Source organism: Ambystoma mexicanum, chromosome 5p, assembly GCF_040938575.1.
Source record: "Ambystoma mexicanum isolate Mex_15411 chromosome 5p, UKY_AmexF1_1, whole genome shotgun sequence".
In the NCBI taxonomy this organism is placed as follows: Eukaryota; Metazoa; Chordata; class Amphibia; order Caudata; family Ambystomatidae; genus Ambystoma; species Ambystoma mexicanum.
In genome coordinates this window covers 755,006,746-755,150,924 of record NC_090930.1, presented here as the reverse complement: position 1 = coordinate 755,150,924, position 144,179 = coordinate 755,006,746, and the positions used below count along the sequence as shown (strand labels likewise).

Sequence of the window (144,179 nt, the reverse complement as noted above, 5' to 3'; positions counted from 1 at the left end):
GGCTCCTGAGGTTATGCTCAGGAGTTTCCCTTTCCCAGCGAACTTCATCTCTGTCAGCCCCTGCTCCCTGTTGCAATGCAAGAGCCTGCGCCTTCAGTTCCTCAGTTAAGGCCTTACTAGACTCTATCAGTCTCTCCTGCATCGCTACCTGTTGCTGGAGCCTATCATTGTGCTGACAGAGAGCCTCCTTTTCTCTCTGTGCCTCCTGATTGGTCCTGGAGTACTGGGCCAGTCTCTGCTGCAGGAGGGTTACCTCCTCAGTCCCATCCCTACGGCCTGCTCCTTTCTTGCCAGAGCCTCCTCCACCCTCCTGGTGTGATCTAGCAAGCCCTGATGCTCTTTTTGGAGGTCACCCAGCCCCTGGAGGGCCAAGTGATTTTCTTCAATTTTCCTGGCCTAAGGTAACCCTTTCCTGACCAAGAGCCTGCATTTGTGACGCCAGGTCGTCCCTCTGCCTTTGAAAAGCACCAGCTTTCTGGCGTTCTTCATCAAACACTGCCTGGGTATCCAGGTCTTTCAAAATCAATTTATTGCTTTCCTCTTTCTCTCTGTCTAGTTGGATTTGCAGGGTGGCTACCTGCTCTGTGCATGCCCTGTTGAAATTGATCTGTTGCTCCAGCTTTTTCTGGCTCTGCAGTAAGGAGTCCAAACTGTCTTGGTGCTCCTTCTGCAAAGCCAGAATTCTGGTATCCTGGTCTGTCTTTTCCTGTTGCAGTATATCCATGTCCTCTTTTATTTTAATGATATACTGCCTACTATCATTTTCTGACTCCTGGCTCCTCTGCAGCCTCTGCTCAGAAGAGACCAGGTCAGATTGGGCCTTTTCTAACGCCATCTGTTGCCTATTTGCCAGATCTTGGCCTTCAGCACATTTGTCCTGCATGGATCCCATATATAGATACAAATATGCAGCTATCCTGGCAATCTTATTGTTTTCATCTTTGGCCTTGGAAGCCATATATAATTCACTCAGGGCCACATGTAATGGACCCTGATCTCTCCATATAACTGACCCTGTTTCAGTGACCTGTTGCGCGATTGCCTGCAACCAGACCGTTTGGTCCTGCTGAGTCCACTCACCTCTCACAAATAGCTTATGTAAGAAGTGCTCTCTGGCTATTTTGATGTCTACCAGTGTCGTCATTCTGGAGATTTGAGTTCCTTCCTGACTTACCGAAGTTTGTATTTTATTTTGCAAAACAGACCGTCTCCTTAGAGCATTTCTTTGAGGGGTGCTTTCACAGTGTAAAACAGCGTGGTGATCTAACCGGATATCTGTATCCGGTCAGTTGGCACACTGTATTAATCTGCACAAATGGTAACTCTAACCCAGAATATCCCGGTTCCGAGCCCCCAATTTTGTAAGTGATATTCAATTAACACTACAGCTAAGTCAATGCCTAGTCTGGGATGCTGAGGAAAACCCTAATTGATGCATTTTTATGTCCAGTTCAGTACTCAGGATGACAACCCTTGTATAACACCCCCCTCTTAGAATCCCCCTGACCCCACTGAGCCAAGAAATAGGTTTGTTTTGCAAATTAAAAGGTTTATTTGAAAAATTAACAAGATATATATCACACTTTTATAATAAATTAATAATTGATATCACACTTATGGATATAATGTTGATCAACAATGGATAATCGCACTAGCACACTTCTTTACAATCAATGAGGAGTTGGTATAGGATGGATAAGGCAGCGAAAATACTTTTATGGTTTCAAGGGAAAAGCAAATGAGGAATGAGATGCAGTACAGAAATAACTTGATATGATTTTAGCAAAAGATAATATAATCACTTTTTCTTTGGCAATTCACCCCCCCTATGCAATGTAAGAAATGGAAGGAGGAGGAGCACACAGTTCTCAGGAATGCAATCAAATACAATATGAAATTCAGTTCCCCCCCAGCAAGCTTAGAGGAAAACAGGCAGAAGTTTGAAACACAGGCCCCAAAATGCTTTGAATGTGATGACAATGAAGTGAGAAATGTGCTAAAAATGCTTTTAATTCCCTCTAGAGGTGGGGTGATATCTAGTTTATATTAGTTCAGGCTCACTTTAGCAATGCTCTATGAGTAACTAGCAGGTTAAAACGAATTTTAGCAAAGGAAAGCAAGGAGCTGCTGATTTTTACACGTGACTGAAATTGTGCAAAATGTCAAATCGCGGCACATTTAATCGCGTGCGTCGAGCGTGATTGCGGAGGCACTATGAGGAGTAGGAAGTCGGTTCTAGGCTTGTAAAGCCTAGAATCTTAGCTTTAAGATAAACGTTAAATTTCGCTCCTAGCCAAATGGTCCCGGAGATACGGACGATTTTGTGAAGGTAGTTTTTCGGATTTGAAATTTTAAAGCTCAGAATGACAGATGACAGTTTTCAGTTTTAAAGATGACAGAATGACACGATTCTAGGAGGCAGTTCTAATAGGCTAAAATAGTTTGGATTAGATTATTTTGAACTAAGAGATTGGTTTTGGCACAGTGAGTACTCACACTATATTTTTGAAATAAGCCTTCAAGGTCTGGTCAGGTTGGACGGGACTTCCGGCGGGTGGTTCTGAACAGCGGTCTGGTCTCTGGATCTGCTCTCAGCACTGCACAGTTCTGGTCTCTCTGGATCTCTGGTCTCTCTGGATCTCTTGTCTCTGGAGGTTGATGGATTTGAAGTCTGGAGTCTCCAGGCAAAGCGTCCCGCAAGAAAGTGGAAAGTGAATGTCTCTACCTGTCCCAGCAGTCTCTTTTTATGTGTTTTAGAAGTGGGTGTGTGCGTGGCATAACTGAGCCTGCCCCTCTCTACTTGTCATTGGCCCAGTTCTCCCCTCTCCCTTGATTGGGGAGCTGGGTTGGGTGTCATCTTTATGGCTTACAGAAAGACACTCCCCTTGTCAATGTGCACACAAATCTATTTCTGATCCAAATACATATTTCCCAGATACACAATTTGTTGAAATTACATGTACACATTATATATTCCTTATGGTCCATGCTTGTCCGCCTCTGATCTTCCTGGGGGCTTGCATTCAAAAATGACAACATTTTGCGGTTTTTTGTCGGTTTACCAATATCGGACATTTACCAAAAATTACACAAATGTGCGCAAGGAGTATGGACATTAATTGATGAAGTGTCAGATTTTTAACATGCAGACATTTGGAGTAAGACCCTATTTTCCGCTAGCAACCCCCCAGAATACACCACAGGGTCCTAACACCTCTTAAAATGTGCACAGAAAAATCCCAAGAATAATGATATTATTTATATAATTTTGACCAGTCCGCACTATGAGTTATCTATCTTTTTATAATTATGCTCTGGCCCAGATGGGTGTGGCTTAGGTTCCAAAGCACATGGGGGAAGCTTCTGTCTGCCCCCGCCTCCAGCTCAGGTGGCTCCCAGAGGCACTTCTCCTCCCACTTCTCCCAAGAGGAAGCTATTTTACGACCCCCCCCAATATAACATTTGCCTGAGCCCAGGACAGTGCATTGTTCTGTGTCTCTGCCCTCTGCAGGTGCCCCTCCCCTAATCTAATCAGAGAGGTGTCATCTCCTTTTGGTGGGGGCAGCAGGATGCAGGTGGGCCTGGGAAGAGTGGCTGAGCAGGTTTCTCCTGTCGGGGGTAGTTGTCAGGCAGAATTCAGCTAAATGTCACTTTAGTTCCCAGTTTAAATCAAACTTACACTTTTTACATATACATTAAATAATGACTTCCTTCAAGTCATTTCAGAATAAAGTTTTACATTGTATCCATCTCTTAGCAAGTCTTTCCTTGGCCTGGTTTGGGTTCATCTGTTCAGTTTTACACAAAAGTCTGGTGGCTTTAAAACGCCGGCTTTCTGATAGTGGTGAGTACCGGTATTGCATCCATTTTTGAGTTATCTTGAATTTGACAGGAGATTTTTGCTATTGTTTTGATGGGCATCCTTACATTTGAGTGGTTTTGTGGAACCCCCCCCACAAGAAGGTTGAATCTTTAGAGTGGTCTTGTGCCCATGATTTCAGCAAATTTTTGACATCAGTAAAACGGATTTTTGGAACAAACGTCTCCGGTATTAGCTATCTTGCAATGTTTGGAATGGACATTTGGAGCTTGCACTCAAAGAAACAGAGGCGATTTAAAAGCGCTTTTGCTCTGACAGGTGCTGCAATTTTTCCTTTGGCACCACCTTTCACCCCTGGCGCTTTTGGTATGCGCACAACTGCGCGGTTCTCCTGGTCTCTGGGATGGAATGATGGGCGGCGACAGCTCATCTCCACATCTACCCAGTCTATTGATTCAGCATGGGTCAAAACCCTTCACATACTTAAACTGTTTTGATATTTATTGGGTAGCGCAACTATAGACAATTGCATGCCCTCTTACCACTTTGAATCCAGTGTGTGAAGTGTAAAATGGCCAGTAGGATAAAATATAGCAATGTGGGTTTTGCTGAAGTAATGACATGAGGTAGATTGGCGAACCAATGCCTTGGCACCCATAGGAATTTTGGGGGTGGAATGTGATTGCTGCTTAATGTCAGTAGGTATCACCATCCCTTTCTGGCGGGAGTAACCAACCATAGACTATTAGGTGTTGGTCAAGGTGTACAGTGAAGGTCAAGGAGACAATTACCAAGGAGGGTGTACATTGGAGCTTGCTACACTATATTTCAAGGGTTGAGGGCATGAGGCAGGTGGTTGTGGAGGCACAAGGTTATTTATTGTAGTTCAAGGTTGAGAGTGAGTAGTTCGTGAAAGACTAACACACACTGCTAAAATGTCACAAACATTGCACGATTCCATAAAGGTTTAAAACTGTTGCTTTCATCCTTAAAACCAGATTGACGGTGCATCGCATCAGCAACGCTCATCACCACCTTGGCTCCAACTACTGCAGACTTCGAGCATTGCTTCGAACCACCAGGACCTTCGCATCGACCTAACCCAGACGTTGACTCAAACCACTGGAAGCACTGTGTCATGCACCAACTCGACAGAGCAGTACCCACCACCTCGAACTAGCTCTATAGTGTCAAACTGACACTGGTGGAGCGATCAGAGCACACTGCTCGAACACCACATCGAACTGCATGGAGCTCACTTTAAACCAGACTCTCTGCATGGATCAACACGACTTGCCGCATTCAAACCTGGCTCAGCCGGAAAGGAAAGCGCCTAGAAGCCCAGTTTGATTTGGTGGAACCATCCAAGAACCAGAATAAAGTATAGTTGAGAGGCCCAGACCCCAAGGTCTACTTTTGGGACCATAGTGACTGATAAGTCACCCTTTGGCACCTTATTCTAAATAAGACCTATTCTTTTCAAGTGACATTGCTGCAATTTCTTCCCTATTTGTTTCTGCTCTAGTATCTAGAATGCGATCACCTATCTTTAAGCATTTTCTGTGTTCTTTCCCCAGGGGTGGGTTTGTGTTAGTGTTTTTAGTTTAGTTGTTTACATTTTTGAGCGTTTAATTAAGGTATAGATATTTTTATAGAACCTGGATTTGGTATTCTTTTAATTTTGCCGGCTTTGTACTATTGCTTTTGGGTAGCTACTGTTACCACATTTAAACCCCTCTTAAGAGTATAGACTTCCCTTAGCCAGCATTAGCACAAAAGGCAAGGGGGGTAGACCTCGACTGTGCCGGTTTCACCTTAACCATTGGGGTCACTGTTAGTGTGCAATAGTGTGAGGACTAAATAGGCAGTGTAAAGACTGGAGGGGGGTGTCTGTACTTCTGCTCTCTATATGGTAGAGGAGAGGCACAGAGGACCCCAGCCAAGATTCTCTATAGGGTAGCGCTGGTCGAGCAATCAAGGCCCAGCTTCTCAGGAGGTGATGCAGGCTGGTTCTTACGTACAGTGTAGTCCCCAAGCCCCCACAAAGGAATGTCCACACACTGTATTAGTTAAAACACAGTCTTTATATAATTAATATTCAAGGTTATGTACATTATCACAATAACTCACTTTGTGCTCAGAAAATCAACAATGGTAAATATATACAGTTCTAAAGTGGTACCACAATTATTATCAGAACTCATTAAAGTGCATCAACTATACTCTGGTCAAATGTCACACAGATCCCTTAATAAAGGCAACCAACAATAGACATAGGAGGAGAGCAGTTGGTTAGAACAATTGGCAGAATACTGGCCTCTACCGTTAAACACAGTTCTGTGTGGAGATTCCCCCACCTGGGCAACCTGTAAAATAAAGATATAACACAAGCCCAGTCCATATATTGTTCTACAAGTCTTATTTCCTTCTATAATGTTTCTACCCCCCAATGTACCTGGTAGAGCAGAGTTCTTTGAAGAGGCGTCGATGGATCCTTCTTGAGTGACTCCCTTTAAAGCAGGAGCCACAGATCATCGAGAGGCGTCGAAGAAGGTGAACTTGGAGTCGACAGCGTCGATGAAAAGTTTGAAGGTGCCGAGACCACGGCGTCGATCCAGGCGGTGCTCGTCTGCGACCTCCTGTGAGGATGAGGTGTGCGGGGCACCTCGGCGAGTGATAGTTCAGGACCGCAAAGAGTTGCTGAAGAACTGTGGCCCGACAAGGGCGTCGAGTCATCGAAGTCTTTGTGGTCTTTGGGTGGCGGGAAACCCACCGGCGGATTCTCCTCAGCGCATCAGCACCTTCGACTTTCTCCAGTGGGATAAAGCGGTCAACGGTGCGGACAAGGGAGTCCTTCGATTCAACAGTCTTAGGCAAAGGAGCGGGCGGCTCCTGTCGTCGGTGGTACGGCATCAAGCGGTCCCCTCTTCTGGGCAACACGGCTTCGATGGGCATCCAGCGGTTACGGCGATACTCCGAACCCTGGTCGACGGCAATGGACTTCGACGGCGTCGATGTCCGTGTGCTTCACTTCGTTCTCCTTGGCGGTCTCCGTCATCGGTCAGCAGCCTTTCGAGGGTCTGACTTCCAGGGAGCTTCGGTGAAGGTTAGCAGTGCTCAATGGTACCTCGGAGCACAGGAAGAGGGCGCCTAACCAGGTCCTCTCTCAGATCAGTCCGCGACAAACTCGACAGCTTTCGGATCGGGTCAAAGCAAATGCAGCAGCAGTTCTTCTTCCAGCTGGGTGTCGAGGATAAGCAGTTTGAGTTACTCTTCAAGTGTCAACTCAGCTTCTGAACAATTTCCAGTGGTGAGAGTTTCCCAGATATACTATTCTGTCTATCACCCACACTGCTGGGTCACACTCAGCAGCCAATCATACAGAAAGGCATTCATGCAGTCAGTCAGCCAATCAGGCATACAGTGCATTCAGGCCATACTCCTCCCTCTCAGACACTCACAACAAGGAATGTGGATTGGGACAAGGACCAAGCCATTCAACACTACACACTGCATTCATGCCAGTTTTGGGCAGGGCTGTCTCCGTCTTTGTCTCTCATACCAGAAACCAGACATCCACAACAAGAAGTGCATATTGGTCACACACTCCATTCGTCCAGGTCCCACCCACAGGGTGTACCCACAATATACAGTCACTGGGAAGGCTCCAGCCAGTCTGGCCTGGACTTCACAACAACACTACATATGGAACTTCCACCCAACAGCCAGTCAGGGGGAAGGGACAGAGTCAGGGCTTCCCAGGACTTTGGGAAAACAAGGTAACAGGCAATAGAAAGCAAGAGGCCACAGAGGCCATCTTGTTTCCTATCAGGAATCAACTGATTCCAATGGCAGGGCCAGGGTATCCCAAAATGGAGGATACTCAGAGCACCTGTCAAATTCAGCATGGAGCTGCCACCAGCCCATACCCTGCTGTGTGGGCCACACACAGGTGCCCATAAACATACACTAGGGGCACAGGGTTGCACCCCCACCCATGGGTACCATAGGGGTATCCCATGAGTCTGTACACCAAACCAAAAACAGGAAGAGCTGCACTGTCAGGAGCCCCACATGGACTCCTGGGCAGAAGACAATACAGATCACAAATGAAAAAGGACTACAGGACAAGGACAGGGAGGCCCTGTCCCTCCAATGCATTTCCAGCATCGCAGTGCCCCCCCCAGACTGAGGTTAGGGTGCCTAATCTCCCACAGGATAGACACCCTCATCCAGACGGTCAACATACCTTCTGGAAAGGCCATCTGCATTATCGTGACTCTTCCCTGGTTTATGCTCTAAGTCTAGCCCTTGCAGGCTAATGGACCACCTGAGCAGTGTTGGGTTTTCACCCTTCATCTGCATAAGCCACTTCAGGGGCTTATGATCGGTTTGGACCTTGAAGTAGACACCGTAAGGTAGGGCCTAAAACACCTAAGGCTCCAAACTATACTGAAACATTCCTTTCCAACAGTAGCCAACCTAAGTTCTCTACCCTTGAGTTGTCTACTGATGAAGATGATCGGATGTTCCCTCCCTTTGTCATCTAACTGGGACAAGACGGCTCCAATTCCGGTGTCGCAGGCATCCGCCTGGACGATAAAGGGTTTGCTGTAGTCAGGCGTACACAACACAGGTACACTACACAGACTTTCTTTCAAGCAATCAAAGGCCCTCTGACAGTCTTCAGTCCAATTAACCTTCCTAGGCTGTTTGGGTGAAGTCCGAGCTGTCAGTGGTGCAGCTATGGCTCCATAGTCCGCCATGAAATTGTGATAATACCCAGTGAGGCCCAAAAAGGCTCTCACCTGGGTTTGAGTAGTAAGAGTCTCCCAGTCATGTACATCCTGTACTTTACTGGGAAGAGGTTGGATTTGACCCCCTCCTACCTCATGACCAAGATACGCGACTTTCCCCTGAGCTATATGGCACTTGGTGGCCTTGATAGTGAGGTTAGCCCTTTCCAAGGCCTGCAACACCTTATCCAGATGTGTCAAATGCTCTTCCCAGGTGGAACTGTAGACGGCAATGTTGTCTAAGTAGGCCACACAGAAGGCCTCCAGTCCACTGAGCGCATGATTGACAAATCTCTGGAAGGTGGCAGGGGCATTCTTCAACCCAAAAGGCATGACCCTAAACTGGTAGAGTCCCTCAGATGTTGAGAACGCCGTCTTTTCCTTGGCATGGTCCGTCAGAGCTATTTGCCAATAGCCTGAGGTAAGGTGAAAGGTGCTCACAAATTTGGCAGGACCTATGGTGTCCACAAGCTCATCAGCCCGGGGCAATGGGTGCGCGTCTGTTGTGGTGACGGCATTGACTCCTCGGTAGTCCACACAGAACCTCCATTCCTTGGTACCTGCCTGGGAACTTGCCTTGGGGACAAGGACCAGAGGACTGGACCAGGGACTGGTTGAGGGTTCAATAACACAAAGAGAGCCAACATCTTGGCGACCTCAGCCTGGATGTGGTTCTTAACTGTATCTGACATATGGTAGCACCTGCTTTTTGCTTTTGACAGGCACACTGTCACCAGTGTCAATTTTGTGCCTACACCAAGGTGTAAGGGTTGGGGTCAGTGAGAACAGAGAGGCATACTGCCAGAGCAAAGCCCTGCAGGCCTTCTGCTGCCCTGTCGTCAGATCAGGAGAGAGTTGTACTCCCTCCACTGAGCCATCCTGAGGGTTGCTATGCAGCAAATCAGGAAGGGGCTCACTCGCATCCTCGTCTTGCTCTGATGCTAGCAAGAGACATGAGACTTCTGCTCGCCTGTGGAAAGGCTTGAGCCTGTTAACATGGAATACCTCAGGGGCTACGCCAGGGACACCCATGTCAACCAGATAATTGACTTTGCCCATTTTGGAGATGATCCTGAAGGGTCCAGTCCACTTGTCTGCCAAAGCTCTAGGCTTGGTAGGCTCCATCACAAAGATTTCCAGTCCCGGAGTCCAATCCACTTGCGAGGCTTTGAGGTCATGCAAGTATTTATTCAATTCCTGGCTGGCCTTGAGATTCGCTGTTGCTTGACCCATCATCAGTGTCATCCTCCGTCTGAGGCCTAACACATAGTCCCCACTTGCCTGGTGGGACCAGGAGGGGTGCTTTCAAACCTTCTAGGATAAAGGTAAGGGGCCCCCTCACGGGATGTCCAAAGAGTAACTCAAAAGGGGCTGCAACCAACACCCTCTTCAGGTACCTCTCTGTAAGAAAACAGCAGGCATGGCAAGAAGAGATCCCATTTCCTCCTTAGGGGCTCTTCCAAAGTGCCTAGCATGCCCTTGAGAGTTTTATTAAACCTCTTAACCAGACCATTGGTCTGGAGATGGTAAGAGGTGGAGAACTTGTAGGTTACCCCGCACTCTTTCCACATGGTTTTCATGTAACTAGACATGAAATTGGATCCTCTGTCAGAGACAACCTCCTTAGGGAATCCAACATGGGTGAAAATGCCCAGGCGAGCCCTGGCAACCCTCTTGGCAGTCACAGTCCGAAGGGGTATAGCCTCAGGGTACCTGGTTGCATGATCAACCAAGACCAGGATGAACAGATATCCACCTGAAGTGGGAGGGTCAAGGGGACCGACAATGTCGATGCCCACCCTCTCAAACAGTGTGCCAACCACTGGCATTGGCTGCAGTGGGGCAATGACACTGCCTCCAGTCTTGTCAGACAACTGACAAGTTGGGCAGGTCCTGCAGTGGGTCTCCACTTCTACTCCCATCCGAGGCCAGTAGAAATGGGTAGAGAGCCTCTGTCTAGTCTTCTTGGTACCAAGATGACCAGCTAAGGGCACCTCATGTGCCAACTGCAGTAGGAAGGGCCTGTAAACCTTGGGTACCACCAACCTCTTGAGGGCACCAGGTTCAGGTTTAGTGGGCTCACTAACAAGGAGCTCACCCTCTCAATAGATCCGGATGTCCTAGGCACTTCTCCTTGTGCCTGGGACAGGGCCTGTTTCTTCAGACCCTCAAGAGAGTGGCACTCTCTCTGTCCCTTACAGAAGTCCACCCAGGAGGGTCCCTCTTCAGCCAACAGGCTTTGAAGGTTGGGGTGGTCCACCGGGTTGATGACCTCTCCCACAGGAGAGTCTTCTGACTCTTCCCCCTCAGGAGTTGAGTTTGGGTTTTCCAATGGACCCAGCTCGTCAGGAGCATGGATCCCAATGGGTGCTGTAGGAACAGCAGGAAGAGAAGGAGACCCCCTCGCAGAGGTTGCCTTCATGGTCTTCCTTCTTCTTGCCTTAGGCCTCGTCTTTGGCTCGGGTACCTGACTCATAGCCATACCCTGTGTCATCTGTGACCTAGTGACTGCAGCAGCAGTCAAGGGAAGATCATCTGAGATCAACCCTAACTCTACTAGATCATTACCTAACAGAATGTTAGCAGGGTCATTGCCCTGAACCAGGACAGGAAGCTTTGCTGTCTTGTCTCCAATCATGAGTGTGACTAAGGCTACAGGCGATAATTTGGGAGGTCCACCAGCTAACCTGGTGGTTCTCAGAGGAGCACCTACATAGTCCTCTGGCTTGAGCAGGGGCCTGTCCACCACTGTCATGCTTGCCCCAGTGTCTCTCAAGCCAGTAGAAGGCTGGCCATTCAAGAGGACACTTATCAAAAATCTACAGGTGTTCTGTGGGATAGTTGCCAGTACTTCTGCACACTGGTCCCCTGCCCCCAAGGGACATTAAGGAAATCTCTACAGGAGCACCAAATGTGATCCCTGTTGAGGAGGGGAGGACAGTGGCCTCCACCTCGGACATGGGGTAAGGGTAGGTCAGGCTGACAGCCTGTACTCCAAGTGCCTTACCTTTACACTTGGAGTCAGTCACCCTTCTTGTGGTCCAGAGCCCCACATTCCCAACACAGGAAAGCGACAGACAGTACTGGAACCACTGGGAGCCTGCTTTGCAGCAGGTGGACCACTTCTCTTATTCCCACCAACAGATGACTTATCCCCACTAGATTTTGGGTCTGTGGATGAGGATGGTTTTGGTTTACCCGACTGTGACTGCTTTTGGGATTCCTCAGCTTTCTGAGCGGTCCCCTTTTCTTTGTCCTTGTCCTTCCCACTGGAGTCCTTAGGGGACACCCAGCTGGAGACCCACTTATCAGCCAACCTATCCAGCTTAAAGGGATCCAAAGTGTTCTGGTCAGCAACATACTGACACAGCTCTGGTGAACAGGCTTCAGAAAAATGCTCAAAAAACAAAAGGTGAGACAATTCAACAAACGTTTTCACTTTATAACCATCAATCCACCCCATCATGTTCATGTGCGTAGCACTCACCCAGTCAACCCAAGACACATTCTTTCTTTTCTTAAATTCCCTGAAGCCTTTAAGGTGTTGGGTAGGTGTGTACAAAAGGGGGAGTGATCTCTGACGGGTCCATAGGATCAGAGCTCACCCTCAAGTACTTTAAGACGAGATAGCTGCACCTTGAGGTGGATGGGGTGCAGGATTCTCTCACTCCAACACCAATCAATAAGGACAACTCAATGGTTTGGCAAAGGGGAGTCTGTTTAATGACGAGTACAAAAAACGGGGAAACATAGAAATCAACAGTGATGCGATGGTCCGTCTCGCTTCAACTCCCAACTCTCATCATTTGAACAGCAATAGTAATAGTAAAAATGTGTCATCATTGACGTGTAACACTCAAAAGTTTATCATGAAATTCTATTGGTTGGAAAAGGTAACTTAAGTATAGGTGCTATATCTGTATATGGTAACGGTGTGTGAGGATTGGATATTATTGGGTGGCCGTCTAGGCCCTTCCCTCTACATTACTCATGCAAACATCACTACAAGTACGATGTCTCATTGGTTCTACTATCTATAGGACCTTAGATTATTTGGCCCACTGTGATTGGGCTGGCTACAACCCTATGCATAAATCTCCACTTTAATTAGCATCATGCAGAATGGTCACCCAGATGCAGTATGCCCCACGATTCACCCTGCCTCCCTTCCATCAATCAGTACTTTAGGGCTATGTGTCAATTAGTTGGCTGAGGTTGGCCTTGAAACTGTAGCTTCTTGTCAGGGAAAGTTATGGTATCTCCTCCTTTGGGTGACATCAGACGTTGGTACCTCTTCGCGCTTGGCTGGTCACGTGTTAGCACACAGTGAATCGGCTTCGTTTTCCTTCTATTTGTGCATTTAATTATCCTTTTCGGCCACCACCTGCCTCGGCCCCCCTCATCTCGACCTTCATGGGGCAGGCTGCTCTGCTCTTAGGTTTCGATTCTCTGAAGTTACTATCAGCCTCCCTCTCTTGGTTTGACCTCGATTTCCTAGGCATAAGCTGTTTCTTGCTGAGTTTCGATTCCGCCCTCTTTCCTGGCTTTGCGCTGGCATACAAATCTTGGCCTGTTCGACCCTTAGTAACCTAGGTTAATTCTGCTTTTGTATAAAGTGGATTTGCACTTATATAATGTGCTTTGTTGAGGTAGATATATAGTTGGTGCTTGCCGTTCTATTCTTCTACTAAGCATAGCAAGCCGCACTGTTTCTTAGCTTCTTGCGTTCCAAGCCTATGTACAGGTGTTAGCTGGTTGAATACTTTCATCCTGCTTTACAGTTACGTTTCTTTATATTTCAACATCGTCTCGTATTCTAAGTCCATTACATCATTATTCATAATGTTTCATCTTTGTGTGTCATCTTTTGGTTGTCATTTCTTTCATCTGTGAGTCTATCCGGGCCCTGGTGTCGTCACCATTGGCCTTCAATTCAAGCCTTATGAGTTTCTTCTGGGACAGTTTTTAAGTAGTCTTCATTTCGTGTCATTTGCTGATAAGGTTGTCTCAATGGATACCTTACTGTCCATGGTTGTCTGGTTATTGGCATCTCAATAGGTATTGCTCTTCTGATGGGCACTGGGCAGAGCCCTAGTGCAGCTATCTGCTGGTTTATTTGTTCGTCATACGTCACATATTTCGGTGTGCACGTTCCTGGTACTTCAAAATGGGTGGCTGGAGTGCAGGCCATATCTGGGACCTCCGCTACAATCCCCCCTGTGGTCGGTTCATCAACCACTTCTGCTTCCTTCTTTGGATTCGTCTTACTTAGTTCTTCTGTGTCCATTTCTTCGTCTTCTGGGTTTGTACATGATGGTGTGAAGGAAAGTCTCTTTGGAGTCCATATTTTTATCACTCCTTTCAGGCTTCCTGTTGTTTTCACATGTTCGTCTTTATTCCAGGTCATTAGCTGACATCCATTTGGGCTGCAATAGATCCAATTTCCTTCATAATTTCTGCGTTTCCTGGGATATAGGAACTTGTTCCTTCTCGCGCATATTCGCTGGCCTTCACAAAGTCTCTTATTTCTTCGTCAGTTAGGTCTCTGGGCTTCCATCCTGGCTTGACATCGATCATGACCTTCTGCTTCTGTTTTCCACAGGGCGTCTGTCAGTACTGCTTCTGTTGACTCTCCTCTTGCTTCATTTTGTTTTTTCTCATCATCTCCTGCGAAGGCCTTTTGGATAGGCAGTCTTGTCTTTTCTGTAGCTTTTGTTTGAGGTTCTGTCGTTATTGGCACTAGGCCTGGTTCGTGTGCATTCAATGTGTGTGCGCCTGTGGGTATCAGTGCTTTGTCTTCATGTCTTTCGTGCCGACCCGGTCACCAGCTTTCCTGCTCATTCGTTACTTCAAGTGTGTATGTGTCACTGCTAATTATATTAATTCTCAGGTCATTTACCTTACCATCAGACTTTCTCGGGACTGTAATTACTGTATAGGGTCTGGGTGCTTTTGTGGATTTCATGCGTACATCATCAGGAGGGTGCACTGAAATTGGACCGCTTCGTGCACCAATAAAAAATGAAGTTCTGATTGTCAATGACAGCAAAATAATAATAAACGAAATGCATAAATACATTATAGTTCGGTAAGTTAGACGGCAGCATTTTCTACCAGAGAAGCGAGGGTGCCCCTCTGCTTTTGGGAGGACCAGGTTACTGTTCTGGGCCCCCATCTCAATCATTTACCAAGTGTCAGTGTTATTGTTTTCCTTCACTTAATATCGTTCTTTGCACAGTTTGTGTCATAAAGTATCAAGTGCTTCACAAGTGTCCCCCCTCTTGTAATTGTCTTTTGATACAGAATACAGTTCCTTTGCTACTATGGGAAAAATAGATTAGATTAACACTTCAGTGAGATGCTTTTTACTGTGCATGTTCAAAGTATGTGAGCTCCCAGTCCACGCCTCTAATCTGCTTCAGTCGTGAGGACATGTTGGACACTGGTTAGTATGAAGAAATATGGGAAAAAATGACAACAAATAAGGTTCTTGACTCTGCTCCCTCGATCTGTCCCTCGGCGGAAAGTTTCTTCAGAACATCCCTAGGTAATCTCTCAGATGATTTGAAAGTTCTACTTGGAGGATGATTCCATGCAGGAGCATTCCCAATTGTGCAATATTTGCTGGGTCTCGGATGAATGTGGGGACGTCAATTCCGATAAGTCTCACCACTAATTCAGGAAAGTCGGCCACTATGCGGAAAAAGATACTATGCACCAATCTGCTGTCTTCTAGTGAAAGGGACATTTGTCCTGTCTTTGCTGGGTTTAGGATTATAAATTCTTTCTGTGACATGAACAAGGTTTGCACTGTCCGGACGCATGGAGTGCAACCAGTGTTTAACAGATTGCTCAAATGTTCAGTGTTTGCTGGATCTCGAATGAACATCAGAGTGTCTGTCGTTCTCCCGACAATAGATGGACAATCTTCGATTATGTGAAAGAAAAGTGTATTAATGAGTTCACCTAGAATCGCCTGTTGTGGAAGCATTTGTGTCCGTCTCACCGTACTCTGGGAGTATGATGAAGGCTTCCGCAATGTCAGTAAGCAGGTGTCTGATTACTTTCTCGTTCTCAGGATCTTGTAGAAAGTCTGTGACACTGGTGACCCTTCCTACCAGTGACGGATATGATACTAGTACTAAGTGGAAGTAAGTGAGCACGTCCTTCGTGATGTCTCTACTGGGGGATACCGTAAGTGCTGCCAAACAAAGTCTTGGTACTGGATGACTTAGGATACTGTATTTGCTTTCAATGTAAAAGTCCTTGATCAAAATTTGTTATAGTCTTTTCCTCAACAAGGCTTACGTGTGATTTGGTTCAAAGGTTCATGTCAACAAAACGTGCTGTGGCTTATATGCGCAATTTTCTTCTTCACCTTGCAACTAGGATGCGCAGAGTGCCCGTTTTTTATGTCCTTACCCCTTTTTTGCTTAGCGGAAATGTCCAAGTTAAGTCACAATCGCAAAAAGGGTTCTTTGTCTTGCTTTACTGCTCCTGCGTCGTTCTTCTTGTCATGGATCTCGTCTGCACGTGCTGTGGTTCTTCCCCGTTGTCTGTAATCTCTTTGCGGTGGGTTGCAGGCAGGGGGCTTTCTCCGATATAGGGCTTAATGTTATTTAGAAAAATCCATGCTCTCCTGCCCTGCAGTTTCACAGCTGATGGCGTGCAGTCCTCCACGATGAAAGGACCATTGAATCTTGGCTCGTCCCACCTTTTCCTCGTGTAGTTTTTCACTAGCACATTATGTCCAGGGAAGACGAGTGGAACACATAGACCTTGAACTGGGTCTCTTTCAGCGTCTCACTCTGTGTTTTGTGCTGCGCTGCACCCTTTCATCATCGTTGCCATTGGTTTGAAATTACAGTAAGGCTGGATGTCATGCAGTTCAAATACTTTTGCATTTCGGATCCTAGGACCTCTCGGGTTGACTGGGCATCACACCTAGCTTTGTCTTGAAGGGTTAGGGGGGTCCTCATCCTTCTTCCTGTGACTGTCTCGTGCGGTGTAAAATGATGGTCGGAGCCTGGTTGGTTCCAAAGAGCATACAGTGCCAATGGAAGGCAGTGCAACTATCCCCACTTTAGAGTAAGCTTCAACTTGGCTATTGTTTCCTTTAACACGCCGTTGAGCCTCTCACAAATTCCATTACCTTCTGGATGATACACCGACGAGAACTTGTGCTTTATACCAAGCAACAAGCTAATCTGCTCAAAGACTGCATTTACAAAATGAGTCCCATTATCTGATTTCATTACTTCACACAGGCCCGATCTAGGGAACACTGCCCTCAATAGGAATTTGGCCGCACAGGTAGAGTTTGGGTGTGTACATGGACCTGCTTCTATCCATCTAGAGAATGGACACACCACGACAATTAAGTATCTGTACCTGTTGCATAATTGAATCATGTCGACATAATCGACATGCAGATGCTGAAAAGGCCCATTTGGCCGGGGGATGACTCCTCTCATTAATTTTAACGTGTGCGCAGCGGTGAATTGCTGGCAGATTATGCAGTTCACCATGAAAAATGCAACATACTCAGCTAAATTCGGTACAAACCAGTCTTCCATGAGCGTTGCTGCTAGATTCTCTTTTGTTAGGTGCATCGGGTAATGCAATTGCTCCAACGCAATTTTTAGTAGGGCTACAGGCATTACTGGTTTACCAGTGCTTTCTTGTCACCACAAGCTGTCAGAGGGGTTTAAAGAACACCCCCGACGTTTCCATAGGTTCTTCTTGTCCTGAAGTGCCTCCCAATTATGCAGAGGAATTTTACCTGTTTTCACACACAGATGACAACGTTGCATAAATGTCTGGCTCTAATGGTATAGCTCTCATGGCTATGTGTCCTGAGTACTCTCTAATCATTTTGCATACGGTTGTAGGTCATAGTTTCGAAAACAAAAGGATCGAATGCCTTTTGTTCGGCAGTCAAAGGACCGAAAAAAAGGATCACATTTTTTAAAAAAAATGTTATGGGGGGGTCCTCCCTAACCCCTCGTTTTCTTTATTAAAAACACTATTTTTACCAACCCAAACTAAAAATATATATAATTAAAAAAAATGTGATCCTCTTTTTTTTCGATCCTTTTGCATTTGAGCAAAAGGTCATTCGATCCTTTATTTTCGATCCTTTGACTGGACACCTTTGCATACATTTGAGTAATGCATTCCCGGAGTGCAGCATATTATGCCCTCCCCCGTAAACAAAATCGTCATGTTTAATTTTGTCATTAAGTCTCGACCCAAGAAGTTTACTGGGGTCTGGCGGGAATACAACAAAGGTACATTCATTTTGCACTCTCCTACAGAGACTGGGAGGGTGTCTGTAAAGGGAACTTGACTGTGAGCTCCTGTAAAACTCTGAGTATCTATGGCCTCGCTGGACAAGGAAAACTTGCCTTCTCATATGCATGAGCGTGTTGCACCCGTGTCAACGAGGAAGGAATATTCTTTACCCCCTATAACGACATTCACCCTAGGTTTCCTATGATGGTCTGGTGTCACTGATAGGATAGAGCACATCAGGGTTCCCAGTGAGCTGTCCTAGTTTATATATAAGTTAGGCCCACTATGCACGTGCAGATTTTCTTCTTGCTTCCCCTTCCAGAGTTCATGACCTGAAATGGTTGCGTTTGTGCCCATTGGGATTGCCCTTGTGGCAAATTCCCAATATTCTGCGGTTGCACTCCTTGCTGCACTCCTTGCGCTTGCTGCTGCACCGTGTGATTCTGTGCAACACCCTGTTGTGGGACTGCAGGTGGATTCTCCATACATGCTCCAATTCCTTGGCTATTCTGCCATGTGCCTTGACTTCTGCATGTGCGCGCCAAATGACCTGTCATTCCACACAGCCAACATACTGGCAGTGGTCGGATTATTTGTCCATTTGACATATCTGGTTTGCCCATTTGCACGTTTTGAAAGCCTTCTTGATTACTTTGGAAACCTCCTTGATTGCTCTGCCACCATCTTCCTCTGAACCCTCTTCCCCTTGGGTAAAACCCTACATTACCCTGGTTGTTCTGCTGTGGATTAGCCACCTGTTGCATGTTTTGTTCAGCTGGGCTAGTTAGCATGACTCCCTCAAGAGCATACTTTGATAATTTCTTTTTCACCAGCTTCGCTTCCTCCCCCTTTCGAGTCGCCTCCTTTTTCTGATTCTTTTCTTGCAACAGTCTACAGTAGTGCACGAAAGTTAACTATTTCAGCCCAAGGTTTGGCCTCAACTCCTACTAATTTCTTGAGCTGTTTCTGCACTGGTTCTGGCAACCCTTAGCACAATATGTGATAAAATACAGGTATAGATTTTGCCCAAGTTTCATGCGTTTCGAGTACCCACGCGTCTTGGAAATTCTGGATATAAAGTAACGGATCTTCTGATTCCTTCATTTTTCGAGTCATTAAAGCTCCCATATCGGACGTGTCTGGGTAAAGCAGTCTTAGCGCTTTGCATATTGCAGCTCTGCAATTGTTAAATGGCGCTCTGTCGTGTGCAGTGTTAATTGTGGTTACACCAGGGTAGCCTGCCCGTGTCCACACATCGTCTGCTCTTTCACCAAGTATGGCGATCAGGAGACCTTTAATGTCCCCTATAGCTAGAGTGTTTCCTCCTGTCATTTTTTCTAAATCATGTATCCACTTTCCGGCACCCGATGTCAACATTGGAAGTTGTTCTTCAGGTTTTCTCGATCCATGTGTGGCCATGGAATATACTGTGGTCTTGCTCCCCCTTTTTTTTAGTAGCGGAAATTGAAATGCGCAGCCTTCTTTCTCTTCTCTCATAGCTCTGCTGTCTATCGCAGGGGTAATATTGCTGCATCGCTGTCTGCCTGGCAATGTCCTCAATCTGTCTACATAGGCTGGTGACAACACCCCCCTCTGACCATGGGGTGTTCCTTCATGCCGATCAGACTGTGCGGCAGACTCTGATGTCCTCGGTGCGGATTTGCTAGCGTCTGAACATCGTACCCCTTTGTCCCTTGAAAGCCACCTTTCGTGCCGTCTCCCTTCTTCATTTGCCTCGCGCTCCGTCTCCTCTCCTGAGTCAGGCATTGGTTGTTCCCAATTCACGCAACTCCTTGAGTCATCATCGTTTCTACTGATTTCTAATCTGCCCAGGGACAGTTTCCTACTCCCACTACTACAGCTAAGTGCTTTCCAAGCGCTCATCTTCCCCCTCTCCTTGGGATATTTGTTCTAGCCCCATTTCATCAGATATTTTATTGATCGTTTCCCCGATTTGCGTCTGGTGTCAAAGTCATCTTCAATATTTGCCCTAGGCGTGCCTGGTACTGAGTCGTACACAAGAAATCATTCTTCAAATGTCTTCCCAGTCTGCAACTGGATCGGGTTTTTTAACTTCCCTCTCCAAATATTCGAGATTGCGTGTACCCAGACAAGTACCCAGCCATTGAACACTACACACTGCATTCATGCCAGTTTTGGGCAGGGCTGACTCCGTCTTTGTCTCTCATACCAGAAACCAGACATCCACAACAAGAAGTGTATATTGGTCACACACTCCATTCAGCCTGGGAAGGCTCCAGCCAGTCTGGTCTGGAGTTCACAACAACACCATATATGGAACTTTCACCCAACAGCCAGTCAGGGCTTACCAGGACTTGGGAAAACAAGGTAACAGGCAATAGAAAACAAGAGGCCACAGGGGCCATCTTGTTTCCTATCAGGAATCAACTGATTCCAATGGCAGGGCCAGGGTATCCCAAAATGGAAGATACTCAGAGCACCTGTCAAATTTAGCATGGAGCTGCCACCAGCCCATACCCTGCTCTGTGGGACACACACAGGTGCCCATAAACATACACTAGGGGCACAGGGTTGCACCCCCACCCATGGGTGCCATAAGGGCATCCCATGAGTCTGTACACCAAACCAAAAACAGGAAGAGCTGCACTGCCAGGAGTCCCACATGGACTCCTGGGCAGAAAACAATACAGAACAAAAATGAAAAGGACTACAGGACAAGGACAGGGAGGCCCTGTCCCTCCAATCCATTTCCAGCATCACAGGCAGTTTAGCCACTATTCATCCCTGTGTTCCTGCCTGCAGAACTATCACAATAACCCCTATTGCGCCTAGAGGTTTTCCCACCCTTTATTTGATCTATGGCTATTTCTATTTCACCTCTAGTCAGTTCCCCTTCGAGGTCTTGCTGAACACTAATCATCTGTTTCATTGAAAGATCCGACAAATGCAGCAAATTCTTCATTAAAGCTCTCGCCTTGAACTCAATATAACTTCAGATCAGGCTGTAAAAACCTACCCAAGGGCTCGGGCTTCCAGAGGAGTGGGCCTGGCTTTAGCACTGATTCCTCTCTCAATCTTGCTAAGGTAGTGTCTACAGACTAGTCAGGATAGTAACTTCCAGACTCTCTTACCGTGTACAAACTCAGCAACCTGTTGTCCAAATCAAACCTTTCTTTTATGGCGGGTCACATGATGCAGCATAACTGAGTGGACATGTTGGCAGCAAGCTCCCACTCTACACTCTAAATGAACTGCTCCACTCGAAAATAGCAGAAGCAAACATTGTGAACGAAGGAGCCACTTTAATGCCACTAAGTATTAAAAAAAGGAGATAAAAGAGGCATTTTGAGGACTGTGCACTGCCACCTTCGAGGAAACCGAAGACATTGCCAATACATGGAGACGTGGTCAGTGCTGAAAGTGGAGCAGGTGCCAGCCGATGCACAGTTTGCCCCAAAGCAGTGCTCAAGAAAATGCATGGGGCTCGAGCCACACCAATTGCACAGTAACGCTATAACAATTGATCTGATGCCGGTCCACAATTTTCATGTAGCTGGATGCCTAGAAGGTGTTGGACCGGATAGTGGAGAGGGAGGAGAAAATGTGAACTATGACCTATAATTGGTGTGCCAGAGCTGATACAGGACCAATTTAGATATTTATGGAAAGGTTGATAAAGGAGTCTCTGACAAAGGTGCAGTTATCAGATGGCTTCAGAGTGGTTAAGGTTGATATCCCTTGTCCCGATCCGCTACCCATAGGACCCAGAGGTCCTCAAGTGTAGGGATTGTGAGAGTATCCCTATATTTTGTGTAATGCAGTGCAGAAGGCATGCAGACAATTTGTGCAAGTGAAAGCTGCCCTCCACGAGTGGCAGATGTAATACGGGATGATGCATTCAGCCAAACTCTGAACAGTGTACAGCCGTAAGGGGCATTTCTTTTCCGACCCAAGGGCGGAAGAAGCGAGAGATAAATCAGCCCAGTGAGACCAACGGGCACAGAGTGGGTGCTCAGAGCACAGAGATGCACCATAGGGATTCACAGTTACCCAGGAGAGAGAGGAGATTTGCTGCATATTGGGCACTGAGAAGATAACGGAAATTCAATATGGGTGACCACTTAAATGCGAAGAGTGTGTCCTGTGTGCACATAGTGAGCCCAGGGACTAAAGCAATGTGATGAAATAGTGGGGAAGGTGACTGGCAACACAGGTGTGACTTGACGCAGAGGTATTCTGTTGATTGTTTTTTTTTTAGAACTTTATTTTTAAATTTATTACATAAGAACAAACAAAATTGCACCAATGGGGTGCATCAACAGTAAGTGCACCTCTCAATCCACCACCTCATGCCCCACCCATGTCTCTGTTTGAGATAACGTTGCTGGTGTCTCACTCAACTCACATTGTTCGTGGTTAGCTGTACTACAGGTTGGTACAGGTTTACTTTCGTTAATTATGGAGTCTGAATTTGCGAGTCCGTATCAGCTGATGATGAGAGTAAGTATGCTACGTAGGGGGCCCATATGTCAGGGGGGTGTGCGTGTAAGGGTAGTGTCCTCAGAAATTCAGTGTCCATATCTTGACAGAACAAAACGTCCTTTTGCCAGGCTGCCAGAGTGGGGACTGGTCCGCGATCCCACGTCATCGTGATTCTCAGGAGCGTCAATCCTAGGAGGCGGGCAGCTGGTTTCCTTGTCGCCGAAGGAAGGTATTTTGTTAGACTAAGGAGAGCTACCGTAGGGAGTGGTGACAGATCTTCTCATATTATTGCAGCTGTTGTTTGCAGGACCGGAGTCCAGAATTGGGACACCTCAGGACAGTTCCAGGCGAGGTGGAAAAAGTCGGCGGCCGCGGCACCAGACCTTTCGCAGTGCGTTGCTAGTTCTGGGTGTTGACTGTGCTTTTTGGCTGGAGTGAAGTAAGTTTGATGCACAAAGTTGAAGTGGATCTGCTTGAAGCGTGTGTTTATCGCCACTTTTTGGGTTTGGCACAGGATATATGCCCAGTCATCATCAGGTATTGAGGCTTGAATAGCTGTTTCCCACTGAATTTTCATTCGGGTGTCGATAGTTGCTGTGTCTGTTAGTAGGGATTTGTATATCAGTGAGACTAATCTCCCATCTCCCTTTGCTTGGATTATGCTATGCAGTAGATCCCAGGTGGCTGGTTGTAACGGGAATGATGGGAACAAGGATTGCAGTGTATGGCTTAGTCTGAAGTAGATAAATGTGTCATTTGCTTCCTTTTTCTCTCACCATTAGGGGTGTTATGAAAAGGCCTTCGGGAAACAGGTCGCCGAGGGAGTGGAGGTTGACTTTGTCGAGCCATTGGTGGAAACCTTCTCGGCAGTTAGGGGGACGCCCGGGATGAATTTAATTGGCAGCAGGTGAGAGAATCTGATTTGTACATCATATTTCTGAGCCATTTTTTTCCAAATTGCATAGGTGGCCAGGATGATGTTCATCGTGTTGTGTGGTACTGGAATGTGGCGGATAATGACGGCTCTTAGTAGGTTAGGGGATGCAAGGGCTCGTTCTACCTGGACGTGTGGTCGGATAAAGTGTGTGGTGTACCAGTGGCTTAGGAATTGTGCCTGTGCTGCCCAAAAGTGTCTCTCTACATCAAAGAGTGCGAGGCCGCCGCGTACCGTTGGTAGTACTAATGTTGCATAGGCTACCCTTGCTGGTAGCCTATGCAACATTAGTACTACCCGCCCCTAGTAGATCCAGAATGAGGCTTTTAACTTCATTTTAAAAGGACTGGGGGAGGAGTAGTGGTATATTCGTGAATAAATAAAGGAATTTGGGTAGAATCACCATTTTGATCAGTGATGCCCTGCCCCAAAGTGTTAGCGGGAGTGTTCTCCATCTGTGTATCCGCTCTTGAAGTGAACCCAGTGTTGTTTTGTAGTTGTCTTTGTATATATCGCTGTGAGTGAGGGACATGAAGATACCTAGGTAGCGAACCCGTTAGCTTTCCCACCTAAACCCATAATCGTCTGAGAATGCATTGGTATTCCGTGTCAGGGGAAATATTCTGTGATTGTTTATTACCGGAGCGCACACTGTGCAGTTATGACTGATTAAGATGAACGAGCTATGAGCGGATGGGGCACTTCGTGAACAAACAGAAATGGCATGCACTGGTAAGGGGATGCCCTGGGAAGAGTGGGTCTTAGATGAACAGTGAGTACAAAATATGGGGCAATATGGACACTATGAGATTGCCCCATAAGTGGGCACGGGCACAGGAGCTTAAACATTGCTACAAACATTTGAAAACTGTAAGCAGGTGACCGAGTTGCACAGCATCCTGTCATTTCACTAAAGAATGTGAGGAATGATCGGAAAAAGAGGCAGATGGATACATAAACATCGAAATAGGATGGACCAATCCAATGTAGGGGGTGGGAAGAAGGACAGATGATGAAGAGGGGTGAAACTGTTTTCATTAGTAGTACTACAAGTAGAAACTGATCAGGAGAGCATCCCTGTGTGGAATAGGCAAGTGGTGGTGGAATCACAGTGTGCAGCAATGCACAATACCAAGAGCATGAGACACAGACGGGGTGCAATACATGTGAGATGAGACTTAAACAGAAGCTAAACAGCAGCCGTCATAGCCATTTACCTTTAGTAATCCGGAGATTGTCTTGTCACTGCCAACTAGATGGATCGCAAGGTGGACCTGCGGCCCATCACAAGAGACACCCAGGTGTAGAACTCCTCAGTTGCAGAGTTTAGGGAGAGGGACTCAAAGGGCTCTTCAAGTTGGGGTAGCAGATATGGGAATGGGGAGAGATACATGCATATGGCTGATGCATGTGAAAGGTTAAGAACAAATATACGGGTGCAGGATATGCAGATATGGGAGGTAGCACACAGAATTATTGAACATAAGAATCTTGGCAGGCTTGGACGTACGACCAGAGGGATCAAGAATCAACCAAGCACAGCATAAATGGAGAGAGCACAATGGGTCAGAAGAGGGTAGGCTGATGCCATGGAACATTAGGGGCAAAAATGACAAAACTGACTAGCGCAAAGTGCTGGCTTATTTAATGCTGCATAAAACTCGTATGCCACTATATCAAGAAATGCACTTAATGGAGGCAGATCATCAAGTTTGTGCAACAATGGGATGGCCACAGATATTTCTATTCATACACTTCAGAGGCCTGAGGAGTGAACAGAATGATCAATAACTCCTTCAAGTGTGTTTACAAATGGGCATTCACAAACAACAATGGCAGCATGGTAGCTGTTAAGGGTGGGGAGGTCTTGGAAGGTCAAACTATCTTTATTATGAATATTTATAGCCCCAATGTAAAGCAACAGAGGTGATGGCTGGAAGGTTTTGGGCAACCCTCCAGACCATCGTTCTTCATCTGCCAATCCATTACCGAAAGGGAAAAGATCATAGACAAATCAGGCGTGCACCCACCCCAAAAGGGGCAGTCCAGCCTTTAAGGAATGCATGGTATCAAAGTAAGACAGAAACAAGTGATCACAGTTCAACAGTGTTTAAAAAAAACTGTGAAATGGGTGCGATAAATGCCTAATCTAAACCTAAATCTATTATGGGAGCAAGCTAAGACCATCAAATAATAATAAATTCCTAGTGGAGTCTAGTCAAATAAAAGGGCCTATACTAAGAAACCTATTGCCAAGCCTTACCGCTATGTTACAAAATAGTGGCGGATAATGTTCATAAGAAAAGAAAGAAATGTTCCCAAAATGATCAGGATGTTATGGTCGGGGTCTACCTTCCCTGCGTTTTTAGCATGGGTCAAGGTGGGACTCTCAAGCACAGCACACTCCTGGGCTTTCCCCAGCATGAGATTACAGTTCCTTTTCTCAGTATCAGGGCCTTCTTTGCCCAAGTCTCTTCTCATGTAAGGTTTCTTGCTTCAGGGGGCCTGATCCGCCAAAACAACAAAACTAAAGTCCATTCAGGTAATCTTTACATGGGGTGTATACCGGTCACCCTTGAATCCCCCTCAGGCAGGCTCCGATCGTTTCTCAATAGTCAGTCTCCCTCCGTCGGGCTCAGACCAACCAGAGCATTTACCGATTCTAACAGAGACTTCCGAAGGGCGATCTCGTCTCGCTGGGTCACTCCGTTAACCAAGTGCAGGCTTTTTATCATCACAGTTTGCATAGTGTTCCCATCAGCGGGGCGCCAACGCCAGTTCCACAAGTTTCCAAAGATTCAGCAATTTGTCAAGGACTTTCAAGTGTACAAGGGATTGGACTCGACCTCTGTATGACCACTTTAACACCTTATACCGGCCTTCCCTATGGCCTCTTGTTATTTGTAGTTTCTTTATCAACACAGTCTCTTTGTTCAGGAGAGGGGTACCAGTCAGAGACCTTCGACTGAGCACCCATGTGGTGCCTGACCACTCTGACTCTGGTACCGATATTGTTCACAAAAGACCTCCTGTCTATTTTACCTTCTTACTGTTGCTACTTGCAACATTGAGCCTAACACAAGGCGGTTGACTATCAGCTTCCCCCGATTTAACGGCTGTGTTGAACTTATTGGGAGTTCCCTTTCCCGCTGGAGTCAAGGACGGTACCTCGATGGCCACCACATCTTCCTGCCCTGGAAGTCAGTGCAAGAGTATGCCATGTACCGCTGACATCCGTCGCACCACCAGCGAGCTGCGAATCCCGGTATTACATATATCTTTCATTGGAGGCTTTGCGGGTCTGGGTTGAAAAGAGCAAGGGCAACTCCCACCTTGACGTCCTTTCAGATCTTGTGGCCTTTCTCCTCTAGTTTGCACTACCGTCCCGGAACGGCTGCTTCATCATGTGTTTGGCCTTGCTCGGATTTATCCTTATGGGGAAGGCAAAGGGTTGTCAGGTGTGTTTAGTTGTCGGTAATTGCCTGGCTCTGCCTGACCCATGTGTTGAGACATGTCAGGTAGAGGGCACGGGTATTAGTCTGTTGTAATTCACGCTGTGGGAAAGTGTTTGTGTTGGAAAGGGGGGGGGTAGAGTTTCCAACTATCCTACTGGGCAGGATGGGGAAAAGGTATTATAGGGAAGGGGATATCGCGGCTCACCCTTTGGTGTCACACTTCCACTCCCGAAGACTCCCCCATCCAGGTGATCCTCCCACATTGGTCAACCCCCGGGAACTGGATCCAATAGCGATGGTCGTGTCCAGGCCACCTGGATGACAAATCCCCGGGGACTAGCGGGTGAGACACCTTCAGGTTTCTCACAAGCCCAAACTGCTCCGTCACACATCCATTCTGCATGAGACCACAAGCAACCCGTGACATGTACTGCACTTTCCCTCTCCCTCCTTCCCATGCACTTGTGCGATCTGAATGTCACCTTGCCTAGTAAGATCTTTGTCTGTCCTCCCTTGTTCCCCCTCCCTTGCCTCGTCGCGCCTTGAAACACTGGTGTATAGGCACGTTATAAATGCCATATCATATCATGTATCCATCCTTCCAGCTATCATCTATTGGTTTTGCTATAGCCCCTATGTAGACTCTCCAGAATTTTACAGAAATGTACTATGCAAGTGAAGGACTGCATTCCATACAATGTTAATTGTGGTATGGAAATTATACAAATTAGTGAACAATCAATTGGACAGATCTTTGGAACATGTGATGAAAGACAGCCACAGCAAGAGTGGCCAAGGATATTTGGGATGTTTTGCGATGGCAGATGTATGGAGTCGTGAGGCAGTATACGTTTAAAACTTCATTGCATGGGTCAGAAACACATAAAGATGGGATATTGCGACAGAGCGTGGGTACACCAGTTTGGAGGAATGTGAGATGCAACCAATGACGGTCAGATCATTCAATGTTAATAGCAGTGTGGGGGTACAGTAACAAGAGCAAGGGGTGTTTGAGTTTGGAGATTCAAGTCGGAAGCATTCAAGGATAAGCTATAGAACAATATACGGAGTGTAAATGGAGGCGTGAAACATCAGCGAGCATCACAGTTTGGCGGGGATGTATGAAGAAAGAGAGGCTCAGAAGAGCCCTCACATGGTAAGTCAAAGCAGAAACTAAGTGCCACATGGTGAGAGAAATAGAGGGAAAGGAGGTCAACATGATGACTGCACCCAAGGGTATCAGAAACTCATTTAGAGAAGTTGTACACACAGTATGTTCCAATAAAAGACAAAGTGAAGGTATACTTAGAAAGAACGACACCCTGACAGAAATAGGAAGAGACTAGGCTGCAGTTGTAGGAACACATGATGATTATTAAGGTACAGCAAGTAATACAGGATCAAAGTGCAGGGAAAGCCCCTGCACAAGACTGGCTAGAAAGCGTATACAAAGCAATTGAGTCATAAGCTAGTAGAAAGGATGGAAAAAGCAAGAGGATCTTTCCCACTGTCACTTGAAAGCAATACTTTTTTCCAAAGCCCAATAAATACACAAATTATGGCTAAGGTCATCACAAATCGATTACTGCCTCAATTAAAGGGGATACGTTCAGACCAGTCAGTCCTCATCCCCAGATGGTCCACTTCGGCTAGGAGGCTGATGTTTTTTGGTAACAGGAGTGAAAAATCCCAAAGGATGAGGTACAGGTGGTGACTCAGAATCCGGGGCCTACCTTAAGGGGATACTGGTGAGAATAGGGATTTGGAGATGCATAGTCCAGATGACAGAGCAGGCAGCGATTACGAGTGAAGATGAATGGGGGTATCCGCATGGTTGCTGCTGAGCAGAAGCACGAGACAGGGTTGAGGTCACTTTTGCCGTTTGGGATAGCTGTGGAACCCCTGGCAATGCAGATGGGAAAGGAGTTGGTGGGTAAAGGTATGGGGAATCGAGAACATCGCTGTATGCAATATTCTGCCTTGCCTAAACAATCCACAGCCGTCACTGGACACCTTGCTAGATATTGTGGATACATTTGGAGAAGTATTGGGAACTAAGATTTAACTTGGAGAAGTCAGAGCAATGGTATTTGAATGAGGAATTCAAGAGAGCTAAATCGGGCGATATCAATAGCAGAAAATAGTATAAAGAAACTGTTTGGATGTATATGGAGCATTGCACGTGACCCTTGTGAAGACCATCAATGATGTATTGAATAGTCTAGAAAATAAGATGAAAACGTGGTTAGAAGCAGCTATTATGATGACGGGAAGAGTGATGCTAAGCAAAATGATAGTGCTGCCTAAATTATGGTAGCTATTCTGAACTCCTGTACTGAATATCCCATATTGGCCGCAGTTTATCAGGAGAGGTTTTATTGGCTAAGAACATCTTGGTGTCAAAGTCCCCTAGATTAGCACTGAGAGCTTGCAGTCTAACCTATGAAAACGGTCAGCTGCATGCACCAGTCTTGTACACACAGCTCCTGGAGACTGCCATTGAGTGATAGCAGTGCGCGGTATAAATCAACATAACGTAACACATATGATGGCCAAGGTGCTATTTGTAAAAGGCTGTGTGGGGACATCACATGATCGCGGGAGCGTGTTCTCGCGGGATCTCGCGAGCCCAGGCTCCGCGGGAAAACGTTCCCGCTTCAGAGTTGGCGCTCGGCCAGCTGAAACGGTCATGGAGGAGCGCTGCTCCTGTTTACACGAGAAGTAGCAGTGAGCCACAGGACTCACACCACAGCTACTAGGGCGTAACACCACAGCCACAGGAGGCTACATGGGGGCCCTAGAAGTTTACAGCGTGCCACCGGTGAGCACAACCTTTCCACAGTGAATCAACTGGGAAAGCACAGGACTTGATTGCAATGAACTGTAAGTAAGCGCCCAGCGCCATCAGGCCATGTTAGAGCCTTTCTCCCTTTTGTCAGTCAATAAAGACTGTTAGAAATCCTACAGCGTCCTGTCATCTATTTAGGCCACAACATAACTGGCGACGAGGATACCAGAAGTCCCACGGACCCACCATGCAAGGCGCCACACCACCCCCTGCGTTTCTCCCCTTGCCAGGAACACCGGCAATTCCGTGGATGCAATGGGAACCCCTTTTCTCCACCTACTTGGAAGCAGTGGGCGGCACGCGATATGCCCCCATCAGGAAGTGGGCGATTCTGTTAAATGCGTTAGGGGTTGAAGGTCAGCGCATCTTTGCCGGCCTTAAAGAAATACCTGCGGCCGACAATGACGTCGAAGACGACAATGTTTACAAAGAAGCGACTCGTCGCATCATGAAGAGATTCACCAACAAGGAGAACATTGTACTACACAGGCTGAGATTCTACACTCGCAAACAGGAAGGGAGCGAACCCGTGGATGACTACATCACCAGGATGAGGGAACTCGCTTCTCTTTGCGCCTTTGGAGAAAATGCAGAACAGGTCATCTGCGACATGCTCGTTGTCCACACCAACTCTAGGAAAGTACAGGACAAACTCATCCAAGAAATGGAGGTCACCCTCGATAAAGCCATCCAGATTGCCAGGGCGGAGGAAGAAACCTCCAGCAGACGCAAGGAGGCCGGAAGTCACCTGCCTGTGCCCGAAATGGTGGCGCTACAATGGAGAGGTCGCAGAGACAAGCATTCCCGCGACGGCCCCAAAGACAAAAGTCCCAGGAAAAAGGAGGCACCGAAATGTTACAGATGCGCCAGCTCCATGCACATGGCGAACGACCGCGACTGCCCCGCCAGGAATAAGGAGTGCTCCAAGTGCGGACGCATTGGCCACGTGGCTCCGGCATGCATGTGGCGGGAGAAAACTGTTTCCCGTGTTGACGGTGACTGCACCTCAACTGATGATGATGAACTACAGGACAGACCCATGGTTGTCATGGTCAATGCCCCCATGCCAGAAGAGAAAAGCCCCACTGCACCATTAAAGTGGACGGAATGGAAACGCGCGTCATGGCCGATTCGGGATCCGACCTCACCATTCTGCCCATCAACACGTACAAGGAGATGATGGGACAAGAAAAAGTGGAGATTAGATCAACCAGGCAAAAAACGACCGTGTTTGGAGGGGCAACCGTCGACCTTTTGGGCTACATCAAAGCCCGGATCGATTTTAAAGGGAGGTCTACCACCACCAAAGTGTATTTTTCACCCAAAGGTGGGATGACCAACACAAACTCAGCATGAAACTAGATCCCAGCACTCCGGAGCAGGTGCTCCTGATCTCATCAGGAGCAGCGCAAAACTACAAGGAGATCTTTCCAAACCTGTTTTCCGAGAAACCGGGAAAAGTGAAAAACTTTGTCCACAAGATTCGGCTGAAACCCAACGCCACCCCGGTCAAGCACAAAGTAAGGGCAGTACCTGCCACCGCAAGACCAGCTTTGGACGCCCACCTGCGGAAGATGGTCGAAGAAGGAACCATTGAAACCGTGGAATCCTCAGAGTGGCTGAGTCTGGTAGTATTAGTAAAGAAAAAGTCCAGCAACGACCTCAGGATCTGCATCGACCTGAGAAGCCTGAATTTAGAGGTGATCACGGATAGCTTCCCACTCCCCAGCATCAATGAGATTGTCCTCATGATGAAGGAGGCGGCCATTTTCTCGAAGCTGGACATGCGTGATGCCTATCATCAGATTCCTCTACACAAGTCCTCCCGCCCCCTGACGGCGTTCATCACTCCTTTTGGCACCTTCCAATACACCCGCATGCCTTTCGGGTTATCGTCCGCAGCATCCGCATTCCAGAGGATGATGAACTCCCTGCTTAAAGGACTCACCAATGTCTCATTCTTCCAAGATGACATCCTGGTGTACGCCAAAGACAACGAGACCCATGACAAGGCACTCAAGTCAGTCCTGAGCAGACTTCAGGAGGAAGGCATTCACCTGCGCCATGAAAAGTGTGTCTTCGGGGTGAACAAGGTAGAATATCTTGGGTACTGCATCTCGAGTGATGGGGTAAGCCCCAAGAAGAACCTCATGGAGGCCATTACAGAAGCACCGGCGCTGATGTCCAAAGAGGAACTACGCTCATTCTTGGGCCTAGCCGAGTACTATGCCAAATTCGTCCCCAGGTTCTCCGAGACCACGTCTCCCATGAGGGAGCTCCTGAAGAAGGGGGCAGCTTACTCTTGGGGCCCAGAACAGGATGAGGCTTTCGGCGAAATCAAGAAAAGGATTCTACACGCGCCGTGTCTTAAACCATACAACCCTGAATGGGACACCTGCATCACCACTGACGCCAGCGCATACGGCCTGGGGGCCACCTTGACTCAGAAGAAGGGCGACACTGAGAACATTGTGGCGTTTGCATCCAAGGCATTATCCTCATCCGAGAAGAATTACTCTACGGTAGAGAAAGATGTTGGCATGCGCCTGGGCCGTCGACTATTTCAGATTATACGTATGGGGGACAAGATTCAAGTTGATCACCGATCACAAACCCCTAATTCACATGTTGAGCCCGGGCGGCACCAAGACGGCCACCCCTAGACTGGCCAGGATTGCCGCAAAGCTCCAAGAGTATACCTATGAGATACAACACATTGCGGGCTGGAAAAACGCACAAGCGGACTGCATGTCCAGGCTCCTGAACCAAAGCGCCCCTTGCACCACATTCCTGGAAGACGAATGTGTTGTTGCTTCCATCGGCGACTTGAGGAACGTCGAGTACATGGAAATGAGCGAGCGCCACTGGCAGGAAGAGTTCGAGCAGGACCATGCCCCAAGGCACGCAAGCAACTGGGTTCGAAATGGATGGCCCAACGAGAGAGCGATCCCCGAAGGCCTTCGTCCCTACTGGAAAGTGAACGAGGAAATCACCACCATGAACGGTCTCATTCTCAGAGGTGATCAAATCATCCCACCCAGCGGAATCCGGAAAGTCATACTGTGCAGAGCACACTCGGGCCATCTAGGGTGCAACATGACCAGACGAAGGATACGCGATGCATACTGGTGGCCAGGCATGGACCAGGACGTACGGCAGATGGTCGATAGGTGCCATGAATGCTCAAACAGCGACAAGCGCCTAGCCGTGAGGCAAGCCCCCATGCTGCCCACCGAAGTCCCCAAAGGGGTGTGGCGAAAACTGGGTCTGGATTTCATAGGGCCGCTGGACAACATGCCCCCAGAGCACAGGTACGGGATAGTGATGGTCGACTATTTTTCCAAATGGGTGGAAGCTGACTTCACCTCAGACATCACCACAGGAACAGTCATTGAAACACTCACCGCCATATTCCAGCGGGAGGGCCTGCCCGAAGAACTCGTCACGGACAACGGTGTCCAGCTAGTCTCCAGAGAAATGGAAAAATTTCTCAAGCTCAACAACATCCAACAGCGGAAAGCAAGTCTATACCACCCACGGGCAAATGGCCTAGTCGAGCGGGCAAACCGCTTCATCAAGGGGGCGCTACAACTGGCCTAGACCCATACAAGACAGTCAAAGAAGCCGTAGCGGCCCACCGTCTCACCCCCAACGCCGTCACAGGTGTTTCACCTTTCCATCTGCTGAGGGGGAGAAGGGCAGCATCCTCACTGGTACCACCATGGCTCCAGCAAGTGAGGGCCGACGAAGACTTTGACATGGATGACATAACGTGCCGCATGCAGCGCAACAAAGAAGCAATGAAAGCACAGGGGGATTTGCGCCGAGCCACTCGACACACACAAGTCAACAAAGGGGATCTGGTGAAGATACGACTTCCCCACAAGGACACCTCCACTGGTTCCAGATACAGCAGTCCCATAGAAGTCATGGAGAGAGGGACAAACCACATCTGCACCAGCGATGGCAGGAGATGGAATCTAGAAAGGGTAGCCATGTACCGCAGGAAAGAAGACACTGTACACTCACAAGGAGACACTGGAGAAGACCAAGTCTGCCAAGAGTCATACGAGAACCATCACCTCCCAAGTAGAGATACCATAGAGCCGCACCATCACAACGACTTCGCAAGCCCCATCCCCCCAACAACACCTAGGGAATCACAGCAAAGAGCTGGACAAAGAGAACCTGAATCACCAGCACCTTCCCAAAGACACTTCATCGATCCCGCTCCATACCCCGATCCTGGCAGGCCCCAGAGAGAGAGAGAAGGAAACCCAGGAAATATGCGGACTTCATCATGGAGTGACCACCCATCCTTTTTCCCACCAAAGGAGGTGTGTGTGGACATCACATGATTGCGGGAGCGTGTTCTCGCGAGATCTCGCGAGCCCACGCTCCGCGGGAAAACGTTCCTGCTTCAGAGTTGGCGCTCGGCCAGCTGAAGCGGTCACTGAGGAGCGCTGCTCCTGTTTACACGAGAAGTAGCAGTGAGCCACAGGACTCACACCACAGCTTCTAGGGCATAACACCACAGCCACAGGAGGCTACATGGGGGCCCTAGAAGTTTACAGCGTGCCACCGGTGAGCACAACCTTTCCACAGTGAATCAACTGGGAAAGCACAGGACTTGATTGCAATGAACTGTAAGTAAGCGCCCAGCGCCATCAGGCCACGTTAGAGCCTTTCTCCCTTTTGTCAGTCAATAAAGACTGTTAGAAATCCTACAGCGTCCTGTCATCTATTTAGGCCAAAACAGGCTAGCTGGATGATATGGTGTGCAGGGATTCTAGAAAAAAAAAAAAAAAAAACTTACATGAAACAATAAAAATCGGCTTTGGTGAAAATCGAGTGTAAAAAATAAATGGCTATTGCAGGTTTGCCATTCATTTCTAAAAAAAAAAGGAAAAAAGGTCTAATCTGAGTTATAAATATTACATTTTGGAGGGGATGGAAGGGACTTTAGGATTAGAAAAGGAGGCTTCAGGGGTAGAAGAGGCTAGTAGGGTTGGGGGTATCCCCACATTGAAAGGTATAGGTAAAATGGATGTTTTTAACAAGTGTAACTACATTTAACAAGCGTAAAACTTTTTTTAACCTATATTTTAATTATAGAACAATCCAGTAGATGGCACTTGGAGACAATAGATCCTGATTGCATGTAGCTATTTGCCTCGGTGAAAAAGTTTGCTCGATATATTTTTGAAATTTTATTTAAGATTCATTATTTATCCCAATAGGTGTTTTGCTAGTGCTGAGAGCAGCTACCTTCCACAGGAGATTAAGAAAGAGGCGATTAAGAGAGAGATAGTAATAGGACTACCTGCTCCAAGAGAGTGAGGCAGCAGCACGCAATAAACCACTGTAGTATATACTAAAGGTTTGGCATAATGGGGCATGCAGTTGCATTATGAAGGTACTGTACAGTGCATGCATACCACCATAGGGGGTCTATATAAGTAAAAAGCAAAGACCGCGCTAGCGGTCAAAGCTGGTGTTACCCCAAACTCCAAGAAGCTTCAAATGTTTTATTTCTTAAAAGCAACAGTGTAAGGTGTATCGACTGTTCTCGTCATCAATGGGTAGATTAATCAGTATAAAGACACGCAGATGGTTCAATACCAAGACAGGTAGATTTGTTCCATCGAATGCACCAGGCTGTAAAGTGTAGTTATTTTATTGGGCGTCCCTCTTTCGTCTGCCAAGGGCTTTGACCTCCCTCACCCACGCATTCCTAAAAGGACCCCCAATTATCGATCAGTAACACATACCATCTACTGCTAGCTTGTAATGAGGGCCTAAATTCAATAGCCTTATCTGGCTCCCTCCAGGCATTTCTAGACATGTCCCATGATAACACTCTGCAGGATTGTTAATGTGATGCTGGAAATGCATTGGAGGGACAGGGCCTCCCTGTCCTTATCCTCTACTCCCTTATCATGTGTATTCTGTGTTATTTTCTGCACAGGAGTCCAGTTCGGACCCCTGGAAGTGCAGCTCTTCCTTTTTCTATTTGTGGTGAACAGATTCCCTTATGGGACCCATGGGTGAGGGGTACAGCCCTGTACCCCTAGTGTATGTTTTTGGGCACGTGTGTGTTGCCCACAGAGCAGGGTATGGGCTGGTGGCAGCTTCATGCTGATGTGACAGCAGCTCAGAGTATCCTCCATTGCGGGATACCCATGCCCTGCCATAGGAATCAGTGGATTCCTGATAAAACGGCAAGATGGCCCCTGGGGCCTCTTGGTTTCTATTGCCTATTACCTTGTTTTCCCAAAGTCCTGTGAAGCCCTGACTCTGTCCCTTCCCCTGATGGTTGTTGGGTGGAAGAACCATATATGGTCTTGTGGGGAAGTCCAGGACAGACTGCCTGGAGCCTTCCCTGTGACTGTATGCTGTGGGTACACGCTTGGGGTGGGACCTGTGTGAATGGAGTGTGTGGCCAATATGCATTCCCTGTTAAGGGTGTTTAGTTTCTTTGTGTGTGACACAATGGAGACAGACCTGAACGACACTGACATGAATGCAGTGTAGTGTGCTAAAAGGCTGGGTGTCAGCCCCAATCCACATTCCTTGTTATGGGTGTCTGGGTAGAGTGAATGGCCTGGATGCCTGTGAGCAGCTGTCTTCCTGCATGAATGCCATTCTGTTTGATTGGCTGACTGAATCTGGCTCAGCCAGAGTGAATGAGACCAGATGTATATATCTGGGGACCTCTCACTTACCAATTTGTTCAGAAGCTGAAGTCGAAACTTGAAGCTGATCCTTGAAGCCCAGCTGGAGGAGAAGATTGCTGCTGTATTTCCTTCGATGTAATCCAAAAGCTGTTGGGTCTGTCAAGGACTGATATAGAGAAAGGACCTGTCTAGAAGACATCTCTGCGAGCTACGAGGGACCATCATGCAAAAACTGCTGCTCTCCATTGAAGCACCCTGGAAGCCAGTTCTGCGAGTCAAACGTCCGGAGAAGGGGTCCTCTGAGAATCCTGAAGAGAGCGCCTGGACATTGAGGCACGTTGAAGTCCTTTGGCGTCGACCGGGGTCGAAAGATTTCCCTGACCGCTGAAAGCTAAATTGAACCGTGTCACCCAGAAGCTGGGGCACCTTGACGCTGTGCTGCTCGGGGTCCTGAGCCGAGAAAGCTCCACCTTGCCCAAGAACATTTTTTTATTTTTATTTATTTGTGCATGGTTTAAACAAAAACCTTTACAAACATCTTGTATCAAGCTCACATGGTAAATGACAGCAATGTGTTGATACAATGCGAAAACTATTTTAAGACAGTAAATATAAAAATACATATGAAAAAGGTCCCTACAAAGGAACAACTCACATATTTAAATTGGAAGGAGTCTTTCTGCTTGGCCAGTGAAAGATCGCTAATTCACAATCCAAGCAGGGATTGTTCTTTAAGATTGGTATCAAGAATTAATACAATACAATTCCTGGTCTTTGATAAGGACAAGCATGCATATTCAATTGGGTAAGACTCCTTCATCTGGATTGTGCAAGATTACAAATGTGCAAAACAATTCAGCATAGACCAGGATATTCAAAAGTGTCATACTTTATTCAGAGATTTTGAACAGAATCACAAAGGTGTAAAAGATTCAGTGAACGATTCAACACAAGTCCTCACAGAGAATCTTTGTTCTGGCACCAGCTAGATTTAGCATGATGTAGGACAAATTTAACAAGTACATTGAACTTATTTTGTCATACAATTAAGAAGACAACAAATTAACTCTATTGATATGACTAATACAAATTTACAAGTTAGTTCCATACTATTACAGAGATCTTAAAAAATACAACCTACTATGTTCAACTCCCTATAGGCTAGCCACGTGAGACAATTGGTCAATGATTGTGGTCAGAAGGCGAGTAAGAGCTAGAACTAATGAGAAATGTTCACACCATATGCATAGAGTCCCCAGAAAATCCCTCGAAAACAAAGATTCACCAACCATACATTTGTCAAGTGCCACCATGCGAGCAGTTTCAAAGTGCGAACAAGACATAACCAAGTGTTTTAGTGTTTCACACCAATTATCGTTTTAGCAAAATCGACACATCAATGTTCATGTTGAGGTTTTTGTGCTGCCAAAGATGAATTTGATCGTTGGTAGGATTTTGGTTGAGTTTAAATCTAAGGAATAGAATTTGAGCTTTCTCTCATGGAAACTTAAGATGATAAGGGCATCGAGTTTTTCTCTTTCTTGCAAAGCGGGCAGCTTCCTTATAGGAACTATACCCATTGTTAGTCTCAATCGTGGACCCGAGTCATAGTCACAGTGTTTTCTCTTCACATAAGGGAGACATGCGCAAAATTCTTGAGAATTAACATTGATTTTGTTCAAATGTTCCTTTATCTTCACATCAAACCGAGCAATAGATTTTGGATGTAGATCGATGAGCATTTGTGACAGATCTTCATACATGGAAATACAGGGAGGTTAGAGCATTTTAGAGTAGTTAGTCATCAATCTTCAATGGTGCTTAGAAGATAAAAGAACTAAGCCCAAGTTCATGGTGCAAGATCGAGTTGGGAAGAGAAGTAGCTAAACCCAATGTGTTTTTTAGATTTTACCCTGTAATGTATCCAAAATATTGTCTATGTCTAGTAAGCACATGTCTAAACCGTAGAGTAGTATTATCTCAACCTTCAAGATGTAAAAATCAATTACAGGGAGAACTGAACATTTGCAATACTTTCTGTATATTATATTCATCTGAATTAACAGTGGTCTGACTTTTTGATTCAACACAGTCTTCGACATGCTTAGGGACGCAGTATCACATAAATTGTACCGTAAGTATTGTAAGCAAAGAGCATGTTCTATTTTTGAGCCTCCAATAGACCGTTTAAACAGATTAATCTTTTTTCTGTTAGTGAAGATCACAATGCTAGATTTAGTGGGATTAGCCTGTAGATTATATTTTCCAGCATAGATCACAAATAGATTGAGTTTGTTTTGTAACCCAAATGGTTTTCTGTCGAAAAAAATGTCGTCCACAAACACCATCCAATATAAGTGCAGTTTGCTTAATTTGAAAGGAAAAATATTGTCTTGCTTCCATATTTCATCTAGGTCGCACAAATAAAGATTAAATAAAACAGATCCTAGATTACATCCCTGTTTCACACCCGTGAAAGTAGGGATGGGATCAGTGAGTGCGCCCTCTTCATTGATCCGTACTCTGTAATTGGTCTGAGAGTGCAACATGGAAATTATTTGGATTAAGTGGGAGGGAATGCCCAGAGTCATTTTATTCCACAAATGACTGCGGATGACTCGGTCAAAAGCGGAAGTCATGTCCAAAGAGTCCATGTATACAGGGTCACAATTCGATAGTTTGGTTGATTCCAGAATGTGCGCAAGAATGGTTGCATTGAGGGCAGTACCCATATATTTACAAAATCCAACCCGGAACCGCAAAAGGACATCAAGATCTTGGATAAATAAGTCGAGTTCATGAAGAAGAATAGAAAAAAACTTTGTAAGCAGCATCCATAAGGACAATGGGTCTAAAATTTGATGGGTCCCTGGGATTACCCTTTTGATAGATGGGAATGATAATTGCTGAACGCCACGACTCTAATTTGTTTCACATTAAAAATGTAATCGTACTCAGCCCAAAAGAAGGGATCAGTTTTTAATACACAAGATGGAATACCATCAGGTCCGGCCGCTTCAGAGTATTTAAGTTTCGAGATTGCCCACTCGACAACCAAAGACTATGGACAGCGCCCCATGATCGAAGCGTCCGAGTTCTTGAATGAAACATCAGAATAGTCAAGGGGGATTTGATATTTTAAAGTAATATATTTGTACCAGAGCTCAGCTGATATGGAAGATCGCAGGCAAGCACTGTGTGAAACGGTTGAACTTCTGAAATCTGCCCACACGTTTTTATGCAAGTTATAAATGATATGCTGGTTCTCTGCAATATATAACTTGTATTTAATCACCAAGTTTATTTTTGTAGTTTTGACAGATGTTGTTTTTAGTGCTTCTAGGTTGTTCAGGGGTTAAATCTATTAGTTTAAGTTACCTTAACTTTTTATTCATCTGGCGTTTTATATTGGCCACCTCCAAGTTAAAAAAATGATTGTGAACCCGACTTTTTGCTGAATTTGCTTTAGCCAATTGCTTCACATGATGTTTAATGACAGAGCTATTCCATTCCTCGAATTGATGAATGGCCGTTCCCATACTGGGAATCATTTACCTCAAGCATGATTTCTTATCTGAACCTGTTTGTAAGCGCTTGAAGGAGATTTGAAAGTGCGCTCCCTTGCCATCACTGCCGACCACTTTGTCCTGCTGGAGAAAGTCAAAGGATGACGGCTGCCCAGGAAAGTCCGCCAGTGGGTTTCTCGTCACAAGCCGACAAAGACGTCCCGAGGACAGTGACGGAGTGAAGATCCGAGGTCCAGCCCGTGGTCGCGTCCCGATCACCGACGTTATCCCGAGGTACGTATTGCAGCTGCATCCTGCGGCATTTTCCGGTCCGCACTAACAAGCCGGAGGATGCCAATCGCGACCACCGACATCAGATGCCCACCGCCGGGCCTGCATCCATCACAGCCAAAGGTCTTTCAAGTCTGAGTCTTATCTGCCGCACTGAACATTTTGCATCAAGGCCTACCGCATGATTCATCTTCCAAGGATTTCCACCATTGAGGAAACGATCGATCTTCGAAGAGCACCACGTAGGTCGAAGCTGCTGTATCACTGCAATTGTTCTACTTTTCTGAGCGGCTCCTTCAAAGGGGGTCCATCCTCGAAAGATACTGTTGAGGAATGTACATTGGGGTGGTTGAACATTTTGACCAAGAAGCAAGGCTTATTGAGCATGTATGGGCTAGGCCTGTTAATTATTTTATTACAGGTTGCCCAGGTGGGGGGGATCCTCACTCAGAATTGTGCCTCTGTCTCCAAAGAAAGCATTCTGCCATTGCTTTATGTTAACCTGCCTTTCTTCCCTATTTCTATGCTAATACATCTTACTGAATGATTTGTGTTATAACTGCCAGCAGTTGAGACATTTTAAAGGGATCTAAAGTCTAAGAGTGGCACCACATAGGATAGTACAGATTTGCCATTATACGTATTTCCACAGCAGCGTACAAAGTGTGTTATGTGAATGCATATATATATGTATATATATATATGAATCTTAATTTGTTCATAAAGAGCTGTGGTAGTGTTAGGGAGAATTCTCATTCAATGGCTAAGTTCCTTTACCTAGTGAGTCCCTCAGCAGCTTTGCTGGATTTCTGGAGTTTATTTTTTTCACTTGGTAAGAGTGTGAGCTTTTCCCCCACTCTTACCAATGCTTTGCCATGCGTATTTCATCTGTTTTTGTGATTGTGGGCTCTGGAGTACACCACCTCAGTAGCCCCCTTCTTTTGTGTGTTACACAGCACCTTCAGTGCAGTGATACAGGGTTGTCTTTTAGACTTCCCACCGACTCCATTTCTGGGGCTGACTACTGTCCCCCAGAAAAGGGTAAAGTTGCCATTAACTTTACTTTGTCATTTAACCACAGATCCAGTACACCCCTTACATGGAGTACTGGAAGGGGTTAATCCTAAGCTCTTTTTATCTGTACCTCCTGGAGCATTGTTTCGCTCTTTTAACATTTAGACTTGGCTGGTGGCAGTGGTATCTACCCTAAATTTTCTACCGCGATTATACTAACGTGGTATTGCTGTAGGCTATTATATTATCCTCGAACTTAAACCCGCTTGACCAAATACTTTTTCTTTTGGCTCTGGCCGGGTTTATTCGCCATTTCTTTTTGTTAAAGTCCTTCTTGTGTTTTACTTTGCACGGCAAACCAGGTTTGCCTTCTTTGTTCACTGTCTTTTGGTGGGCTTCTGCCAAGAAGCCCTCCCCTAGGCGCCTGGGTGTCTAGGTGGGCTGAATGTGAGGGAGGGGTGTAGTCACCCCCTGCACAGGGTATCCTAGGAAACCCAAGTCGCACTTTGCCACAATTGGCTGAGGTGGTTGTCTGGGCTGGACAACCCCCCTACTGCGTGATTGACAGCCAGGCTGTGTGAATGGGGGATTTTTGCATAAAAGGCAGGACTCTTGGGTTTGGAAGTCAGAATCGCCACTGGAACTACAAGGAACCGAAAAGAAGTGGAGAAGTCGGCTGCTGCAACTATCCCGTCCCCGTGAAGCCCTGCTGCAGTCCTGAGCTATCTACCCTTTGACGACCAGAGAAGATCCAGTCCGGATTCTTCTTCCCTTGAGCCTGGTGGGGATAACCAGCTCATCTTCTACAACCAGAGGATCCTCTTCATGGTCGAAATCGCTGCACACTGCTGTAGTGGTCCGGATAGCCACCTGAAGAGCCTCTCCTGTTTTTAAGGAGCGCACCTTTTGTTCACCGTCGCTGCTGCCGGCCTCAGCCCTGTGTGGTGCAGACCCCTCCAGACGTTCTCCTTGTTGCTGAAGCTCCAGGAACAGTGGGTCTGCAGGAAACTACCAGGAACAACAACCGTGGCACCAGCTTCTTCATTGAATATGGTACTGTGTTCCGCTTGAGGAAATCGGGTGAATCCCTTGTTCTCTTCCTGCAAGGCTTGTCCTTATCTTCCCTCCTTCTTATAACTTTTGCTTCCTCCATTGACAATATCTAAGTACTCATGGCTACGTTGAATCGTGAACTGTCCGTGTGATCCTCGACAACAGGAACCCGGTTCCACTTGACACTGGCTCTATTGACTCTTGAATTTCTGTCCGTGAGTGTTCTCTGATTCGGTCTGCCTTGACAAAAGTATTGCCTATGATTTTTGCCCCCAACTCCCTCTGGGTAACTGAGGTGCTAAGTGTGTTTTTGCCCCGGTAACATTTCTTGCCGCGGATACGCGTTTCTTTAGTAAGACCGAACTGTCATTACTGTCAAAAAGTGATTGCATATGTATTCCCGGTAACGTCTTGTTTCACAACACCTGTCCGTTAAAACACAGGGTACTTACCTTGAAGTAATACCGTACAAAGTGAATTGGTTGGTTGTAGTATATTTTACGTGTGGTTTTGAATTAATAGAAGTGTTGTGTTTATAACAAACGGTTTAAAAATTAAATGTACTTATATTTTTTACCTGAAACCTTGAGTCAGTGTTTGCTTGAGTCACATTAATTGTGGTCCCTTTGTGTAATCTCTGCTACTGCTCATATACTCTTGAGATAAGCTTGGCTGCTCCGCTACTGCTACCACTTTAACATAGTAGTACAGGCTTGTACCAAAGGTAAAACTTGTATTACCACTTGTAGTCTTAATTGTGTGTAGTGGTTCCTAAGGGCACTGCACGGGATTCTGCCTAACAGGTGGCACATAACATATTGTATGGACATTCTTTTGTGGGGGATTGGGGACTCGCACATCTTTTTCCCATGGAGTGGGTTACACAGGTGAGTGGCTTTAAAACTATCTCTAAGCCCCTCACCCTTTTTCCAGCACAGTTTTCTTTGCAGTCCCTGATGATGTGGTACCAGGCAGGAGCTCGGGCTGCTCTTTCCCCTGTGGTTTTCCGCAGGTGCTAGTGAGATTTGCTGCAAATCCTGTTTGGGGTGGGTTTATGTGTCTCTCCTGTCCAGCAGCAGTCCCTCCACACTCCCAGTTCATTTTCTGTTGCCCCACCATTCTCTTGGTATCCAGTTGAAGTTGATAGCTCAAGTGCGGATGTCTCATTTCTGTTTGACATAGAAACTCCTAGGCTATTTTTGATCCATTCTCCTGGCACAGGTTTGGTTTTCTTGGCTGTTTCCATGTGCATTCAGGGAGCCGAGGTCCTCAAACAATGGAATGAAAAACTGTTCAGAACAAGTGCTGGCAGGCATTTTGAAACCGAGTGGAAACATGTGGGGGACTCGGAGGCTGTGGTCCTCCCAGCTCCCCCCTGACAGTGTCATAAACCCGACACTATCACATTGCACATTACTTGACTGGACACTGGATGGGTGGAGCATGGTAGGGGATATATTACACCAGCGTCCGATTCAAAGGCAAATACATACATTCCACAAGTTAGTTAATATATTGCGATATGGTCGAATCAGAGTGCTGTTTGGGAAAAGATGGTTTGGATGCCCAATGAAACCCCAAGATGCCTCTATACCAACATACCTTACCCAGGGTGGGGCTGCAGGAATGCTATAGTTTACTGCTGCACACCACCTAAATAACAAATTGGCTACTACAGTTTGTTTATTCTGTACTGGCCCTCTCAGTGTGCCACTGGTCTAGCCTGTTATCAGTGTCTGCATTTAAAGCCTGTGCCACTAATACTAGGCCAGGTGGTGTCTCCACAAAATTTCCGACCACCTCTATCGTCTCATTGAGCAAATAAATATTTCTTCCCCTATGGATACAAAAAAACAAACACTTGTGGTTTCATTATAGTCCTTACAATGGTGAATGGTAAAGATCTCTTTAGTTTATGGCTTCCCCCATGGACTCCCTCAAGAAAACGAATTTCCAGACGATTATAGGACCCTCCTCCCCAAATAATCCACAGACCTTAGCCACAAGGAGGATTTCTTCAGGTACAACCATGTCCGGCATGCTTCGATCAACTTATTTTGTATCCCGTTTAAACTTGTTGCACAGTCCTTGTGACGTTCCAAAAGAGACAGCTAAGTGAATCAGGCAAGATCATTTCTCCATCAAAAACCATATCGTGAATGGAATTCTCAAGTGTAGTGGGCCATGTCTGACCCGTGATTAAATAAAAAGCCTATGTGCTTGCGCCAACACATGTATAATCTTCCAACTATCCCTGACCTACCACCACCCTGCACTTCTAAAAGCAAAGGAGCATTGGTCATCTCATTCCAATTCAACTTAGAACTTGTACCCTTGAAACCTATTTCACTCAAAGCTTCTTAATAACCTCAGATGAGATTTTTGTTGCCCAACACATCACATACAAAATACAATAATTGCATTTTTTCATACAGTAGCCAACCTGAGGCACCTGGACCCGCAACACAAAGTAGAGCATAGTCTTGGCAATCTGTGCATGTAGATCCATTAGGCCTTGCTACAGCTACAATCAACATCTGCATCACAACGCCATACCCCAAACTATTATCAGTTCCGTTCGGCACCAAGTTTTCCCTACTTTTGTCTTTACCCTCTCCTTTTCTAAGGTCCATTTACTCATATATTGCAACTCTCATTCTCTTTGGTAGTTTAATTCAATTACTACTATTTCAGCACACAGAATTCCCTACCTACAGAGCACTAATACATCTAAAAAAAACCAAAGTAATGGGAGCAGCGAGAGGGATGTCTTGTGCAGTTACATTCTCAAAGGCTCCTGTGTACTCACTGCAGTCCACATGATGGGGTTGATATCATGTCTCCAAAAAGGGCAAGCAGTCATTTTCCTCCATTTTGCAGCACTTTGCAGTTCTTTTAAGGGTCACTAGGAGCTATTCAATTTATCCAATTAGGTGAACAAGTCCCTTCTGTGCTTCTGTCGAGAATCAACCAATTAATTCTGCCAGATTGCTTACGGCCATCAACCCCTCCAGTTCATGCCACAGCCTGTGGTGTCCGGTCAAATGGTCGAAAATAAAAGATGGAATGACCATTTGATCGAAGTAAAATGGTCGGAAAAAAAAAGGTCGAATTTTTTTAGTTATTTATTTATATATTTTTTTTTTAGTTTTGGTTGGTTAAAAAATAATTTTTAATAAAGAAAAAAGGAGGTTTGGGGGGGAACCCCCCATAAAATATTTTTTTTTTTTAAAAAAAAAATTCGACCTTTTTTTTTTCGACCATTTTACTTCGATCAAATGGTCATTCGATCATTTGCTTTTCGACCAAATGACTGGTAACCACAGCCTGTAGGTCTGCCTCCTTCAAGAGTGGGTCATCCAAACCCTCACAATCTCGCCGGGGAAGGGAGAGCTGGTCCACGCCACATGCTGGGTACACTCCCACCTCCTGCCCTTTAAACACTGGCAGGTCCTTTTATTGTGTTCCGCTCAACTCTGCAACCTCACTAACAATGATATAATGCTCAGGATGTGTAATCGGACGCCAACCAAGACGTCGCTGGTCTAGCATTCCTGGACTGCCCAACTACAGCCAATCTAGAGGACATACCCATATGGCTCCAGGACTTCCTGCCTCATAGTATGCCCACAGAGACCATCTTAACATGGACACCGATCATGGAGACCGGAGGGCCTTGCAGCAGCAATCCTTTCAGCACCTCAGGAGACTTTGTTCAACAGCCAACCCAGATGATGAAGCCTCCTTCACAGGTCAGATGAGGGCAATCTGGGACAGCTGGTCAGTTTCCCCGACCTAGATTTGTGAGTATCTAGGGGTTACAGCAAAAGCACACGAACCCCATGTCTACATCACACCCCCTCCAGATGGAACAAATTATTGTCCATGGACAGTCCCAAAGAATGGAGACGTACAAGTGCCATACTGAGAAGAGGGTATACCATAATACAAGCTGCATTTTGGAATCAGACAACAAAGTATGCAGAATACTTGAACATTCTTTCCTAGAGGTGAGCAGCTACCATTACAAAGGCAGTTTTAAAAAATGTGAATTGATGGAGGTAAACCCAAGACATGAGTGGTTGAGGCACTAAAATTGCTCTAAATGATATTTACACCATAAGAAGTAACTTAGGTAGTGTGGTAAATTGGTCTTAATACAGCAGTATGGCTACCGGACTGACACATATATCCTAAGTTGAGAAGTACAATCTATTGTCAGAAAATGTCTTTTTCCCAATACACATGCATTATAGATAGATCCATCAACATGTAATGCTTGTAAATTATGTATTCTCCTTAATGTTATGCATCCAGTTATTAAGATCTGAATAAATGTGACATATTCCCTTCGGCCTACACATGTTTCACTCAGAGCTTCTTCAGGGCCTGTTCTGAACATATTGCACAAATGTATTAAAGTAGTAATTGGGCGAGGTGTTTATTGATCAATTGGGAATGCGTTCAAATCCTTTATGACTAAGTGACGAGTATCTGATGTCCCAGGAACGTGGCAGTTCACCAATGAGATAAGCAACAATGTCTTACTTCACTTGTCCGTATTTGTATTGTTGATGCTTATTGTTCTAAGGATAATGCTTGTAAATGAATGGATTCCCATGCGAGTTCAATCTGTTTGTGAACAGGTTGGAGTACACTTGTACATGTACTGTGTGCTGTTCCCTCCCAATAGTTAAATACAACCACTGTAATGGTTGTTCATACTTCTTTGCCTTATTAGGCACTCTAAATAACCACAACTCAGTGCATTTTGTAGAAATATGTATTGTGTTTAAAAGAAATGCAGGTATCTCCTGTGATTGACATAGATGGGCATAGGAAAATATACATCCTCGAAGCTGAGGGGCACCAACGAATCCTCATACCAAAGGGCCTGTAGATCTGCACCATTTAGGATAGATGTCTTCAATTTCTTTATTCATAGGGATTTTTTGGAGAAAATATAAAAAAGGGCTCATTTTAGGCACGAGATGAGATCTTGAGTACCATCCCTACCAGAGCTTTTCAAGGGTAGCCTGTTGTATAGCAACTTTGTGGAGACGTTATGCAACTGCTTGAATCAGGATGCCATTCTGTTTACAGGTAGAAGATGCAGCACTACTAAATCAAAACTATTCTCACGAACCCAGAGATCTGAAGCAATATGCTGAGAGTGATGGATCACATCACTTCCTGCTCAAAATCCCTAGGTTTAAGATCCACAAAGTCTTTTTCATTAAAGGGAGTTCATAGTGGAACGACCTGATGGCAGAGCAATGTCAGCATTGTTGGGACGGGATTGCAATAACTCAATAGACCAGCATCCTTATCTACCCCCGAAGACAGAAACGTAGTTCTTACCCCATGGCAAGGATGTGGCTGCTGTACTTCCCATGAACTCACCAGTCTTCTGCAATCTGCCAGTTTGATTCATCAGTCCTCTACAACCTGCCGTTTGATGTAACAACTCACATATTACAAGCTTATCCCTGGTAGAAGGGAAGGTCCACAGAAAAAACAAATCAGGGAGTTAAGGAAAGGAGCAGGGGAAAAGAAACAAGATTGCCACGCATGCATGTGAAAAAGAAGAGATTTCGCTGCTTTGCTGCTGACAGAGCTACCTCTTTGGAGATAAAGGGAGGTAATTGCAAGCACAGGGTAGTTTACAGAGGACGAATATGGAGCAAGCGGACCAGGGAAACATTGTCAGGCAACCATCCGAAATAATATTGGCACTTAAGAACAGAAATGAACCATTGCCCCATAACTGTACTGCTAGCGTACCTATCCTGTTCTTCCTAACGCAATACATGGTGTTGGTAATTTTTGAATTGGTACTTGCTCTGAACTGCCTGCACATTCAAGAGTCCCTCGACGTTTTTTCTTTGCCAACACCAATTATTTGACAGTTTCCATTTCCAATTATTTATCCTTTTCTCTCTCTTATTCTTGGTTTCAGTTTCTAAGCCTCTACTTGTGACAAGTAACCCTGACTGAAGACTGGTTACAAACTGAACATCTTCCCTTGGAAGACTGAACACGTTGCTGGTCCAGTGCCATTTGCTGTTCCCCGGTTCTTTACTGTTTGGAGACTGAGATTGTGTAAACCAATTTCTAAAAACAGATCAAAGCTTGTCAACTTGGTCAGTTTAAGTTAACAGATTGCAGAGTGAACAGATGTATTGACAGCCTGCTCCAGCTGGGCCCATCAAGGTCCTCCCGCGTCATCTTGGTCACCTGGCCCCAACATCAAAATTGGCATGCCACTGACGGTAAAATAGAGCATTTTTAAAAATAGCCAACATTGGCTGTAACTATTGGCATTAGCCTGTATGATTTCTTTGCATTCCGAATCAGAGTTATAAATCTCTGCTTCATGGCATAGCATTGTGGAGAGTCCGATTCATGCCTATGGGTGAGGGTGGGGTAGTGAAGCAAAATGTTACTTTAACTGGTTTGCAGAGCACAGTGAAATTCTTCGCCACATTCTCCTGGATGGCCTTAAGAAGCATGGTCTTGCAGGACACAAAACTAGGAAATTCGAGAGTGGTGTCTTAAGTCCTGGTAGGAAATTCGAGAGTGGTGTCTTAAGTCCTGGTCTAACTTCTTAGAAGTAGTACGAACACAGTTCACTACAGCACAGATTTGTAAAAAACCTTAAACAGGTTAAAAAAAAAAAAAAAAAAAAATACCTGAATTATTGGTAATCACTGAGATAAGCATGGCAAGTACTAGCAACAGTGTGTGCAGCACACATAAAGGCAGGGCAGAGTTAAGTGGGCACAGGCAGCTGCCTATATAACTGCAATGTCCTGGCACTCGAGAATCTGTTGTGCGTTCACTGTGACAGTCTGACATCAATTCAACACCTGCAGGTGGCTGTTTAAATAACCATAATATGTGGGAGGAAGGTACTCGTTAGAAATACAAAGGTTATTTTTGAAAACTGTTCAGCCTCTTTAAAACGAATCAGTACTGCACATAAAGAAGACCAATCAAAATATTTACTCTATTGTATAAGGTTTGATGCACAAAGTGTTTTCAGTTTATTTGGTGAGTGGTATGGTCTACTTTCGATCATTAACATGCATTCTTAAAGGACAACTCAAGAATAACTCTCTGAAGCCCTTCGTCTATCAGTTTGACAGTTCTAATTTTGAAGACATTTCGCTCTTTGACAAATTCCTCAAAGAGAAGAACACCCCCTCCTACTCCAAAGTAGTGAGCCTTACTTGCCAAAAGCACAAGTCCATTATCCCTTAATAAATTTGAAAGCGCGTCATGCAAAGCACAATAATAATCAGGGTTGTAGATTGTCTCAGATGTGAGAATGAGATCATATTTTGCAGGCGGGATTTCATTCTGTAGAAGTTGTGTAAACTGGGACCATTCCCCTGAAAAGAATCTGCAGCTGGACAACTTCCCATGATTTGCTTGCGATTTCTTGCACCTTTTTAAGCCTGGTTCATTAGAATCAATCAGATTCCCTTCTTCAGCATCCCGAACACAGTTTACCACTACATTTGGCAGAGTGACCTCATCTATGACTGTGCTGTTATAGTCTTGGAAATGAACTGGGCTTGCTTTTAATTTCAGTGCAACCACTCCCAGCAACCCAGCACCACAGCCAAGATCCAGAACGCTTTTGTCCACCAATTCAATGCCACTATCATCCAAATAACCCATAAGATCAAAGGTGCATTCCCAGATCTTTAGCCCACCTTCATAAATGCCAGAAATTAGGTCAGAGTGGGAGGAAATGGTCCTGGAAACTATGTCTTCGGCATGATCCCCACTATTCGATGCAATGCTTTCGACCACTGATATATTCACAAATTGCAGCGCAGGAAGTGATTCCACCACTTTATTCTCCAGCACTCTGCTGACATCTTCTGGGATACAGTGTTCCCTGGCAACATTGCTGAATGCCTGTTTGTCTGTGGGTGCCAGATTCTTGCTTTCGTCAACATGGTCAAATGTAGAAAATTCTGGCTCATCCTTATTTATATGTAACAAATTCTGCTTCATGTCACATTTTCCTGGTGAAATATTTCTGCACTTTGAAGTGTCTTCTTTGATGTCCCGCACAGTAGACATCTCACCCACGTCTACTTCACTGAATGCATTCAGCAGGTTTTCCCCATCTGCATCCACAGCAAAGTTAAACTGGAATGCCATTTTAACAGTGGAGGAATCACTTATTTCTGAAGACAATATAAAATGTGGTACAGTGAGCCAAAAATAGGAACAAATCAGTCAATAGAGTTCCGTTTTCAATCAAAGAGTTATTTGCAGAGTTCACAGTTCTTCCTTATTTGGTAGCAGCAATTTAAAATGTTCTATGTTCCAAAGCCCCCATATCAGTCGTGATGAACATTGCAGCACAGTGTTCTGAAAAAAAGAATCATTTAATATCCGAATCCATAAAATGTATTAAGCATTAATCGCCCTTTAAAATCACACTGTCCCCTTCAGCTACAGCCATTAAAATATGTAAAAATGAAGACTAAAAACAAATTAAGCTAATATATATCGGGAAAAGTACTTTTAACCATATTTTATAAGAATATTGCATGCCACTAATTTATGTGACCACATAGAGGCACATAGGCAGAGTTCCCTTGTAAGGTCACAGAACTACTTGCAATACTGCATGCAATATCCTTACTCTGCACAAGGGGTGCTATTGAATTTCGTACAATAAAAGCTCAATGAAATCACCCTCCAATGCTAGCTCCTGGTGCAAGAGATCTTTCATTTGTGGAAACAAAGACTAGAAGTAGAAGGTGTATGGTTGACAAAAAACTTGTATGCAACTTTGACGGTGCAGTTTATTACAAATGCATTTAAAAAAATGTACTTGTGGTTCAGAATACGTGGCGGTGCCTGCTTTGGGCGTCTCATTTATTATTCCAGAGAATCGTGCACTTCATTTTAACCAATAAAAATTGTTACTTCGAGCATTGATTGTAGCCAAGAAATTAATTTTGAGAAGCTTTATTAGGAAATCTGATCAGAGTTTAAGGCTGTATGTGTAAAGTTGTAACTGCCATAATTTTAGGATTGTGCCATGTATGAATTTGAACGACCTCTGTTTCATATTACTGTTCGACTTCTGTTGCGGTCTGTGCCTTTTTCCGTTTGATGCCCTTGCAAGCCTTTGCTGGGTTTCACTATAAAAATGATGTGTTTTACTGAACAGAAAATGGGGATGTGGCATTTGGCTCTATTGTAATTTTCAGGAGGTTATTATACTGTTAAATGCTATTCGAATTAAATTAAATAAAATATATATAAATACCGGGATCGAAGTTAAGATTAGATAAGCAGGAGCTAAAAACACCTCATGCGTATCCAGCATTAACCAGTGACCAGACGCTACCAAAGGGAGCGAAGAGCAATGCATAGCGTTGCGCTAATCTAACTTTCACATAAGATGCAGACCTATCATTTTGTCCATTATCTATGACCCCTTATGCTCTAAATGTCCCAAATGTGTCCCAATGTTTACTTATAGATTGTCCCAAATGCACAGCGCTCTGAGGAGCCAAATGTAGCTCCTGGTAGCTGTTGGCGTCCTGCTAACTGGGCTCTTCTAGTCTACAAGCAGGGGCTATATAGCTGCCAGCTCCCCTCAATTTCAGACCATGTATAGAACTAATAGAAGGCAGATCGATTCATGTACTAATGACCAGCAGCGCCATGAATTAACACACTACCATAAATGAAGTAAAGCTATTGGCACATAGGGAAAGCTTAGTTGGCCCATTAATTTGGAGCAGTTTTTATTTGGAGCATTTGTTGGTTTTGGGTTCACTAGTCTGTATTCTCTTTTTTCCCTATTTGGGGAAAGTGCTCAAGTCCTTATACTGCGGCCATCAGGCTTCTAGATCATGGTGTGCGATATCCTTTGCTGCTGGGACAGACTCGCTGAAGAAAGACACAGCGACTATCTCATGGTATGGTAATGTTTATTTGTAAAGCGCCTATACACAAAGCAAGTGTTTCAAAGCGCTCAGGAGGGAGGGAACAAGGGGAAAATCAGCAGTCGTTCAGAGCCCTTGAAATTCTGAGACGATAGTAGTCTGTACAGGAAGAGTAAGTGCACATAACACATTTAACAATAGAGGTAACCGGAAATATGTCTGTTGACAATGCTGCAGTTTTTCCAAGTGCCTTAAGGCGCCGCTGTGCAGGGAGGAAAGACAGGGTAAACAAGAATAGACAATCTTCAGGCATGGTACGTTCGGATTGCGCTATTGCACAGACTCTTACAGGTGGGGAGGGGGGGGACAAGTGCAGGGGAGACTGGGGGGTCCAAGTGCGCTCAGTCGGTAGTGGTTGGGTAAGTGCAGAGAGATTCCACTCTCTTGGGTCACTGACCAAGTGCAGTGATGATAAGGTGAAGTATAAGGCCCGGAGGCAAATGCGAGAGGACTGGCGGGGGTGCCTGGGACCTGCGAGACCCTGATGTACACCAGGCAACCGGTCAATAAGCTGTACGGAAACAATGGGGGAGGGAGGGAAAAGAGTAGAGAGCAGGGTATTGGGAGAGAGAAGGAGGAGAAGAGGAATGTTTTAAGGAGTTTCTGGAATTTAAGGAGATCAGGCTCAAGACGCAGGGTGGCTGGAAGGCTATTCTAGAGGGAGACCCCTGCTGAAGATAAAGATCTCCCTGCAAATCTTTGCTTGGAGAACCGGCTCACTCACAAAAGATTGGAGGTATAGGAGCAGAGGGAAAGTATTTAGGTAGGCATCGTTTCAGATAGGTAGGTGCCAGGCACCAGAAAACCTTGTGGACAATGCAGAGGGTCTTAAACTTGATCAATGTAGCCAAAGGGAGCCAGTGGAGGGATTTCAGCGCCCGAGAGATGCAGTCCCTGGGCTTGAGGCCAAGGATAAGTCTTGCCGTTCTGTTCTGGATGAGTTGCAGAGTGCGCAAGGCAGAGGCAGGAAGGTTAAGAAAGAGGCTGTTGCAGTAGTTCAGCCTTGAGGGAAGCAGGGCTCTGGAGGCAGTGAGCCACTGGGAGAAGATGAGAAATGGAAGAGTACCTCTGAGGAGGTGCAGCTCCTAGTGAACTTCTTAGAGATGTCCAAAATGTGAATGAAGAAGGAGAGAGTGGAGTCGAAGATGACCCCAAGATTTTTTGCCTCACAGGTGGGAGTGGGTGCAGGGCCAAGGGAGGCGGGCCAGAGTGAGAGTGGGAAAGCGGAAGCAGGCGCCCCAATGCACACAATCTCAGTCTTACTGGCATTGAGGCAGAGGTCGTTTGTAGCACACCATGACTGAACTGCGGACAGACAGTCAGATATGAGCGAGGAAGAGGAGGTGGCTGAGAATACCTAAAGGAGAGCCAAGGCAGCCATGTAGACATTGAAGAACCTGGGGGATAGGTTAGAGCCCTGGGAAACACCACAGATTGAGAGAGTGATAGAGGAGAGAAAGGACCCAAGTTCCATCTGGAATGGGCGGTCGGAGAGGAAGGAGGTTAACCACGCCAGAGCCTGACCTGTGATTCCCAGGGTTTAACAGAGACGTATGACCAGGCTTTTGTGGTTTACCGTGTCAAAGGCAGAGGGAGGCCGAGAAGAACGAGGACAGAGGGAGTGTTAGTGTCGGGATTTGAGAGCAGGTCTTCATGGGTGTTCAGGAGAGCAGTTTCCGTGCCTCTGGATGCTCTAAAGCCAGACTGAGGGTCGTGGAGGCAACAAGAAGATTCAGTGTTGAGGGTGAGCTGAGAGATAGCCAGCTTCTCCAAGAGTTTTCCCAGGAATGGGGTGATAGAGATAGGGTGGTAGTTTGCCGGAATGGAGGGGTCAGCAGAGGGCTACTTAAGCAGAGAGTGCACAAGGGAGTTCTGTATAGGTGTGGGCCACGGGGAAAGCGTATTTGTTTAATGTATTTGGTGCATTTGCTTGTCTTGGGTTACTGAGGGGGATGGTAGGCTTTCTTCTCTTTTTGTGCTGTCACTGAATTGGTGCCCTAGAGGAATGCCTATCTGCCCCCTTATTGGATCCCTGATTGGATCCAGGTCCTTACAGTCTGATATAAATACTATGTAAATCCGTGCGTACTGTTTTGTGAAAGTGCTTCTATTTTTTTTTCTGTTTTTCCCTTTTCTTTAGTTCAACTACTAAAGAATACTTCAATCCATATGATTCAAAGCAGTTTGAACGTTTTCAAGAAAAATCTGATTGCCCACATCAGTGAGATGCACTCCATCTCTTCGAAAAATGTTGACTATATCAAGTTTCATATTTTTTATTATGGAAAGACGTCATCCCAACATCCCGCAAAAAAGCACATACAACTTTATTCACTTTGTGCCTTGCTTTCTCAATTTGTGGACAAAATACATTCAAACGCATCCACATTTGTCTCTAAGCGATCCGTGTAAACATTATGTTTGAACGTGGAAACAGTTACATCAACTTTCCAAATGTTTCCTTCACTGCAAATTGTGATGACATTCCAGTAACATAGGCTAACTGTTGCCTCCACAGTGCACAACAATGATGTCCGGATGCTTTAAGGTAACCATATTCACACAAAACGGGAGGAATTCCGCCCACTTCATTCCTCGAACTCTGTACCACAAAACTTGAAATTCATCAAATCCAAGATTTTCAGACAATCCACAGTGCTCAGAATACATGTTCAGCCAATGGATCCATGAGTCTCCCACAATCCAGGCAGTCTGCTTCCTCATAGCCATAACCATCTTCACTGCACACAACAAAGATAACTCTTGCTACCCAGTCTTCCTGCACACCACACCCAGGAAACCGGATTGGCTAATTCACCAATGTCCCCTTTCCATGCCAGGCATCCTTAAAAGAGGATGTACTCCTGAACTCTCAAGAGTACATGTCTCATGTTACTCACAGCCACCTGCATAACAAATGACTGTCAAACTCTCCAAGATTTCTATTTACACATTTAACATCTGCATCTAACAAGATATAGTACAGGTATGCTTATATTTTTTAAGTATTTTTGTCAACTGTTTGACAAATGTACACATGCAGGATTCCTGCCACTTACCCTGTAATCATCTTCTCAATAGGCATATTCTATTTTTAACCACTCCATGAAATGCCATATATTATAGCATTTAGCACCTGCTCACATCAAGTGGCAGTTACTTACAATGCTGTACGTTTACATTTGTTTCCTTTTAGTAGAATTTGGTGGATGTTGTGTGGAGCTAAGAGGCTGCTGGGCAGTTCTATGTAAGAATTGAAGATCACAAGGGAGAGGATGGATCCTTACAGGACACCAAAGGTACTGGGTAGAGTTGGTGATCTGGATGAATACATTTGTACAGACTGGTAGAGATTAGCATGCTAGGGTTTGAACCAGTTGAGGATGATCTCGCCGATCCCCATGCAACTATGTAGATAAGTAGGCAAGTGTCTAGTGGTCTATTGTGTTGAATGCTGCTTAGAGGTCAAGTAGAACCAGGAGGCAAGGATGGCCATCAAAGTTTTAAGGGCATTGTCATTCATCTTTATGCTACCCATATCTATGCTACATCTGGGTCTGAAGCCAGATTGGTAGGACTAAACGAGGTTATTGGCCTCTGTGTGTTGGAGAGGTTTTGTGGCTACAGATACAGCAAAATGTCAGTACATTACACAGGCTCTTCTGGCTCCTACACCGGCATCAGCAATATCCAGCATTGGCACAGGGAATCATACAAAAATGTTGACCTGGGAACTGCGACGGCTGAAAATGCAGACTTTTTTTCTTCTTTTTAACCCCTCCCTTACACCATATATTATGTGGGGGGGGTTTAAGATTATGATATGAATATGGGGGTCTGTGGGGGGTCTCCCCCGCATATATATGTGGTGTAAAGGGTTAAAAAAAGAAAAAGTCGGCATTTTCGGCCGTCGCAGTGATCACATAGATCCTTGACACAGTGATACCGATTTTGGTCTTATCCATCAGGGAAGGTTTGGGGAGCTAAGCCTGGTCTCAAAGAGAGGGGGGGGGGGGGGCTGGTGGAATATTAATCTGAATGGCACTGTATCACTTTGGGGCCTGGCAGGGTCAGCCAATTGCTTGATTATGCTCTGTTTACTTAACAGTAATCGTCATTACTCTCAGTTCTACTCTTCCTCATCACAGTACTTACTTTTGATGTACTAACCTCCATGACTGGAACCCATTGTTTTATGTATTGAGATCCCACCCACTAGTCCCCACATTTCCACAGTTACATACACAAGCAGATCATGGGCCCTTCCATCCCTGGAAGGGAGGTTGAGGTATGTTGTAAGTACAGTGACGAGCAAGAGGAGTAATGAAGATTACTGATAGGGATCCAAAACATTACCTGCATATCCCACGTCCTCATACCAGTATTTACTTTTGAGGCATACCAAATCGAGTGATGGAAGGGCCAATAATTAGACCACACAATCAACTCAGTATGCAGCAGCATGTACTGCAACAGTAAGTCTCCAGCAGTAGACACCCAACCTCCTGCAGATAGAACCAGTGCGAAGGGATTCAGAGATACAGGGCTAAAAATAGGACAACATATATTTAACGGTTTAGACCACCCCATAGTGAACACGTTTAATCACAATGATGTCCCGCAGTGAGATCACTGTGTGTACCAGCCAACTGGGAAGCCACCCAGGCCCATGAACGATTTCAAACAGTTGTAGGCATAGGGAATCCGAGACAACCATTGCCATGAAGGAGTAATACCCCATAGGTAATGAAGGTGGAAGGCATAAAGACATGTGGAAGACTGCAACAACCAGATCACCAAAAGCATGGCCCTATACCTCCTATGCAGCGAGCAGGCAAACATGACGGTCGTCCTAAAACCAAGGTACAGTTATAGAAGTGCATTAGATGAGAGGTGTATATCGTAAAACAGCACAGGAGACTCTTAAGTCAAATACTCTATATAAGAGCATAGTCCATGAATGTTAAATTATTCAAGAATCCAAAAGTTGTTTATATAGTTAAGGTGTTTAATTTCTATTACAGCGGACACGTGTTTTGACCAATTGGTCGTTCTCAAGGCGATGGTCAAAAGTAGTTTGCCTAGCAGTGCAAAATGTCTGGTCCATTTGCTAGATATGCTGCAATCAAAATCTCTAGGACTGGCGGTCCGTCCTCAAATTAATCGAGATGAATTATGTCATCCTTGAAAGTAGATAATTGCGTACTGAAAATACATTTAAGTCGGATCTATGTAGAGAATAAGAGAAACTCTCCTCCAATTCTGCAGGTCCTAATACCTGATACGATCTTTGAAAGGGCTAAATACTGTGTGGCTGTTACCCTACACTTCTGGTTTTACTTTCAGTTCTAGAAGTGTACTGGATCATCTCAACGTCACCTGCCACTCTCTTCACAGATGGGCCTCTCCCTCAATTACAAGTCCCATATGACACCATCTCAAAAGTTCTAATTCATCGGGCCATACTGGATACATCATTGCGAAAGAGCTTGCCACCCAAGGTGAGGGCTGTAGACATTCTGCAGACCGTCTCCAAGTTTCAGAGTGCCCAGTGTCTTCCGGCCTTCAACTTTTTTTTTTTTAAACTCTTTTTATTTGACTTGACAACACACGGAAAAACAGGGGGAGCCACATGGCACCAGCAGTGATAACAAACATACATCTTTACCAGCATACCTAGAACATCCATGGAAGAGCGGGGGGTTAGGTAGCATATAGAGCATTAGCATTCGAGTCAGGGAGACATAGGTCACAGGGTGGTCGCATTATGAGGAATAACCCGGAGAGGAATGAACAGAGTTTGAGGGAGAAGCCATGGCAGACATGTAATCACAGAACCTTCGCCAGTTGTCTCTTGGCCTTGTATGTGGGTGCTGCATTGCGCACCAGGCCTCCTCCGTGTCATGTGCCCATAACTGTTCGAAGCCATTGTGTGTAGGTGGATGCCTTGGGCCGGAGCCAACATAACAGTATGCAGCGGACCGCCAACAACATGCAGAGACCCGCCAGTTTCTTCGAATCGCGCCCCAACTGGGGAAGGTCATGGAAGAGACAATGCAGTGGGGTGGGGGCGATAGTGTGCTCTAATATATCCGATAACGTGGAACAGATATCAGACCAGAATTGGGTAAGGTAAGGGCAGTGCCATAGCATATGAATGCAAGTTGCTTGATCAGTGCCGCATCTGGGGCAGTTGGAGGGAGAGTCACTAAACATACGATGTAGTCTCTTAGGTGTATGATGATACCTGTGCAGCACTTTAAATTGCATTAGTTTCAATTTCGAGTTGCAAGACACATCGTGGGTGCGAGCACACATCCGGGACCACCTTTCGTCGATTTCCACTTCAAGGTCCTCCTTCCAACTGCGTTTCAACTTAGCGAACGGTGGGGCTGCCCTAGCATGCAATTGGGAATAAAGTCCTGATACCTTGCCTTTGAAGGAGGATTAGGAACAGAGTTCCGCAACTATGGGATCATCAGGTGGTAGTGTGGGGAAATCGGGGTATCTGGATTTGAGGTTCCTCCGAAGAGAGGAGTACTGTAGCCACGCTGTGGGCCGACGTTTGAGGGAAGGGGGGAGTTCAGACCACTCAACAAAGTTGCCCTGCTCATATATATCGCGGAGTGACAGAAAGCCAGCGTCTGCCCAGCGGCAGATTGAGGTATGGATGGGACATCAGGGAAGAAGTTCCATAACGGCAGGTCCCCGTGGAATGGGTGTGGTGTGTCAACCATAGTCCACAGCTTGGCTAACGCCAAGGATGTACTAGCTACGGGGTCCGCAGAGTCAGGGTCAGGATGTATGGGTTTAAGGATAAGGGAGCCAATCACCCGGTCAGAAACTGTCAGTTTCTCCAATCGAACATGTGGGGGAGGGTCGGTGGTATTGAACCAATAAGAGGCAAATTGAGATTGAGCTACCACCCAGTATCTAGGGAAATCTGGGCCATTGAACCCACCTAATTCCTTAGGGGCGGTCCGCATAGAAAGTTTGAGGCGGACTGCGCCATAGTGCCAGAGGAAGGTGTTACTGATATGTCGTAGTGATTTGAAGAATGCGTCGCCTGGCCATATGGGCGGATTGGTGAAGCGATAAAGAAGTTGAGGTAATACTACCATTTTAAGTATTCCAATCCTGCCTGCTAGTGAAATGGTGAGTCCAGCTGGAAGTTTTTCTGGCCAGGTTTGTCAGATAATTCTGGTAATTATCCTCACGTAGCTGCGATGTATGCCGAGATACCACCCCCCCCAGGTAAGTGATGCTAGATTGAGACCTCCCAAGTCCAAGGGGGGGGGTTGCGTGGAGTCTGTGAGTGGGAATAACTCAGATTTGGAACAGTTAACCTTCAACCCAGAGAGGTCTCCAAATCGGGTAACATCCGCAAGGATGAGGGGGGGTGGGGGGGAAGGTTGGTTTCCGGGGAACGGATGTACAAGAGAGTGTCATCCGCATAGAGGGAAACTATATCGGATTGGCCTGCTGTGCGCAGTCCCCTATGAGAGTGTGACTGACGAATCATGTTGGCGAAGGGTTCAATGGCAATGGCAAAGATTAGCGGGGAAAAAGGGCATCCCTGTCGCGTCCCTCTGGATATCTGGAAGGAAGTGGAGCACCTATACTCTGTGCGAACTCTAGCTGAAGGGGCGGTGTAGAGTAGCTGAACCCAGGTGCGGAAGTTAGGACCAAATTTACATTTCTCAAGGACACGCCAGAGATATTTCCACGACACCGAGTCAAATGCCTTCTGCATGTCTAGGGTGGCCGCCACCGCCTGTGTGGTTGGGTTGACTCTGCTGATCACATTGAAGAGCCTCCTTAAATTTAGGGATGTGGATCTACCAGGGACAAATCCTGCCTGATCACGGTGGATGATATGGGGCATGAACGGGGCTAAGCAGTTGGCCAGAAGTTTAGCGTATATTTTAACATCGCTGTTAATCAGTGAGAGGGGATGGTATGAGCCACATTGGGTGGGGCGTTTGCCTGGTTTGAGGAGCACTTTTATCAAAGCCTCGCGAAGGGAGGGAGGAAGTATACCCCTTTCACACAACTCTTCCCATAGAGTCAGCAGGTGCGGGACCAGGAGTGTTTTGTATTGCTTATAAAATTCCATGGGGAGCTCATCCGGGCCGGGGGCTTTACCCGATGCCAACGATTCAATGGCTTCAGTGAACTCATCGGTAGTAATGGGGCGCTCCAGAGAGATGCCAGCCTCCTCGGACAGGACTGAGAGAGGAAGACAATCTAGATAGGAGTCCATTTCTGGTATAGGGGGGGGCCATCAACTTCGGAGTACAGGGAAGTGTAAAACGATAGAAATTCAGAGTTGATGTCCTGTGGGGAAGTGGCCAGTGAGCCGTCAGACCTCACTATAGCTGGAATATTGGGGGATCCGAACTCACGACGGAGCAGCCTTGATAGCATACGGCCAGGGCGCTCCCCTTCCCCATATTTCCTTACTGAGTGGGGGGGGAGTCTAGGAATTTGATCTCTCGTTCCGCAAGGCAGTGAAACCTATCCAGTTCCGAGCCTAGTGTTGACAGAGTAGTCGGGGAGTGGCCTTGAGCATATTGGGCTTCAAGGTTAGCTAGGGTTGATTCACTAACGGAGATATCTGCTCGGATGCCCTTTAGGATGCCACATCCCTTGGAAATTGCGTCCTCTCACATAAGCTTTAAAGGACTCCCAAAGCATGGCTTGTGTTGTCACAGTCTGTATTAATCTCGAAAAACTCTTCAATGGAGGATTCAAGGTCGGTAGCAAAGACCTGATCCAGAAGTGCACGGGGACTCATCCTCCATTGTCTCGTCCTTTCGGCGTACGGACCCCAGTTCAGCGAGATAAGTACTGGTGAATGGTCTGACAATGTTCTGGGAAGGATCGCCTGGTGGGATAGGGACCCGACTAGTATGCCGGTTATGAGCCACTGGTCTATTCTAGAGTGGGAATCGTGGACTGAGGAGTAAAAGGAGTACGTGCGGGAGTCGGGATGCATTAGTCGCCAGGCATCTACTAATGACAGTCTAGGGAGCGTAGTGAGGATGGTATAGGCTGCTTTAGTGAGTTGGCGAGGTCGCGAGCCCGACCTGTCCAGGGTGACATCCAATATTGTATTAAAGTCACCTCCCCATATGAACGCGATTAGGGGGTAGCCCTCTAGGACCGAGGCCAGGTGTAGATAGAAGTCGGGATCGTCAACATTCGGGCTGTAGATGTTCAGGATGGCTACCTCCTGGTGTTGCAGTGAGCCGACGGTCAATACAAATCTGCCCAGCGGGTTTATACTATATATAGTGGCTACATACAAATTTCTGGCTTTTGTGAACTAAAGTGAGCGTGCCGCGGCTTTGCGTGGAATAGTTAGTGTAATACCTCTGGGGACCCCTCTGTTTAGCGAATCGTTCACATTGTTCAGAGCGAGCATGGGTTTCTTGTAAGCACAGAATTTTGACTCCATGGGGTTCAGAATGAAGTTGTATCTGCCGCATCTTTTTGTAATTGCCCAAGCCACTGACGTTCCAGCTCATAAATGTTAGATCACTATTCGCCATCTGTGTAGTGGCGTCGCTTGGACCTCCGGGCAGAGGCTACTAAAGAAAAGGGAGACCGTCGTGCTGGGTGTAAGCGGATCCCCGTCAATGTATTCATGATGTACTGCTGTAGCACATGGGGCACCACCAGCGGTCGTCAACACTTTTAACTATAACATCCCCTCCTCCTCCCCCACCCACATCCCTCCCCCAATTAGAGGGACGACACCCAAACTAACCCATAACAACAACAATTCACGTGGCGTCTATGCCTGGGGGGCTGTTAGTTAGCCCAGCGATGGCGCGCCAGACTGGGGAGAGCGTGAGGAGATTGTACAATACAGCAACATTTAACCAAAGTGTTCAGTGCAGAGCAAGGGCGCATAGGGCAACGGTCCAGGAGAAAGAGGGCAGCTGAAAACAAGGAGCTTTAAACTGTGGACCCCAGAGCATCAATACAAGAACATATTATAGGCCCAGAGTGGCTCGGGACAATCCAGGATCACAGTGAGGAATCGCCAGGGTGTCTGGGGACAGCTGTAGGGTAGCTTCCAGACTGGGATTGCAACTAAGCATCGAACCATTCTAAATGCTATGAGTCTGTGCAACGGATAAAGCCACATTGCAAAGGAACAATGGATCAACAAAAGCAGAACTAGCAACCAAAACATTACAATTGGGGTGTAGATGTCATATGAGGTCTCGCCAACGACGAATACACATATGGCATAGGCGTGAGCAAGCCCATCATGAGCTTTGCCTCTGTAGCGACAAGAGGGGAGGCAACCGGGAAAGTGTTAATCTATAAATTTCGATGCCTCTTCTGGGATAGTGAAGAAGTGCGTTTGATTCGAGTGTTCGATCCTCAACTTTGCAGGGAAGAGCAAGGAGTATTTGACTCCTAGGACACAAAGTCTCTTTTCAACATCCAGGAAGGTTTTGCGCTCCTGTTGCACATCGACAGAGAAATCAGGGTAGAGATGCATCCTCGCCGAACCCAAATATAGTTCCCCCTTGGCCCTAGCCGCACGTAGGAGGGCATCACGGTCCTGGAAATTCAGGATTCTGGCTATAATGGGACGAGCGGGCGCCCCCGGCCTGGGCTTTGCAGTTTAAGATCGGTGGGCCCTTTCAACAGCAAACTGTGCGGAAAGTTTCGGTGTATCCAGGAGTGTTAATAGGATACGCTCCACATAGTCCTCCATGGGCTCCTTGATGTTGTCCTCGGGGACGCCAACAATGCGTAGGTTATTCCGTCTGGAGCGGGATTCGAGGTCGTCGTTCTTCTTTTCCACTGTTGAGACTCGACTGGCGAGTGTGGAGACTGCAGCCCGAAGCACACCAAGCTCGTCCTCAGCTGCACCGACCCTAGTTTCGACCCCGGCGACTCGGTTGTCCGTTCTTTCAATATGGGCTTTTATGGAGGAGATGGTACCATTCATGTCGTCCAATTTAGTATGCAGCGTGGTTAATCCTTCACGCATGTACTCCAGCATCTTCTGCGAGTCTTCGGAGGTCGAGGGTGTAGAGACGGTAGGTGTGTCCTCAGGGAGTTCGGGGGGCGGTCTGGACGGTGTCTTGGCAAGCATGTTTAACGAGCTCCGTTTCTTCCCAGCCCTTCGTCATAGTACCAGTGAGTGTAGGGCACCTAAGATCGCAGAGGGCGCCATCGATCAAGGGAAGCGGGTTTCAAGGTGATGACTGCCCGGGAGGGGGGGCGCCAGGAGGGTGATGGTAGACCTCGGCTGAAACAACGTCTGTATAGCGACCACCAGCACTCTAAGGCACCAATGTATCCGCAAGGTTTGTATGTTATCCCAGCACTGTGGGTCTAATGTCTTCAAGAGCAGCGTAATTAGAGAGGTTCCATGGGGGACAACAGACACTCGGGGCAAGGGCAGTAGGGGCCCCTGGGGCGAGGTCCTGTGAGGCAACAAGTGTAGGTGATGTAGCTCCTTGGGAAGCTATAAGCAGCGTTGGCTCCAGCGAGTAGGGTAGAGAGGTCGTTTCCAGGCGGAGATAGCAGGTGCTGTCCAGGTGGTTAGTGCAGTTTGAGGGGGTGCGGAGTCACTCCGGCGGGCTGAACATCCGCCCCCCGTGGGCGCAGGGTCCCACGGAGCCAGCACCCGCAACCGGCGCAGCTCCGGAAACCCAGGGAGGCACGATGCGCGTTGCTCCCATGATGTAGGTATGTAGTAGGTATTAGCTACTGACGTGATGCAGCAGAGTGGGGCGGCGGGGCCACAGAACAAGTCAAGAACCAGAGGGGTGGATTGGAATCCCCAGAGGCAACAGTGTTGTGTTGCATGGTCAGGCCGCTGCGTGCATCCTCATAGACCCCAGGGGGGGGAGCAACGACCAGGAGAATAGTGTCCGTGGCACCGGGCCGACCGGATCAGGTTGCAGTGTCTATTGAGCCACGTGTTGGGCCGATGGCGGCTGCCAGGTCCGGGGGAGCCTGTTGATCCAAACAGCCCCCACACCCCCGCACCCCCAACCTTGTCGTGGCCCATGATTTATGCTCCGTAGGAGGGGGGCGGCCGAGGAAGGACAGGCAAGTGAGGTGGAGCCGCGTGGATCCGCGGTGATGTCCCCGCCCTACGCGGCGCAGGACAGGGCAGCGGGAGAATCCGGCACCCCAAGCGTGGAAAGATGGTCGCAGGCTCAATCAGAGCCAGGTGATCCAGACTCCCCCACCCCTGCACCCCCCTACCTTGTTGTGGCCTACGACTTGTGCTCCGTAGAAGGGGGGCAGCGGAGGAGGGACAGGCGAGTGTTGTGGAGCGGTGAGGGTCCGTGGTGATGTCGGCGCCCTCCACAGTGCGAGACAGGGCAGCGAGAGTGTCCGGCACCTCAAGCAGGATCTGGCAGGATATGTGGGGCCCTCTGGAAGGAGAAGCCGGTAGATGGAGCGCAGGGCGACCCCACAAGCCGGCAGGCCCAGGTCGCCGAAGAGGGCTCTGGCGCCCCTCCGCCACAGCGGCGCGCAGCGCCACGTGCTCAGGTGGGAGGGGGAGCCGCAGCTGCTGGAGCCAAGGTGCGGAGCGGCCAAGCACACACAGTGCCGGCAAGAGCAGAGAGCTGCAGCGTGGTCCCCAGAGGGCGGATGGGTCCAAAAGTCTGCAGGACTGCAGCGGAAGCGTTCTAAATGGGGCTCCGTTAGTGTAGAGCAGGATAGCTGTATTTAGGGGATCCTTTCCAAGGTTTATACGCTCTCTCAGCCCGGAGCTCGGCTGTTAGGTGGCCATCTTGCTTCGGCGCAACAGCGCCCCCCCTGCCTTCAACTTTTTGAGGTTGCTCTGCATAATGGCATCCTGCATTTTTCTGGTGCCATAGGCTTTCCTGAGGATGAGATCCCTTCAATGGGCTCTCAGGTCACAATTCTCGGGCAACATGTCAGACCTACTTCAGATTCGAAGCAGGGTCACACAGGATCTCCTGTGGTGGGCCTGCAAGGACAACATTCTAAAGGGAGAACCTTTTTGGCAATCATGGCCAGAGATAACAGTAGTGACAGACGCCTCACTCACAGGGTGGGGAGCCCACGCCAACGATCTGACAATCAGCGGTCGTTGGTCTCCATCAGACTCCAAACTACACATCAATCTTTTGGAGCTGAGGGCAATCAGACCTGCGCTGCAAGATTTTCTGCCATCTGTACAAGGAAAGAATATCCTGATAATGATGTAAAACACAGTGGCTATGTAATACCTCCACAAGAGAGGTGGTGTAGGGTCACTACCACTGTGCAAAGAGTCAATGCAGCTCTGGTACTGGGCAATTCAAGAAGGAATTTCCTGATCAGCAGTTCACCTAGCCAGAGAGGAGAACACAATGGTGGATGCTCTGAGTAGGCAGAGCACAGTCTCCCATGAGTCCTTCAAGAGATCTTCACCCTTTGGGAACCCCTCAAGTGGATCTGTTCCCGACAGTGTCAACTGAAGTGCGCACTGTACTGTTCCAGGTAATTTCCTCCAAGAGGAGATCTAGGAGATGCGTTTGTGGTGGTCTGAAGGTTTCCACTCCTGTACGCGTTTCCTCCAGTTCCCGTCATTCCTTACGTGATCAGGAGGTTGAAAAGGTTCGGGAAACGCATGATCCTCGTTGCCCCAAATTGGGCCAGGAGAACGTGGTACCCAGACCTTCTGGACATGTCCATCTGCCCTCTAATACATATTCCACAAGGAGAGGACCTTCTCTCACAAGAGGAGAGTCTGGTTCTCCATCCAGAGGACAAGACTCTCAGCCTCCATATGGTTTCTGAGAGGCTGAGATACAAGGATTGGGACTGCCCGGATGACGTAATTGAGATTTTAGTTTCAGCCAGAAGGTTAGCAAAGAAGTCTTTGTACCATTGCCGTTGGAACAAATTCTGCAGCTGGTGCAAGGACAAGAATATACCCTTTACTATGCAAAATACCAGAGATGTTCTCTTTTCTACTGTACCCAGCCAATCTGGGGCTTCAGGTTGGAACAACTAAAGGCTATTTGGTGGCGCTATCCATCTTTAAGCACTTGTCTGAGGAATCTTCATATTTTATGATCCCACTGGTAACACAATTTCTAAAAGGGACTCACCAATGTGCCCCGCCACCCCCGATCTCCTTTCCAGGTTCCAGTTTGGGACCTTTATCTTGTGATAAAATGTCTTACGTGTTCACCATTTGAACCTCTACATTCATGTCCATTAAGGTCCCTTTTGTTGGTAGCACTGACTTCAGCCCGTAGAGTGAGTGAATTGCAGGCACTATCATGTAAACCAACCTTTACAATTTGCCACTGTTAAGATGGATTTCTGAACTCTGACCTGGTGGGCAGAGGTTCAGAAAGCCAGCCTAGTTTCTTGGAACAGGATAACCTTCTGGACAAGCCAGACCAGTCAAGATTGCATTGGCGGCAGTCAAGACTAGGTCTCAGGAGGGGCGAGGGTGACTGAAAGACCTCAAATGAGCACACAGAGTAAAGGACACTTACAAATTACTCCCAGTCAGGTGTATATACTAAAAATACAATACATTTATTCAAGGCCTTTGAACTTCAACACACAGTAACACTAATAAACCAATACAACCCCACCAAAATACATATATACAAGACCAAGTGGCCGAATGGTGTAATGCATGAAATGGGTCCACAACCTAGAAAAGGGAAGGAAGCAGGTAGTGCAAACAGTCTTTAGGCAGTTCTGCAGCCAACACAAACCTAACTGAAAGGCCGTCCAATCCCTACGATGAGAGGAGCCTATTGCTCAAATGTGGAGCATGCGGTAGTGCAGATGGGCAAACCGGGGTCTCTTGTAGGGTCTGTAGCAGCTCAGGAAGGCAGGTGAGGTGATGCAGAATAAGTTCCCACTATTCAAGGAGGGTCTCCCCAAAAGGGCAGAGCAAATTCCAAGAGATGGGAATAGTTCACTAGGTTGCACTAGCAGTGGAAAGGAGAGGGGCCCTCAGGGGCCACCCGTGCGTAATAAATGGATGGATGCGCTAGGGTCCACCGGTAAGGGTCGTTAGTACTCACCGCCCCTTGGCGCACTACAGACCAAACTTCAGCAGTCGAGTACACTTGGTTGCAGGTTCGAATGCGGCAATTTCTGCGCTTTTGCAGCGAAGCTACAGCGTTGATTCCCAAATGGGACAGTGGGGATTTATTCGTTCCTGGTGGATGTATCAGGCTAGTTTCACAGTAGCAGGCATCAGGGACAAGAGGGGCACAAAGGCAGCGCACCTGCAAAGTTTGTCACCTCAGCTGGGTGACACGGTAAAAGCGTGTACTCCGGTTCGGGCTCTCTTTACTCTAGACCAGGGAACGCCAAGTGTATGAAATTCGGTGTGAGAGTGCCGTGAACACAGCATACGGGATACCAAGTTTCGGGGGCCTCCTCGAAACGGTGGCGGAGACATAGCAAAGGTCTTACACAAGCTGGTCAGCCCACTGGTTGGCCCAGGGACACTTCTGAGAAGGCTTACTTGCAGGGTTTGATGAAGGTGCAGAGAATAGTTGATCCCGCTATTCCAATGGGTCGAGACGTCTTCACAGACCACCTAGTTCGATCAGATGCAGAGGGGACCAGCGGGACAACAGGGTGCCGAACCTTCCAGCGAGGCACCAGCAGCTCCTCGACTTCTTCATTTCAGGATACTTGGATCCTATCCTTCGTCGTTCAGTGAGAACTCCAGAGATCGAAATGGTAGGGCTGTTAGGGGCCGAAATGGTATGGCTGTTAGGGGCCTTCTCTTATCCAGAATCTCCTTCGTGCCAAAACAAAGAGGACCCAATGGAAGATATGCTCACATACAGCACACCATACGTGGACCAATCACGGACCACGGTGGTCCCACGCATTCAGAGCACACCAGACTCTCTGGCACCCAGGATGTGTATTTGAACTAGACAGTCCAGCCCACATCCTGGGGTGCGCACACAAGGCATGCAGAAGCCGGTGAAAGTTGGCCGCCTCATGGGAAAATGCATGCCCAAATAAGGAATGACCCGACTTGACCTGGGGAAGGGGGAAGGAGCAAGATGGCCAAAGGACAGGACAAAGAACCTTGTGGCATGGCCATTTTGGAGCCAGGCCACCTATTTGTGCCAAACACGGTTAATGCAGTTTGCATGGCAAGAAAGGGTTAAAAATATACAAAAAGAAGATGGCTCGAGCCCTGTCCAAGGCACATCTTCACTTCTACAAATAAATCCCTTTGAGAGGGTCTATGGCCCTTGAAATTGACTATAGTACCCAAGGGCACTGTACTGCAAGGTACAACGTGCACTTGTAACAAGTTGCAGAAAAGATGCAACATTAGCAAGGACTAAGAGAAACAACGTCTCCCAGTACTGACTGTCTTTAAGGGCATGTCAGTTTCCCCATAAAAAAGTGAGCGAAAAGCACAGAAGAGTGCAGCTGAAGGCTGTACTCCTCTGGCAAAGTCAGACTATGGTGTTCAAACAAAACACAACGTTTGGGGGTACACAACTGGAGGGTAAATTACACATATAATGGAAATCTTTCCTAACAGCTACAAGGACAAGGTCTTTCTGAGGGTTAAGCCTTTATTTTTGCCTAAGATCATTTCCGATTTTCATGTAGGACAGAATATTGTTTTACCCACTTTCTACCCTCCACCTCATCCTGGCAAGGAGGAAGAGAGGTTACATAGATTAAATCCACATAGAGCTCTAAGCTTCTACATCTCTAGATTGTCCAAACTTCGTATAGATGAACAGCTTTTTATAGGCTATACAGGTCACAGACTGGGTCAGGCTGTGACAAAGCAGTCCTTATCCAGATGGACCATTCTGGCAATTTTAAAATGCTACAGGCTGGTGGGCAAAGTTCTTCCAGAAGGCTTGAGGGCCCATTCCACCAGGGGCATGCCTACCTCTTTGGCTCTGCAAAGAGGTGTTCCTATCAAAAACATTTGTGAGGCAGCTATGTGGTCTACTATACACAAGTTCACGAAGCATTACTGCCTTGATTCTTCCCTCAGTCTGGATGGAAGCTTTGGAAAAACCCATTGAGAAAATTCATACACCCTCCACCAAAACAAACACTGGTTTGGGAGTCAAAGATGAGGAATACGTGGGAGGACACAATCCATTCGAGGAACAAGTTACTTACCCCTGGTAACTTTCTTCCTCCCGCCTATTCCTCATCGCCCTCCCAGCCTAGCCCACAATAGAATTTACCATGCTATTACAGCTTTCGCTCCTTCAAAGCTTAGTACGGTCAAACCAGTGGTTATGCTAGTAGTTCTACTAAAAGAAAAACAGAACTGAAGCCAACAGGCGCTATGTGTGCTATATATACCTTTGATGAATCACCCTCGAGGGACATCGAGTCGTGCATCGACGCACAGCGCCCTCTGCCAAAATGTCTTTCCGAAGCAAATGAAGCTGGATAGTGAACATCAAAGATGAGGAATACGTGGGAGGAACATGCGGTCGAAATAATGTTACCAGAGGTAAGTAACTTGTTCATCTGGTGTGGATTTTCCTATAGGGACTATAACCCCCTGTGAGGCACCAAAACCCACAATTAGGCTGAGCATGAGACTGGTAACATGAGGCAGAAAGGAGCACAAAGGCCTTGTTCAATCTACCTTAAGTATGTCCAATACTGTCCCTCTTAAAACTTGACAACAATTGTTTGTGCTATATACACATTTCCTCTCGCCTTGCCAAGGCACAAGGATGCAGACCCTAAAGAGGCTGTGGATAAATCTAAACAGTCTCATATAGCAGAGTATCTTCTGCTGCTTAACACCATTGATTGAGCAACAAAGAAGCCTGACTAGAAGCCGGAAACACAGGAGCAAAGGGTGCAGCTACACCGGCTGTTCTTCAGGCACGGAGGCTATACACTTGCCCACCACTCAAATCCACTAAAAGGTTCAGAGGGTTCGGCCATTCAAATAAAAGTAGATGTTACTGGACATGAAATGCCACCAGCTTTCCAATTCTCACAAAATGCATGCACCAGAGAGATGTGACCTGAGACTGACTGATTGACATATGTTGAACTCAACAACCCATGAGGCATAATCTCGAAAGTTAGCTTTGTCAGAAGACAAGATGTTGCTGAGAATTCCACTGTTCTGAATGGCTGCAATTCCCATGGTCTTCACAGGCTCTTCTGTGTGTGCATGGTCGCTTGTTCCTAATCACAGTGGCAAAAGGAAATTAAGTTCTGATAGCATCAAAAATATGGCATCCTTTGCTACGACTATCCACAGAATCCCACTGTCTGCGATTATCCTTGCATATTCAGGTGCCCACGTCACCAAGGATTGATAGTTGACCTTTTGGGACCCCCTACGTACACATGGACGGCGTCAGGGCCTTGCATTCTTTTCAGTTGAAAGGGGCCCCCAGCAACTGCCCACATGTTGGCAGCCAATATACATATGACACAGCAATATATGCCTTTCATTTAGGATTTTAAACGTGTAGTGTGCAGCGCGCATGTTTGCTGAACACTTCAGGGCTTCACCTCCCTTGCATTTCTCTACATCTGCCCCTTGCTGACAAAGAAGGATTAAAAGCTTTTCAGTGGACGTTTATAGTGTTTCATCGTCCTGTTGGCTGGCCATCGCGTGATAATCAGCTGCTATTTACCCCCGGCTGTATTTCTTGTTCTCCATTATAATGGATGCACCCTATGGGTGCCTCAGACTGTTTTTGTCTACTGTAAACCAGAGCGCCCTGCTCTAAAAGGATAACTTTAGAGACCATGCTGGGGTCATCTGATCATCGAACTACACTAGAAGTCATTCCTACATCATCAGACAACATCATGCTGTTAAAGTCATCAACAAATATCTCAGAATGGTGCTGATGATTTGGGGATAAACTTAGCATGACTTAATGAATATGCTATCATCCTCCCTATTTTACAAAACACTTTGTTCCTGTTGCATTAAGGATGACTTGCTGATCACTTCAAGAGATTGCACGTTTGTCCCTGATGATTTGGGGATGATTCTGGGATGACCTACGGATTACTTCAAGAGCATTGCCATGAAACATGTTTGTTCTTGATGATTTGGGGATGACTTACTGATTACTTCAGAACATCAGCGTTTGTAGGATGATATGCAGACCAACACAGATTGTCATTCCACTTATGCTTAGATCCACTTATGCTGAATGACCCACCACTGTGGCAAGACTATGTTGGGCCAAAGTGGAAGCCAGAGGCCTAAACATAGCATGCACCCCCTGGGTGAGAATCCTTTGCCAACCCAGTCAAAAGCAGGCACTCAAACATATATGGCAAAACAAAAAACCAAGACTATCATAACAGGCGCTTACAGCACACAAATTAGATGGAGGAATGGCGCTTCCTCACTTCAGGACGTACTACGAAGCGGCACAACTATGGGTTCTAAACGAGTGGATCACGGACACATCAGAAAAATGGTGGAGGCACAGGATAGAGCCGTCGCAAGATCAAAACTGCGTAACCTCCTGTGGAAGAGACCCGAGCACAGACACCAAAACATCAAGATAAGTGAAGTCATGAGTACCACAATGGAAATATGGGACAGAGCCACCAAGAGAGAAACCCTCACAATTGATCCCGTCCCATTCATTCCAATGTTTGACAATCCAGACTTCCCCCCCCAGGAGTGGAAAATGGGACTTTCCAGAAATGGCGAGATGCCGGCTGTACAAAAGTGGGAGACTTGTTCGAGGGGCAGCAGATCAGATCCTTCATAAAATGTCAGGAATTGCTGAGCCTCTCGGAAAAGGACAGATACCAGTACGAACATATACACCACTGGCTCACAACCCCAAGAATAACGAAGGCCCTGACAAGGGATCCCACCCCATTCGAGACTTACATGTTGACCCCTAGGGGAGAAAAGAAATTCGTCTCCACCCTTTACAAATTCATTAACGCCCAAGAAGAAAACATTACGTGGCTCTACATGAAAAAAGGGGAAACCACGCTAGGGAAACAAATCACGAGGGATCAATGGACATATCATTGGCAGTTAATCCCCAAATGGACACGGGCAATACAAACGAGGGAAGCCTGGACAAAAGTGATGGTCCAATGGCACTATACCCCGGAAAGTCTACACAAAATGTTCCCGACAACACAAGGGAAATGCTGGAGGGGATGCGACACCATGGGCACTTGGAGACACATCTGTGGGACTGCAAGGAACTACAACAATTCTGGGCGGAAGTGAAAACACAGATGCAAGAAATGTTCAAGGGAACGGCCAATCTAGAAGAAGAAATATGGATGTGCAGCATGTGGGCCCCCAGAGATAAGACACTTACGCAGACACTAAAGCGGAATTTTATGGGGCTCCTCATAGCAGCCTGGCTAGCAATAGCACAAAAATAGAAACAAAAGTCCCCTCCAACCATTCAAGAATGGCTTCATAGGATATGGACCTTTGTAGCGATGGAGAGAATTACATATAACCGCCAAGGGGACAGACAGCGATTTGCAACGGACTGGGGAGACGCCATAGAATTCCTGCAAAGCGATGACATGCTACAATGGTGCCCCCACAACCTATGCATTCTGGATATGTTCACTAGCTAAGACCGAAGCATTCAAGGGCAGCTGCGGAACTTCAAGGACGCTAATACCGGTAGGGAGGGAGGGGGGCGGGAAGGGTGGATTTGAGACAATGTTGAGTCCCGATGTTTATGTTTAAAGAAATGCCAATAAAAAATTATTTTAAAAAAAGCAGGCACTCAGCACCCTCACAATCCCCAATGTGGCATGGGTAAAGATTGAGACTATGTTGGGCCAAAGTGGAAGAAAGGGACCTAGACATAGCATGCCCCCCTTGGGTGAGACTCCTTTGCCATCCCAGTCAAAAGCAGGAACACAGCTCCCTCACAATCAATACATTTCCATGCTGACTTGTTGGGTAAGAATTGGTGTAGTCCCACTGTGTGAGACTACACAACACTTATCTGCTCTGTATTAGGTAACCCACCTTTTGGTATAGGTCTGCAATACACAGGTTGGTAGTGTGACTGAGCAGCCATGCCTATCTCAAGAGGGATACATGTGAGCTTTAGAGCTGTACAAATGAAATCCGTAATTAAATGAAATCCGTAATTGCAAGTAGCCAAGTAACACTAGTTTTCAGTTATAAATAGTTTGTTGATCGGGTGTGATTTTCCTGTCCTGTGTTTTTAAAGGTTGAACAAACCGTATAAAAAAAAAAAAAATAAAAATAAAAAAATAGTTATTTATTTAATTAACATCAATTTTAAATAAGCTTTCTTTAGAAAGGCAATTCATGTAACAATGTACAGAAACAATGAGATAAAAGGTATATCCAATGCGCAGTTCCAGAAAATAGGCAATCACATAAGAATATGGAACCAAAGGCAGATGACCTTTGGTTCCATATTCTGATGTGATTGTGTATTTTCTGGAACTGCGCATTTGATATACCTTTTATCTCATTGTTTCTTTATTACGTTTCCTGGTGCTTCCTAGGGGACGCCAGAAAAAGGTTTCCATCGCAGCTGATCCACACACTTATATTAATTAGTGGTATTCACTAGCGCACTGCTACCTTACGACCCCCAGGTTTTTCTGCTGCATGTAACAATGTAAATATACTTTTAAATTACTTTTCAGAAACAGAGGAAGTTAAGTCGATCATTTTTGGATAGTCTTCTTGCACAATTCCTACACCCTGGGGCGACTTCAATCACAAGGACAGTATTGACATTTATATGTTATACTTTGCAGTTTCTGAGGTTGCAGAAAGGAAAGGTTTAAGGAAGGAAAAGGGTTAAACAGGTTCTCAATATATGTGAGGACAACTAAATCTTCCAATGAAATTTAGACAAGCCTTTCCCAGCAGTAACAGTCTAAAACAAGTTACCACCTATGATGGACAAACAATATCAAAGTCAGTGGGCTGGAAGAGTCTGCAGGAAGCCAGACAGCCAAAGTCAATTGAAACAGTCTATGGACCTGAGGCACTTACAATCAAATGTCTTGCACAAAGGTTAAGAGAGTTTGTTAGAAAATCATGTGTAGGGTCACAAGCTGTTAAGCCTGTGAAAACAGAGTTGGAATCAACTATAAATGTAAGCCACTGCAATTCCCAACTGAGAAAAGCATGGCAACAAGATAGTGCAGTAAGTACCCCAAGTCTAAACAGTACCTCTGGTTTGAAGAAGAGTGGTCCAGCTGGCTTCCGTCCTGCTACAGCGATGCAGACCCAGAGTTCCTTAGCCTCAGTCGTGGGGACAAGAGGGAGGACATCTGTAGGGCTCCTGCGGCGGTACTTGGGAGGTCGTCAGCAGCTACGAGCTCTTTTCGGTTCAGCGGCACTTCGGGGTTTCAGCGCCTAGTAAACAGCACTGTCGCGGATCTCTGATACTGGTTAGGCTTCCTTCACTCCTTGGGTCCTGCACTCTGGTGAGGGGGCTCGAGCTCTAGTCGTCCTGCTTCTGGAGTGACCTTAGGAGACTCCAGGAGTTTCTAGCTGGATTTCAGATGTTTCCCTCGACTAAGGGATTACTCGACCATTGGCACTCGGTTTTTGCAGCAATGAAGAAGTACAGCCAGACAGGGAAGATGGTCCAGAGGAGTTTGTCTGTGGGTTAGTTGGTCCCACTAACCCAAGGGGAGAAGCATTCCATTCCGGAGCTTCACTGTCGAATTGAAAAAGGAGCTTCAGCACAGCAGCAGGGCTTCACCGGGCAATTCAAAGGTCCAGGAGGATGCAGCAAGCTTTGTTCACGGTTTTTTCGTCAGGTGTTTCTCCCAGTGGTCAACTCTGCTTCTAGTCGCAAAACCCTCACCTTTTAAGCAGGTTTCTCCCTTTCATGCACAGGCTAGGCTGTCAATCACACAGCAGGCTGGCTGTTCTGAAAGGACAGACAGCCAGCCAGCCAATCAGGACCGGTTGCATTCAGGCATTCCTAAAGAAAAAGGACGGGAGTTTCGGTAACCTCTCTCACATCCTGCCTTTCCAGACACACTGGAGCCAGAGGCGGGCTTCAGGGGTGAAGCCGCCAAAGGCAAAACGAACAAAGGGCTCAAACCTGGCTCAACGCACAGAGATAAAGAAAAGCACAATGGTAGGAAACATTAAACCACTGTCAGCCATTTAAAGTAGGGAGGGTCACATAAAAATGTTATATGACAATGTAGGATAAGGGGCTACTCGGTAACCCCCCAGCACTCCACATGTGCTGGACCCATAAAGAGAAAAGGTAAGCAAAGTCAATTTCACTTTACTATTCTTGGGAACAGTAGTTCACACAAGAAAAGGTATTTTAAACCGTATGAGAAATCTAAATGATTTCTCAGTGACTGCACTGAAGGTGATGTGTGTCACCATACAAAAAAGTAGATGCCTATGGAGTTTGTCAGACTCCCAAAACAGTGATAACACATAATCCAATTCAGGTCAAAACACATGAAGGAGTGGGAAAAAGGTCTCACTCACTACAGGGTTAAAAGGGCCAGCAAAATAGCTGGGGGTCTCTAAGGTTGAAGGGAATTAGCACAGAAATGAGAATTCTCCGTAACATGACTGCACCAATATATGCCAGTATTCACATGTACTCCTTCACACAGTATTCATGTTTGCTTTGCACAAAATCCAATAATCAACAACCATAACCAAAAGTACCTCCAGGATAAAAAAAAAGAAAAAGAAAACACATAGGATCTAAAAAAGAAAGACGCAGTAAAGAAATGGAACCACAAAGTCCCATCAACCGAAGTCTCAACTACCCACAACTTACCAAATACAAGCAACAACAAACCACAAACGGCAAAGACAAAACCAAAAAGACCAGGAAAAATACCAATCGAATGAGGCTGCCCACTGAGGAACACAACCCACAAATCATGCCTCACCACAAGAAAGACAAAGAAGACAGAAAAAGACAACAGAATTAATAAGTCGTCCCAAACCACTCTGGAAGGCACCAACCAGCATGATCCCACAATCCCAAAAAACTCAACAAACATCTGAGATGGCCCAAGGAGACCGACAAATAACAGAGCAAAGACAGACTGCAATGCTCGCTACCTGTCCACATACGACAATGTGGTAAACAAAAAAAACAGCACAGCAACAACAAACCGACAACCAACAAGCATCTTGAATACAGACCCAACCAGGACACCAAACGGAACACAACAACTAATAAGCCATCCCAACCGGTCTCCACCATGGACAATACCCCAACCAGAAGAAGGAACAAATTGGAATCCATCACACTCTATACCCCCGATATCACCAAGACTGGAACAACAGAGGGGTAGCTATCCTATTAACCGCTCGGAACAAACCCAACTCCACAATAAACCTTGTCGGTCTACTTGACAAAGAGACTGACCAACAAAGAACCACCCCACCCAAAAGACTCAACCGGGAAAATCCCACCTGGAACCGAAACCCAACCAATGGCACACCGGTCAGAACAAACAATACTAACACCACGAAAGGGAAATCAAGCAAACTACACTGCAGCCTCCTCAACGTTAGATCCATGGTAAAACACTCAACAGAAATCAATTGCCTTCTAAGCGGAGGAGGCACAGACATGCTCTTCCTTACAGAAACCTGGCTATCAGACAACTATACAGCCATTGCGAATGAAGCAATACCGACAATTATAAATTAATACACACCAACATAGAAAACCGAAGAGGAGGCGGAATCACAATTATACAAAAAAACCACCCCCGAGCATCTCGATTCATCACAAACAACGTGGAAGACAATAAATCCCTCCTAATCAAGATAGAACTCAACAACCAATCCAACTTAGCTTTCCTCCTGATCTACAGACCATTGTCTTACAACGAGGCCGCCATGCTATCAACCCACCACGACAACTTACGAGAAAGAGATCCCACCGATACAAGCATAGATACAACAGAAGACACATTCAAAACAATTGGATCACCAAGGCCCTTGACCAATTAGCACAAACTAAAACATTCAAAGCAACACCAAAGAAACTGGCAGAAAAAATGGTTCATAAAAGAACTGAACAAAATCCAAAAAAACCTAAAAACGGAAACAAAATGGAGAGATCAATACACAAGACAAAATAAAATACCAAAGAGAACTCAAACTGTACAAAGCATCAGTCCTCAAAGCAAAACATTAATAAAAATAAAGCCGCAAGAATAGAATCGGCAAACAATTCACGGAAAGAACTGTTCAAAATCAGAGATTAAAAAACCATCTTCCTGCAGAAATTCCATCACTCCTACACAAACACTTTGTGACAAAGTCACCAACCAACTGAAAGCATAAATAGACACAATACAGGATACCATCAACCTAATACAACCACTGGACCACAGACGAAACACATATTAAATCAAAACTCATCTACTTAGAACCAATCACAGAGGAAACTTTTGCCACATTGATCAAGGACACCAATCTTGCAGGATCTCCAGGGACCCTGCCCCCTGGTCGTCTTCAAAGGAATCCTCAACCACAGAACCCACGCTTCCACAACCTAATGAATCTATCACTCAAAATAGGAATAGTACCGTCCTCCTTCAAATCAGCATACATCAAACCAGTGATAAAAAAAGGCCAGAAAGCGCAGAAGACCCAAGCAACTACAGACCGATAGCCAACCTGCCTTACCCAGCGAAGATCCTGGAGAACCACGTCTACAAAATCCATCTTAAACACATCGAAACAAGGGGGCGCTGTAGACCAGCCAAGCAAGATGGCCGCCTGATTCAGGAGCTCCGGTCCCACGATATCCTAGGTTTTAATAACTCCTGCTGTGTTCAACGTTTGAACAAACTGCTAATTGCTGTGTCTGGGGATAAGGTGAGAGCACCTGAGGACTTAAATTGACATCGATCCATGGTGTGAGCGGGGTGCGAGGAGCGGCTGATACCGTGCAGATGACAAGTTCTTCTTAGCACTGGAGGCCGAACGGCTTCTACATGCATCCCGATTGAAGCGGCTTGACGGACCGACTTGGGGGAGGTGCCTGGAACCTGTCCCTCAGCGAGTAAGTACCCTGCAACGGAAAATGAGTGGCTACCTCCGAATTGCCCTGCGGGATCCGGCTTGGACCTGTGATGTATGGTGAACGCCTATGGACGTGGCTGTGGGCTCCCTGACGAGAGAGGAGGAGCGCGGGCCGCGTTGCTGCCGGCCCAGAGTTACCAGCCATGATGGAGCTACGCGTGGCCGAGGCGCAGAGTGCCACGGTGGGCTCGGCTGGTGCTGCACCCGTTGAGAAGCTACTAGCAACCCGGAATCGCCCAATCAAACCTCCGAGTCGCCTGGGCTCCCGGCTGCGTCCGGGGATACAGGAGAGGTGTTGGTAGTGGACGCGGCTGGGGCACGCAGGCTCGCCTGATCACATGAGGCGGCTGGAGTGTCGGAGGTGCGGTTAATTGTGCAGACCATGCCTCAGATATATATTGCTGCCCGCTGTGGTTGGCTGCACAACCACGGGTAAATACTATGCCTTGCGCTTGGTCATTGGACTCTGGGTGCTGCCCTAAGAGGTGCGGCAGCACCTTTACAATCATCAACAAGTTGGGCCTCGAACCCTGCTTTGAACCCTACTTCAAATGGTGCGATACTCGTCAGCTGGACTCGCAACGTACCCTACTTCACACAGTGAGATACTTGTCAGCTAGACTCAGTGATGCCTACCACTCACAAACGCACATGCCGCCATCCATGATCCACTGGACACTGTGAGGCCATATAAAGAACAGCTTGAGGCTGCCGCTGAATCGTCGCTCCTGCTGCATTGTTACCTGGACATTGGGGGTGCACGCCCACTGTCTTGAGGTCGGGACCTGGGGCGAGTTGGTGGCCCTGCCTCCCCCCCAGCGGCAGAGACCTGCTGTCTTGCCACACTGTGCGGCGCGGGCCACGGAGTGGAGGCGAGTGGAGCCCCAATGAGCCATTGTCCTTTTCATTGCACTCAGGAATCTGGCATGCATAGAACACTGGGCATAGGGGTATACTAGTGAAACTCCTGGGCAGTTGTAAATTGTGCGGGCATTTCCTTGTACAAAATGCCAGACCCTCTTCAAAAGTTGGGCTAAGTGACATAACACCTTAACCCTTGCATAACCCTCTGGAGTTGGCAGATTTTAGGCAGACAGACATTTCTAATGAGAGTGCCGAGGTGGTCCCGGTGCCTTTACTAAAACATAAGGATTGTGGACGGTGGGCTCTCTTGGGGGACTGCGGGCCTGGCCCATGCGCTGATCCTTACTGTGACGAGCTGGTGTCCTATCTGAAAGCGCTGGGGAGCAGGGTCTGGTGTGCGCGGGGCACGTCTTGGGGAGGCCGTCTGATAATACTAGGCTGAGGTCTAGATGACGATCGAGGAAACACCCTGAGATTCTGGATGCTTGCCTGGCCTAGAGGCTCTTTATGCATTGGTGTCTAATCACCTTATTGAGCCTAGGGAAAATCTGCCTCTGGCAGGTGCGATTTTTGGACTGAGCCCATCTGACCTCTATTCCGCTACTGTGGTGTCAAACTGGTGCGTTGTCCCTCCAAGCTAGGATCCTCCAGTAGGATAACTGGAGCCCTGTTGTCATTTTTTTATTTTTATTTTTAAATAGAGTGCACCGCAGGTACTCTGTGGGGGAGGGAGTATGACGAAGGGCTCAGGAGCCATGTAAGAAGGACAAATGGACTCCTATACTAACAGCCCCGCTAAAACCCTGTGACCTACAGAGCCGCCAGCCGATGAAGAACAGCCTTCGGCTTCTAACACCACCACAGATGACCACCTTCTTGCAGCGATGCAGAATGGCTTCATGGCAGTGAACATGAAACTTGACAACATTGTTTCGACCATAGGATCTTTGAAGTCCAAACTGGAGAAGGAGGGTGCCCGTATCACGGAGTCGGAGACGAGGATTAGCGAGACAGAAGATAAAGCTGCTAAACACGACCGTGATATAGCACACTTGCAGCAGAAGGTCAGCAAGAGCCGCAATAAATGTGATGACCTGGAATCACGTTCCCGACGAACTAACATCTGTATCATTGGGATTCCGGAAGCACCCTGTAAACGATGGAACAGGTCATTGAGAATCTGTTGAGAACAATGTTCGATCCATCTGAATTTTCACAACACTTCCTGGTGGAGAGGGGCCATCACGTTTGTGCTGGCTCCTGTCCCTAGGCCGGGGGCTCCTCCTTATACCACCCTTTCTAAACTCCTAAAATACAGAGACAGGGACCCAATTCTGCACATGGCCAGAGAAAAAGGGGCTCTGCGGTAAGAATCCTCAGATATCTACATATATCCTTCTCCGCCATTGTACAGGCTAAGCGCAAGTTGTACGACTCAGTCAAAAAGCTACTCAGCATGAGGCAGGTCCAATATGCGCCACTATAGCCAGCACAAATGCGCATATAGTATGGTGGGTGGGCGCATTTCTTTGAAAATCCGACAGAAGCAACAGCCTTCATTGAATTTTCCTTTCCCATACCGCTCCCGAGGAGAGACCGAGGTGGCGGGGGAAGTCCCTCCACATTCAATAACGAGCCTGATATGGACAACGACTGATTTTGACATATGGTGCTATGTCATTCCCCATCATTAACTATGGGTACACAAATTCCACAAACTGGGGCGGGCTGCTGTAGGGCGGCCATCTGAAAAGTACAGTTCACTGCTCACGGTGCTCTCAAGCGGATCTCCAAGTGTGTTCTATTGTTTTATGGGTTCCATCGTCGAGTTGGGGGTGATGAGGAGGGTAGGTGGGAGGGGAAAGTGTCAAGATTGGGACTGAGACACACAAGTAAGGCATAGATGTACGGGTTTCACAAGTTTTGTTTTGATGTTGTTAAATATAGTGTTGGAAAACAGTGCAGACTGCTCCTCGACTACACGTTACAATCTTGTCCTAGGTTTCTTCCATCTATACTTGGGCCCCAATTTGTCACAATTAAGACATAAAAGATAATAACATTGCATTCATGTCATTGATTATCCGAGGGCTCAATCACCCTATTAAGTCACAAAAGGTGGTGGCGTACATGAACCGCCAAGCCCCAAGGGTGGTGATGCTACAAGAGACGCACGCCCTGGGGGTCCTTAAAGGATTTGCTGCGGCTTGGGGGCCTCAGTGAGCCTACACTAATTATTCATCACAATCCCGTGGGGTCATGACGTTGATACACCACTCTATCCCTTTTCAAGAAAGTAAACGCTGCATAGACCCACTAGGCAGATATGTTATTTTATGGGGTGAATAGGCAGGTATCACCACAACCTTAGTGAACAAGTATGGTCCAAAGGTTGAGGACCCAGAGTTCTATGGTCAGGTGCTGGATGTCATATTAGGGGGTTCCCACACACGTATTATTCGGGGAGCGGACTTCAATCTGATATTAGACTGTGTGTTGGACAGATCCAGATCCACTCAACGGGAATTAACCAATGCAGGCTGCACAGTTTTGAACATAATGCAACACCTTGATCTTATAGACGTATGGAGAGGCCGCAACCCTGATATACGAGAGTACACGTTCACGACGCCCATTCAAGAATTGATCATTGGCCGATACCTGCCATACTGATGACACAGGTAAAGAATTGCAAGATTCTCCCCCGCAATTCCCGACCACTCCCCTATCACTAAGACGTTGATGTGGGATTGACATGCCACTCCCTGTCCCCCATGGCGCATTACCCCTGCATGCCTGTGAAACCCAGTCTTTCTGGAGACGCTTCATAGTGGAGTGGTAGAGTTTTTCCAAAGAAATGACGGAACAGTACAGCATCACAGCACGGTCTGGGAGGCCTTCAAGGTGTGGGTCAGGGGGGAGATCTCAATTTCTTTGGGTGTTCTGAAGGACACTAGACGGGAGCTGGGAAGGGTAGAAACAGACCTCAAGAAGCTAGGACGACGAATATGGCAACACACAAGATTGTGCCCGGTCGGGTTGCATTAAGGGTAATCTCTTGAAGTTCAGGGAAATGGCGGATAGGGAGGTCCATTTGTTGCATTATCCCATTCGCACGCACAGATACGGAGAGGCTGATACCGGTCCGACTTCTTGCTAATGTCTTTAGGTCTGAGAAAGGTGTGCAGCATATTACAGGGATTCTTTTTTTGTAAAATATTTTTATTTTATTTTGAAATCAAACAAACACACTACAACTGTTTCAAAACATAGAAAGCATCATAGTACAGTACATTTTCATTAGAACTCCCCAACTCCCCCCCCCCCCTTAAACTAGAGCCGGTTCTCACATGTCATTTACGGGCGCATCATTGGGTAGCACAGTACTTAGGCAGTCATCATCCGGGTCCTCTGTTCCGTTGTTACCCTGGTGAGGGTTTGCCATAGAGGCCACCAATTGCCGCCAGGCCAGCAAGGGCCCTACTTCCTCCTCGCCCCCCCTGGTGACCGCTTCAAACCAGACTACAGATTCAGCTTCCGCCCACCTCAAGAGGTCCGTCCACCATAGCTCCACTCTAGGTCTGTGGGCCGCCTGTCATGATGCCCGCTCCCGGGGAGCCGGTTCAAGCCCTGCGTCCCCGAAAGCGGACATCCAGTCCCCAAGGAAGGACCCAGCAACCCCATATAGGGGCCATTTGGACAGTGTCCTGGCGCCTATGGCGCCAGGCTCATTATGGGAGTGCTTGGGTGCACTTACCTGATGCAGACCATGCTGCAGGATCCCGGCCTCCTTGAGGCCTGAAACAAACTACTTTACCTGTGGGACTAATTTACCATCCGGGCGTGGTCGGGGAAGGATACATACCTGGAACTTCTTCCAAGGCTATTTAAACCCCACCCGAACAGCCACACGTGCTTCACGTTGTTCTGCATCTAGCAGCTGGACGCTCACCGTGTCTGCTCCTGCATCCTGACTTCTGCCACGCCTGCCAGCATCCTGGAAAGGAAGAGAAGAAGAGAACAGAAGAAGGAAAAGTCCTTACCTGCTAAATCCGCATCCCGGAGACATCTCGCCGACAATCCTGAAAAGGAAGACTTTTATTTAAAGGCTCATCGCGTCGATCGCTGCAGCGCCGCATTCCACTCACCTTTGCAGGGCGCCTCCATGTTCAGCAGCGATCATCCGGATTCGCAGTCACGCCCCAGCGCCTAGGGAGAAAAAGACAAGAACAAAAAGGTGAGAGAGAGAAGGGAATAAGGAAAACTAAATCTCCATGTTAAGACTTACCTGTTGATTCATTCCCTCTTCATTTCGGGTCCGCGCCGCATCCTGGTATTTCCGGACCCTGGCCCCTAAGGGGAAAAAGAGACATCAGCGTTAATGAGCGAATGAAAAGACATTACCAAAAAAACGCTCATTAAAGACTTACCTGATTCCTACAAGGATTTCACCTCTCATCTCGGGTCGGTGCCTGTTCCCCGGCATTCCGTACCCCGGCCCCTATGGGCAAAAAGACACTGGCATTAGTACATTAATGCATGGACACAAGGGGAACCTCTTATCAAAAAACGTACCTGGAAGCCAAGCAAGTTTGGTTCTCACCAATCTGAAAATCCAGTGAAGTAACTGGATACCAACGCGCCCCTGCATCAGAAGCAGGATGGAGAGCTCGTCCTTCCAGACCCTAAGGTGAGACGCTACGGGGAATCACAGAAGGGTTTCGAGGAGGGTGAGAGGGGAAAGTGGGAGGCCGATTGCATTACCCCGCATACAGTTAATCCCCTATTTTCGCCTACAGAAGGATACTTCTGCGAGCCAGACAAGCCAGATTTGGGGGGCCCGGTCCAGTCCATCTTCCGAACCCTGTGCATCACCTTAGAAGAGGTCACAGCAGTGCGAACCAGGCCAGCGCCTCCGTGGGAGTCAGGTGAGCGTTACACCGCCTTCCAGCCCATGGCAATCCTACGCTTGGCCAAAACACAAGCCAGGTCCTTCATCTTGCTTATGTGTTTCGAATGCCGGGGTCTAGGGAAAAGCCCAAGCATGCATGACCAGGCCGATTCCACATCCAGCACCATCCCCCACCAGCCAGTTTCGTCTTGACCTCGTCCCAAAATCTGTGCACTTCCGGGCAAGCCCAAAACATGTGTAGCAGTCCCGCATTCACCTCCCCACACCTGGGGCATTGCTGCGTAGCTGGTCCCCCAAACTTTGTAATCTTCCCGGGGGTTAAATAAGCCCTGTGGGTAACGTACAATTGAAGCTGTTGGAATCTCGCGTTTCGGGACACCTTTTTGTGGTACCTCTGGGCCCGTTCCCATTGCCCGTCCGTCATGGGTCCTCCCACCTCCTCCTCCCAATCTTGTCTCAATTGAAGCAACTCCTTCCCTGCCCTTACTCGCAGGAGCTCGTATATCCTCGATATTTCGTGCCCGCCCTCCGATACATCATACATGGTTTCCAGGGAGGTGTCAGGGTCTTCCGCTAGCACTGTCTCAGGCCATCTTTCTCTAGTCTTTTTCACAAGCCTAGTGTAGGTTATATATTGGCCACCATGTACCCCCGTCAATTCGTGCAACCTCTGAAAGTACACTGCCTCCCCATTCTGCCATATGTACCCGAGGGTGGCCAGGCCTACCTGTTCCCAGTATCTACGGACCGATTCAAGTAGTTGAGAGTCGCTCCCGCACAGCGCCGCCAACGGGGCCTGCTGAGAGTACGGCTCCGAGTCCCCCCCAATCCACCATGTCCTGTGCCAGATCTCCCAGCCCAGCCTCAGTAACCGCCCCTTGACCACCAGTTTGTCTCTGCACAACCATACCACTTCCATCAGAAAGTATGGGGCAGTATCTCCACGCAGAGGCCTAGCTTCCGCCGAGTCTTCAGCTGAAAGCCACCTGGCCACGTACTGCAGCTGCGCCGCCAGGTAATAGAGTTCAAAATTAGGCAGGCCTATCCCCCCCGTCACATGGGTCCTGGAGCTTCCACAGAGCAACCCTATTCCTAGAGCTGCCCCACACGAAACCCCTACACACGCTATGAAGTTTCACGAATAGGCTCCTAGGTATCAAAAACGGGCCATCCTCCCCATCATGGTCAGGGGCAATCTAGACCAGAATACCATGCTGTTCTTGATCCCCTCTATCGCCTTTTCCGTGTTATGCTTGTATTCTACCTCGACCTTGTGGTAAATATTAATTCCCAAATACCTTAATGTCACGGGCTGCCATGGTATTGGCAGGACCGGCATCCTCTGTACCGGGACATTCCTATATCTGCCCAAAGGGAACAGACTAGACTTTCCAGGGTTCACCGATATGCCCGAGAGGATGGGATACAGTTCTATTACCTCCAGCACGTACTGCAGGTTTTCTTTTGAATAACGCAAATAAAGAAGCATATCATCCGCATACAATGATATCAGGTGCTCTCCACTGACAGTGCTTATGCCAACCTCCCCATATTGTTGTCGCAGACATATTGCCAGCGGCTCTAATGCCAGTATATATAGCATGGGTGACCAGGGGCATCTCTGTCTGGTCCCCCTGCAAAGCTGCCAAGAATCTGAGACTGTGGACCCTGTTTTGACTCTCGCCATCGGGGTGCTATAAAACAACTGGACCCATCTGAGGTATCCAGGTCCCATTCCGTACCCCTTCAGGACTGCTTTCAGCCAGGGCCATCGTACCGAGTCGAAGGCTTTGACCGCGTCTAACAACACTATAGCCAACTCGCCCGTGTCTTCCTCAGTTTGGTCTATGACATGGTGTAGCCTCCTGTGGTTATCGGTGATGTTCCTGCCTGGAACATATCCCATCTGATCTGGGTGTATCAGTTTCTTAATCACCTTCTTCAGTCTATTAGCCAGCACAGCCGTGAGTATTTTGTGTCCTGGTTAAGCATGGACAACAGTCTGTAAGACCCGCACTCCACGGCCGGCATGCCTGGTTTCAAGAGTGGGATGATTACAGCCTCGCGGAGGGACAATGGGAGTTCCCCCTGCTCATAGGCCTCGTTGAAAGTGGCAAGCAGTGGCTGAAGCAACTCTTGCTTGTATGTTTTGCAGAACTCGCTGGGCAGCCCATCCAAACCAGGCGCCTTGCAAGTGGGCAAGTTCTGAATCACTACTTCCAGCTCATCCGAGGTGACGGGTGCGTCTAACTCAGTGCGTTCTAGATCATCCAAGGTGGGCAGCTGTATGTCCTCCAATGTGTCCAGTGTGTCTTGACACATTTCCTCCCCCGTGTCCTCATACAAGTGTCTGTAAAACTTAAGGAATTCCTCATTTACCTCTTTCTGGGTGTTGCATATGCAACCTCTCTCATCCTTAATCTCACTAATCACCGAGCGGGGGTTCTCATTCTTACACAGCCAAGCCAGCAGTCTGCCTGGCTTGTCACCCCCTGCATGTATCCTCTCCGTATATTTCCTGTAATTGAGTCTGCACAGTCTATCCCAGAGTGCGCTGCAGGACAACTGTAGCTCCTTCACTTTGGTTCTGTTATCATGAGCGGTACTCTCGCAACGCGTGAGATCCTCTAGCTCTCTTTCCACCTCCTGGAGTTCCCTTTCGACACCCCCCTGTAGCCCCTTAGCTTGAGAAATGGCTACCCCGCGCACCACCACCTTAAACGCTTCCCACAGTGTGTCCACAGAGCTTACGCTTCCCGTATTTATATCAAAGTATTCTTCGATGGCATCCCTCAGGCCCTCCTGAAACCCCTCGTCCTGCAGAGCCTCGGTCCTGAGTCTCCATGTAGGGATCCATGGTCTTGGGGGCTGGTGTCTCCAGTCTACCACCAAGGGAGAGTGGTCAGATAGTACTCGGGCCTTGTATTCCGCTCCTTCTATGTCTCTCACTATCTCGGCTGTTACAAACATGTAATCTAACCTTGTGTGCAAATCATGTGGCGCTGCGTAGTGTGAATACTGCCTATCCGTGGGATGCAGCCTTCTCCACGCATCCTCTAGGCCTAGGTCTTTCAGTAAGGTACCCAGCGCTTTAGCCGCCAGTGCCGTTTTCCCTGCTCTGTCCTTGGACCTGTCCATTCTGGGATCCGCGGTACAGTTAAAGTCCCCCCCCACACTACCGTACCCCCTGCCAGGGGGCCAAGTTTACCGTAGAGGGTCCTAAAGTAAGCCGCTGTGTCGTTATTGGGGGCGTACAAATTTATGATGGGCACTTCTCCGTTTTCCAGGAGACCCGTTACCACCACCATTCTACCCTCCGGGTCCACCGTAGAATCAAGCATCCGAAACGGCACATGAGGCGCCACCCAAGTAATGACCCCTCTAGCATAAGCCGAGTACGCCGCCCCCACAACATTGCCCTTCCATTTCCTCCTGACCACCTCCAGCCTTTCCCTAGTGAGGTGGGTCTCTTGCAGCAGGGCTATGTCTACGCGCATCCTCTTTAAGTACATCACTTTGTTACGTTTCAGGTAGCTGTTAAGGCCCCGTACATTCCAGGTCACAATTCTGAGATTACCCGATGCCATCCGGTCGGACTATCTCCATCCCATCCCTTCCCATAATGCTCCCCATGTTAGGTCGTTCCCTGGCTCTCTCCCTTCTATTCACAAACAATACCCCCCTCCCCAACTTCACACCACTGCACACAACTCCCCCTCCCCGCCAACCCCCAACAATAGCCCAGCTCCATCCCTGGATCTCAGGCCTACCCACGTCTGGACCCGTCTCGTGTCTGAGGACGAGGACCCCGTGGGGTGTCACCAATCTAACAGTGACCTAACTAAGTGTACTACTATTGGGTGCAGAGGGTGCTCCCCAGGAGCTCCCAGTCGTCTATTTAGGAGAAGTGCATTCAACGGGACCCGCCGGCAGATACCATGACTTACTCCCCACAAGCACAAGATCGTACTATATTCCAGTCCCAATGTCATAACTATGGCCTCACGGGTGCCTCTGCAACGTGCTACTTATCTCCAGCCGCTTCTGTCTGGGCATCCGATTCCTGAGGTCGACCTTGCATATCCAACCACTCCATCGCTTCGGTCGGCGTCTCAAAGAAGAGGGATCTGTTCTTATAAACCACCTTTAACCTGGCGGGGTAGAGCAACATGTAGCGGTGGCCTGCTTCTCGAAGCCTCCTTTTCACTGTTCCAAAGTTCATTCGGCTCTGCTGTACGAGCAGCGTATAATCCGGATACGCCGTTATTTTCGCTGACCCCCTTTCTATCGTACCTCCTTTCCGGAAAAATTCGAGAATCTTTTCGCGGTCACGATAGTTCAAGATCTTCGCGATCAACGGCCGCAGGGGGGCTCCTGGGGCCGGTTTCCTGGTCAGGGCCCTATGTGCCCTTTTGACCGCGAACCCCTGGTTCAGCTCCCCGCCTGTAAAATCCTGCAAGAGCATGGTTTCAACGCAATCCGTGGGGTTCGATCCTTCCATTCTCTCCGGAACACCCACTATGCGAATGTTGTTGCACCTGGCGCGCCCCTCTGCCTGCTCTGCTCTGTCCCCCAAATTGCCCACTCGTTGCACGAGGGCAAGAAGCTCCTTAGCGTGTGCATTGCCGCCTCCGTGGTCGGGGCCAACTCCTTCTCCAGTTCCCCAGTGCGCTCCGCGATCGTTCGCACGTCCTGGCGCAACAGGTTCACCTCTTCTCGGACCGCTCCAATCTTAAGGTCTAGGCCCTCCTGCAGCTTTCATGGCCAGGCCCAACTTCGTCTTCCAAGCCACCTTCAAGTCAGCAATTGCTGCCAGCACCTCCTGGATAGTACCCGGTGGGTCCATCGCCGCCGCGGGGGCTTCTTTGCTCTTGCCCCCTTCCGCGCCCGAGGGCGACCTAGCATAGGCCTCCATTGTGGGCTGTTTGATCTGGGGTCGCACCACCTTGGAGGACATCCTGCTGCGTCAGTTGGGCCCACGCGCCCAGCTGTATCTTCGGCGCTGTGGAGCGCCTTGCGGGGTTCGCTCGCCGGCCCCTTCACAGCAAGGTTCCGTTGAACTCGGGTTCACTCTGCTGGCCCGCCACGATCCAGGGCCTCCTCAGTGGGGGCTCGCACTTATGTTATTGCCTCCAGCCAGAGGCGCATGCGACGCGTCTATCTGGTTGGGCTCGCCCACGCTCTGGCCAGCTTTGTCTTCCTCCACTCCACGGACCATTTATGGCCCTTTGTCCACAGGCAGCCATCTTGGGTGCTGCCCTTCCACTGCGCGACCGCCACCTTCTTCGAAGTCTAGTTCTGTGGATATGCAGTCTCGCTGGTGGGGAGGGCACTCACCATGTGCCCCCCACTTTCATGCACCCTTGGATGCACCGTGGGCTCGAAGGTCCGCCGAAAACCATCACTTCTTCCCAGGATCAAGATCGGATCATCGGGAGCTCCTCCAAGGAACGTCCTCTCACGTAGCCATCAAGCCACGCCCCCCTATTACAGGGATAAAGGTATCCGCAGGACTCACTCTTACTACCCCAAAGATAAATAATGTGAATTCCATAGGTTCTATGAATCTCTCTATTCAAGATCTGATGGCTGTTTGTTTACAGAGCTGGAGAGCTATTTAGACGAGATACTGCTTTCAGTATTGCTATTAGAGGCGCGACTGACAATCAGCCAATGACCGCTCGGGAGATTACTGATGCCATTATGTCACTTCTGTCGGGCAAGGCGCATGGCCCGGATGGTCTGGGCATTGAATTATATAAGGAGCTGCGTATCACCCTTGTTCCTAACCTGCTACGTGTGTGGGAGGAATCGCTCCGGCTTGGCCGACTTCTCCCATCTCTTTCTGAAGCAGTGATTACAGTGCTGCTGAAGCCGAACAAACCCGCCGCTGACATGTGATCATACAGGCCGTTATCCCTGATCAAGTCTGACACAAAAATGTTTGCTAAATTGAGGTCCTCACGGCTCCTCCCATACATGTCGAAGCTGGTTCACCCGGATCGGGATTTATCCCTGGACGTTCTACTGCGTTTAATCTGCGAAAAGACTATTCAGTATTATGTCACAACTTAGCCCGCAAGCATAAGCGGTTGATGCCTCATTAGATCCCAAGAAATCTTTTAATTCGGTCTCCTGGCAGTTTCTGTTCTCGGTGCCGCGTCGGATGGGATTGGTGGATTTTTTCATGCAATGTGTCCGCTTACTAGCTTTTCCGGCTGCCAGGGTCTGCACTGGGGGTCGCACTCTCTCCTGCATTTTTGTCGGGGCGCGGCATGAGGCAGGGATGTCTGCTGTGCCCTTTACTATTTGCGCTCACTGTGGAGCCTCTTGCATGTATAATGCGGCTCAAACACATTCACTGCGGTCTGCATATAGTTGGCCCGCCACAAATCTCTCTTTATGCCGACGACACGTTGCTGTACATACAAAATCCGGCTTTGAATCGGGGCCCGATAATGGAGGACGTTCAGAAGTTCTCCACCTACTCAGAATATTTTATCAACTAATGTAAATCTGAGCTATTTCCACCGAAAAATATTTCTACCGGCCCGCCTGATCTGCCTGGACTCAGATGGGTCCCAGACAAATTTAAATATCTAGGCATAGCGGTTTCATGCTCCCTGATGGCCGAAAATCATGAGAAGTATGTACAAACGTTGGCGGACAAGCTTAGCCTCTTGGCCAGACTTCCCATTTCCTTGTACGGCAAAATGTTAGTGGTCCTCAAATTGCCTTATTACTTCACTAATATTCTGGTATGGCCTGGCTGCTTGTTTTTTGATAAGACTACAATCCCTGGCAATCAGCTTTACATGGGGTGCAGGAACCCCGCGAATGAGATGGGAGAGCGGTTTAGTGCTTCCGCTTCGAGATTGAGCACTATTGTCCTTGCTAACCTACACGTGGACACAAGCACATTCGACCCTGTCCGCACAACTGTGAACGCTTGGGCAAGAATATTCAAGAGACTTGGGGCATCTTCCCCCTATTTCGGTGCAATCCCACTCTGGAATTGCCCGGGACTCCCACCAACAAAAGACAAGGACATACACAGAGGGTGGGACCCCAAGGGAACACAGACACTGCATGATCTTTTTCCTGATGGTTCCTTTGTCACTCACACAGACTTCTCAGAAAAACTGAGTAATAATCCAATTAAATCACTACAATATTATAGGACGAGAGCAGCGTCAGAAGGTGCTGGCCATCGTTCCCGGCTGAGACCAATGTATGTGAAATACAAGGGACTGTGGTTACTGATGGAAATCGTAGAGGGTTGGTATCTAGTTTGCATAGGAAATGTCAAGGTGCTCAGACTCTTGCTCAAAGTGCCAAGGAAAAGTGAAGATTTGAATAGGTTGGTGGATGATGCTCAGTGGCTCCGCTGGTGTCGCTTAACAAAGGAAGTATCTGTAACGCTATACACAGGCTGATACAATTCAAAATATTAAACAGTTTGCATTAAACCCCCGCAAGAACCACTAGGTTTGCTCCCACGGTTTACGGAGGTTGTGTAAAATGTGGCGATGATGTGGCAGATTCTTATCACATGTACTGGAGCTGCCCGCGGGTAGCTAAGTTCTGGCAGCTGGTTGCAAACTTTTTAGATGAAATTACAGATGCCCCTCACTCGCTTTCACCCCCCAAATACTTGCTCGATGACATGGGAAGGTATAGGTTAAAATATGCTGTCTCTTCAATCTTGATTGTTTGATAGCCAAAAAATGTATACTGTATCATTGGAAATTGAAGGTTGCCCCAGATATTCAAATGTGGATTAGAGAGATGATCTATGTTAATGAGAGGGAGGAGGGCTATGTTTCCCTGGCGACACCAAGTTGCAGGCCTAAGGACATTTGGGAACCTTTCTGTGACTACCTGCCGAAAACAGAGATCAAGTCAGTAAATGTGTTGCGACTTGATGTTGTAAACAATATATGTTAAGCTTAATAATGTCTGATTATATGTCTACAATTGTGCTCAAAGTTGATGGCAACCTACTGTTGTGTAAAGGTGTTTCTGAGGATGTATGTCTTATACTGCACTAAATAAAGTTTTTTTTTTTTAAAACGCATCAAAACAAATGAAATACTCGACCAATCACAAGTTGGCTTCAAACCGATGGGAGGAACAGAATCAGCACGTCTATCGATATGGGCCGACCTGAAAATAAAACGCAGTCGACACCCAACCGGCCCTCCTTCTATTGGACATTTCAGCAGATTTTGACACAATCAGCCACGCAACACTAATAAAAAGATTGATGGAATGTGGCATGCAGGAATCCACACTAAAGTGGTTTACCTTATTCCTAGCAAACCGAACCGAAAGAATCTACCTATCACCGTTCACCTCAAACAACAAAAATATATCCTGCAGAGTCCAATAGGGTTCCAGCCTCTCCCCTCTACATGTGCCCACTAATGAAAATCATTCGATCCTACGGACTTACTGCCTCCAACTATGCAGACGACACAACTGATTTTAACAAACAGCACAGGAACAAAATAACAACCCTCAACAACTGCTTCACAGACACATACAACTGGATGACAACGAAAAACCTCAAACTGAACTCGGCAAAATTGAAATAATGCTCTCATCCCCGGGGCTCGATGGAGGGAACCCCCAATTGGCTTGGCCAATCGGCATGGGAACGCAACCAGAGACTACCAATGTAGTAAACAACCTAGGAATACTCATGGACAACAGACTACCATAAAAACCGCAAGTCAATGCAATCACCAACAAATACTTCTTCCTCCTACAACTACTCAGATCCCTAAAACTCACAGAATTACCTACAAAAACAACCTCTACCTAGGAATGCCAGAAAGACTCACCAAGAAACCCCAAATGGTGTAGAATACAGCAGCCAGGATCCTACTAAGACTAAACAGAAGAGACCACATCACTCCAGCACTGAAAACCCTACACTGGTTACCAGTAAAAAAACTGCATCAAATTCAAAGCAATCTGCATCGCCCACAAAACATTGCATAAACATGGAGCGGAATTCCTCCAAGACAAGATTAGCCGGTATCACCCAGGACGGTAACTAAGATTCAGCAAATATAGGCAAAACACCAAGAAAAAAGGAAATTCGCCGGAACAGCGTTGTCACGTCTAATTGCTAACACCTGGAACAAAATGCCCAAAGTAATTAGAACCACAGAAGGCCACATCACCTAGAGGAAACTGCTCAAAACCTGGCTATTCAGCAGACAATGACAACTAGAGAGGAGACGAGAGGGGCCAAAGAACGTTAAACAAGAACCTGGCTAGATACCGTCAAGCGGCATCCAAAGGGCCGCCCCAGAGAGACCACATTGAACTGACCAACTTTACTAACCCTCTTCCCTTCCTGCTCCTCCTACGTAACTGACGCCTCTACACCAGATCTTGGACTAGCCACACTCGACCATACAGAGAATCATTACTATGCCGACATCCAGAGTGAGCCACCCACATAGCCCAATACCATCTAAAATGCAACAACACACCAAGATGCCGGACTACCTTACAGCTACGGCCACCTGTGACTCTGAATCCCTTATGGACACTTTCTAAACAGTGCACACGACCAACCCATCATAACCACACAACACTTACACCAACACAAAACACTACAACACACCCGAGGCATGGAATCTTACCCATGCGGTTACAATGCGCGAGGCCGCTCACAAGTGACCACATGCAAAACACTCACAGACGCCAGTTCCTCCTGTTCCTGAACCTATCCTCTCACCCTTTTCGCCACTAACCCCAGCCCCACTTTTTTGCAATTCCACACGAGCGCCTGGAGACTGCCCATGGGTGGTAGCGGTGCAATACAAATCAACGAAACATAACATAAGGCCAGTAATGATACTATAAGAAAACATGCCTATCATGGCTCTGCCTCACACTCTGTTGGCTTTGCCTTAAAAATGTCTGGTCACAAAAAGAAAATATTTCCAAACTGGCTGCACAATGCAGGCTTTGCCCCTGATATCCAGTTTGAAAGCCACAACATAGTAAGAAATGGCTTGACTGGCTGCCCTAAATGCCAGTCTAGACACATAATAACACTCATCATGCTTGCTTTGTCATAGAATCCCAGTAAAAAAAGAAATGTCATGCCACAGCAAAGAATGGCTAGACTGGGTGCCCCAAAATGGCAGTGCAGCCCCATGAAAGCCCATATCATCCTTTCTAAAAAAAAAAAGGGAAAAAAAGCATTTTGTACTGGCATCTATGATGGATACCCATTAAAAAGTGCATTGTGATTGGTATTCTAAAATGGCCACCGAGAGGAGAGTAGAGTGATCGTGGAGCTTTCAGCTTTCACCCCCCCGGGGACAAAGATAGATTAAGAGAGCATTCCCAAGGCGAAGATTTATAAATGTAGGCTGCAGTGGTGGAGTGCAACAGCCCGGATCGCTGGGGGACTTTTGCAGAGGCGGCTGTGCGTGCTTCGTCACTGCGGTGTCTGAAGTGCAGGGGCAGTCCTTCCGCAGCCAGTGAAGGCCAAGCTGAGAGGCACGCTCGCAGACCGCGAGCAAGAAGAACCACTCGGTGAGACCCAGGGTGGCCGAGGATCCAGTGTGGCTTTGAGGCAGGGTGGCGGAAAGCAGCTGCTGTCGGACGGCAGAGGAGCCCGTCAGGAAGGAGCTTCCTGCGATACTGGAGGCCCACCGGGGCTGGATTGGTGCAGCAGAGGCTCCCCTGCTGGCGAGCACCAGCGGTAAGATCGAGGCGGGACCGAGACGCCCCCGCGCCGGCGAAGCAGCGTCTCATCAGAGAGATGATGAGGAGGATCCAAAGGGGCCATACCCATAGCCCACTGCTTAGAGCTGCGCAGCGGAGAAGAGCACCCGGAGCGTCCAAGAGGCCCGGGAGGGGCCGCACAGTGAAGAGGCAGGAAGGCGCTGACCCTGAGGGGCTCAACTCCCCCTTAGCCCCCAATGGGGGAGAAGCATCACAGGTCACCGTGCACCCCGGCCCAAGGAAAGGGTGCAAGCAGGCAGAGGCTGGCCTTTGCAAGCAGTGATCAGCAGGCAGTGATCACCAGCTTTTATCAGAGTGACGGTGTGTGGTGGGAGGGCCCCTGCCCAAGCTTTGAAGCCAGCACTTTGAAGAGAAGACCAGGGGAGGCCCTGTGCTGTTATAGCCGGGGGAGCTGGAGGCCTATTTGAGGTAAATTTTGGAACTGCATATAGTGCCTCAGCCAGGACACCCCCATCCAGAAGCACAGCAAGGGAGAAAGAGGAGCACCACACATAGGAGACAGTGACCGGTGGGGTCTTGGCCTCCCTGGGCCAATCCTGAGGCCGAGCAGAGGGCTAAAGAGTCCATCTACATCCATGGTGGGCAAGGAAGAACAAGGGAGAGGCCATTTGGTGATCCAGGGCAGAGTGATCCTGAAACCAATTTTAAACCTGAGGAGGAGGACAAACAGTGGCTCAACTGCACTTAGTTAGTGGGGAGTTCCAACTCCCCCACACAGTCAAGGGCGGACCCACAAAGTGGCGGAGGGAGGAGGTTCCTACCAGGGACGTCATTTGGGGGTTACCAGGGGTCGCAGTTGAAACCTCAGAGGCCTCCTTTGCTACCCCTGTGGTCTCCCTGGCTACCCCTAAAAAAATTAAAATATAAACTCATGGGCTGTGGCCAGTGCCACGTGGCTCTTGATTTGTGGAGTGCTACCTTTCTTGTTCAGGCCTCAAAAAAAAAAAAAAGGGGGGGGTTCCAAAAGTGTAACACTTTCAGCAGTGACCCTATATGAGAAAGAATAGGAATTACAAATAATTTTTCCGGTTTATAGTCATAATGTCGACAACAAAAATGTCGACAGTCAAAATGTCGAAAAAAAAAATGTCGACTTTTTTTTTCAATGCATTTTGACTCCCCACCAATTTTTCCTTCAAGAATTCTATATAATAATTGCTAGATTCATTAAATGTTTATTTCAGGCACACTTACGGGGGCGAGTCACTGATTTAGTCTGTTCTTAAACACCTCAACTCAGCCTTTCCTCCTTCTGAGGTCAATGAATGAGTGCCAACACAGGTTGGGTTATATTGTATGTATATGTATATTTGTTCTATATAAAGCACTTAAGTGTAAATGCTATATATAATAACACATCATTATCATTTGGCCTTGGATGTCTGCTTGCATTCACAGTAATCTGGTTATATGGACCTATATACACTGATATTAACGATACACATTTATACAAGAATGGACCACCATATGTATCACATTATAGTGATATTGTAACTATATTTTTAGTAGTGTACTTAGGAACAATGCTATGTGATGCCACTTCCAAGGTCATGTTCCATCGCTTCCCATGTCATTTCAGGGTGTGGGTCAAATTACATCACTTCTGGTGATGTCATCAGAGGTCAAAGGTCACATGATGTCACTTCCAATACCCCTGGCAATTTGGTGAAATAACGTGCCTGGTTCCTACGCCCTGAAAACATTTCCAGAAGAGGTCTGAAGTATGCAAAACAATATCAGGGAGAAGAGGATGGGGCAGGCCCCCCCCACCCCCCTGTCAGACCTGCCTACGCACTATGCCAAAAACAAGGGGAAGGACATACAAGCTGCCCCCAAGTCTGTGAAGAAACCACAGGAGGGTAATCTGCAGAGACCCTGGCGCAGAGACAGCGAGATACCGGCTGGGGGAGATCAGGGACCCGGTGCAGGAGAGGATTTTGGGGCGCTGGCTATTCTCCCCATGGCAATCGCGCCCCACACCCAGGGAAATTTCACGCTCCAGGGACCGGGGTAATTGCGCCCCGGGCAGCTACTCGCTTTGCCCAAGTCAAGAAACAGGCCTAATTATTATATATGTAGTTACTTACACCAGAACAGGGTCTGTGTAGTAGCTGTACAGCAGTGGCGTCGGTAGGGGTGGGCATGGGGTGCCCGTGCCCCCCCACCTCAGCTGGGCTTCTCTCTGCATTGTCAATGCAACAAAGGTGCTGAACGACAGAATAGTGTACTGTTGTGCAGAAATATATAGTGAACGGAGGCTGTCATAAGTCTTCATAAGCACTCGGCTTGACTAATAAGCACAATAAAAACAGTTCCGTTCCCTCTGCAGCTAAGACCAGCCCCTCCAATCAGAATGTAGCGCACGAAACCACTAATGATGGCCCATTAGTCACTGAATGGTTTTGTACCTGCATTCTGATGGGAGGGGAGGTGTAGTAGGGTCTGGGAAGTGTGGCGGCCTGCCCCTTGGCTTCCGGGCAGGCCGCACCGAGTGCCGGGATCCCCCAGCATACAATAACTGCAAGCACACAGAGGACGGACCGCAGGGGGCACCCTGCAGATTCCGGATCACCGGACTAGGCACCGTGGCTGGGGGCACCCAGCAGACTCGGCTCTGGGGGCACCCATGCCGAGGCCGCAACAATGGCCATGATCACACGGCAGAAAAATAACAGTGGGACAGTGTTGCCCAGCAGGGGCACGTCCGGATGCAGGGCCACGGTAGTAGGCCCTCTGCATACTGCACGGCTCCCACATGGTGGAAACAATGAGGTCGCAGGAGTCAGTCCTTGATCGACTGACGAGCCGGAACTGACTCGTCCCTTTTATTAGGTAGGTCACATGGTTAGCACCATGTGACCATGGCACAAGTCCTGGGAGCTACCATGCTCCCAGGAGGGGTGACATGCAACACTCCTTTTCCATAACGATCAAACACTATCACACCACAATACAAACAATAACACTAGGAATATAGGGGCAACACATTGTCACACACTTAGGAGCCCAGGTTACCACACCCAATCCACCCATTAAGCCTTGTTGCCCAGGGGGCTGACAGTCAGGGTTGGTGGGTTACTGGTAACAAGTTGGAAACTCGACATGCAAGCACTACCCTTTATTATTTTTTCATGAGTTACCGCCACCTGGCCCTGAGGTGGCGAAATCACGTTCGGTTTATGCTGGCGTGGGGTCTACTCCTGTGTGTTGAGCATGGGTAGCCATGCCCTGTCTTCACTGTGCATGATGTTACTCCTACACGGAGCCTGCAGACAACCCCCCCTTCCATAGTGCTGGCACGGCAGCAGCTTTTTCCTTCCCCTCCCTGTCTTTTGTTTTCCAATGTGCCAATCACTGCTGCTGGACACCGGATTACATTGGGGTCTCTACTTGCACAGCCGCGGGATGCCAATTATATCACTGGCCCGTTTCTTTCAAAGGCTCTGACATGGAGCACACGGACATGGAATGTTTTCTTGTTGTCCATGCACCGACAGTGAGCGCTGCCCAGCTCACCGCCGATGGGCCCGGTATTTGAAGAGGGCCCGTATATCTACCTCTCACTTTGCGCTTCGCGACATTCACCGCCGGAGAGGCCCAGGTCATGTGTGCAGGTGGCCCTGCACATGTCCATTTCTTTTTTATTTCTCGGCCTGGCCCCGGATCGATGTTTGGGGCTCTGGGAGGCTGCGCACTTGCCTCCTGGCGCCGCGGATGCCGCTTCCTCTTTCTTCTGCTTGTCCCTCGGGGTCCGCCGCCAACAGCTGGCCGGGCCACTGCACACCCACAGTAGTCCTTCTTTCAGAGCTTTGTTTGCTCTCCGGAGCGGACACACGATGACTCTGCTGCTCCTCCCTGCTTCCTCTCCGGGGTCCGCAGGGAGTCGCCAGCTGGCATGAGCGCTCTGCTCTCACCGCCATGTGCCCGGGATCCTTTAGGCCACGCCCCTTCTTTTCAGGGCTGCCGCAGGTCTCAGTGAACCTTTATTTCACCACCGCAGGCCCCAGTGTTCGTAGGCCACGCCCCCTCTTAGGGCCACCGCAGGCCTCAGTGCATTGTTTCACCACCGCAGGTCAGGGTGTTCATAGGCCACGTCCCCTCTTCTCTGGGCCACCGCAGGCCTCTGTGAACCTTTATTTCACTGCTGCAGGCCCGGGTGTTCATAGGCCACACCCCCTCTTCTCTGGGCCGCTGCAGGCCTCAGTGCTCCCCTGTCCCCTCATTTCACGGCCACCGCCACCTCATTTCCTCACGGGCAGCAAGCAGCACGCACATTAAACAAAGCATGGGACCCTGGACCACCCACAGCTCCTGCGGCCGACACAGCTTCTTAGGCAACAAAACGAAAACAAAAGTTAAAAAACAGGCGTCCGGCAGACCGCACAAACATGAGCACGGGTCCAGACCAACCCTTGACTTCCGTGCAGGCGGCACTGAGCGCCGGGATCACCCGGCATAAATAACTGCAAGCACACAGAGGACGGACCACAGCGAGCACCCTGCAGATTCCGGATCACCGGACTAAGGCACCATGGCTGGGGGCACCCAACAGACAGCAGCCTCGGCTCTTGGGGCACGCAGACCAGGGCTGCAACAATGGCCATGATCACACGGCAGAACAATAACAGTGGGACGGTGTTGCCCAGCAGGGGCAGCATCGGATGCAGGACCACGCCGGTAGGCCCTCTGCATACTGCATGGCTCCCACATGGTGCAGACAATGAGGACGCGGGAGTCAGTTCTTGATCAACTGACGAGCCACAACTGGCTCGTCCCCAGTGCTTTAAGTGGGCCGGGGCCTGCCGGGGCCCATGGGGCTGACCCGCCACGCTGCCGGGACCCCCCGGTAACATTGGCGGGACACATTATCCCACCGCAGCGGGAGTTCCGCCCGCCATGAAGTCATTCAAGCTGACAGAAGTGGCATTGTCATAGTCCTCTGGTGAGCCACCGCGAGAGGGGTCACCAGAGGCAGTTACTGCCTCTTTGTTTCCCCAGGTCGCCAAGGCGTCTTTAACCCTCGGCGAACCTGGGGATTCCTCGACATACTTCGAGGTTTATAAAAGATGGCTTGAATTGTGTGTACTTTTCAAGACATCTTTTATAAACCCTGAAATGTTTAAAAAGATGGCCTGAAAACTACACAAACCGTAAGGTAAGAAAACAAATATATATACACATGTTATAATTTTGTTTGCGTACCTTACTGTGGTTTGTGTACTTTGCAAGCCATCTTTTATAAACATATGAACATATTTCTACGTTTATAAAAGATGGCCTGCAAAGTACACAGACCATAGTAAGGTACGCACACAAATATATAACATGTATATATATTTGTGTGCGTACCTTACTAGTGTACTTTATAGGCCATGCCCCTCCCACAAGCCACGCCCTCAAATGAGAGCCACCTCTCGATTTCTTACTCCACCTAAAGCCATACTCGTCTCTTTTATTAGGTAGGTCACATGGTTAACACCAAGTGACCACGGCACAAGTCCTGGGAGTTACCATGCTGCCCAGGGTGGGGCTTGACATGCAACAGGTACCTGATGTGCACTAAAGTATCTCTGCAGGAGTGCTTGTGACGTAACCCATTCCCTTTCATAGGCAGCCCCACTACTTTTGTTTGTGCCCCCCCCCCACCACCCGTTTGTCTTTGAGCTTCCCCCCCCCCCTCTGTACCCCTCCTAAATTTGATTCCCGGCGACGCCACAGCTGCACAGCAGTTACTGCGCCTGCGAGCCTTCCAGAGCCTGAACCGTACCGTAAATCAGCTTCGGAGCAGCTACTGGGTCTAAGATATCAACAGGCTGTCCTGTGTCATTTCAAAACCAGATGAACATGCATATGAAATTCACTATAAGAGCTGGATCGGATGCACCCACCTTATGTTGCCTGGAATCAGCATGTGAGCGTTTCGTAAAGGGTAGTGTCGGAGAAACGGACCATAGCAAAGCTCCGCCTCCATTTCATCACGTGGGCTGCTCTGCATCACGTGGGTTTTAACGTTCCCTTCGTCATCTTTTTTGCACGAGCGGGAAGACAAGGCGTTTGACGATGAGATGGACGGAGCAGGTGAGAATCATCCGTTGCAAAGCACATTTCGTTTATTTGATTTGGTGCTTGAATTCGGTTTATGGTAAGTCTTAAACTTATCTCATGTTGATTGTTACTTTAATGCAGAGCGGAAATATTGGGGAGAGGGTATTTCTTTGTATTGTGGGGGTTTGTAATGTGCACCATGGGTGATATTTACTTAAAGTACAGGCGGATTCAGTTTTGTGTTTTTCGTTATTTCAGTGTATTTTGGGAATATGTAATGTGCATCACAGGGGTGAGGCAATATTGGGGAGGGGGTATTTGTGTATTGTGGGGGTTTGTAATGTGCATCGGTGGTGAGATTTACTTAAAGTACAGGCAGATTCAGTTCTTTTTGGGGTTTTCGCATGCAGATGGCCAATTTGCCCGGGTGAGATGTGTTTTGTGTTGTGGCCGTAGGGTGATCAGATTTCTAAAATGAAAAACCGGGACGACCAACAACATAAAAGAGGGACTACCCCATCACAGTCCAACAACCACCACCCAATCATATTTTCAGCACTTCTCCTTTCTATCAACTGTATATGATCTCATTTGTGAAGTTTCGTCTGTGAATCTTGGCATGTTAATTCAAACCAAGTGTTTGCTCTAATTGATATTCCATGGCTTGCTGTATAATCATTTCCAAGCCAGTCTCTGCGGCTCAGCCAGTAAGTGTTGTGACGTGTACCTGCAAGGTTGGGGGATCGAGCCAGTCCTCCAACTTCAAAATTCAGAAAGTGTTGTGAAAAATAATTGCAATTTTAATTACCGTAGCCACCCAACCATGCAAACCCCGGACAGAGTTTATAAAATGAATGGGACGGAGGATGATTTCCCCGAACTGTCCCGGGAAAACCGGGATGTCTGGTCACCCTAGTTGTGGGGCTGGGCACACTGCGTTCTTCCCTTCCCAATGGGACTACCAGTGAACAGTAGAGCGAATATAGTTATCCTCCCCACTGGAGAGGGGAGGGGGGCTGGAAGATTTGTTATGTGCAGCAGATGGGGATATGTGTTTTATGCAGACAGATGCATATGGGTACGCATTTCCAGCATTACAGTTGTTATTTTTTCTCAGGCATTGGGAAGTGATTTGGCATTCCCGGGGAGGGGGGTTGTTCATTTACCCCTTGGTAACGTGTGGCAGAGAAGGCTAAAGGGAGGCCTTACATTGCTTTTATTATCCATCAAACATTTAATGTCCCTATGAGACCCGATAGCATTGTGTGTTTGTTTAAAAGTTTGCCGATACTTTCTAAAATGCTTTTAAGGCGTCTTGACTTATTTCACGTATTTCTGTTAAGTCGTCGTGACGTTTCACATAGGACGTCTATACGTGTTTAGGAAGAAAATCACGGAGGAACGGAGCGCTCCATGCTGTACCGGCAGATGTTTGTGTATTTATGAGGCGTTTATACCTCTGGTGAGAGCTTCGGAGCGCCAGCTGGGTGTATTTAGGTGCCGGTGGGTTTGTTTTTCCTATGTTGATTTTGGTTGCAGCAACAGCAGATCTTTGTGTGTGTTCTTGGCTGGTATTCTCCTCATCCCGGCCCCCCCTGCCACCAAAGAAATGATTTGCGGCTGTGCCGTGCATGCCGAGGGAAATTTTGGGCAGATGTTTTTTTTTCCAAATTCGGCTGCTAGCAGCAAGTCAGGTTATGTGGCCTCTTTCTTCACCCCTGATCCGCGCAACACAGCGTTCACTGTTAAAGCAGCAATGAGCTCACCCGTTTGGACATTAAGCCCCATGCGGAGCCCATTTTTACCACAGCCGCATGCTTGCTCGTTTTTCTGCACTGCTGCACAGGCTCACAGGGGCTTGGATGCCTCCGGGGCGGCCAAGCCCTCCTGAGCTGGGGATAATATAGGGGCCGCCACCGGAGCAGCGGGGCTGGAGTTCCCATTGCATCATTTCAGAGGCTGACCGGCCCCCGCAGGGGGCGCTAGAGGGACAGCCTACATAGCGGGCTGTCCCTTCCGGCCACCCCCTTCCGGTCGTGGTCAAGCCTCTCTCCTCTTCCTCTCCTCCCTGAGGGGGAAGGGGCGTCCCCAGGTGGACCTGGCTTCCGGTCAGGTCCCCCTGCGGACGCTTATAAGGGCGGGAGCTGCTGGCCATCAGTCTATTTGCCCAGCAGCTCCCGCCCAGTGAGAAGTAATCGATCCAGTCGACACAACGGAGTTGGTAAGTATCGGGGGGGGGGGGAGAAGGGTCTGCTCGCTGGCCGCCGCGCCAGCTAGAGCGGACCCGAGGAATACAGTATCTACTGAATCAATCACTTTTTCGTTTTTTAATTGTGGGGTGCGTGGTGGGGATGAACCGAACTGGGGAGGTCTACCGTGTTGCTTATGTAATTCAGGGCCGCCGAGTGCTGCAGAGCCGATCTCGGTGGCACAGGCTGTAATTCTGGTAGCTTGGATGAAAAGGGTCGTGGGTTCGCGTCTGGCCCCTGACTTTGAAAGTAATTAATACCAGGGCCTCCGTGCCTCGTGTGTTGGCAAATGTATTTTTATCACGAAGGCATTTTATGGCGTGTTCTGTTTACATTAGGGCCATCGTCCGGCTGTTCTGTGCTTCGTGTACTGAAAGCTGATTTATATGATCCGAATTTTATGTTTGTTTAGCGCAGCCGCCGGTGGCTCAAGCGGTAAGGGCTTGGCCTTGTAATGCGGGAGACCTGAGTTCTAATGCAGCCGCGGTTACTATCAGGGCCTCCGTGCCTCGTGTGTTGGCAAATGTATTTTTATCATGAAGGCATTTTATGGCGTATTCTGTTTACAGTAGGGCCATCGTCCGGCTGTTCTGTGCTTCGTGTACTGAAAGCTGATTTATATGATCCAAATTTTATGTTTGTTTAGCGCAGCCGCCGGTGGCTCAAGCGGTAAGGGCTTGGCCTTGTAATGCGGGAGACCTGAGTTCTAATGCAGCCGCGGTTACTATCAGGGCCTCCGTGCCTCGTGTGTTCGCAAATGTATTTTTTCCACGAAGGCATTTTATGGCGTGTTCTGTTTACATTAGGGCCATCGTCCGGCTGTTCTGTGCTTCGTGTACTGAAAGCTGATTTATATGATCCGAATTTTATGTTTGTTTAGCGCAGCCGCCGGTGGCTCAAGCGGTGAGGGCTTGGCCTTGTAATGCCGGCCGCAGTGAATAATAGCGCCGCATGCATGTATCAGGGCCGCTGTGCCTCGTGTGCCACAAGGGAATGTTTTATCATAAAGGGGAGTTTTAGGGCATGTTCTGTCTGTATTGGCCGCCGTGCCACATTTATGTGCCCCATGTGTTTATTTCCGCCGTGCATCAGGGTAATGAGGATGCCTTAAATGGCCGGCTCTTGGTATTTTAAGGCGCTGTGCCGCGTTTATTTTCAAGAGCCACACGGCATCGGTTCTGTTTAAGTGGCTGCATTGGTCTGTTTTGTTGTAAAACTGGGGTATATAGGAGCCGGTCGAGCGGCACAGTGAGTAGAGCACTCGCTTTGATATCCGCGCAGAGCCTGCTAACGCAGGTCCAAATCCCGGGGGGCCAAAACGCCGAGCTCGATAAATGAGCACCGCACACCATAAGCAGCGCTCAGATACCTGAGGGTTCGTAGCGCTATTTAAATGCCAAATTATCCGCAGATACCCGTTGGCACTGAGAGTTGGGCACTGCTTATACGGTTCTGACATTAGCTGGTCAAGTGGCACAGGGAGTAGAGCGCTAGCTTTAACATCCGCAGAGCCTGCTAACGCAGGTTCGAATCCCGGCACCGGAGTTAATAATAAGCAGCGCTTAGGTACCTGAGGTTTCGCAGCACTATATAAATGCCAAATTATTACCATGCCAGAGTCGATTGACGCAGTTTCTAATCCCGGCGGGGCCGCACTCAGCCATTCATCCGTCCGAGGTCGATGGATGAGCGCCACACACCATGGGTAGTGGTGGGCAGCGCACATATATCTGAGGGCTCATAGTGCTATAGGAGTGCCCAATTATTATTGTTGAATTATTGGTTACAAAACAATAAAGAGTTTAAATTACGTTCTACCGTAGTATCGGTTCGAGTACCCTTCCCCCCCCCCCTTTTCTGGGCCCCGCGCCTCGGGTACTAAAGATGTCGGGTCCCCCCCACCCCGTGCCCATAATTGTTGTTTAGGGCAATCCCTGTGGCGCGGCAATAAGCCTGCCTATTGTATGCAATTTTGCCAGGGCAACAAATGTTTCTGTCCCTTAACATGGGGCGCTGCATCAGGCGGCAGAAGACTGGGGGTGTAACCAAAAGCCCTCGCTAAACCAGGAAGGCTGGGGGGGCACAGAGGAGGCACTTCGTGAAGAATGTTTTCTGGGGTAATTGTTGGCAGGTTTATTCAGTTTTGCCAAATAAGTTTAACTTCATGCTTTATTTTGGATACAGGTCAGGCAAAGAAGCTGCTTAAGAGGGATCTAAACCCCCCCCCCCCCCTTGTTTTCAAAAAACAGAAGAGTGTTAAGGTATAGGGCATGTAACACTGTTTTTCATCAAATTACCGACAGGGGGCTAGTAAGGCACTCCTGGGGCCCGGCACCGTTTAATTCTCTGAAGAGGGTATTGATTGAACTATTTATCATTCCCAGTATAGGATGTCGTCTGTGGAGGATTCTCAGGACCTGTTCCACTCAATCGAGGAAGTACCCAACACCCCGGGTTCTAGTGAGGAGGAGGACGAAGGTGCCATATGGGCGTTATTCCGAGAAAGGATGCGCAGCGAGGGGAAGGGCTGGGCTAAGGAAGTGTTAGCCAGGAAGCAACCGCTGCCCCCCCAACAAGTGGTGGTAGAGGCGCAAATCTGTCCAACCCCCGTGGTTGACACCCCCCCACCCAGCGAAATCACACCAAAGCCCTTACCGGCAAAGAGAAAACGCCAGCAGAAGGGTAAGAAAACTGAGGTGTTGCAAGTGTCGCCTGCAGTCCAAATTACAAGTGAAATTGGTCAAGGGGGGATGGCTGGGCCAGGGATTGTGAGTACAAATCAAGCGCAAGTGACCATCGCACCACCCCTCTTACAGGTGCCAGCGGCGAACTCAGAGGTGACACCAGCAATCAGCGGTGCTGTGGGGAACGAAAGGTTTGGGATGATTTTGGAGGAACTATTGTTGTTAGTTAGGGGCGGTGGGGTGCCGGCTGTGGTGGCAGCGGACAAATTACCAGTGGCTAGGAGTGTGTGGGAGGGTACTAATGTGGGCACTACTAATTACAATCCACCCACAGTTTCCACCCCCGCCGCCCCAACAACAGCCCTGGGGCCAGGCATGGACCCGGTCACCTCCACTCCCCCCCCACCTACTGCACCTTTGGGTACTGTGCAGCCCGTGACAGTCGCACCCTTGTTGTCAGGCAGGTCATCCTTGGCATGGCATATACCACAGGAAATTAAGGAACAGATATGAGCTAGGAAGAATATCGACATATTCAGTCTGTTGGCTATAGATGATGCCGGGCCCAATGTCACCTTAAGTGCAGAGGAAAATAATAAGAGGCACCGTAAGTATCACCCAGAGGAGAACATCACTAACTGGGAGAAAGCGTTCGCTATACTGTCAGTAATAGTGATGGAAAGGAATCCGGAGCAGGGACCAGGTTTGGTCATATATAGGGAATCCATTTTAGAGGAAGCAAAGGAAGCAAAGGAGTACGGTTCTATCGGGTGGATTGATTATGACAGGAAATTTAGATTTATGAGGGAACAATGCCCCGAAATGACTTGGGACCAAAAGATGATGGATGGTTGGATATCTTTCATGGGTGGTAAGCAAAGGAAGAGCATTGGATGGGCTGTTGTTCAAAAAAGCAGTAAGAGTAATTGGTATGGTAAGCAAAATAGTGGGGGTAAGGGGCAACCCTTTCACAATGCCCCCCAGGGACGGGGGGGGGTCAGGAGTCAGGAGCAGCAGGATCTGGTGTTGCAAAGGGAATCAAAGAAGAAAAGAAAACAGGTAACAGAACATGCCGTTATTTTAACAAAGGCAGCTGCAACTGGGGTCCGAAGTGTAGGTACAGCCACGAATGCGCGAAATGTGGTGGGAACCACCCTCTGGTCAAGTGTTTTAAGCGGGAAGGTTTCTCCGCTGGCAGGGGTCAGCGGAAAGGCCAGTAACTCCTTTAACATTTCCTCGCACTTCCCCCGGGCAATCAGTGCAGCAACACAGAAATTGGATTTGTTAACCAAGGGCCCCTCTCCAGTTAACTTGCAGGTGTTAGGTCAACATCTAAACCACTAGCCCAAACAGCGCGAAAGGGATTTGCTATTTCGGGGGATCACGGAAGGGTTTGTTATCCCATATGAGGGACCACACACCTGCCGCTTTGCCAAGAACCTACCTTCAGCAAGGGACCTGCCGGAGGAAGTTGATAGAAAAGTGAGCAAAGAACTGGAACTAGGCAGAATTGCGGGGCCATTTGATGCCCCACCCCTCCCTAATTTTATCGTGTCACCACTGGGCATAGTTCCCAAAAAGGAAAAAGGTAAGTACAGGCTCATCCACCACCTTTCATACCCTAAGGGAGAGTCGGTCAACGATTGGTTGAGCCCTGAGACATGCTCTGTCCATTATGCTTCTTTTGATCAGGCTATGCTGGTTGTGGCCAACATGGGGAAAGGGGCTTTGATGGCCAAGGTGGATATAGAATCTGCATTTCGCCTATTGCCTGTAAATCCAGCCAGTTTCCATTTGTTGGGGTTCCATTGGAAGGAGGGGTTTCTTTGTGGATAAGTGCATGCCCATGGGGTGCTCAGTGTCTTGTGCCTTTTTCGAAACATTCAGCACATTCCTTGAATGGGCGGCGCGCAGAAGAGAGCAGCGGGGGGCAATGGTCCATTACCTGGACGATTTTCTATTTACTGGCAAGGAGGGGTCCGATGACTGTTCAAGTGCAATGTCTGCCTTTCAGCAATTGATGGGAGAGATGGGGGTTCCTTTGGCACCTGGGAAAACAGAGGGTCCATGTAAGGTTTTAACATTTCTTGGCATTGAGATTGACACTGTTAAAGGGACCTGCAGGTTACCAGAGGACAAGGTCGTGGGCCTACATGCTGAGATTAGGAATAATTTGTCAAAGGACAGGACCACCCTGGAGAAGATGCAGCAACTCCTGGGGAAGCTGAATTTTGCATCAAAAGTCATCCCAGCAGGGAGGGTTTTTGCACGGAGGCTAGCCAGGGCAACAGCTGGTGTGGCTCAGAAGCAGCACCACATTAGATTAAGCGCTGCCCTCAAAGAGGACTTGAAGATGTGGTGCAGATTCTTAGATAACTTCAATGGGGTTCAGTTATGGCGGACCCCGTGGGAAACCAGCGCTGAGCTACAGATGTTTTCGGATGCTGCGGGAAGCGAAGGTTTCGGTGTGATTCTAGGGCCCGAGTGGTGTGCTCAGAAGTGGCCGCAGCAGTGGCACAAGAGAGGCAGAACAAAAAACATAATGGTCCTAGAGATGTTCCCCATTGTAGTCGCATTGTTGTTGTGGCCTATGACTCTGGCCAACAAGAGGGTTCGTTTTTGGTCCGACAACAATGCTGTAGTCCAAGCCATTAACTTACAGTCTGCTTCTTGCCCAGCAATGTTGAGCTTGCTCAGAAAACTAGTGGATGTATGTTTACATCATAACATTGAATTTAGGGCTCGTCATGTGCCCGGCACTGCAAATGTTGCTGCTGACGCTCTTTCTCGCTTTCAGTGGTCCAAGTTCCGGAAGGCCCACCCGGAGGGCAAGCTGGAGGGAGCACAGTTCAAAAGGAATGGTGGCAGTTGGTAGTGTGGACAGGGCACTCGCAGAGTTGAGTGAGCGCTCACTCACGCCCGGAGTAAGATCCAGATACCAGCAAGGTTATGGTAAGTTCAAGAGCGTGATTTCTTATCTACAGTGTGATAAACAGACCGCGGAGGAACAGGTACGTTCTTTTGTGGTTTGGGCGCACTCAGAAGGATTGTCAAAAAGTTGGGCGGCGTCGCACCTGGCGGCGGTTGCCTTCCACTCCAAGTTGGAGGGGAGGTGTGATCCCACAAAGGGTTTTTTGGTGCGCTCAGCATTGAAAGGCTGGGCCCGTTCGGAGCCTAGGTCTTGTGACGTGCGCAAACCAATTGACTTTGGGTTATTGGTAAAGTTGTTGGCCATATTACCTAGCATATGCTTCGGGGAATACGAGACGGCACTATTCAGGTTGGCGTTCGCATGGGCCTTTTTTGGGGCCTTCAGGATTAGTGAGCTAGTTTCTGCATCCAAGAAAGACACATCGGGGAGGGCCATTGCTTTGGGTGATGTATCCCTGTTCCACAAAGACTCAGGTGAAGGGGTCAGTATATGGTTGAGGAAAAGCAAGACGGATCAGCAGGGAAAAGGTTTTCGCATATGCCTACATGGGGCCCCCCGGGCGGAGTGCTGCCCAGTGCACCTTTTTAAGCGGTTTTTACAAATAAGAGCAACATGCGCTGGCCCCCTGCTAATCCACGCCGACACTTCTCCCCTCTCTGTATTTCAATTTTGCAAAGTGCTGACAATGGCCTTGAAGGGCTTGGGAATGCAGGGTGAGGGTTGGTCTACCCATAGTTTCAGGATAGGCGCAGCTACCACTGCCTTTCAGCAGGGCATGTCTCCACGGGCAATCATGAAGGTGGGGAGGTGGGAGTCTGGCCGTTATCGACTGTATGTCCGCCCCCAGTTTACTGCATCGCCCGAAGAATACTAGATACAGAGGGCAAACACGGTCGGGGCGGGGTAGTGTTTGTAGGTCCCGGGCTGATCAGAGGATTGATGGTATGGTATGTTTTTTCTCATTAGATGATGCAGTATGGCTGATCGGTCACTCATTTGTGACATGCGCTGAAAAAAAGGGCCAGGCAATGGACGATCGGCCACAACCTGGGTTTCAAGGCTACCGAATGTGTGTGGCTGGGCACTCCGGCATGAGGTGGCATTCCTTGCTGCCGGCAATTCACTGGCGACTCCAGTGGCGGCGGGCATTTGGTGGTTAGTTATTTATTTGGGGGGCAACGATCTGGCCAAGCTGGGTCGCGGACGCTTGCTCGCACAAATTCAGGTTACGTTGCGGATAATGGCACACGAGTTGCCAGCCACAGAAATATTCTGGTCAGAAGTTGTGCAAAGGCAAGTATGGAGAGACGCCATTTCTGTGACCGGCATGGAGAAGTCTAGAAAGCGCCTCAACAGAAGTGTTGCAAAATTCACCAAGGCAGAGGGCCTGGGGTATGTGGGGCACTGCTGTTTGAGCTCCTTGCCTTCCCATTTTGAAGCAGACGGGGTCCACCTATCTGATAAAGGCAACGATGTTTTCCTAACGGCTTTATTGTGCGAGCTAAAGAGGGCAGGTTGCAGATGAATTCAGTGGTGAGTAAAGCAGGTTGTAATTGTCTACTAAACTTGAAAGAGAAGCAAGGTCCTAAGGTTTGGGGGCATTGATGGCAGCGTCAGCCACCATCAAAGCGTGGCGGAGTATCGGGGCGGTCCTAGCCAATGAGGTACTCCACGCTGCAGCTGCAGCGGCTCGGGATTGGCCGGGCTCGAGCCGATCCCTCGACGGGCACTGACTCCCCTTCCTTAGGGCTTTGGCCAACAATCATCCTGGTCAGTGCCCCTGGTTCCTGCTGGCCGTGCCAGTGTAGCTGGAAGTACCAGCAGTTTGTCAGTTTGGCCAGTGGCTAAAGTGGTGACATGGTTCACCCGTATCTGACTGTTTGTAATGTGGCTGGGACCGTCCCAAGTTGTCTTGCTCCAAAATAAACTGTGACCTTGTGTTTTTCCAAAGAACTTAATACAGTTGTCTGTGTATTCATTTATTCATATTCATCGTGTTATGATGAGGGCCTAAGGAGGTGGGGGTGTCCAGTGGGGATCTCCCCGCTATGTAACTTTACTGCCTCTGCTTTTGAACATTGCAGGGAGCTGTGCCTAACTTTACAACAGTGCTTTGATCTGTACCGGGCAGAGTCTTACCACAAGATGTCTTTCTTGATTTCTTGTCTCCCCTCCCCCCCTCTTCTGCTGTCTTTATAGAACAGAGTTCCTTCGTTTCCCAACATTGTTTTACTGACTAGGTGCCTGCATGTTCATGTATACTTTGCTAGTACACCGTGAAAATGCAGACGCCTATATAGGTTTACCAGTAAGAAAACAATTGTATTTCGTCTTAAAATAGCTATTCTGTAGGCAGAGGTCTTTAATCTGTGGGGGGTGTGATCCATGATGGCGAGAAAAGAGAAAATACTTTATTTTGCATCACTTAACCATACATTGCGAGCCACTGCCCTCCCCCCGCTCCCCATGCACACCCCCGCTCCCCATGCACATGCCCAGTCAGTGCGACGTGGCCACGAAACAGGAAATAAATTCAGCCTGGACGTGTGCTTTCCTTCATTTGGATCGCGTGTCCACGCTGCATTGTTGCTTCCTGCTGGTGCTGCCAGCGTCTTCTTGCCTGGTAAGGGATGCAGCTTCTCGCAGTCTCCTACACCACAGTTGGAGGGGGTGCCGAGAAGCAAGCGTTTCAGGCCTTTGCGGCTCCCTCTCTTTCCCTCTCCCCCTTTTGTACCCATGAAGGCGAATTCGTGGGGAGCGGAGGCGAGCAGGGGGGCCGGATCACTGCAATACTGGGCGCTCTATGCCCCCCACCTTGGGGGCCACCGGGGAGAGGAGGCGAGCAGGGCAGAAGCATGCATTGCCGGTGTTGTATGCCGGATCCCCCATGGCAGATTGCTGGGCTCCAGCCATCTGCCTTGGGGGAGCCGGATATCATACAACACTGTCCCCCCTGCCTTGTCACCCCTTTAGTCCATGGGACGGCTCTGGCCGGGGCCAAGATCTCGGGACCCGGCCTGCCTCAGCCATGACCAGGCTTTACTAAGCCCCCAGCTTCGGGGAGGGAAGCTGGCGACTCGGTGACCTAATCTTTGCGGTGCTCCTTTGCCCAGCTGTCACTCGTGCATTTCCTGGCTCTATTGCTCATCCCGTTTCCTTTCTTCTGTCCTGAAAGGGACACCACGGATATCAATGGGCCATGAACATCACTGTGGTGGTAAGTGGGGGTGGTCACTGTTGAAAGCGGGCATTCTACATGTTGGATACATTATTGTTGTTCAAATGTGCATTTTACACGTTCATAAGAAAAAGGTCATTTCCTAACTCAAAAACGCTTCTGAAACTTGCGGTCACTAGTTTTCTTAGAGATGTCAGTGTTTATTTGTTGGAGCACCACACCAATACTATGTAATTTGTGTGCCCCTTGCTTAGCGTTTTATCACAGGTTATATTTGTAAAGAGGTTATGTTTATCAAACTGGTTAATCACAAATGCTTCCATTGTGCTGACAGTAGTTATTAGGAAATTAAACTGAGTTCATGGGTGCCAACTTTTGGTTTTCACTACAGAGGCTGAAATACCCCAACTCATCCCTTGGCCACACATTTTATAGCACTTCCTAGTCATTGAATTAACAAGTTTTGCATAGTTTTTTGTTTTTATTGTTTTGGTTAAATTCAACCTTAAACGCGTTAAAAGAAACAACATTTATATCAATACACAATTATATTTAGTGTATATAATGTCTCAGCAATGGTCTGTCAACCTCCTGAGCGACCCCGGTAGCAATCTGCTATAGAGCGAGTCTATGCACCCCCTTGATGTACTAAAATCACTGCTTTACCAACAGTACTTTGGGTGCACCGTTGTCATAGAAGTGGAATTCATGCATATCTTCCTGCTGTGGGTGACAGTCCTTCGCGTGCATGGGGTACCATATGTTGCAGAGAAGCCAGGGGCCCTCGTGTCTGGCATGGCATCCGAGGCAGACTGCTATCTGTTCTCTCTCTGCCAGCTGGGGTGGACTGGCCTATAGGGAACTTTAAGATTTCCCGTTAGGACTCTGTACCCTAGGTCCCTTGTGTGCGGGGAGGATGTGTGCCGACTGGTAGAGTGCTTTGCGCAATTATTGGTACAGTCAATCTGGTAGATCTATATTTTTTTTTATTGTACTTTGCAGGAACACAAATTGGCTCTGATCATCCCATCTTGGACAGGAAAGTCCCCAGCAGCGATGGCACCATAAAAATTCCTGACATCTGTAGTACGACTTGCTGACGGTAAGAATGCCTTTTTTTTTTTTTTTTTTTTTTTTTTTTTTTTTTTTTTAGAAACAACTGTATTTTGCTGTGGGTGATGGTGGGGCTATTTTAAAGGTATAGTTAGGAGTCACAATTTGGGATTTCAAACCTATTTTTGAGGCTGTTCCTTTCTCATGTCCAGTCTGTGGTGGTACTGAAAGTTCACGTCTTATGTGGGAGTTGTATTTACAGTGCACTGTGTACTCTCTCCCGGGTTCCCAGCGTTGCGTCCTGCTTGCTAGCTGATGCCTAACACCCAAGAGCTGGGTTAACCCCTGCTCATCTGATCTTAATTTTGAAGTCTCTGGTAGACCCATGTATCCTTGGCTAACTGTTTTATTTTCATTTCAGCAGCACCACTCCAAGTGTTGGTGTGTCAACCTAACCACCTGTGTCCCAGCAACAAAAATCCAGTGAAGCACTTGATCCAGTCACCCAGGCAGTTAAGGATTTTGTTTTCTCTATGTACCCTTGGTTGAGTCAGTGCTGAAGTTTTATATCGGCCCTGTGCAATGTGCATCCAGGTGTGGTTTTTGCCGCCAATCTGGCCAAGCCTAGGACCACACTCCAAAACAAATTCAAGCTAGAACTTCACGATCTGAACAGGGAGTCTTCTGAGACTTGTAATAATGTGGTGGTTTTTTAATCCAACCAGTATTTCTGACCCATTTTTGCTGAGTTTTTTCCCCCTAAGCTGTTCACATGGTTTCTTTTGGGGACTTATTTTCTCAAGTCTTTTCATGTGGTTTGTTTTAAATCTTTGCATGTGGTGTTTGCCATTTTAAATCTTTGGAAGCATTTTTAATTTTTGAAAACTTGAAATGATTTTTAAAAACGAACGTGATATAAATTAAAGTGGGGGTTTTCACAGATTCAGGCTCCTTTTTTAGATGGATCGTTACTGTACTGATGGGGGTGGGTGTCGATTTAGATAGTGCGCTTCATAAACGCACATAGCAGTCTTTCTAAATCGAACTATCATACTTGTCAAACCCCTGCTACTCACGAGAGTGTGCACATGGGCTGACAGGTGCTGTAAGCCCCAGCAGAGTCATCACAGGAGGCAGAGGTGAGTTTTGGACTGTATGCGTGTGGGTGTATGTGATTAGGATGCATGTGTTGATGGGGGTGGGGAAATCAGGGGTTTGGGGGGGTTCCCCCGGTTAATGAGCGGGTGGAGGGAGGAGGGCAGTATGTGATATTTCCGCATTTTAAAGCCAATTAAAAAAGGCTGAAAAAAGTCTTTTTTTGTTTTTTTTGTTTTCAGGCTTTAAAATGCAGAAATATCACATATAACTGGATCATTTCCTAGTGCCCAAAGATGATAGGAATCTCAAACGAAAAGCAGAAGGAGAGGTGGAAACAGAAAAAAGAAATGCAAACACACAATATGATGTTTCCTATTTGGACCATGGGTTCACACGGATCGCAATTGCTGGACAAGTTAAGCTGCAGTGTGTGGTTTGTGGCGCTACGTTAGCAAGCCTGAGGCCAACACGATTAATGGCGGCATTTGGAAACAAAACATGCCTATTTATCAAACGGGGATTTTTTTTTGTATGACAACTGCAAGGCATACAACAGCAAAAAGACGCCGTAAAAATGTGGCCTCAGTATCTGCAAATGCTTCGGAAGCTTCTGAAAGTGAACCCTAATTTACAGGGGCCCCCTTAAATATATTGGGGTACCACTGATCGCGCTCACATCAGAGTAAATGCAACCCTCTAGGTAATTAAGATCAAGAGTCTATCTTGCAAAAAACAAATTTAATCTGTACCCAAGTGAGGATGGGCAAAGGACTCTGCTCCTTAGCAGTATATTCTGTCCCTCAGCCGCTTCCAGGTCCCGAAGACTGGTGCTGGGCAGGGATCTTAAATACTCTTGACTTGGTTACTGGATACTGGCATGGCTCCGTCCAAAACTGTTGTCCTGCCCTTAAAAGGGGGGGCTGCAGCCTTCCTTCTTGCATGGATGGGCTTCCGTTTGGGACAGGCTACTTAACATAATGCTAGCCTATCCAAAAACACATTATTGCTTAATTTTTCATCATTTTGCTATATTATGTACATTTATATATAAACGCACTTTCCCGCCATACTCTTAACACTTCACTCAATATTCTTATATTTCATCTGGTCCAGCCATTCTCCTAAAAAACCTGTTTTCCCATACTGTTACATTGTGTACATGAGCCCCAGACTGCCTGTGTGGTTTGATAGACAGGGAACAGCTGCTGAGTTACCTCGTGTGCTCTGCCATCCTTAGCCGATACCAGGCAATGCCTGTAGTCTATTTTTTAACACAGGCTGCATTCACGGTGCTTTGAGAAAAGCGAACTACAATTTAACAGTTTTCCAAATATATTCATCTAGATAGTTCGGATTTAAATATAAGGTGCAAATAACTTTCTTCAGTTAGTGACACTCCTCCCCCCCAAACTCTTGTAGTGCTTAGAAAAGAGTTAAGTCTTGCCTAATTCTAAAGTGCTTGGAAAATAAGATAAGCACTAGCTCCTTCCCAACACTTCGTACCACATTATCTGGGCAAAAACAAAAAGCCCTTTACAGATGCTGAGAAAGTAATTCTGGCAACAATTCTCTGCTCAGTGACGGTGCAGCAGAGAAATGCAAAAGTATCCCTATGTCTGACACCGCAATTTTCTGCCGCATCACTGACCTGTCCTCTGATATCAGTACAGAATCGATATCGTGCTTGAAACGGTCAGTTTGCCCTAGAGTTTGATGAGCCCACTAACATTTCAAAGGAGCACATTTGATTGCTTTTGTGAGGTACTGCTGTAGAAAAGAAATATTGGAGAAATATTTTGTAAACCAATTCAGGGCAGAGCAACTGCAATTGTCTGACATTGTGAACTACATCCTTTCCCACTGCCTTGTGGGAGGCGTGTGTTGGTATTTGCATGGATGGTGCTGCTTCAATGTGTGGTGCTAGAGCTGGGTTAAAAGCAAGTGTTGGCAGTAGCTCCACATATATCTGCGTGATCCCCGGGAAGCTTTGCCTGTGCGCATTATGGGGAATGGACTCTCAGAGGTGCTGACGTCTGTTGTAAAGGTTGTACATTTTATTAAGATGCATCGCACAAGAGCCGGTCTGTTTGCCACATGTGCAGAAATGGGAGCTGAACATGATGCCTTGTTTCACACGGAGTGGCTCTCTAGAGGTAAAGGTTTCAAGTCGCGTTTAGGAACTTTGGAACAAAGTGAGACACTTTCTCCTGGTTTTAGACCAGATGAAAGAAGACCAGATGAAAGAAGAGCCTCTGTGTGATTCACACTGGCATATACTGTTAGCTTACTATGTCGACCTCATTGAAAAGCTACATTTTCTAAACCTCTCCCTGCAAGGCACAGAAAAGAAACCACATCATTGGCTATGAACGCAAACATAGCATTCAAGAAGAAGCTGGAGCTTTGGAGGAGGGAGGTTGATGTCTGCATTCCAATTCGTTTCCATTATTAGTAGATGCTCTTGAGGAGACAGAGATCTTTTTATCTTTTGCTGAACTAATAGGAAGCCATCTCAGAACCAGTCTCAAAGTACTTTCCAGAGGACAATTGTAGCATCAATGACTGAATGTTTCAGCCTTTCCTAGCAGATGTAGGTGCCAACCTACCAATACACCTCCAGGAGGAACTACTGGAGCTTCAAAGTGACCGCCTACTGCAGAGCCAATTTTGCCTTTGGGTGGATTTTGGCAAAATGCAGTTTCCAGTTTTATCCATATGTACTGTTACCTTTCAATGCCTTGTACCTTTGTGCGAGATTGGAGTCTCATGTCATGATGCCTACCTCCAAGGAGCCAGGTCCGACCCAGCAACCCCAGAGGCAGGCATCATTTCCCCCAGGGGAGTGCCAGCGGGCCCAAGCTGGGGCCCTTTGGACGCAGTCCTGGCACCTTAGGCGCCAGGCTCATGTTGGACCTCTGTCCTGGCGCCTTAGGCGACAGGCTCATAAAGCTAGACTTGTGTTCAAGTGTTTTAATGTGCACTTACCTGATGCAGACCATGCTGCCACATCCAGGCCCTCTTGAGGCCTGAATAGGAACTACTTTACCTGTGGGACTACTTTCCACCCGGGTGTGGTCGGGGAAGGATACATACGTGATCGGAGGAAGGATACACACTTGGAACTTCTTCCAAAGCTATTTAAACCACACCCGATCAGCAACTCACGCTTCGCGTTGTTCTGCTCCTCGCAGCTGGACGCTCACCGTGTCAGCTCCTGCATCTGGACTTCAGCCACGCCTGTCAGCATCCTGGCTCACCTGCAAGGGAGACAAGAGACCTACCAGCTAATCTGAACCACGGAGACATCACCAACGATCCTGAAAGGGAAGACATCATTTTTAAAAGCATTTTGTTACGATCGCTGCAGCGCTGCATTTCACTCATCTTTCCTGGGTTCCTCCATCTTCAGCAGCGATCATCCGGATACACAGCCACTTCCCAGAGTCTAGAGAAAAAGATAAGAATAAGAGGTGAGAGAAGGAAGGGAATAGGAAAAGCTCAGTTTCCTTCTAAGACTTACCTGTTGAGTCATTCCCATTTCATTTCGGGTCTTGCTGCTTCCAAGCATTTTCCGGACCCCGGCCCCTATGGGGAAAAAAGACAAAGACATTAGATGAGCGAATTCAAAAACATTACCTGAGCGCTCATCTAGGATTTACCAGATCTTTACTGGAACTGCACGTTTCACTTCGGGTCGGCGCCATATCTCCGGCATTCCGAACCCCGGCCCCTATGGGGAAAAGACATCAACATTAGCGCTTTGTTGCAAGAAGTCTCCAAAGGAATCTTCATTATCACCTGAAAAAAGACAATGAACATTATTATTTAAAGCTTGAACCTTTGAACTTGCAACAGTATAATCAAGCTTACCTGAACTTCCATCCAACCTCAATCCAGTGAAGTAACTGGGTTCAATGCGCCCCTGCGTCAGAAGCAGGATGGAGAGCTTGTCCTTTCAGACCCTAAGGTGAGACTTCACGGGGAATCGTGGAAGGGTATCGTGGAGACTTGGAAGAGAGTGGGAGGCTTGAGCATAACTCAGTCAGTAGGTAATACTCCCTTTTCACGCACAGGGGTATATTCCTACGAGCCGGGGAAGCCAGAGTAGAGGGCCCTTCCTGTCCATCTTCAGAGTCCTGCGCTTCACCATTGAAGAAGCATCAGCACTCGAAGCCAGACCTGCGCCTCCGTGGGAACCAGGTGAGCGTTACAGAACGTGAAGCCTACCCACAATTTCCCACCCGGGCGCTATGGAGACTTCCGAGACTGACCAGCTGGCCCAGCTTTTGGGGGAATTACGGGCAGAGGTGCACTCAGCCCGCCAGGAGACTAACGCCCTCAAAAGAGAACTGATCTTTCTAAGGAAAGAACTGATGACCTAGCCAAAAGGTTATTACAGGCCCAGGCAGGGCACACTCCTTTACCTAATTCTGGAGACATTTCCACATCAATGGGTTTGAGTAACCCAGTACAAATTAATCTACCTGGACACATGCCTTTGGCCCCGCCTGAACGTTTTGCGGGGGATTCCAAGAAATATGTCGTCTTTATGAACCAATGTCGTTTACACTTTCTATGCAGACCCGGAGCCTTCCCTAAAGACCAGACCAAGGTAGCCTTTATACTATCATACCTCAGTGGCAGTGCTGCCGATTGGTCTATTCCATTGGTAAATCAGGATGATCCCATTCTCCAGAATTTTCAGGGCTTCCAGGCCAGCATGGAAAGATTGTTCGCTCGACACTCTCAAGGACAGGCCCTTGATAACGAACTGCTATCCTTACGACAAGGTAATCAGGATCTTCTGTCCTACATAGCCACCTTTAACAGACTGGTTGTGGAAACTGGATGGCCAGAAAGCAAAAGGATCACATTGTTTCATCGAGGCCTGCGTGGAGAGCGGTTTATAGTCATAATATCGAAAAAATAATGTCGAATTACAAAAATGTCGAATTCAAAAATTTCGAATTCAAAAATGTCAAACACATACATATAATAGAAAAAGTCATTAATTCGAAAATAAAATGTCGAAAAAAATCGAAAAACCAATGTTAAAATATCACATATACTAATGTTTTTTTTATTGGGGGGGTCCCCTCCTACACCCCCCATGGATATACCTTTAATTTTTTAAAAAAAGTATTTAATAAAACATTAATTAAATAATTATTAAAAAACCCCATCCCAAACCCCTACCCCAACCCCCCCCCCTCCTCCCCATCCCTCCCACTCACCATGGATATACCTTTAACCATTTAAAAAATATATGTTTTATAAAATATAATTAATTATTTATTTAAACATTATTTCGGAAAAAATTCGACATTTTTGTAATTCGACATTTTTATTTTCGACATTTTTTTTCGACATTTTGACTTTCGATATTATTGTATTCGACATTATGACTGGACACCGTGGAGAGCTTAAGGATGTTCTAGCTCAGATAGTAAACCCACCCCAGGTCTGCGCAGACTACATTGACTTGGTGGTTCAACTTGATCACAGACTTCAAAATAGAAAAGCAGATCGGTTCAAGTATGAAAACCGAGCACCGATCAAAACCCACGCTACCTCCAAGAGTACCGACGTATCTGAACCTATGCAAATCGGTGGTGTTAAAGGACCATTAACGCAGAAAGAACGAGAGAGAGAAGGCGGCAAATGCAACTTTGTCTGTATTGCGGGACTTCCGGTCACTTTCTTCGAAATTGTCCAGTTAAACCACTTAAGAAGGTGGTTGGAGCTACTGATAACGAATTAGTGACACCTGATTCGGGAAACGACCTAGCCCGGCAAGCGTAGGGGTCCGTTTGCCGAGCTTGAAAACTAACTCTTTGACCTCGCATTTCGTCATGCCAATGGTGCTCGTGGACCCAAAACAGCCTCAGCAGTTGCATGCTATAAAAGCATACATCGACAGTGGAGCTATTGGAAATTACATAGACCGTGAATTGGCTTCCAGGATTAAGCTTCCTCTCCGCCCGAAAGTAACCCAAGATGTCATTACTACAGTAGATGGAACCGAAATAGCCTCAGGGCCTGTAACGCATTCCACTGTTGAAGTGACACTGGTGGGTCAGGATGGACATCGGGAAGCAATCGTGTTTGATGTGATCAAGGCCCCACAATTTCAAGTAATTCTTGGAATTCCTTGTTTAGAAACACATAATCCCAGAATTGACTGGCGAGCAAAGAAGATAAGTTTTCCTGATTGTGAACCAACTTGTTATCCAAGAAATCCAGCTATGGGTCTAGCCACAGCAACTTCCACCCCTGTACAGCTACCGTCTGAATACCAAGAATTCCAAGACGTTTTTCAGAACGAACAGGCTAACACGTTACCTCCCCATCGGTCTTATGATTGCCAGATCGATCTGGTACCCAGTGCTCAACTACCTTGTAGTAGGATTTATGCTCTTACGGAACCTGAGAACCTGCATTTGCGTCAGTATTTAGATCCATACCTAGCCAATGGTTTTATTCGCCCGTCCAAGTCTCCTGTCTCTTCAGCTCTGTTCTTCGTGCCAAAAAAAGAAGGCGACCTTAGAACATGTATAGACTATCGTGCCCTAAATCAAATAACGATTAAGAATCGTTATCCTCTGCCCTTGATCCCTGAGCTTATCGACCAGGTGAAATACGCTTGTGTGTACACCAAGTTAGATCTCCGAGGAGCTTATCACCTGGTGCGCATAAAAGAAGGCGACGAATGGAAGACTGCATTCCGCACCAAATTTGGGCTCTTCGAATATCCGGTGCTGCCCTTCGGTTTGTGCAATGCACCTGCCGCCTTTCAGTACTTTATGAATGATGTTCTTTGGGAACTTATCGATGTCTGTGTCATTGTTTACATTGACGACATCCTGGTGTACTCTTCTTCAGAATCTGATCACAGAAAACATGTTAGGGCAGTTCTTGAGAAACTGCGCCAGCACAGACTATTTGCAAAACTCGAAAAATGCGTTTTTCATACCACTGAAGTTGAGTTTCTCGGATTCATCCTGACACCTCAAGGAGTCCGAATGGACTCGCGAAAGGTGGACGCCATCCTCAAATGGCCATCTCCAAGTTCGGTGAAGGGAGTTCAGAGCATGCTCGGCTTTGCCAATTTCTATCGAAGATTCATCCCGGAATTTCCCCTAACAGTCCAACCCATCACCGCTCTCCTAAAGAAAAACCAACGCTTCGAATGGACTCTTGAGGCCGAAAAAGCCTTCCAGGACCTGAAAACCAAATTCACCTCTGCACCTGTATTGAAGCACCCGCACCCAGATCTCCCGTACATAGTGGAAACCGATGCTTCCAGTTCGGCCATGGGAGCTGTCCTGTCGCAAAGAGACCCAAAAACTAACCAACTACACCCAGTGGCCTTTTGGTCCAGAAAATGTTCTCCTCCTGAAATCAACTACGCAATTACCGATAAAGAGTTACTGGCCATCAAATCTGCTTTCAAGGCTTGGCGTCACTACCTTCCCGGGGCAAGACACACCATCACCGTAATTACGGCCCACAGAAACTTACAGTATTTAAAGACGGCCAAAGCTCAATCTTCACGACAACTCCGATGGGCTCTATTCTTTGCGGAATTTGATTTTGTAATTACCTATCGCCCTGGCTGCAAGAATGGAAAAGCAGACGCCTTATCCCGGATTGGCATGGAAGAACCTAATTCGAGCTTAGAACCTGTGCCCATCATACCCGAGCAAAGAATCTTAGGCTTAACTTCATTGCAATCTATTGAGGATATCCAAACGCAAGTAAAACAACTTCTAGACTCTTCAACCTTATTGGAATGGAGTCAAAAGGGTCCTCATTACACCGTTAAGAATGACTTACCCTACTTCCAGGAGCGGTTGTTTCTGCCAAGTAAAGAATTGCAAGAACTTGTTATTGCCCATCATCATGAATCTTTAATGGAAGGACACCCTGGTATCGCTAAAACGGAGGAAAAAATCAAACGCCACTTCTGGTGGCCTTCTTGGAGAAAAGACATAAAGTCTTTTGTACTGTCTTGTGGAATTTGCGCCCAAAACAAGGCTCAAAAGAAAAGGCCAGCCGGCCTACTTCAACCCTTGGATATTCCACCGGCACCATGGCACACCCTGTCAATGGACTTTATAACAGATCTGCCTCCTTGTGCTGGTTACAACACAATCCTTGTAATTGTGGACCTATTCTCCAAAATGGCCCACTTTATCCCTTTAAAGGGTTTGCCTTCAGCTTCCACCCTGGCCAGGAATTCCTGGAGAATATAGTTTGCATACATGGTTTCCCTTCCATTTTAGTCTCGGATCGTGGAAGTCAATTTATCTCACATTTTTGGAAGAAGTGTTGCCCACTAGCACAAATAGATGTGCGGTTATCCTCCAGCCACCACCCCCAGACTGACGGACAAACCGAGAGAACCAATCAGACTCTCGAGCAATATCTTCGGTGCATGTTACACCAATCCAAGTTAAATTGGAAAGACATCCTTTGGATCGCAGAATATGCATACAACAATTCAGTGCATTCTGGAACCGGACAAACCCCCTTTTATACTTTGTATGGTCACCATCCTCGGACCTCTGACCTAGATCTACCTCTGACCCTGGAAATGCGCGCAGTAAATCATCTGCATTCCACAATAACCCGTGCCTTCAAAGAAGCTGCAACTCATTTACAGCAAGCCAAGAAAAAGTATAAAGAAAACGCTGATTTGCACCGAAGTAAAACTCCTCCTTACCAAGTAGGAGACCAGGTATGGCTAGCAACTAAACATTTACCCCTCAAGGGCCCGCAAACCTTCAATCCCAGATTCATAGGACCTTATCCCATCAAAGCTATAATCAACCCAGTGGCCTTTAAACTGGATCTACCGTCCAACATGCGTATTCATCCAGTTTTTCATGCATCACTTTTGAAGCCAGTACAAACAGGAACCCGATTGTCCAAGCCTCCAGATCCAGTTCAAATTGAAGGGGAATTAGAATTCGAAGTTAAAGCATTTAGACTCCAAGGTGGTAAAGTCGAAACTCTTCTATCTTGTTGACTGGAAGGGATATGGACCTCAGGAGAGATCATGGGAGCCTAGTAACCATGTCCACGCACCTCGATTAGTACAAAGGTTTCACCAGAGATTTCCGAACAAGCCCAAACCCCCGGAGGGAAGAACCTTGGGAGGGGCCTTGAGGGGGATACTGTCATGATGCCTACCTCCAAGGAGCCAGGTCCGACCCAGCAACCCCAGAGGCAGGCATCCCCAGGGGAGTGCCAGCAGGCCCAAGCTGGGGCCCTTTGGACGCAGTCCTGGCACCTTAGGCGCCAGGCTCATGTTGGACCTCTGTCCTGGCGCCTTAGGCGCCAGGCTCATAAAGCTAGACATGTGTTCAAGGGTTTTAATGTGCACTTACCTGATGCAGACCATGCTGCCACATCCAGGCCCTCTTGAGGCCTGAATAGGAACTACTTTACCTGTGGGACTACTTTCCACCCGGGTGTGGTCGGGGAAGGATACATACCTGATCGGAGGAAGGATACACACTTGGAACTTCTTCCAAAGCAATTTAAACCACACCCGATCAGCAACTCACGCTTCGCGTTGTTCTGCTCCTCGCAGCTGGACGCTCACCGTGTCAGCTCCTGCATCTGGACTTCAGCCACGCCTTTCAGCATCCTGGGTCACCTGCAAAGGGAGACAAGAGGCCTACCAGCTAATCTGAACCACGGAGACATCACCAACGATCCTGAAAGGGAAGACATCATTTTTAAAAGCATTTCGTTACGATCGCTGCAGCGCTGCATTTCACTCACCTTTCCTGGGTTCCTCCATCTTCAGCAGCGATCATCCGGATACACAGACACTTCCCAGAGCCTAGAGAAAAAGACAAGAATAAGAGGTGAGAGAAGGAAGGGAATAGGAAAAGCTCAGTTTCCTTCTAAGACTTACCTGTTGGGTCATTCCCATTTCATTTCGGGTCTTGCTGCTTCCAAGCATTTCCTGGACCCCGGCCCCTATGGGGAAAAAAGACAAAGACATTAGATGAGCGAATTCAAAAACATTACCTGAGCGCTCATCTAGGGCTTACCAGATCTTTACTGGAACTGCACGTTTCACTTCGGGTCGGCGCCATATCTCCGGCATTCCGAACCCCGGCCCCTATGGGGAAAAGACATCAACATTAGCGCTTTGTTGCAAGAAGTCTCCAAAGGAATCTTCATTCATCACCTGAAAAAAGACAATGAACATTATTATTTAAAGCTTGAACCTTTGAACTTGCAACAGTATAATCAAGCTTACCTGAACTCCCATCCAACCTCAATCCAGTGAAGTAACTGGGTTCAACGCGCCCCTGCGTCAGAAGCAGGATGGAGAGCTCGTCCTTTCAGACCCTAAGGTGAGACTTCACAGGGAATCGTGGAAGGGTATCGTGGAGGGTTGGAAGAGAGTGGGAGGCTTGAGCATAACTCAGTCAGTAGGTAATACTCCCTTTTCACGCACAGGGGTATATTCCTACGAGCCGGAGAAGCCAGAGTAGAGTGCCCTTCCTGTCCATCTTCAGAGTCCTGCGCTTCACCATTGAAGAAGCATCAGCACTCGAAGCCAGACCTGCGCCTCCGTGGGAACCAGGTGAGCGTTACATCTCAGCACTTGCAGCCCTAAAGACTAAATATCGGTCAAAGCTGGAAGAAAACCTGTGGTTGGCTATTGCAAAAGTCAACCCAATAGTGACAGACTGGCTGCTGAAAGACAGGCCCACCCTTCACACTAGTTCTCCAGTATGCCACTGTCCAACTTGCAAGTGACTGCTTTTGAATTATTGCAAGCAGTGATTTTGAAAGCATTTGGTGTTTGGTACCCACACCTCCATTTGGGGCACCATTCTACACCAGCAGGCGATAACCGTTTGCAACCGATAAACAGTTTGGAGTCCATGTGTATAGGGGGGCGCCCCAAGCCAGGTTACTTTTTCTTAAGGGGACTCGGGGTCAAAAAAGTGTGATGGCCACTGCTGTAAAGTGACTATCTTGTTATCAAGAAAAGGCACCGCTATATGTTAAACATTTATTTTGATTGTTAGTTTGGAAGAGCGCTTGGACCCTCCCCGATCCCTTACGGGACAGTGCATGTGTGGGCTTGAACAGTGGAAGCTTAATGTACTAAAAAAGTCTTTGCAAGATCCCTGGTTGATTTATGAAGGGGTCCATTATCCACGTGTTTCCTGTGCCCTTGTGCGCGACTTTGTTATGTGTACAGTGCATATACAACTCGTACATATGACTGCACCTGTGTTTGTTGCCTTTATTATTTATGTATTATTTATGCTTCTCCTTTGCTGCGCACTTTCCACTTCTCCCCCTTCCATATACTTTTCCCCTCCCCCTCTACCATGCACTTGCGCGCTCTCAATGTCAATGGGCCTAGTAAGATCGTTGTTTTGTTCTCGCCTGTTCCCCTCCCCTGCCTTGTCGCGCTCCGAAACACTTGTGTACCTGCGCGATAGAAACAAAAATATCAATTCAATTCAGTGGGTACAAGTGAAATCATTCCAGTGCTTTACAGTGAAGGAAAGAGTTGCACTGGCCCAGCGATAATCAAGATTTGACCCTGTTGTCTGCTTAAGAATATTGCAGTGTCGCATAGCCCCTGTGAGAATGTGTCTATTGTATATGAAGGGCAGAGGGCTTGTAATTTTCAAAGTTGCCCAGTCAGCTGCATGCCGGTGCACAGACGCCCGCTGGCATAGATATCTCTTGTGTGGGGATTGTAGTGTGGCTCGTGGGAAGCGTGTGTGATTTTCGCAGCATCTTTAATATTGCTTAATTCTGGAGCAGGGCAAGTGGCAAAGTTTTGTTTGGCTGGCTAAGTGTTGAAGTGTGTGACAGACTGTTTGAGCCGCTGTATGCTGCACACACCGCCAGGTGTGGTCTCAGGCTGGGGATGGTTGAAATGGCCTGATGAATGCGTTCTTTGATTCCTGCTTCTGGTGGCACAGGGCGCTTTGCGATTTACTTTACAAAAGCTCCAATTCGATATTGGCCATCCAAGCTCTCATTAAGAAGGGAGAGAAAAAGGCTCCTCTAACCAACAGTGGACAGATGCACCCCAGCCTATATTTCTCTTAACAATGCTTGATCATTGCTTTCCCTTAAGCCATTGAAAATCAGCGTGCTAAAAAATAAATGGCATCTATTAATTGTCCAGCAACTGAATCTGCATTGAGACCCCCATCCGCACAATTCTCCCTCCTCCTCTTCCCCCCACAGTTCCACCTCGTCCAAGCAGGGGAAGATTGTTCCGTAAAGCTCCCCCACCCCATAAAAAGCGAACTGTCTGGCATTCAGAGACTGTCATTTTGAATTGTAATGCTTTTGAATATTATTTTTTCACTGCTAGAAGTTACGGATGCTAAACCCGTGAGGCATAGCTTTTTATGCCATTTATTTTAGAGAACACATAGAGGGCTTGTTTACCCCTGTTCTCCATTGCAATTTTTTTGGTTCACAGTAGGGCTAGTTGTGTCAGCCTTTATGCGTGGGGGACAGTGTTCTAATTCCCCCCATGACTTGTGCTCTACTCCATCTACGTTTAGTTTGTTCAACACGTGGTGAAATCGCTACATGATTTAATATATACAAATGTAAGTTTCAGGGATTCAAGATTACTGCATGTTCTAGTTATACTTCCTTATGTCACATTCTCTATATAGGTAGATGAGGTTCACGGAGGGATTTTATTGCCCCTTCAAAGCAGGTTGTTTTTTCCAACCACTTGACCTCAGCAGTTAGTTTGCATGTAAACCTTATTGAATGCTTGCTAGGGCTAATGATCCCTGTCAATAATTTTGAACATTATCCTTTTAATCATGATGATCTGGGGTGAATGCTTTTGATGGTGACTTTTCTTTTTTTGTCTGTAATGATGGGATCAGTTCATTCTCGTTAGATGCTTTGGAGCTTGGACCGATTTCCTTGTCTTGTGTATGTTATTTGGCATTTATATAGCACTCTATATATCATTGGTAGCACTTTGAACACCCTCAGGGACTTGAGTCCAGGTCAGTCGATAGAGTAAGTGTCACATGGGGTGCACCGATTATGTGCGCAGCTGATGCGATTGCCTGATAGTAGCTGCATCCTACCATTAGGTGTGGTGGTATTTGAGATCGGTTGAATGTGTCTCGTCTGGAGGTTGGTCACCAAGACTGGGTTCTGGCTGCATTAGGCCTGTGTAGGACGCTTATGTGTGCAGCTAGGGTTAAAGCTGCATTCTAGCAGAAAGTTGGTTTTCATGGAGTATTGTTCGTATGTTGGCAGCTAGGTTCAATTGATCGAGGGTTGTAGCTGAGCTCTATTTGTTAACCCCCCCCCCCTCCAACTGACTAAACTACAAAGAGCACAAAACACTGCAGCCAAACTGCTACTAGCGCTTGGCCCGAGAGACCACATCTCCCCAGCCCTCAAAAAACTGCACTGGCTTCCGGTTGCCCGAAGGGTGACCTTCAAACCCTTATGCATTTCTCACCGAGCACTGCATAAAACCGAACCTCAATATCTTCAAGACAAACTAAATCCTTATCACCCTGCACCTACTCTTAAGATAAAGCTCAGCCGGCCTCCTAGTCATACCAAAAACAAACTCAGATTAGGCGGATCATCATTCTCAGCCTTGGCCCCCACGCTGTGGAACGCACTCCCAGCCCACATCCGACTCACTGAAGACCTCATGTCTTTCCGCAAATTACTGAATACTTGGCTCTTCCCCTAAAACCGACCCCAAACTCAATCTAACTCAAACTGGATAACTGCATCTCAATGACTTTGCCAAATGCTAGATCATAAATCGCAATGCAGTAACATGATCGAACGAGAAATTGAAAACTAATAACCTCTATTGGTTAGCTAAAAAGGACACGCAAAATAGAATGAGTAAAAAGGATCAAACCTGCGAAGTAGATAAAAAGAATAAGTTGTACGAGAGCAGTAAAATGGCTGAAATTAATGAAATGGACAAAATAAATGTAATGGACAAGAGGATCAATGTGGACGTGAGGAATAAATTGGATATCAACATTTCAACTAACCCACTACTAGATCTTAAATAACAATAAAACAATACAACATCAAGATCCAAGCGAGAAATCGAAAACTAATAACCTCTAATGTAAACTAAATAGGACAAACAGAATAGAATGAGTCAAGTAGATCAAAGCAGTGAAGTGGATAAAAAGAATAAATTGTACAAAAGCAGTAAAGCGGTTGAAATGGATGAAGTGATTGCAATGGACGAAAGGAACAAAATGGACGAAAGGAATAAAGTGAAGAAGAGGATGGAAAGATGAATACCGGAGACGGATGAGTGCACAGACAGATGGCATGGAATGTATGAGGCATGGTATAAATGGTATAAATGGAAAGTACAGAATAGATGATTCGAGTACATGAGACGGGTGTAGTGCATGGGACAGATGGAGAGCACGGAACGGATCGAGTGCGTGCGACAAGTGACATGGGCTGAACCGATAAAGCAGGATGAATGATCGAAGTGAGTGGAGCGGATGAAGTCGGTGGAGCGGATGAGTGCGCAGAATGAATGAGGGCATGGAGCGGATGAGAGCGCGGAGCAGATAAGAGCGTGGTGCGGATGTAGGGTGTGAGTGGATAATAGAGTGGAGCAGATTTGGGTGTTGAGCGGATGTAGGGCGTGATGGTGTTGAGCAGATTTCGGGTGTTGAGCAGATGTAGTGTGCAGTGGTGTTGAGCAGATTTAGGGTGTTGAGCAGATGTAAGGTGCAGTGGTATTGAGTCGATGTAGGGTGTTGAGCGGATGTAGGGTATGGTGCGGGTGTAGAGTGGGGAGCGGGTGTGGAGTGGGAAGGAAACGGGTGATGTATGTGGATGGAACGGGTGAAGTATGTGGACAAAATGGGTCAAATGTATTGAATAGAACGATTGAAGTATGTGGATGGAACAGGTGAAGTGGATGGATCAAGCGAAAATGTGGTTGGAACGGGTGAAGCATGTGAGTGGAACGGATGAACCGGGTGGAACGGATGAACCGGGTGGAACGGGTGAAGTATGTGGACGGAACGGGTGAAGTATGTGGACGGAACGGGTGAAGTATGTGGACGGAACGGATGAACGAGAGTAGAATGGGTGAAGTGGGCTGAACGGGTGAAATGGTAGAACGGATGAAGTAGGTGGATGAACGGGTGATGTGTTTGGAACCGGTGAAGTGGGTGGAACCGGTGAAGTGGATGCAACGTGTGAAATGGGTGGAACCAGTGAAATGGATGGAACGTGTGAAGATGACTTATGTGGATGGATGATGCATGGAGAAAGGATAACGTGGGTAGAACGAATGAAAGGAGCAGTGCATAAAATGGGTTGGAGTGCATAAAATGGGTTGGAGTGCATAAAAGGCTTGGAGTACATGGAACAGAGTGGAGTGCATAGAATGGCTTTACTTAAATGGAATGGTTTGGAGTGCATGGAACGTTTGAAAGTGCATTGAAAGGAACGGTTTTGAGTGCTTGAAACGGTCGTAATGTGTGGAACAGTCAGAGTACATGGAACGGATGGAGTACATGGAACTATTGGAGTGGGCTCGATCTCAAGCACCTAAGGTAAACCACCATATCACATCTCCACGCTTACTCTCTTCTTTGCACCACCACTCAACTAGAACACAGCAATACTATGACACCATTCGGTATAGCTGTTCTCATAGCATCATTTGTCTCATACTCCCCATCACCCTAACTAAACACTGCTGGTTACACACCCTCCAGCCTAGGCGTTCTCCTAAGGCCTAATGCAGCCAGAATCGGTCTGGATAACAACCTGCCAGAACTAACACATACTCTTGATCTCTCAACCACCACACCTACCGCTAAAAAGCAGCTATCACACGAATGCCACTACAGCTGCACACATATCCGGTGCTCACACGCACCTTTTTGACTCTCTATTCTCTCTACTGACTTGAACTTCGGTTCCAGAGGGCGTTCAACCTACCAGCGCCTTGAGACCATACCAATGGTACATAAGGCGCTATATAAATGCAAAGTAACATAACATAGTGATAGAAGAGATGAGTGTCTGGGGGTTCGGGGGTTTGTTCAAACGAGCCCACTATTCCAGATTTCAATTATGTGTTTGTTGCGTTTAGAGTAAACTTATTAGGGACTTAATAGTCGCATTCAGTGGTGTCATTGCTTGTATCTCTTTGAACATTTGTCAGCATGTTGCAAGTTCTCAGCGTCCTTAGATGGTCTTAATCGGCATTATGGAAAAGATAGGTTTCTAGAACTTTGCGTAAGGCCATGTAGTCGGGTGTGGTGGGAGTGAGTTCCACAGAGTTGGGGGCAAGGTTGAGAAGGCAGATCCTCCGATCCTGACAGAATTAGAGGTTGGAATCCTTAGAAGGAGGGCAATGTTTGATCTTAGGGTGCGTGATGGAAGGTAGGGTTTTATCTTCTCTTGTAGGTACGATGGGCTGGTCTTGTGCACTACTCAGTGGGTAATGCATAGGGTCTTGAAGGTGACCCTTCGTCCGACTGGGAGCCAGCAGAGGGTGTGGAGAGCGGGGGAGATGTGGTCTGTTTCCCAGGGCGAGTAGAAGTTTGGTGGCAATGTTTTGGGCTCTTTGGAGTTTAAGTTGGTATGGTGGTGCGCCCAGGTATAAGGAGTTGGCATAGTTCAGTCTCGACATAAACATAACAGTCTGTTGGGGTAGGAGAGGTAAGGAAAAATGTGTCTAAGGGGTTTGAGATGGTAGTGACAGGATTTTGAAACGTTATTGTCACGGGGGGAGGGTTAGGCCTGGGTCCATAGTGCAGCCGAGGTTTTTTACTATATTGGGAAGGAGTAGGGGAGTGGGCTGGTGGAGGGGGTTGTGGTGGTCAGGCATGGTAGTGGTTGTGGGAGAAGGGCAGTATTGCCGCACACCATGATTTCAGTTTTTTCAGGGTGGTTACTTGTCATCCACCGGTCAATATCACTGAGACAAGCTTCAAGGTCGGGGCATGGATTGGTGCTTGTCTTGGGATTTCTTAGGATAATTTGGGTATCGTCAGCATAGTTGTAATGGAGAGGTTGCGCGTACGGATGATTCCTGTTAGAGTGGTCAGATGGAGGTTAAAAAGGAGAGCAGAGAGGCATGCGCATTGGGGTACTCCAGTGTTCACAGCGCTAACAGTTGAGACAAAAGGGAAGAGGAAGGCGATTTGTTTCCCGTTGCAGAGGACGGAGGCAATCAATTTGAATGTCGAGCCACGTATTGGCTCGACACGTGGAGGCGGTCAATGGGGATTGAATGGTTAACTGTGTCAAAGGCTGCAGAGAGAATGAGGAGAATCAATGCTGCGCAACCCTCGGTCTGCCGTGACCTTGAGATCATCCCAGATCGAGATCAACATGGTTTCTGTTCCATGTCTGGGTCTGGAGCCTGATTGTGCGGAGTCGAGGAATTTGTTGGATTCTACGAAGCAGTTGAGCTGGGAGTATGCAGTCTGGTCAATGAGTTTCGTGAGAAAACTGGTTTTGGAGATTGGCCTGTAATCCTTGGGGTCGAGGGGAAGCCTTTTTTCTTTCTTTTTGTTTCTTTTTTTTTTTCTTTCTTAAAGAAAGAGGCTTGACATGCATCTTTTTGAAGACTTCTGAAAAGATGCCAGAGGTGAGGGAGTTGTTTAGTATGGCTCCTGCATGTTCTCATGCGCAGGTAGAGGAGAATATTTATTTCAGAAGAGAGGCAGAGCAGCGGTTGAGGAGAGACCTGGAGAGTCTGCTGCCAGATAGTAGGTCAAGAAACTCGTCTCTGGAGATGGGTCTGATAGTCGAAGGTTGGTAAAGTGGGTGTCGTGGCAATGGGGATCAAGAAGGGTTGGTGTATGGTAGGGGGCTGAGGGAGGAACAGTTGGTGTTAAAGGTTGGATTGGGCAGAGGTGCAAGTAGGTTTCATGAATTCTGAGATGATCTTGTGGAGTTCTTTGCTGCTGCCACAGTTCAGAATTTGTTATCTTGGCTTTCTTGGCCTTTCGGATCTTGGATTTGTAATTACGGTGGTGGAGGGCGAACATGGATCTGCTGAGATTGGTTTTAGATGCTCGCCATTTGTGTCCAAGAGTTTTTTTTTTTTTTTTTTTTTTTTTTTTTTTAATATCCTCAGGTGGGGTGTAAGGCATAAATTCGTTTTCAAAAATTGATTAGCAGAATTTGCTAATTAAAATATTTTTGATTAGCAAATAAACCAATTTGATTAGCAATTTTGCACTCCTATTTCAAATGTCACCAGAAGTTATTTTTACCACAAGACATACAATTAGCAAGAATACAGCATTTCTATGTACCTCTGAAGTAATACATTTGTGCAATGAGTGTAACATGTAAAGGTTCACTGCATGAATGGACTACATAAATGGATCTGATAAACAAAAAAAAGCTCTGTAAACATTTTTCAGTTCAACGCTCTGTGCAGCTGGGTCATGCAGCAGTCAGTGGTGCATAGTGCAGTGTCCATCTCAACAAGACATCAATAAAGACGCAATTGAGCGTGCGTCCTTTTTGTTTTATTATCCAGTTTCATTTAACTAGTGTTTGGCATAAAGCAGTCACAAGCAACTGCCCAAGATGAAGACAGCAGCTACAATGGGTTTATGACAAATTGGGGACATTAGTTATCTTATTCTGCAGAACCAAATGGCTAGATGCCAGTCTCTTGGTCTGCCCAGGTCATTGAGGCCCTGATGCAGCACCTACCAGTTACTAGGGCCATAAAGTTTCATCTGCGAGACAAATAGGCGCAGCAAGTTAACATGTAATCATCCATTTGTGGCCTGGCTTATTGCAAGACAGCAAAAACTGAGATGATTTAAAAGATCAAAATAAATGATCTAAAGAGGGAGTGCCGTCCCAGACACCTAAAAGCCAACAGAAAAATCATCAGGGTGCCTAAGAAGTCGGAAATCTCTTCTCTAAACCTATGGCGCACAGGCACCGCATAAGCCTATGGCGCACAGGCACCGCATTTTGTGACTCCACAGCATTGTTTGAAGTACTGAGTGGCAAGTTAGCAGCACATTGTGCAATGTAATGCCCATCAGGCCACCAACACTGCTATGGATAAATAATGCACGTTTCTGTTCTTGCCAGCACACTGGTGTGGCTGGGTTGGATCAAATGATTTTCCCAGGATCACAGTTTGGTTAAGCAGTGAAGCCAGAATTTGCCAGCAACTTACCACACACCTTCCAAGCTCTAATTAGTACACATTTGTTTTGTGTTTCAAGAACTACAAAATGGTTGTTTATTTGCAAAGAATACAAATCACTCGAAGCAACCACCTTTTGGGGAGTATTTTCACCACCCTGAATATAAGACTGCCCCATAACACAACCTGCTTGCAAAAGGCCTTTTAAATACTGTTCCATTCTTGTAAGGCGCTGCCTATGGCACAAACACAAAAGATTTTTTTTTTAGTATAAAAAGATGGGCTACGCTTTTCTTACCTCTCTGGTGACTCTTCGTTTGTTAGAGTCAGTGTGAAGGTTCACTCTTTCCTGTTATCGTCCTCTACAGACACATTCCAATGTCTACAAAACAGACAAAACTGCAACTGATTACCCAAAGCAATGTGCTTGAGTGGCTGGAAATATTTGTCCCACCGGAACGGGTAGGAGAAATATATTACTGCCAGCCACTTGCTAACAACAAGCCCTGCAATCGGGGATAGCATCCGTACCTTTAAGCCTTTTCATTTGATAAGGGCCATGAGCCCCAGGGATGTCCACAGCAACACACCCATGTTGCCAGTTTGCAGTGCTATATAATAAGGCAGCAATTTATATATGCTAGTGTTCTGGGGCTTAATGCCTTAGCTGCATTTGCAGGAGCCCTTCTGGCCGTCACTTCCTTTGGGGTATACAGAAGTGTTATCACCTCATTGCCTTTTCACACAGGTTCCTCCACAGCAGGCACTTGCTGACATAGGCTTTATATAGGATTTATAGCTTTTCAGTGGGTATTATTGTTTCAATTTCCTGCTGCCTGGCCGTTTAGTGATAATCGGCGGCTGTTAACCCCCCAGATTATTTCTTTGTCATTTCATTGAGTAAAATTGATGTGACATCTACTGTGATGTCATCATATGCTACTTAATATTTTTGAAACTGATCCCAGAATGTTGGCATGTCACAGTCTATCAGATTATCTAGATGGATAGCAGTGTGCTTTAAAACTGCAGTTATCTGACATACAAAGACGTTCCAAAATGGATCAGGTTTCACTGAAACCCTGGCTTTCAGTCTTGTGATTAAATGCTTGTGGCACCTTAATCACGAGACTGAAGGAATATCTAAAGGCTCTCTGCAGCACCATGCTATTATTCGTGTGGGCCTGGGTGGGTGCTTAGAAAGTGGCAATTATTTCCACCCACTTTCTAAGCACCGAGGCCCCGCACTAATAACATCATGATGCAGCAGAGGGCCTTTAGATTATCCTTCAGTCTCGTGATTAAGGTGCCACAAGCACTTTTATCACGAGACTGAAAGCCAGGGTTCCAGTGCACCCTGATCCGTAATGAAACGTCTTTGTAATGCCCATCAGGCCACCATAGGGTGACCAAATTTAAAAAGTAAAAAACTGGGACATGGCAACTAACATAAAAGTAGGACTAACTCTTGAAAGTGGCTGTCAAGGCACTACACTTCAGTAGCATTTGGAGGAGAAGGGGAGTTTAAGTGTTGCTGTTCAAAGAAACACATATTATAATACATTTATTACAAACTAGCACTATCTTAATTTGTAAAATAAAGCATGTATTCTGTGCGAGATTATAGCTTGCAGGCAGGAATGCACAAAGACCTACTACAAAAACCGAGACCACTGCAGTTTCCAATGGGAACATAATCTTGAGAAAGGGGGACAGAGCACCAAATACTGGGACAGTGCCGGCAAAACCGGGACGTCTGGTCACCGTAGGCCAACAGCATATCCTGCTGCAGATGGCATTTTAAAGATTCTTTCGAAGGGATTGTGTTCTCCGATGTATTCCTTATCTTTGATAATTCGTCTCCAGCTTGCTGGCCTCGGAAATATGTTCTCTGTAGTTGTTGTCCCTCGACAGCCACCGTATCAACACCGACGTCACCATGCCCATAAATAGCCACACACGGCGTCCGTTGTTCAGTTCCGTTTTTCCGCGCTTCGTGGGGCCTCGGAATATCTTTGCTCAGTTCAGTCAGAATAAACCTCTTAAATTTACTCGGTAAAACCAACTCCATCTCGATGGCTTCTTCATCCGAAACCGACGACTCTGCAGTCCGGCTGTCGAGACTGCGGAAAGAAAATGTTGATAACGGATCCTCACAGGATCTGCTTGTGGTGCTTGGGAGTCGAGCACCATTGTTCGGAGTGTGAGGACTGCATGTCCATGACGGTGAAAGCCGTGAAGGAGCGCAAGGGGAAACTTGAGAGAGGTAAGTCAGTCAAAACCTCCTCGAAGTTTCTTCGGTCGAGGCATTCGTCTCCTCGCCGTCGAAAGCATTCCCATTCTAGGTCTCGAAGTAGCTCCCACCACTCGTCGAGATCTAGACACTCAAAAAAGAGACGTTGAAGATACCCTTCCTCGTCATCTACTGCTTCCCCAGAAAGGGTCTCTCCTGCCCCACAAAACACAGCTCTCAGGCTGAGTGGGAGGAATTCAGGAAGAAAATGCTAAGCGTCTTCGAGAAAACGGCCTCGACTCCCTCAAAGACAGCTGAGGGTGATACCCTGGGTGAAAAACCCAAAAAATCGCAACGCCACGAGTCGTTGCACCCGGCGAAAGAGTCCACTCGAGAGCGCCATGGGCTATCGGGTAGGAAGGCACCATCTTCGCCGTCGTCGAAGATCCCTTCTACGCATGGATCGGCGCCGTTGACGCCGTTGTCGAAGGGTTCTTCGCATCGATCGAATCGATGCCATCGTCGACGCCGATAAAAGAGAAAACCACGGCTTCTTCACAGCCAACGGTTATACCAAGAGCCTCCGGCACGACGCCGTGAACGTCATCGACATCCTCGAGTAGGATCCCGATCCTCTCGTTCTTCGAGGCCTCTTCCGGTTTTCTCAACGCCTTTCTCGGCGCCTTCGAAGCCTTTCACATCGGTGTCGACGACATCAACGTTTTCTCGCCCAATAATGACGAGTTTGGCTCCTTCTGCCTTAGAAATGGGTTTTACACCATTTCCGAGGTCCGAGTACCCCAGATTATCTTCAATCTATGAAGAAGGGGAGGATTCTGGCCAGGAAAGACCCTTCGAGCTGCAGAGGACCACACCACCTGTTTCAGAGGATTTTACCTCTGAAGAAAGAAGGTTGAAAGACTTACAGGAATCATTACATGAGGCAAGTGGGCTGGACACTTCCCCAGAAGTGGAATTTGTCAAACCAGACCCAGGGGAACATGCCGAAAACCCCTATAGAACCCTAATGGCAAGGATTATTGAATTCATGGGTTGGTCTGCCCCTTTGCCTGTTTTTCAACAGAATGACCTTACAGACATACTAGACAAAGGTCCACAGGAGGATCCTGTGGTCCCCTTCCATGCAGCTTTACAAAGGAAGATTTCATCAAATTGGGAAACCCCTGAGGTTATCCCTGCAGTCAATAAAATATTGTCAGCCAAGTATAGGGTAGCTACGGCTGACCCTAAATAGTTATAAAAACACCCGCCTCCAGAGAGCCTGTTGGTTCAAGCGGCAACTTCATCAAGCAGCAGATCCGCTTACCCTACTGTCCCACAGGATAGAGATGACAAAAGGTACGATTCTATGGCAAAAAAAGTATTTTCTGCTTGTAGTATGGCGTTGAAGTCCATCAACGGCACTTGTACGCTCGCCAGGTTCAGCCACACACTACTGTGGGAGTGTGCTTCATCAGCGGCTGACTGCATACCGGAAGGAGAGGAAAGGGAAGCCTTCCTTAACATCATTAAAGATAGCAAAGATACCATGTGCGAATCTCTCCAAACTGGCATCGATTCCGCTGACAGTATCAGCAGGGCCATGACGGCAAGTACTACAATCCGCTGGCAGGCGTGGTTGCGAGAGTCTGGCTTTGCTCCAGATGTACAGGCCAGACTTTTGAATATGCCCTTTGACGGCTCTTCTTTATTCGTTAAAAAGGCTGATGACAGTCTGGAAAAGTTGCAAACATCTAAAGCAGCAGCAAAATCTTTAGGAGCTGCAATCCGCCAAACTCCTTTTCGCCCCTCAGGAACCTCTGGGAGAGGAAAGTCCTTTCGTTATTTGCATTCGGGAAAGGCAGAGGATAGCCGGCTCACAGAGGCCAAAGGAGATCCACCCGAGGTGGACGGGTCAAAAGTACTAAGGCCGCAGCAGCAGCAGGTGCCTCTTTACCCCCGGCATCTGCATCAGCCGCTCCCAAACCACTCTGAGGTCTTTCGACACAAAACACCTGTAGGGGGCAGGTTAACTCACCATCTGACCGAATGGCAGGCTATTACGTCAGATGCTTGGGCATTGGAGACAGTTGCCCAGGGTTACTGCCTACCCTTCCTACACATCCCGCAGAGTCATCCACCGGGGCACAGCTCTCTAAAAGTTCCAGATCCGCTCCTTTTGCAGGAAATTGTAGACCTGCTAGAGAAAGGTGCCATAGAACCGGTACCTGTAGCAGAGAGGGACAAGGGCTGCTCCCCCCCCACCCCCCCTCCCACCCCTCTTACTTTCTCATACCTAAGAAGGACGGAGGACTGAGACCCATCTTGGACTTACGAGAATTGAACAAGTTCCTCAGGAAGGACAAGTTCAAGATAGTAACTCTCTCTCTCAGATCCTTCAGGCCCTCCAGATCCAGGACTGGCTGGTATCTCTGGACCTCCAGGATGCTTATTTCCATGTGCCAATCCATCCCAAACACACTGAAATACCTGAGGTTCGCAATTGGCTGCTCTCATTATCAATTTCGAGTTCTGCCATTTGGGCTGACCTCCGCCCCGAGGGTCTTCACCAAGCTAATGTCAGTAGTGGCTGCAAGTCTAAGGAGGGAAGGGATCCACGTCTACCCCTACCTGGACGATTGGCTGATCAGAGTTGTATCTTCGGAACAAGCTCAGATCCAGCTAGATTATGTCTGCCACTTCCTTCACAAACTGGGCTTCTCCCTCAATTTAAAGAAGTCACAGATGATACCATCACAGAGACTCCAGTTCATTGGAGCGGTCCTGGACACTTCCCTGGGAAAAGCCTCGCTACCAGAGGTGAGGGCTCAAGATATTCTGCAGATGGTCAACAAGTTTCAAAATGCCCAACATCTCCCAGCCTTCGACTTTTTGAGATTGCTAGGCCTCATGGCATCCTGCATCTTCCTTGTGCCAGAGGCTCGCCTGAGAATGAGATCTCTCCTGTGGGCACTAAGGACCCAGTGGTCACAATACTCAGGAAGAATGACCGATCTCCTCCGGATTCCGGACAAGGTAGCCCACGACCTTCAATGGTGGGCCTATCCAGAGAACATCTTGAAAGGAGAACTGTTTTGGCAACCATGGCCGGAGATAACTGTAGTCACAGACGCCTCACTCACGGGGTGGGGAGCCCATGCCAACGACTTGACCATCAGCGGTCGTTGGTCTCCATCGGAGTCCAGACTACACATCAACCTTTTGGAGTTGAGAGCGATCAGACTAGCGCTGAAAGCTTTCCTGCCATCAGTACAGGGGAGAAATGTCCTGATAATGACGGACAACACGGTGGCCATGCACTACCTCAACAAAAGAGGAGGCGTAGGGTCACTGCCACTGTGCAGAGAGGCAATGCAGCTCTGGTTATGGGCAATTCAGGAAGGAATCTCTCTATCGGCAGTACACCGAGACGGAGAGAAGAACTTGACAGCGGACGCTCTTGAGCAGGCAGAGCACAGTCTCCCACGAGAGGGAGCTAGCTCAGGAAGTCCTTCAAGAGATCTTAGCCCTTTGGGGAACCCCTCAGGTGGATCTGTTTGCCACCGGTGCCAACAGGAAGTGCAATATGTTCTGTTCGACGAAATTTCCCCCGAGAGGAGCTCTAGGGGACGTGTACGTAGTGGACTGGGAGTTCCCACTCCTTTACTCGTTTCCACCAGTCCCTGTTCTTCCTCAAATGATCAGGAGGTTGAGAAGATTCCGGAAAACCATGATCCTAATTGCCCCGGACTGGGCCAGAAGAACGTGGTACCCTGACGTTCTAGATATGTCCATCTGCCCTCCAATCCGTCTTCCACTCAAAGAGAATCTTCTCTCACAGAAGGGAGGTCAGGTTCTACATCCAGACATCAGAACCCTCAACCTTCACGCTTGGCCTCTGAAAGGGTGAGGTACAAGGATTGGGACCTCCCGGATGACGTCATGGAGGTGTTGCTTTCCGCCAGAAGGCCAGCAACAAAGTCTTTATACCGCTGCCTTTGGAATAAATTTTGCATGGTGTAGAGAAGAGAATATTGACCCTTTTTCATGCGGTACACCAACGATGTTATCGTTTCTACTCTACTTGGCAAACTCAGGCTTTCAAGTTGGCACTGTAAAAGGCTATCTTGCAGTGCTATCTATCTTCAAGCACACTGCGGAGGAACCATTGTATTTCAAACTACCCCTAGTAATCCAATTTCTCAAGGGATTAACTAATGTTTATCCTCCAAGACCATTCCAAGTTCCCTTATGGGACTTAAATTTAGTCTTAAATTTCCTAATGGGTGCTCCCTTCGAACCACTCCACTCTTGTTCGCTGAGATTTCTCACTAAAACTGTCCTATTGGTAGCACTAACATCTGCTAGGAGGGTGAGCGAATTACAAGCTCTTTCTTGTAAACCCCCCCCCCCCCCCCCCCCATGCAATTTTCCATAAGGACAAAGTTGTCCTACAGGTGAAGCCTAATTTCCTCCCAAAGGTGGTTTCTGAATTTCACATCACTCAGAAAATTACCTTGCCTTCGTTCTACCCTCCTCCCCCATCCGGGGAAAGAGGAAAAAAGGCTACATAGGCTGGACCCAAGGCGAGCTCTAATCTTTTACATCAGCAGACTGGCTAGGATTAGGCAAGCAGACCAACTGTTTGTAGGATACTCAGGTCACAGGTTGGGACTACCCATAACAAAACAGACCATTTCCAGGTGGATTATTTTGGCCATTCTGGAATGTTACAAACTGGCAGGGAAAGAGCCACCCCAAAATCTTAGGGCTCATTCAACCAGGGGTATTGCAGCCTCTTCGGCCCTCCAAAGAGGGGTACCGGTCCGAGACATAGTTGTCCGCACATACATTCACAAGATTCTACAACCTGGATTCCTCCACTAGTCAAGAGACCAGATTTGACAAAGCCGTATTACATTCGGTTCATTCCTAAAAGGGATACATGACATTATTACTCCCACCTCCAATTACATGCCACTGCTATGGGAGTCTATCAAAGATAAGGAATACGTCGGAGGACACAATCCCTTCGAAGAACAAGTTACTTCTTACCTTGTAACATTCTTTCGATGGGATGTTCCTTCGACGTATTCCTTATTGCCCCTCCCATCCATCCCCGCAGTAATGCTTCCCTTGTGGTTGCAGCTTACGCTCCTTCAAGGTCAATAACCAATTCAGGCATGACTTATGCTACAAAACGGAACTGAGCAGCGGACGCCGCGCGTGGTTATTTATGGGCATGGTGACGTCGGCGCCGATGCGGTAGCTGTCGAGGGACATTGACTCGGCGGATGTCGACGCGCAGCACCCTCTCCAGAGAAAATATTTCTGAGGCCAGCAGGTTGGAGACAAATGATCAAAGATAAGGAATACGTCGGAGGAACATCCCACCGAAAGAACGTTACAAGGTAAGAAGTAACTTGTTCTTCAGTCTCGTGATTATAGCGCTTGTGGCACTTTTAAGCACTAGACTGAAAGAAAATTAAAAATGCCGTCTGCAAGCAGGCTACGTTATTACTGCAGCGTACTTGCCAACCCTACTGATTTGGGCAGTAGGCTACTGCTTTTAAAGCAGTCCTACTACCTACAGATGTGGTAGACATACAGGGTGACATATACTACTGCTTTTTACAGAGGCAGGTAATTTATGTGACTCCAAGGCAGGCTGCTTGAGACCGGCCCAGGACAAAACATGCAACACATTAGTTTGTCTGTGGGGTGGGCGGTCAAGTGATTACTTTGAATGATGGGCTCAGACCAATCCAGTGAAGTGACAGCTACATGACTTTGCCCTGCACTCTGGCCGGGACAGGCCTTAGGTGAACCACCAGTGAAGGCAAGTGGCAGAGCGTGCCACCATCACACATCATCTGCATATCAGACTGAGGAGGGTATAAGTTTCCATATTGTTCAGTTATTTATCTTGCACTGCAGGAATAAATATGTATTGTCCGGGCTGCTGCTACAGAGCAGTGGCAAACATTGCCTAGCAGCTCTGTGTGATTACCTTCTGTGAAGGTAGGTAATTGGTGTTAACTTACATTCAGAATTATACATTTTTAACATTTGAACATCCTTCCATCTTGTGCTGTTGGATGGGCTGTGTATTTTAGAACGCTCCAGTGGTGCCAACAATGTATGTTTTGTATTTCCCTGTGATGTAATTGTTATGCAAAGCATTAGTTTTGAAACTTGAAAAATCCTACATCTTTTTGGCCACAAAATGTTGCTGCAGGCCTGGGTGCTTGGAAAGTGACAGAAATAATATTTCTCCCGTCCGTTGGGTCGGGAGAAATATTATTTCCAGCCACTTTCTAAGCACCCAGGCCTGCAGTAATAACATAGCCTGCGTGCAGAGGGCATTTCAAATATTCCTTCCTTCTCGCGAATCACGAGAAGGAAAGAATATTTGAAAGGCGATCTGCCAGCATGCCATTTTACTGTGGGACTGGGTACTAGCAAGTGGCTGGAATTAATATTTCTCCCACCCGAACGGGCAGGCGAAATATTTCTTTCTAGCCCTGGCCACTTGCTAACACCCAGCCCCGCAGACAAGGGGCTCGCAGAAGGCCTGCACCCTCCTCCTCCACCCTCCCCTAAGCACCCCAGCATGACTCCTTACCTCGGATTGAAGCCGGGTCTGTGAGCGGAGCTGGGGTGCTCCTGCTGAAGTCTTCTCCGCATGACTTCGACGCCGCCCCCGGGCTGGGCTCATACATTGACACAATGTATTTAGTCCAGCCCGGGAGCTGCTCCTGCACACTGTCAGTGCACCGAGCGCAGAGTCTAAATGAACTGGCACAGTAATCTATGCCTTTTAAGCTCTGCGCTCGGTGCCATAAATCATATCGCAGTTTCTGTGACATGATATTAAATTTAAAACGCAAACCAGCGGTATCGTATGCAAATTGCGATGCGATACCGCTTATTTTATGCCTTGGGATGTGAACCATTTGGGGGGCAGTCCTTTGCGAGAGGTTGCGGGAGCAAGGGGGGGTGAGAGGAATTAGGGATTCTTTAAGCCAGCCAGGAGTCAAAGGATCCAATGGTTAAGGGTCTACCACAGCACAGCGTTGCTAGGGGACAGAGTAGCAGGTCTTTAGCTAAGTGGGGGGGGTAGCAGAGTTGTAGGAGGATGGGCGTGTGTGTGGATAGAGAAGGGATGGCAAAGTGATCTGTCCAGATAAGTCGTTTGGGACTGGAAAGAGTATCTAGATCACAGGAGCTGAAAATCTCATCAAGGGTGTGCCCACCTGAGTGAGTTGGACCAGTGGTATGTTGGGAGAGGTTGAGTGCATCAAGACTGTTGACCAGAGGATGGGTCATGGGGTTGTTGGGCATATCGGATCAAACCGGACATTGAAATCTCCCAGGAGTGTTAGAGATGGGTGATTTACCTGTCTGGTAACTATTGAGTCACACAGATTGGCAAAATGTCTGTCGTATCCAGGGGATGGATGAGTAGGAAGCTGTGGGTGAATGTCGATGGGATTCACAGGAAGCGTTGCAAGCCTGGGATTCGACGAGTGAGACTGAGAAATGGGGTTTGTAGAGGATTGCCACTCCGCCACCTCTGGAACGTCTATTGTGGGTGATAAGCGAATAGTCTTGGGGGTGGGGGGTAAGGCCTTGTCCGCGACTGGCGCAAAGTTGTTGGAGAACTAGGTTTTGGTGATTGTCAGAGGATAGCAGCTGTGACTTTGTGATGGGAGGTGGTTTTCGTGACGCTCCTCGCAGGGAGTGCTTGGTGGACATGGGTGCCTGGCCTGGGGGGAGGGGGAGGCTAAGTGGGAGGGACTGGATGCTTGTGCACTTTGAGGGTTGGGTGAGATGGTTATGACGATGGGGGTGTAAAGAGTAGGTGGGCGGTGGTAGGTATGTGAGACGTGGTGGGGAGGATCAGGGGGGAATGGGAGGGTGGTGAGTGAAGCACTTGAGGTGAGGGGGGTAGTCGAGTTGTTTTTGGTTCGAGTCTGCTGGGGGTTTAGGTGTACTGGGTGAGAAGTCGAGAGCAAGTGAGTGGAGACGGGAAGGGTCTGAAGGTAGGGGTGGTAAAGGGTGGGAGGTTGTACCGATGGAGAAGGGGTGGAGGTATGGGCGTCAGGGGAGAGGCCCATCACACTTTCCGTGTTTTGGTGCCATAGGAGAGAGGGTAGGAGGGTCAGGGGCGGAGAGGAAGAAGCTACTGTTATAGAAAGGGTGAGATGAGCTACTTTAAGGGAAGGGATATGAAGGGGGGGGGGGCTGCAGGCTCGGGGGTCGAGTAGGGCCCTGAGGGAGAGGGCGGCATGGGAGGTAGGGTGGGGGAGTTCATCAGTGGGCACAAGGATGGCATTGTAGTGGGGGGGGGGTTGTGTTTGGAGTGCCAAAGAGCTCTACTGGCTTGTGAGTTTGATATTGCGCTGGGTGTATGGATGTGGAGTGTGGATGTGTAGATGCTAGAGGGAAGGGTTGAGTTATTGGGGCAGAGTATGGTTCAGAGAGGCCGGAGTGAGGAGGGTGGTTGGAGATGTGGTCTTTGTTGATGTGGGATCTCTATTTTATTTGATGTACCTGTAACAGTAGATGCAGTGACCCCTAAATGTAATACCAGCGTCTAGAGGGACGGAGGGACGGAGGGAGAGGACCAAACAAGGGGGCATTGGAGGGCTGGCGCAGGAGATTTCTGACCTGGGTGTGAAAGGAATGCTGTTAATTGCTTTGCTATTTGGGAGGTCACTTTATTCCCTTAAGGCAGTGGTCTTCAAGCCTTTTTTATGCTGAGCCCCC

The 144,179-nt window shown here is 47.6% G+C and overlaps 1 protein-coding gene across 2 annotated transcripts; it reads right to left on the bottom strand.

The window, feature by feature from the left end:
* Window positions 1-49,174: 49,174 nt before the first annotated feature.
* LOC138481179 (histidine protein methyltransferase 1 homolog) lies at window positions 49,175-102,702 on the bottom strand. Of its 2 annotated transcripts, none has more exons than XM_069613145.1 (2): window positions 102,558-102,702; window positions 49,175-50,543 (listed from the first exon to the last, which is right to left on the bottom strand). In XM_069613145.1, the coding sequence occupies exon 2, from the start codon at window positions 50,328-50,330 to the stop codon at window positions 49,233-49,235; it is 1,098 nt and encodes a 365-aa protein (XP_069469246.1). In that variant the 5' UTR covers window positions 50,331-50,543; window positions 102,558-102,702; the 3' UTR covers window positions 49,175-49,232. The 2 variants fall into 2 exon arrangements, with proteins under 2 accessions (XP_069469246.1, XP_069469245.1); XM_069613144.1 differs by lacking the exon at window positions 102,558-102,702 and adding an exon at window positions 100,635-100,736.
* Between the last annotated feature and the right edge of the window lie 41,477 nt (window positions 102,703-144,179).

What these genes read in the sequence shown, in the direction of transcription:
- LOC138481179 (XM_069613145.1), bottom strand. Translation starts at nt 50,330, where the DNA reads ATGGCATTCCAGTTTAACTTTGCTGTGGATGCAGATGGGGAAAACCTG.